This window comes from Lissotriton vulgaris, chromosome 7 (genome assembly GCF_964263255.1).
Source record: "Lissotriton vulgaris chromosome 7, aLisVul1.2, whole genome shotgun sequence".
Taxonomy (NCBI): domain Eukaryota; kingdom Metazoa; phylum Chordata; class Amphibia; order Caudata; family Salamandridae; genus Lissotriton; species Lissotriton vulgaris.
The window spans coordinates 938,019,746-938,134,350 of NC_141695.1; the positions used below are offsets into that span (position 1 = coordinate 938,019,746).

General features: G+C 45.6%; 1 protein-coding gene and 1 pseudogene across 1 annotated transcript; both read right to left on the bottom strand.

Moving 5' to 3' along the window:
* Nucleotides 1-9,585: 9,585 nt before the first annotated feature.
* Nucleotides 9,586-57,177, bottom strand: LOC147702761 (uncharacterized). The gene is given in 3 exon segments (XM_086929446.1): nt 9,586-12,066; nt 54,444-54,474; nt 54,617-57,177. Coding segments are annotated over 3 exon segments (5,073 nt in total).
* A 16,332-nt stretch (nt 57,178-73,509) lies between these two features.
* Nucleotides 73,510-75,963, bottom strand: LOC147702762 (protocadherin gamma-A6 pseudogene; annotated as a pseudogene).
* Between the last annotated feature and the right edge of the window lie 38,642 nt (nt 75,964-114,605).

Genomic DNA, 114,605 nt, shown 5'->3' on the forward strand with positions numbered 1-114,605 from the left:
ACGGCAAACTGTCCTCGGAGTTTTCTATCTCCAGAGGAACTAGGCAAGGATGCCCCCTTTCCCCACTACTATTTGCCATAGCCACCGAACCCCTAGCAGCCAAACTGCGCCAACATCACCGAGATAGTGCGTTGCGGTGCTTCCAAAGGCAGATACTAATCTCAATGTATGCCGACGATATCACACTCTATGTTCGTCACCCTTGTGAGAACTTGAATCCTATCCTTAGAGAGTTTGTGCGATTTGGGGTCCTCTCCGGTGTCCAGATTAACTGGAGCAAGTCATGCATATTTCCACTTACAGCTTCAACGAATAAGTTTGACCTGGACTACCCGCTTGCCTGGTGTGAGGGAGATTTCAAATACCTGGGGATACGAATTGAGAAAGACAGGGAGGCGCTGATTCGTGCCAATTATGGCACTGTCATGGATAAGATCAGTGATAATATCTCCAGATGGATTACCCTTCAGCTGTCCATGGCTGGCAGGGCGTCGCTTATTAAAATGGTGATACTCCCTCAATTACTATATCTCTTTTTAAACATACCATTCCACACAGGGAGCTATTTTTTTCGACTGCTACGTACTGAATTACTACGGATAGTGTGGGGCGGGAAATCACCGAGACTCAAATGGGAAGTTCTTACTCGGCCCTACCCACAGGGAGGTTTTGGAATCCCAGATTTTGAGCTTTATTATCGCGCAGCCCAGGCCCATTTTGCTTATTTTTGGATACGGCAGCCCAGATATATGCCCCAATTGGCGGCTGAACATTGGCTGGCACATCCTATTCCGATTGAGGGTGCACTTTACTCCGTAGTGGAAGGCAGAGATAAAACCCCCTGCACTGTGTTAAGCACTGTTACTGCATGGCATTATATCAGCTCGAAACTAGACCTGAAGTTGCTGTACGCCCCACTGTTACCGTTAGTTTATCACCCACAAATGCCGCTTTTACAAGAACCAGGCTTTCAGAAACTGCTAAAAAGAATACATGTTAGTAACTGGGGGGATCTGTACCATAACGGCACATTCCGCTCAAGGGAACAGCTCTACGATGGACTTCAGCCCACGCCATTAGATGTCTTTTATTATATCAGGCTCCGGCACGGTTTGCAGGCGGTTACACCTGACTTTCCACATGAACCACCTGTCCTTGCCCCGCTACAACACATTCTCCTAAATGACAATCCCAGCAAATTAGTGTCCACGCTCTACAAATCGGTCCGTGCCAATATAGGAAGAATTGATCGGACTCCGCAGGCACACGCCGGGAGCTTTTATCGCCGACTTTTTTAAAATTGTTGAATTTGTGTTCACTCTTGTGCAACTAAAAGCCTACCTAAGCCTACCTAAAACAGCCGTGAAACGCTCCGTAGCGCCGGCTGCAACGACCTGACAAACGCCATTCAGGCGAGACCTTGGGCCACGCCCACACTGCAGGCCACGCCCCCTCTGCCTAGGAAACAAATAAAAACGCGCCAAATAGAGCGCCGCCACAAGAATTGATCGGACTCCGCAGGCACACGCCGGGAGCTTTTATCGCCGACTTTTTTAAAATTGTTGAATTTGTGTTCACTCTTGTGCAACTAAAAGCCTACCTAAGCCTACCTAAAACAGCCGTGAAACGCTCCGTAGCGCCGGCTGCAACGACCTGACAAACGCCATTCAGGCGAGACCTTGGGCCACGCCTACACTGCAGGCCACGCCCCCTCTGCCTAGGAAACAAATAAAAACGCGCCAAATAGAGCGCCGCCACAAGAATTGATCGGACTCCGCAGGCACACGCCGGGAGCTTTTATCGCCGACTTTTTTTAAATTGTTGAATTGTGTTCACTCTTGTGCAACTAAAAGCCTACCTAAGCCTACCTAAAACAGCCGTGAAACGCTCCGTAGCGCCGGCTGCAACGACCTGACAAACGCCATTCAGGCGAGACCTTGGGCCACGCCCACACTGCAGGCCACGCCCCCTTCTTTAGCTACATCATGTGTTGCCACCGGAAGCGCAGCGGACGAGCGCAGCGGGAGCGCCGTTTGCGCGCCGAAGGAGCGCCTAAGGCAAGCCCGTCTGCGCCCGTCCGCGACCAGACGGGACCAGGGGCCACCCCCCCTGTCTCTCCCGCTCTTCCGGTCAGGACCTACAGCCCCATTGCCCTACGGTCCATTGGAAGCAGAATTACTGCCACATGTACCCGTACCTCTGCAGCCATATCCCTTCCTTCTTGCTGCCCTGACTGCAAACACCCCTTCCGAAAAGCCTTAGCAGGCCCCTCGACTCCGAAATACTGCATGCTGGTACTAAACTGTCGATCATTGCCTAAGCATAGCACCCAAATGTCCATACTGCTGGAGGAGCGCAAGCCAGATGTTGTCTTTTTAACAGAGACCTGGCTTTCCACCCATTCTGACCCAGACATAGTCGCAGCCCTATCAAGTGGATACCACATCATTAGATCGGACAGACCAGCAGGGAGAGGCGGCGGTCTGGCGATTATAGTCAAAAACCAGTACCGTTGCCGCACAACAACAGAAAATATTCCTGAATGCGAAAGCATGGAATTCTGTATAGAGTTCAATGCTAATACCTCTTTCTCGGGCACCTTGATCTACCGTCCTCCTGACCCATCAAAATTGTTTCATAGGTCGCTCCCGGAGATCATTGCTAAAAGAGCTCTGTCCGTGGCTAACTACACAGTTTTGGGAGATTGGAATCTCCATTTCAATTCCCCCTCAGATAATATCGCCAAAGAGCTATTAGACGACCTAGGAGCCCTGCAGTTGTCCCAGCTGGTCACAGCTCCAACTCACGAGAAGGGCAACCTGCTTGATCCAATTTTCAGCAGCTGCAGCGAGCTGACTGTCGACCCTCCTATCCCCCTTCCATGGTCGGATCATTTTCTGATTCCGTTTTCCTGGGCAATCCACAAGGTCCCTCAGTTACCCCCCCGGACTACACTTAGGAGAAACTGGTCAAAACTCCAGTTGGAACCCTGGCTGCTTAGCCTGGACGCCGCCCATCCGCCTCCCTGCTCAGACCCTAGTGTAGCAAACGAAAACTATGTTAACTGGATCACCAACTCACTAGACACGATCCTCCCTCTCCAGAGATCCTCATCTAAAAGAATGCAGAGATCAGCGCCCTGGTTCTCTGACACTTTAAGAGAACTAAAACGTCGTTGCAGGCAACAAGAGAGAGCCTGGCGTATGGATTTTCTCCCGGAAAAAAAGGACGCATATAAAGAGGCAATAAAAACTTACAGAGATGGAATCAAGACGGCGAAAGCAACTTTCTACTCTGGCAAAATTCTAGAGGCCAAATCAAAACCCAGGGAAATTTTCCAGATAATAAAACACTGCTCGAATGTCACCACCGCCCCCCCTCCGTCTAAAACCCAAGATCAATGTGACGAGCTTGTGGACTTCTTTTACAATAAAGTCCTGAAAATTTACTCCACCTTTCAAACCGGAGCCACAGTCTCAGAGATAGGTGACCCACCCTCCCCTAGAATACTCCCTCCCCTTGTCCAGTCAACCCTCGAGCACTTCCCTCCCTTGGACCTCGACACCCTCGGTAAAATGGCACGGCAAGTCAAATCGGGTTCTCCACGCGACCCAGCCCCACCAGAAGTTCTGATGCAAGCACACGAAGCCACCCTGCCTGTTATCCTGGAACTCCTTAACACATCCATAGCCTCATGTGTTGTTCCCACAACATGGAAACAAGCTATGGTGCGGGCGCTGCTAAAAAAAACAAACTTGAACCCCGACGATTATTCCAACTATCGTCCCATCTCTCTTCTCCCTTGGGCTGGCAAGGTGTTGGAGAAATATATAAACGTCCAACTGGTCCAGTTTATTGAAAATCACTCCCTACTGGATACATCCCAGACAGGGTTTAGGCCGAAACATGGCACCGAAACCGCCTTATTAGCGGTCGCCGAGGAATCTCGAAGGGTTCTGGATCAGGGAGGATCAGTGGCAGTGATCCTCCTTGATCTAAGCGCCGCCTTCGATACGGTCAGCCATGCCACCTTGCTGAACCGTCTCCAGGACTTCGGAGTCTCTGGCAACGCTCTAAGGTGGTTCGGCTCCTTCTTGTCCGATAGATCCTTTCAGATATTCGATGGTGACATAATATCAACCAGCAAGCCCCTCAGCTGCGGAGTACCACAGGGCTCCTCTTTGAGCCCTGTGTTATTCAATGTCTACATGAAACCACTGGCTGGAATCGTCGAACCGTACGGCATCAAAATTGTGTCGTACGCCGACGACACGCAGCTAGTGGTATCATTGGCTCAAAAGAACATCAGTCACCCCCAAGGAGGCCTGCGGAGTTGCCTAGAGGATATCAAGGAGTGGATGACCAGCTCCTCCCTCAAATTAAATGGAGATAAAACAGAGCTCCTGCTTCTAGGCCCAGCCTCGCCAACATCTTTTATCTCCTTGTGGCCCCAAGCCCTGGGCACTCCTCCCACCCCCAAGGAAAGTGTCAAGAGCCTAGGAGTGTGGCTGGACAGCAAGCTGTCCTTCTCCACCCAGGCTACCAAGCTGTCCGCCACCTGCTTCGGCATCCTCAAAACTCTAAGGAAGGTCCTTCCACTTCTGCCTCCAGAAGCCAAGAAAGTAGCAGTCCAAGGCCTCATCCAGTCCCGCCTTGACTCAAACAATGCTCTATACGTGGGGGCTCCCGAGATGACTCTTCGGAAACTCCAGATAGTGCAAAACTGCGCAGCACGCACCCTATTAAAGATCCCACGAGCCCAGTCAGCCAGACCTGCACTGAAAAGTCTTCACTGGCTGCCAATTAAACACAGAGTGTCATTCAAGGCGTTGTGCATCGCACACCGGGCATTCTGGAAAACAGGACCCGCTATTAACAGCAAGCTTATCATTCCCTACCACCCAAACAGGAATCTCCGCTCCTCTGAGGCTCTCCTGGCAGTGGTCCCTCGAGTAAAGAGAGCTAGATCCGGGGGTAGGCTGTTCTCATTGAACACCGCTAAACTATGGAACACCCTCCCCCTCTCACTCCGTTCCAACCCGGACCTGCTGTCATTCCGCAAAAAGCTGAAGACGTTACTATTCACCCAAGCCTCCGAGCTCTAAGGCGTCACGTCACCTGTCCCCTCGATTCTTACCCCTAGCGCTTGGACGCCCCCGGGCAGCAATCGCGCTCAATAAATCTATTTCCATTCCATTTCCATATAGAATATGCAGACTTACCTGCTAGGGAGAAGTGGGATCAGGAGTTGGCCACGACCCTCACAGATAGACAGTGGAATTTCTGTCTGCAGCAGACGGAACGCATATCATCTAGTAGTAGATACAGGATCATTCACTACAAATTTATACACAGACTTTATCACACACCTGCACGGCTGCACAGATTCCAATTGAGAGCTACTGCTAATTGTGACAGATGTGGGGCTCCGGAGGCGGATTTCTTACACCTTGCATGGGGATGTGACCAAGTTCAACGCTATTGGGTACGGGTTTTTACAGCCATTTCCAAAATGATACATACACTGGTGGAACCGTCTCCGGTAATGGCACTGCTGGGCTATGTGGAACCGCTTCAGGCAGCCCATCGCAAATATGTAGCACTAGCTATGTTGTTGGCTAAGCGAAGAGTGGCATGCAGATGGGGGAGAGGGAGAGCCCCTAAATTCAAGGATTGGGTGCATGATTTGGTTTACTGTCAGGAGCAATTGCATACCTACTCGGAGCTGTTACCTGTTGCCTCCAGACCTACTGATATCTGGGCTCCATTACAATGTTATCTGCTAGAGATGTCCGCAGCCGAACCCTGTGATTGACGATATGCACTTTACATTGCTGTTGTACTAATGCAAGTTCTTGTGGTCATGGGTCCAAGGAGGGAGGAAACTAGATGTGGCCTCAGTTACTGTATTGATGTCCCCCTTTTGTCCTAATGTGGGCCACATTGGCCATCAACGTGAGACTCTGTTTTTTCGAAGGGCACTATATGGCTGTTTATAGGAGGCCGGGCATACGCTGGGCCAGACTGTTACCATTTCAGGACACCATGGCTTGTTCCAACTCAGCTAAGCAACTCTGCAATGTATTAAGTGTAGTGCACCAAGCTTGATATAGGTTCAACACTGCCATATGGACAAACACCCCATATACTGTTCAGATACCGCACGGGTTAAAAGTTAACATCCAAAAAAATTACGAAAAGTGAGACGCATAGATTTGTTTACTGAATGAGCGTACTGTCATGATGTTACATTTGCAACTGTGACTTTGCATGTATATAGCTATGTTTGATGCCTTGTGAATACCTGACATTATGTGCGAATAGCGGCCGGCCTCCGGGTTGTTGGCGTAACGCTGTGTACACCTGACAGTACTTAATAAACGTCTTACACCAAAAAAAAAAAAAGAGTTCTGCAAGGATTTAAGGAAAAACAGAGCTACACGGCAACATTTAAAATTGTGAGTCTTACAAATTGGTACAATAAATTTAAATCGTTCTCGACAATAAAAAACACACAAAAACAAGACATGGAGATTATTTTGTGGGGACTAGGACATACTGAGAGATCAGAATGTTTGTATTGCTTCCCTGTGAAAACCTATCATCAATGGGATAATATTTAAGCAAAATCTCAGTAATATATTTTAGTGGTGTGAGAATGTGACATCCGCCAGATACAAAAAACTTCCCACCTTCAGCACAGGTGTTAATTCATACAGACGAGCTGTCTGGGTGTGGGAGTTTTTTTTCTTTCTTGGATATTGAGCCCTCAAAATAAATATCTCAGCCAGTTTTTGCTTAGACATGGACTTACAAGTAGAGGGGTCTTTAAAAAGGCGGCTTAAACCAATAGCAGATAATTCCAACTCCACATACTGTAGCCACTTAACCCTAGTATAATTGTCTGACTTTAAAATAAGTGGTATCAAATTTTGTGTGAGGGGGACTGTCACCCTGCACCAGATAGAGTGCCACAGTAGGAGTGGTGACATTTTAATTGTGTCGATGATGTATGGTAATGCCAGTTCCATGTGTATAACATATTTTGAGTATGACTGTGGAACAGAAGTAATGGACTTTAAAAAATTGTTCTCTATGGCCTGCAGAGTATCACAGGGAGCCATCCCCCAAATCGCTGCACCATATACTGCTGCCGCCTTAGTTTTGGCATGATACATTTTTTTCATTGGGATCAGAGGTTTGACTCCCAGCCGTTTAGTAAATGTTTTCAGTGCCATAAGGTTTCTCTGCATGCCCAATGCTCTTCCCTCAAATAATTTAGACCATGATTGATTTCTATCAAAAAGGACTTCTAAATAGGGTAATGAGTCCACCACCTCAATCTTACCATAAAAAAAGAAGGACGTTTGTCATATCCCCCCCCCCGCAATGATAATAAAAGACTTGCTCTGGTTGACCTTTAGATCTAATGATGCCATAAAAGTTGCATATTCAGATATAAGATACTGGAGCCCCCTCCCTGTTCTCGCCGTCAAAACGGCGTTGTCTGCATATGCTAACAGCTGATGGTTGGCGAGCTAGGGGACGTCCAAGGCTGCGCCCTCAAGATGTTTTCCCACACCATTAGTGTAGATGGAAAATAAAAATGGTGCCAGGATGCAGCCTTATCTTACCCCTCTCAAGATCTTAAATGAGCGGGTGTACTCCCTGTTCCTCCCATAGCGGACTGAGGAGGAGGCGTCAGAATACAACTGCCTGATGAAGTCCACCAGTGCCTGATCTATTCCCATGTCCTCCATTATCTGCCAGAGTCTAGGGTGGGACACACAGTCGAAAGCTGCGGATAAGTCCATTAAGGCATGATAGTTCTTCCCACCCTTAGCTCTGACATATCTATCCATGATCAATGACAGATTCAGGCATTGGTCTATTGTTCTTTTTCCCTCTTGGAATCCATATTGGGACTCCATTTAGATGTTTTTACTCCTCACCCATGCCTCTAGTCTCGTTAAGAGTAGGCGGCCCATAAGTTTCGTCGTCGTATCGATCAGTGAGATTGGGCGATCATTTTTTGGGTTATTTTTGTCTCCCTTTTTATGAATGGGGACAATAATACTTGTTTTCCAGGACTTAGGGGGGCCCACTATGGCAATTTTGTTAACAACATTAGTTAAAAAGGGAACCCATATATCCATGTTCTCAAAGAAAAAATCCATTGGGACACCATCGGGCCCAGGGGCTTTCCCACTGCTGCATGCCTCAATCCCGTTCCTGACTTCATTATGGTTGAATGAAAGGTACATAAAGGTTACTGGTGGTGATACGTAATCAATTGGGGAAAAAATGTCTTTAAAATTAGCCACCCAATCCTCCTCCCCCACATTAACATCAAGATCTGGGTTATTTGGAGTCTAAGTGGTTTTCACTAATTATGGAAATGTATGTAAATGATTGCTCCTAAGACTCTCTTCATGTCAACTAAGAAAAGTCCATATGACCCCTGGTGGAGTTTGTCTATTGATTACACCAGACATTTGAAAATCCCAACTCCTTCAGAAGCAAGAGGCCATGTAATTCGTAAAAGGAGCGGTATACAAGTACACAGTAACACAGCTCAACATCACACTGTCTTGAAAGTGAAATAAGTGTCTTCTACCTCCACATATCACCTGCATGTTTCTGAAACCTGACTCTTGGTATTTTCTCTCAAAAACATCATTGTTTGGAACCAACAGCCTTCTGCGTGGTTTCTAATTATCTGTCTATTTCTATTTCTTCTGCAAGCTAAGGGCCTTTCTAGAAACTGCTGTCCAGCAGCAACGAATGAAAGGCAATAACAGAGGGATTTTCCTCTTAAAAATGACACAAAATCCAGTAATAGCACAGGCTTCTCATAGTCGAAAGAATGTTCTATGAAAGTCAGCATTGAAACAAAATTCCAACACAATTTCTGGTTCAAGAATAGAAGTGTGTCAACAAGACTGGAATGGTGGGAAAAAAGCAAGGATGTCTGCCAGTAGAATGTCAAACCTTAAATATCCCTTCTTGTCTAGTATCTCTTGTGTATGTCTTATTGTGCAATTGCATTGGTGGAAGTTCCTCTGCAGAGCCAGGACAAACAACAAGCTGAGCAACATGGCGAACGGTAGACCATCTTAAGAACAACAGATTAATTGTACCTTTAACTAGACATGGTCATGGAAAATGCAATACACATTTGATCCTGAGAACATTTACATTAGCAAAACATGCAAAAAGATAGACTGCAGGGAATACTTTTCACAATTGCTAAATAACGAATGAGAGAAAGATAAATGTACTAATACTGAAGGTCACATGTGGCATAGCTACATCGAAGGATTCTGTTCTAGATTGTTCTAAATAAAGTATGCATTGTGTCTTTGTATACATTGTATATCATTGAATGGCAATCATATATTTAACTTTATGAAAAGGAAGAGAAGTATGACAGCACAAGGAATTTTAAACTGATAAGGCTGCTTACAATTCGTATTAAAATGACTATCTGAGTAAAACTAACTAGACTCTAAAACATGAAACCTGTAGCTTTCATTAAACTGATGATATAAAGGAATAAACACAAATGGAAATATTCTGAATTATTCAGTTTACCTGAGTTAAGTTTTGGTCATCTTTTCCTACATTTAGAAGATCTTCAACCATGACAGCTCCTTGTTTTTCAGAGGCCTCGTTGTTCATTGGGGTGTGGACGTAATGAGATACACATGGAAATTTATTCTGGCTGTTTAATGAATCAGTTGTTAAACAAACATCATGGGAATAGGTCTGAAGAAATGCTCTAACACCGTCTATTCCCACAAGTCGTGAGGATGGAAGGGCATTAAAATTAACTCCAGATGATGTCAATAGCTGAGATTGTCTCCACTGACGAAGTCTGAATAAGAGCAACAGAATGACAAAGAAAAGGAACAAGAAGGAAACAACAGAAACAGCAATCACCAGATACAGTGTGAGGTTTGATTCCATATCTATAGGAGACGATGAGGTGCCCAGATCAGCAACAACTTCCGGGATGCTGTCAGCCAACAATATTGTGACAGTGACCGAAGAAGAGAGCGAAGGTTGTCCATTGTCCTTCACCAAAATCACCAACAGTTGCTTCATGGCATCTTTTTCCATAATGGGACGGGCTGTTCGGATTTCTCCAGTGTGAGCACTTACAGTAAACAGTCCCTGGTCTGTGGACCTCAGCAGCTGGTAGGAGAGCCAAGCATTCTGACCGGAATCCTCATCAACAGCGACCACCTTAGTGAACAGATAGCCTGGTTCAGAAGAGCGAGGAGCCAACTCCACCCCAGAGGAGCCATCTGTTGGAGGTGATGGGTATAATATCTCAGGGGTGTTGTCATTCTGATCCAGTATAAAAAATGCAAGAGTGGCGTTGTTAACAAGAGTGGGAGAGCCTCTGTCTTGAGCTTTAATTTGGACGTCAAACTCTCGGAATTCTTCAAAGTCGAAAACTCGAAGTGCATAGATGATACCAGTTTCTGAGTTAATAGAAATGAAGGATGTCACAGGATGGTCTCCAAGAAGACCCCCGATAATTGAATAAGAGACTTTGCCATTCATATCAGCATCTTTATCGGTTGCCCTGACTCTAAATATGGAAGATCCTGGTTGCATGTTTTCCATTACGTAAACTCTATACAGCAACTGATCAAACTGTGGTGGGTTGTCATTTTCATCAGTAACCTGCAGGTGAATGTTCTTTGTCTTACTTATTGGAGGGCTGCCTTTATCCATGGCAGTAATTGTAATGTTATATTCTGAGACTTCCTCTCTGTCCAGTGAGCCATCAGTCATCAAACTGTAGTAACTCCCAAATGACTTCTCCAACTGAAAAGGGAGATGTGGGGGGATGTGACATGTAATCTCACCGTATTCTTCAGAATCTCGATCATATACTTCTAAAAGAGCTATGACTGTGCCTATCGGGCTATTCTCAACAACCTGGTTAAGCACAGATGACACAATGATTTCTGGGCCGTTGTCATTCACATTGATCACTTCCACCAGCACTTTGCAACGAGCTGCTCTTTCACCATCAGTTGCCTGCACTTCAAATTCATACTGCTCAGTTTCTTCAAAGTCCAGTAGTTTAGCCGTGGATATTTCTCCAGTTTTGGAATCTAAGTTAAACGTATGTAAAACTTTTTCTGCAATATTGTTAAATGAGTAGGTTAATTCTGAATTTGCTCCTTGGTCGCTGTCAGTAGCTGTTACCGTTGCCACAACAGTGCCCTTGGCCACGTTTTCCAGAGTTTTTGTTTTGTAAACGGACTGATTGAAGACTGGGGAGTTATCGTTAGCATCAAGAACAATAACGCGGACCTGGACAGTGCTTGATCTCACTGTGTCCCCCCCATCTGTGGCTGTGAGAATAAGATTGTGAATATCTTGCTTTTCTCGGTCTAGGTGGTTCTTTAGCACTAGTTCAGCGTATTTTACACCATTGGTATTGATGCTAAAATTTAGTGCAAAGTGGTTGTTAGGACTGAGCTCATAACTCTGGAGAGAGTTTTTCCCCACGTCTGGGTCATGGGCATCGGGCAGAACAAAGCGCGCTCCCGGTGATTTATTTTCATTGATTTGTAATACGATCTCATCAGTTAAGAAATTGGGTGAATGATCATTGATGTCCAGAATCTCAATTTCCACAGCATATACCTTCATTGCTCGTTGGACAATAATTTCTAAATATAATAGGCACTGGGCTAGCTGTTCACAAACCTCTTCTCTGTCAATCCTTTCATTAATGTATAAATGTCCGTTGTTTACATTAAGAATAAAATACTGCTTCCTACCTCTGGACACAATGCGGGCTCCGCCTTCTGATAACTCCTTTGTATCCATCCCCAGATCCAGAGCCACATTCCCAACAAAAGCGCCTTTCCTCATCTCCTCGGGAATGGAATAACGCAGCTGCCCGGAAGCGGCTCCACAGACTGTCAGCAGAGCAACAAGAAGCAGCAGAGGAGCCCCGGAGGAACAGCGCCTCGAAGCCTGAGACCCGGAGTCACAGCGCCTCGACGACTGAGCCCCGGAGGAACAGCGCCTCGATGCCTGAGCCCCGGAGTAACAGAGCCTAGATGCCTGAGCTTCGGAGTAACAGCGCCTCGATGCCTGAGCCCCGGAGTAACAGCGCCTCGATGCCTGAGCCCCGGAGTAACAGCGCCTGGATGACTGAGCCCCGGAGTAAGAGCCTCTCGGTGTCTGAGCCCCAGAGTAACAGCGTCGCGGTGTCTGACCTCCGGAATTATATTTCGGTGCCCGAGCCATGAATAAAAAAGTATGTTGAATTATCGGAAATAAAATGTTTCCACGAGTATTTGAGTAAGAGCGATGCCTTAAATAACGCCAACGAACCTCCAAAATAAGTACACTCAGAGTCCTTCTCGTTGGCCACCGCTATACAGGAATATGATTATTCACGGCTGTAAATGCACCACGTGATTAGCAAGGTAGCCTGGTACAGTTCTCTCTCAGCTTGGTGAATAGCGCCGCTCGGTGACCAAACTCATAACTGCAGCAGCGGGATTGAATAAAGGATTACGTCTTTTAAGAATCATTTCATAAACCACATTTTCAACTTAAAGAAAGAGCATTATATGCATTTGGTCCCTTAATATCTAGCTACCGTGAGTCAGAAGTAAATTCACCTTCGGGCCTCTACAAGAACTTCACAACAATTGCAAACGTGTAATCGCTATTTTAATGCTTACAGGAGCAATAAAGCGGAATAACGTCCTATATATAGAGGCTTTCCTTAATTAATCTTTCACCCCGGGATAAATCACATAACAACAGCCATTGACTTTACTGCAGCACTACTTAACTCGACTTACCTGTAGGACTGCTGCCTCTGAAAAACCGGGAATAAACTATCCCATTATATCAAAGCAGTTGTCATTTACATATACATCAACAGTTCATTGCCAATGTGTAAATTAAGTATGCTTATTGGAGCTTCTAAACTAGTTCAGGCGATGTTTAAACAAAACAAACAAAAAATAACTGGGTTGATTAAAAAACTGAATACGTTACTCAAGTAATACCAACTGTGGGAGCCTGATTGGGCTGGCCGCAGTGATTTGACATCTGATTCCTAAAGCGGAATAACTTTGTTGTGACACAAAGTAAATGCATAGGAAAGCGGAAATGTATTGTCTTTTTTGAACGCCAATGCAAACATCTAAAGAATTATACATCAGTTAATATTACACATCAGTTAATAAAAACTCAGAAAATAAGCTAAATGTTTAAGTTAAACTTAGTTCTCTATGGTTGGCCTACAGACTTGAATGGCAATAGATGCTCGAAACTGGTTTGAAGAGCACAATTGCCAACGATGAAGGGTCATGTCATTCTGCTTGCTGCCCCTTGGACGAAAGATGAAAGTTTGTTCAAGTTTGTCTAACACAGGACAGAGAAAACCAAAAGGATAGTCTAGTAGACTAAATGTAAACTCTGTAAGCAAGGAGTCTCTGGGGAGGAAAGTCTAGTGCTCCCGTCGTGTCTGTATCATCTTGTATGATTTTTCTAGTTTCCCTCGAGGTTTGCTTGTTCTTGCAGACGTGGACTTTGCCCGTTAGAAAAGCATGCAGTTATTCCTCATTTAAACATAATAAAGGGTAACCTGCCTGGCAAGGAACATTTTCCAATTGGTAAGTGGCAGGGATTGGAAACGAACTGGTAGAGGTATACACGTTTCCTGTAATGTAAGCGGAAATACTTACTGGGCCCGGTATAAACCCAAAGCCAGCAAACAATGTGCTCACATTTACCCATACCATCTTTGCGAGTCCTGGCACGTGTATGACTTCTGCTGCTTGGAAGAAGAGGCATGCCCTACAGGAGCCTCTCAACTCCTGCCTGTTTCCTACAGCTTCGGCCTGATTGCCACATTTTCACTTGGGTTTTATAAGTAGCGCTTTATTTCCTGGTCGCCTCCAATAAATCCCCAACACCCTTCTCTTATTTTTCCGCTATGCTGATTTGAGCTGTAGGCCTATGTGCACTTCGACCAAAGATATACAATCAGACCCAGTAAAAACACCTTTTTATCTCAGGAAGAAACCCATAATATCACATACCACACTATGCAAGTGCTTTACCTACCTACTTATCTACTCACATAACAGCAACGATGTAACCGTCTTGATAAAAGATTGACAAATCAGCTCGAATATGACTCAGACTTGTATAATCTATGGAGGTTTGATACAGCTTGAACCATATGAACTGCTTGGAACAGACTAACTCGAGAAGCTTACAGAGATACAAGCTCGCTTCCGATCCATCGGAATCAAACCTAGGTTTGAATAATAGAGTTCTAATCGATGGAGTATTGACTTTCCTGACAGATTGTTCCAGGAAAAGACGTCATTTAACAAGCTTAACATGCATGTCCTTTTCTATGCATCAACCAAATTTAGAGGAGGAAATTATGTTGCAGCTGCTGTCAATAGTGTTTTAGTAAGCATCATTTCAAATACTTGCATTTATTTATATTTGTATTGCCCACTATAGAGTACCTATTCGAATCATACGGAAGACCAGGGCCACACTAAAACATTTAAACGTAGGCAGTGGAAGCTGTGCGACATGGCCAGCCCTGGCTACAGCCCCTGACACTAAACTCCAAAGTAGCAGGACTGAGGCGTGTGTGCTGCAGCCTGAACTGGCTGGTGATGGAGAGGAGCAGGAGTGTGAGGGGCGCTAGTGAGGGCGCTGAGGAGACACGAAGGGCAGCCAGATATTGTGTACAGCCCTCATTTGGCTGTCACTACAACGACGGCAGCTTGTCTTAAATGATTCATCTCCCTTACATTGTCACCACATTTCCTTACTGTAACTCGACATTTGATTTTCCCTAATCCGTTTTCACGCCTTTAGAGCTAAAGTAATTGCATTTTTATTTGACTTTAATTACGTGCATCTGTGTTTGGCATGCAGAGACTGACATGTCACTTTCACCATGGGCCCCTGGTGCCTGCGGTTGTCACTGCTGCTACAGTAAGCTCACCAGATGGGCTATAGCCTGAAATGTTCAGACTGGCTATAATACTAATATATTGAGGGAGAAACGATGAAGAAGGGACTAGGTTGCCTAAGAATGGTTGTCTAAGAGACACACCAATGAAATTGGATTGGTGAATAATGTATTGAATATAGAACATGATACACAACCATGGCCTACTTTAGAAGAGTACCACCACACCACTACCAACATCAAAATTCAGAGCTGCACAGAAGTTTGTGCGAATATGTGAACGTGAAGCACTATGGAAACATACCAGGCTCTGGGGTAGTGGCGCTGAGAGAATGGTCATTTAAAAACACAAGGTCATGTTTGCTACGGTCAGTGACTGAAACCCAGAATAAAACAAACATTTACAATGCAATGGTCTCGTCTTTGTTAAAGTTAGAGCTATTGGCATTGCAAATGGCATTCTTTTCATTTTTTGTTTTTTATTGTAAACATAAATAAATGGTATTGTCATTTACAATGGCAATAGGTGAGCATTAGAGAGTAGTCGAGTGTATTAGCAGACACAGAGCCCACACACACACAGAGCCCACACACACACAGAGCCCACACACACAAAGCCCCCCCCCACACACACACACACAGCCACACACAGAGCCACACACACACACAGCGCCACACACACACACACACAGAGCCACACACACACACAGACACACACACACACACACACAGAGCCACACACACACACAGAGCCACACACACACACAGAGCCAGACACACACACACAGAGCCACACACACACACACACAGAGCCACACACACAGAGCCACACACACACACACACACAGAGCCACAGACACACACACAGAGACACAGGACAGCCGGTGCGCTGGCGTCCGTGCCCTTGGCACCCACTGCCCCTCACCACACGGCCACCTCTGCCCAGTAACGCCCCAGGGAACCGAGGCAAGAAAAGCGATCACAACCAGGGAACAAAGGCAAGAAAAGCGAGCACAGCCAGTGAACAGAGGCAAGAAAAGCGATCACAACCAGGGGGCCGAGGCAAGAAAAATGATCACAACCAGGGAAGAGAGGCAAGAAAAAAGTATCACAACCAGGGAAGAGAGGCAAGAAAAAACGATCGCAACCAGGGTAGAGAGGCAAGAAAAAACGATCACAACCAGGGAACAGAGGCAAGAAAAACAATCACAACCAGGGAACATAGGCAAGAAAATACGTAGCCCATGTATACAGCAAATGTCAAATATATACTAGCCAGGAAGAACGTGCAGCACAAGGTAGATATACACTAGCCAGGCAGAATGTGCAGCGGGAAGTAAAAATACACTAGCCAGGCAGAATGTGCAGCAGGAAGTAAAAATACACTAGCGAGACAGACTGTGCAGCAAGAGGTATAATTACACTAGCCAAGCAGAATGTGCAGCAAATTATAGATATACACTAGATAGACAGGATGTGCAGCAGGAGGTAAACATACACTAACCAGGCTGAATGTTCAGAAAATGGAAGCTATGCACTAACCAGGCAGGATGTCCAGCAAGGGGTACAATTACACTAGCCAGGCGGAATAGGCAGCAAATGGCAATATACACTAACCAGGAAGAATGCACTGCAAATTATACATATACATTAGCCAGGCAGAATGTGCAGCAGGAGATAAAAACACACTAGCCAAGAAGCCTGTGTAGCAAGGTTAATAATACAATAGGTGTGTAGACAGTGCAGCATAGAGAAAAAATACAGTAGCCAAGCATAATAAGCAGGTAGTGGTAAAAATACACTCGCCGGGCACTTTGGGCAACAAGAGGTAAAATACACTAATCAGGCAGAACGTAGTGCAAATGATAAATACACACTGGCCAGGCAGACTGCAACAAGAGTTAAACTAGGCGCACAGACTGTGCAACAAAGAGAAATACGTTTCAGGTTGCAGCTTAATAAAACACATCTAGCCATCCTCTGCAATTCTCGAAGATGGGGGCTACAACAAGGGTGGGGGTACATATAAAAAGGAGCGAGAACTTCAGCACTGGTGTTGAATAGCCTCGGGTTATCTAACTTCGAAAGACAGACAAATAGGGCAGACTCAACGAATCTCCTTACCTTGGCGCCACCGCTCCGAATGAGAAGCCCCCTCCACCTGTGGAGGTGCCTCCTGTGGTCGCCCCCAGAGTGGCGGTGGCGGTACCGGCCCCAAACGAGAAGTCGGTAGCCATTCTCCTGACTCAGCCAACGTACCACGCGGGGCAATCCAGGCTCATGCGGGCCACGAAAAGACAGGGGCAGCTGATGACTAGTCGCAATGCCGCCAGGGCGCATTTACATCCCAGCCTCGCAAACTAGAGAGGTGAGGACTCTAAGAACAGTGCACAGCTTTGCAGCGAATAGGCGAGAGAGCAACGCTAGTCAAAGAAAGTGAAAGTAAAAACACGAGTTATCATAGGAGTGGTGTCCTCGCTGTCACTGGCCCGACTTGAGCCCGGCATGCATTGCGCGAAGCTGTGCACTGTTCTTAAACAAGGAGAGCAATCCTGCTAATTATTCAGTACCGGCAGCTCAAGTGTCCCCACTTCCAGGAACAAATGATGTCTTCGTTGTAGAGGAGGGAGCCGTAGTTTCGATCCGCCTGGAGGTGGTGGATTCGCCGAACATCAGAGTCGGAGGGCTCGGTGCTGCTGAAGAGCAGGGAGGCAGAGTGGGAGGGCTTTAGCCTGCTGAAGAACGGAGAGGCAGTCGAGGTAATGGACGTCGGAACTCAGGAGTTTAAATCCGGCCGGTAAGACACTAGGAAATAGACTTTAGTGGTTTGGGGGTGGATGTTGGGGTAAATAGGGGGATATCCCCAAACCCGGGAGCTCCTCACTCGGCAGCAGCCAGTGCGACTACTTAGTTGTAGGGGGGGGGGAGGGGGTGTGCATGCATGCGTGTGTGTGTGTGCGCGTGTGTGTCTGTGTGTGTGCATGCATGAGTGTGGCTGTATGAGTGCGTGCGCGAGTGCGAGAAGCTGACTTGTGAATGTGTTTAGGAGATGTGCACGGCGCCGGGCTGGACGTGCGCGTCCACAGACCCCAATCGCCGTGCGTGCCCCGGCCTGTATCCCTTGAGAGGCATTTCAACGACAATAGGTCTCGAGGATGACACCTACAAATTAGCAAAGTAACCAAAAGCTGTTGTTGCTCCTGCTTATTAAATATTTTAAACAGTAAACCTGAGAAGAAAGAAATGTACATGTGTTCAAGAGCTCCCTTAACGCTCCCAGATAAAGTAAACAAAGACAGAGAAGTTATGTTGAAAAAGAGAACAGGCTATTTTATGTAAAGCATTTTGAAGTATCTAGGCCTTTGTAGAATCAAAACATGTGACCCTGGTATTTTACTTTGGCACCCATACCCACATCAAAGCCCTATGGCCCTTCAAGCTCCATCCAGACTTCAGCTCTCTGCACATGTTGCCATGATCCCACTATCACGCTGTGCTTTGTTTTTACTGTAAATCAGATTTTAAGAAAATATGCAAACACCAATAAAAAGAATTGCAAAGTGTTCCCGACCGAAAACAATCGTTTACCCACCTTGCTTTCCGAGTTTCAAATGTTTTTCTGACGGGTACTGTATAATACACTGAGAATGAGCGAACTACAATACAAGCCCAACTATCAAGACATTAGCCCAAAAAAACACAACAATAGTGCATCACATAAAGACCCACAAAAGGGGACCCCACCAGGCACTGGAGGGGGTAATTCAGCAGCTTTGGAGTTAGACCCTCCTTCTCATTAACTCTCCTGGTTGTAGTGGTCAGAATTGCGGTAATACAATACGGTTTAAACTGGAAAGTAAGCATGTGGTGAGAAGCAGGGTCCCTCGTTACAGTAGTAGCTCGGAGTGAGCTGTGTAAATAAAGACTGAGATAAGGAATTGACTGGAATGCAGTAAAGTTAAATAGATACGTCAGTTGGAATTGCAAGGGATTGACCCCATGATGATGGACACACAACTAACATTACAACGCTGTTACTGTTTCTTTGCACGTTACTCCACATTAGTGTGCTTAACATCCAGTTATGAAAACTGATACGTAGTTTGTCCACTTATCTCTTGCCGTCCACGACACTAGAGAGCCCTGTCACCTCTTTAGGGTCTTATTAACGCAAGAAACCAGTAACTGCAAACTGTCCGAGCCACCAAAGGGGATCACTCCTGTGCACTTCTTCAGAGGGCAGATGGAATTGGGGCGGGGGGGGGGGGGGTGGGGGAGGGGAGTGAGGGGTATGGGGGGGGGAAGGTTTGACAGGAGGAGGGGATGGACTGGTCTATAAGGCAATATGGCAGTGGCAAAGAGGCTGGTCTGATAGGTCAATCTATGGGCCGTTTTTTGGGATGTTTGTGGCCCTGTTTTACAGTCTGGTGGTTTGTTTGTACTTCTGATTCCACTGAAATGTCCACAAACATTTGATGTAAAACCCTAAGTGGCAACGGGCATTCCCAGACATGGGTTGCACGCGCACTATAACACTAGAACGCCAGGGAGTGTCTGGTGATGTGTTAAAGATGCAAGAAGGGTGCTCAAACCTACCGCGGCCTGGTACTTGGCACCACGACTTTCTGAAGTGCTGGCAACTGCAGTTTCAGAGCAAATTTGTAGCCCCAGCACTTATTTTTTTTACAAATTATGCACTGGAGCCCACTATTACACCACAGCAGTGCTTTAAATGGGCAGGAACTTTTAGGTACTCAGCACCTGCTCTACTCAGCGGAGGTGTAATGCTTTTAACCAGGGCTTAATTTGTGCCGGTGCTTTGCACCGGCACTTGTATGACAGGGCCGGGTCTACACTCTACACACATCTGCTGCACTGCGCGCACCAGGCGCACGTCACATTTTTCAATTTAACTTACACTACTGTGTGTGTCCCTCCCGTGCATGCATCGTAGCGCTCTAGTGCAGGGTGCGCATACGTCCTTGTGTAATCTAACTGTCTAGTGCAAAGCGCCCCAGTACCTCCGGTTCTAATTCGAGCCGTATAAAAAGTGGTACGGCATCCGATCCCAGGCCAATCGAAATCAGGGCCTTTGTTGTTAACTGCTGATCAGCAAAGCCGGGTCTTAGAGGAGAGGCAGATGGGGGCACAGGATGTTCAGATCCAACCGTATAAAAAGTGGTATGGCATCCGATCCCAGGCCAATCGAAATCAGGGCCTTTGTTGTTAACTGGTGATCAGCAAAGCCGGGTCTTAGAGGAGAGGCAGGTGGGGGGCACAGGATTTCAGAACAGAGGGAGTGTCCCAGACCAGCCCCTGTGCAAGTATTTACTGTTCACTCGGCAGAGGACAAGCTATCTGCACATCCTTCTTGCTGACAGCGAGCCGCTTTCTACCCTTCACATCCCCACCCCCCCTTTGAAGGTCAAAGCGCCTTGAAGGTCAAAGTTGCAGCAGTATAGGATGCATGCGCGTTGTGGCTCTGATTGAGCGCCTCTTTATAATTACCAGCCCCGGATCGCGGTACGACAGATTTTATTTGTTTGAATGTCTTGAAATAAGGAACTTTAAATTTATCAGGGATAAAGACCGCCGATCAGCCCACAGCAATTGTGCCATTTTCTAGTGCTACATGTAGCAGGTGCTTCTGCTACTCAACCAATGGTGATCCATTTATCGATCTGGAAAAGCTGAAGATGGGGGTCTCGATTTTTCGCGATCCTGTTTGCTCTGATGAAACCATACCTAGAAAATGTATTGATGTGAACAGAATCTAGAAAAAACGTGATATTAAAAACACAAAACTCTAGCATCGGTTTGAGTTACATGTGTACATCTAACATGCAATCTTTCTACATACCTGTTATTTGTACGATCACAGCGCTGAATGAAACACTGCACACGTTTACATATAGTTCAGGGGTTAAGGACGCGCTGCTGAGATCATACAGAGATCTCAAGGTCACGGATTCAAGTCAAGTTCATAGTAAACTCAGCCTTTCATCCTCTCGAGTTCGACAAAATGAGTACAGCTTTAGAAAGAATAATAATATTTTTTTACCACTATTGTACTATGCAAAGACGTTTGGATAAAAACACTATATGAATAAAAAGTGTGTAGGAATAAAGAATAAACCATTCCCTTCACCCTGTTATTAAAGTGTGGTTTGTTTACAAGTAGTGACCAGAGGTGTCTCCCTGGCACATCACACAAAGCCAGAGAACTCTGCTGCAGGGAGACTGCAGAGTCAGTGTCACCTCTTTAGGGTCTTATTAACGCAAGAAACCGGTAACTGGAAACTGTCCGAGCCACCACGACTTTCTGAAGTGCTGGCGACGGCAGTTTCAGAGCAAATTTTTAGCCCCGGCACTTATTTTACAAATTAAGCACTGCTTTTAACGGATTAGCACCGGCACTTCTCAACAACAGGTACTCTTGGAGCACTCCAATTTTCAAACATTACACCACTCAATAAGTGATAAACGAGGAGCACATACCGATGTTCTTGTGGCCCTGCAAGTCCTCTAGCGTCGACGTCTCTTTGCGATACCCGTACTACCTGTTCTCCTGGTCTGACTGAAATTCTTTCACGGCGGTAGCCGGCCCACCGGGGCTTGTGCTGACCCGGAAAACCGTGGCTGAAGATCCTGCGCCCAACCGCGCCTCAACCCCCCAGACTCTACCAAAGGCTTCGAAGGCGGCAGGAAGAGAGGGGGAGGCCCCGAGGTGAGCAGCTGGAAGGCCTCCATGGGCGTCATTTATTTATGCGATTTTAAGAGGCAATGGTGGCACTTGTGCAAGTGTCTAAAGCAAACAAAATGTAAGAGGTAGCGAACAGTGGCCCCTGACGAGGGCCGCAACCCTTATGTTTATTTATTATTATTTTTTGTTGACAAATTAAGCACTGAACTGAATGCATTAGCATATTTTTTTGGTATGCGCATACTGCCACTCGGCCGAGCCTCTTTAATTAGTACATCAGTGCGCGCGCGCTTATGCTTTTCACATGAGGGCGCTTGGTGTGAGGGGAGACTGGCAAGAAGAGACGGGCAAAACCAAGCCTGATGAGAAGAGAAACGTCAGAGCTCAGCATTCCTCGCATTTTGCAGAATCAAACAGAAACGTCGGGTTTCGTTTTTACACAACACTGTCACTAGGTGTTTGTTAATATGTGTATGTGTAGTACGCACTCTATTTATAGCAGTTAGAAGCCTGAGATCTTGGTAGTAAGCGTTTTATGACTATCTAGCGCTGGCTTGTGGCATGAAGCCACTTTGTAGCGCTAGTTTACATTTCCAGGTCTTCTCTCGCTTTGCCAGTCACCTGTAAGGCCTCTCTCGATGGACCACCATTTGCAGGGCTGCGGAGACGTTCTTGTAATGTGTGTCCTCTTTCGGAGACAGGAAATCACGGGAGCTTCTAAAAAAGATTTGTTTTGTTGGGTTTTTTTCATCTGCGGATACCACCTGTCCGTTACTTACACGGGACATCCCTGAATTCAGCCTCATGTCAGTGGCCTTTTACTGCTTTTTTTCACCAATGTCATTTGACCATAATTTTGTTTAGCACTTCCGGGTCATATAACACTCAATCCCAGGAATGGAGAGATTCTGGGAGGCGCCTGGAAGTGGGCGGTACTGCTAAAGCTTAAAGTGATCTAGGATTGGAGGCACCCAAACCAATGCTAGCGAGCAATAACGAATTTCGAAGTGCTGATTCGCTGTCGACTCCGCAAATGTCTTTATCCGAGACTTTCTCTTTACAGTCGGTGGGAGCCGTAGTTTCGATCCGCCTGGAGGTGGTGGATTGGCCGAACATCAGAGTCAGAGGGTTCGGTGCTGCTGAAGAGCAGGGAGGCAGAGTGGGAGGGCTCTAGCCTGCTGAAGAACGGAGAGGCAGTCGAGGTAATGGACGTCGGAAGTCAGGAGTTTAAATCCGGCCGGTAAGACACTAGGAAATAGACTTAAGTGGTTTGGGGGTGGATGTTGGGGAAAAAGTGTGACTACTTAGTTGTAGGGGGGGGGGGTGTGTGCATGCGTGTGTGTGCACGTCTGTGTGTGTGCATGCATGAGTGTGGCTGTATGAGTGCATGCGCGATTGCGAGAAGCTGATTTGTTGCGAATGTGTTTAGGAGATGTGCACGGCGCCGGGCTGGACGTGCGCGATCACGATAGGAAATCGGCGCTCGTCCCCCGCTCTATCTCCCTTGAGAGCGAACTTCGCAGCAATAGGTCTCGACGAGACCTAAAAACACAGAAGTGATAAGTACAGCGGAGGAGTGCCAGAACCTACAGAGGCCTAGAAAGCATTCTGTGCGAGATTATCAAACTTTATAACAAAACCTATGGAATGTTATGGTGCAATACAATTACTGGGCCATTATAGAGGAAAACTAATAATGCAAACATTAAATAGGCGAATAAGATCTGTAATAGCACCTTAGCTCTCCAAGGTCTACAAGGTCTCAACCTTACAGCCAGTCTGTAGTAGCCCTTGCCTTCCCCTTTATCATTGACTTGTTTTAAACAGAGAGGGACAGAGCTTAAACTCAAGTCGCCCTAGTGAGTCAGCTGCACTTTGATCACACGCCCATCTCTGTCTACCATTACCTTGCCAAAAATTTTGTCTTAATCCTATTGCCAACAGCTATTTTTTAAAACACAAAGAATATTCCAGCCACCATTCTAGAAGTGAAACTGAGGCTGTAGGAGTTGATTCATTTTAAGAGCTCTACACACACATCAGTTATTTAGAAAAGAACCAATCATTTCAAATGAGCAACATTTTCACACAAAAAGAGACGCTTGAAGTTGTGCTGAGGACAGGTATTCAGTCAAATGACCAGACCCTCCAATTTTATTCTTAAGCTATTCAGGAGAACCTATATCTTTTCACAATGAGAAACGTTTAAAAATATACAGGACTGTGCTGCTATTGTGGTAGTTTAACAGAGGCTGCAGGAATTCTGAGGCCGCATTACAGAATGTGCCCTGGGGCAGCAACTGGCAAGTGTGCCTGCTTTGGGCGCCCCGGGCATGTTGATATTACAAAAGGGGCCACAAAAACTTGTGCAGCCTCTTCTGTAATACTGAAAGCGCTGGTGCACATGTACCACTAGCACTTTCTCAAGAGGGCATTTCCTCATTTGAATGGGGGTGTGGCTTCGTGGAAATGAGTGAATCCCTTTGCCTCTGTGCCCGCGTCGTATCATAGATGCGGGCACAGAGGCAAAGAAGCTGTCAGGAGGTGCGCTCACAGTGCACCACCTAAAAGGTGCGCCCCTGATAGCAGCCCTGTTAAAGGTCACTCACTGCACCGGTCTGCAAGGGGATCTCTAATCCCCTTAAAAGTGAAATTGGGTTGCCGCCTGCACAGTGAAACACATAGCGGAAGCTTTAAAGCCGCTCCGCATTTCACTTGAATGCGCTGCCCTCAGGGCTGCATGAGTTTGCGGCTTCCCTGGCAGCAGCACATTCACTATAATACAAAGCACTCTCCTTGTTAGCACCAAGCGCACTTTTTGAGAGGTGCGCCTGGTGCTAACAAGGAAAATCTGCCACATTGCATAATATAGCCCAGATGCCAATCAGGAGATGCCCTAATCTTTCCGCCTTCAGTATTCTTTTATATTCATTTTATTAAATTTTACACAGAGAACATATATGTGGATGCAACAAACAGTTTTCACGAAATGTGGAGTGCAGAGTTTCATTTTAATCTTGCAAAAAACACTTCAAAATATTAATAAAGAAAGACCCAGCAATTTCTGCGTGTGCCAACTGACCACAACAGGGTAGAACTCGCACAGCTAACCCTACTTAGGTGTAATCAAAGCATTGGGTATCAGGAGGGGTTGGAACAGAGTCTATGAACTAGGATAGGAATCTCCGTATAACTACATGTTAATAGTTGACAAAACAAGCGTCATATAAGTTGGCTGCAAAAAGACTAAGGTGAAAAAAAGTTAGGAAGAAAATAATTATCCCTTGAAATGATAGGATCAGGGTTCCTGAGTGAGTTGAATCTAGACTTTGAGGTAGGGTTCCCCAATGTCATCAAAGATCGAGAATTAGATTATTCAGTTTGTAAATCAAGCACTCGTATAGCGTAGTTTGAAGGATGGCATCATACCATTCACCATTCATTCCTTTAGGGTAGAGACCTTGGTGTATTTCCAGTGTCTGAGGATGCAGACTTTCGCCATGACTAGCGCAGTGTCTAGTTGTCATTTTTCATGGTTTGTGAGCCCAGAAATGTCACCGGTATCATGCAAGATGTTCAGTTCCAGGGTGGGGACAAAGCGCAGATTGTTTGTTGAGTGAAGGTGAGACCAAACTAAGTTCCAGTACAGGTGCAGTGGAGGGCAGGACTATAATATGCGTGGCATGTCTCAAGCACAGGGTTAGTTTAGAGAGGTTTGCGCTATATAACTGCTCTGGGGACCAATGACAGTCATGTAAGATTTCAAAATAGCTGAATTTCATGCTGAATTCTTTTAAGCTCTCCTTTCGTAATCTCAAAAGAGGTCTGATCATTCTTTATCGGAGTACTGTCTTGTAAGTCTCTAGTTCCCTTTGTAGAGTAGGGATTTGGCAGTGGGTTTGTAGTAAAGGCAGTTTATTAGTAGCTTATATAAGCCAGAGACTGATTTCTTGTAGCTTCTCCATTAAAGAAGGACTTAATTCAGGGTAGATGCTTGAAGGCTGTCTATGTGGGAACTTAGGGCTTTGACCAAGCATGAGCCCTATTGTAAATAAGGTCATTGTTAATACTGGTCCAGATGGAACTCAGCCTCCAAAGCCCGGAATGACTTTAGAAAACACGGGTCCTGCACTTGTTCTATTGTGTGTATCCCCTGTGTTTTCTGGGGCTGTTGATAGGAAGTTGATAGGGAGGTCGTAGGTCTTTAGGTTGACATTGAGCCACGGAGTGGGTTGTACGTTCCATTTCCTGTGTTAAAGAAGATATCTCTGGTGCTGCTACTACCAAAGGTTTGGGTTGAGCACCTGTCGTAAATAGGCTGATGTAGAGAATTTGACAGCCTATTATGCTCGATTGAAGGTTTCTTTCAATAGTAACCCAGCCAGGTGTTTCCAGGTCAAGGAAAAAGTGATAGGTGTTGAGAAATGCTGTAAATCTCTATTTTTGGTAGAGGCAATCCGCCTGATGTGATGGCGGCCTGTAGACACGATGGAGTGAGTCTTGCATGTTGCTTTTACCAAACAAATATTTTATTCTGTGATCAATGGATCTCAGTGTACATAGGGGGAGAGGGAGTAAGAGTATACTCAGGAGATAATTATAACTCGTGGTAGCCACCATTTTGACGATTTGGGCTCTGTCCCAGAGGGAGATTTAGAATCTTTCCCATTTTGGAAGTCTCACAGCATTTGAACCATCAAGGGCTCGAGATTATCTTTTTTTAAAGATGGGATACTACCACTTACCAGGATTCCCAGGTACTTCAATTTGTAGGACTTCCACTGTAAGGAGTGATTTCAGAGTGATGCAGAAGTGGTGTATTTGGACATTGGGTGTGCCCCACTTTTATCCCAGTTCGTTTTCTAACCTGAGAATACTGAAAATCTAGATCTAGTGACCACAGTCATGACAGCTGGTATGAATATTCTGGGTGATACCAAAGTCATGAGTATGTCATCTGCATAAATATTCATTTTGAGTTGACCTGCGCAGGCATTGGGGCCCTTAATGTCAGGCAGCCACGGCCCGTGGAGGGAGTTTCGGTGGGGCGGAGGGGCGGGGGAGGGGCAGGGTGGGGGGTGCTTAAAACTGGAGTATGGATAATTGAAGGTAAGTAACCAATTTAATTAATAAAACGAATTTCGTAGCACGCCCTGCATCGCAAAATGCGATGCAGGGTGTGCTACGAAATTCATTTTATTTATTAAATTGGTTACTTACCTTCAAGGTAAGTAACCAATTTAATTAATAAAACGAATTTCGTAGCACGCCCTGCATCGCAAAATGCGATGCAGGGTGTGCTACGAAATTCGTTTTATTTATTAAATTGGTTACTTACCTTCAATTATCCATACTCCAGTTTTTAGCACCCCCCACCCCTGCCCCTCCCCGCCCCGCCTCTGCGCCCCACCGAAACTCCCTTCACGGGCCGTGGCTGATGTCAGGTGATATTCTTATGGCAATGGCAAGGGGTTCCAGTGTAATTAGGAATAGTAGTGGGAAGAGAGGGCAACCCTGAGGAGTGCCCCACCGAATATTTATTGTGTCTGATAGCAAACCCTGCATGAAATCCATGCTGTGCATAGTAATGCAAAAAACACAGTTGATGGACAGAATGTAGAACAATGTCATACATTCACCCCAGTACAAGGATCTGGGCCTAAATCCATAGTTTTTTTGTACTCCACACCACCCTGGGTTAGACACTGGCTATATGCAAATCAGCTCTGACCCTGTGCCCCATGGGAACAGTCCAGTCCGAACTACCAAGCAATGTCTTTCCCAGACCGGAATCAAGCATCCAAGGACCGGTTTCTGGCTATCAGCCTTCATTCAGCCTGGATAGCTTGACTCCAGTGGTGTGGAGAGCCTGGGACTCACGTCTGAGTGTACCCAGCACACTCGGGGTGAAAATTGCAAAAAACACAGTTTATGGACAGAATGTAGAACAATGTCATACATTCACCCCAGTACAAGGATCTGGGCCTAAATCCATCGTTTTTTTGCACTCCACACCACCCTGGGTTAGACACTGGCTATATGCAAATCAGCTCTGACCCTGTGCCCCTTGGGAACAGTCCAGTCTGAACTACCAAGCCATGTCTTTCCCAGACCGGAATCAAGCATCCAAGGACCGGTTTCTGGTTATCAGCCTTCATTCAGCCTGGATAGCTTGACTCCAGTGGTGTGGAGAGCCTGGGACTCACGTCTGAGTTTACCCAGCACACTCGGGGTGAAAATTGCAAAAAACACAGTTGATGGACAGAATGTAGAACAATGTCATACATTCACCCCAGTACAAGGATCTGGGCCATAGTAATGCGGCATCTTTATGAACTTGAGGCCCATGCCCATTCGGGGGTTGTACCGGAATAAGTACTCACACTTGAACCAAACAAAGATCTTTTTGTGTTTAGTTTGTTCTGGTTTTGCCATACAAGGTGTGGGAGGCTGGGAGCTTGTAGAGGGTTCCTGGAGGGGTAGCCATGAATAAAGCCTACATCATTTCTGTGAATCAGAGCAGTGATGACTTTATTTAGGCAGGATGATAGAATTTTTGCATTGCTGTTGGTCTCTGATATGGGTGTGTAACTCTTGCATCCCAAGGGGTATTTCCTTGGTTTGGGTATCAAAGTGATCAATGCTTTATGGCATTTTGTTGGTAAACTTCCTGATTCTGTTGCACCACTGAAGGCTTGTCTGAGAAGGGGGTTAGAGACTGGGGCCATTATCTTATGAAAGTCTAGGGGGAATCCATCTTCTCCTGGGGTCTTATCAGTGGCCATTGACTTGATACCTTTTATAATTTCTCTGTCTGAAATGGGTTTGTCAAGTTTGTCTCATACAGAATCCAGCAGATAGGCGATATGAATGTACGACAGAAAGACATTCTCACTGGTATTGTCAGGTGGTGCTGCCAAGGTGCATAAGAAGGCTTATAATGAGGCACATTCTTGTGTGATGTTGGGGGTGAGCTGTTTTTGTGGTGTTTATATATAGCAGTGAGCCTCGCTGTGTATGGCGTTTTAGGATCCTAGCGAAATTTCCCAATGTATGCCCTTATGTAGGTACAATTCACATTGCCCTAATATAGGCATAGAAATCATACCCATATTTAGACATAGCCCATGCAGTCCAAATACAGGCATGGCTACTTCCACCCGTACCAAGACGTCACAACGATTTCTTGGAAAATCGGCTTAAGCAGTCAGGGACCTCCCCTTGCTTGAATATTGATTTGTCCAAGAACCCATGGACTTTACAAAGAACTACTATTCGCCTGGGGTTCTTTACTGACGTTATTATGCCCAACTTTACGTCAAACTAGGCACCTTCAAGGTATAAATATGCCTTCACTTGCTCTAGCATGACACAGAGGTTCGGAGCAGTTTGACTATCTAGTTGCCGACGCAGCTCGCTACAGAAGGTGCCGAAGGAAGCCGACCCACCAGCTGACGCACTGATTGAGAAGCTGTCCTTTCTCTCGCTGAGAATCCAGCTCCAGTGTTTCCAAGCTCCCCTCGAAGGGTGTTGGGAAGTTGAGTCCAGAGTCAGAGATACCAGATCTCCTTCATTCTAAACTAAGGTATTGAGCTGATTAGACCCTAAGAGAAATCTTGGATAGATTCTTGGCAAAGAAAACCAAACCTATGCTAAACAATACTTACTCCCTCCTGCGTACTAGACTTAGGTTAGGTACATTGGGGTAGGCATATTTTAGAAGCACCAGTTGAGTACTTTTAGCCTTTGTTATTTGGGTATGTATTTATCTATGGCTTAGAAACCATAAAATGCTTTTACAGTATTATTTTATACTACTCTTCATGTTGTACGCATTATACTTTGCAACCAGTATTACGATTGTAGCAGTTCACTTTACTTGCATGAGAAAGAAGACTGTTCAATAAATCCTTTTATTGATAACGCCCGTCTCTCTATTTCTCAGCACCTCTGATGAAACGAAGCATGCACGATTGACTGAGTAATATATCTATCTATTGTTTCCACGACTCTGAAGATACGTTTATTCTTGGGGAAACAAAGTTGTCATGTTTATGCTGTTGTCAGAAACTAGTCCTGTCTTGTGAATTCGAGAACGTTTCTAGTGACCTCTGAGCTAGCTGGCACTCACTATTAAGTTTAATATATTCGATAGAGATCTAGTCGACCTCAGTCCTACGTCAAATCGATAGGATATGTCATTCCAATGCGCAGAGCCTATTGGGAATATAGAAACTACACTACAATATGCCTTGGACAGTGCCCATAATGTGTGAGAGGATGCAACTGAGTTTCCATTTAAGGAGATTAAGTAGTTGAAGTTGGAGAGCAATTGTTTTTCGCCTATGGCAGATTATAATATAGCATGTTCATCCTCCAAGTCTTTGTTTTTGAAGTGTACAGTTGGAGATCCATTTAGCGCATAACATAAGTCAAACTCTACTACCAATCTATTTAGTTTTGAAAGGAGGAGGTTTCAGCCTCTATAGGAGAGTAAACTTTTCCAACAATGAGATGATGGCCTTGTAACAATATCTTAGTGAACGCATATCTATCAAGGGGTGTGACCACATTGTGTGTATCTTCACTAGTAGTTGTTTGTGAAAGAGAATTGTGACTTTGCATTTGCTGCATGGGTTAGAGTTTGATGAACTTGTATCTGTGGCTTGATGGGGGCGGGAGGCTAATAGTACTTGTCTGATCCAATCTCTTTTGAATTTGCCAGAATCCCCAAAGAATAGGTTGGCCTCCTAAGTTTGGGCCTGCTTTTGTTTTTTTAATGCAAAGTACTTTAGGACTTTTTTCCTGCGGATGTAGTTTGTCATTCCATTCCATGACCATATGGATAAAGGGTGGAACAAGGATCACATGGGGGTCAATGTTGGTGTGGATGTGGTCCAAGATCAGGATGAAATAATGTGATGATTTGGGGGCGGGGGAGTACCAGGAGTCATAGAGAAAGTGTTAAAAACTATTGAGAGAAAATGCAGGTAAGTCAGTACTCAGTTGTTGAAGGCAAACTTTGTGTGAGTAAGTTGTTTTCATCAGATTTATGAGCAATAGACTTAAGAGTTTGGAGAACAGAAGAAGCCTGGATGCTTTAAAATGTGGCATTAGATCAATAAAAGCACAGTTGAAAGTAAGGAGAGTCTGGCTCAAAAAATGTTGCTCTGTGCTTAAGAATACAGAAGCAGTAGTTTGAGTGAGATGTTATGTGCCCCGGCCACTTTGTTATATAGAGGGTTGGGACATTTTCCAAGGCAGTAGGGCACACAGCAATCTGCTCCATTCAAAGATGGTAGTGGCCAAGATTTTCCTGTGTTTGACAGACTTCAAGCAATAGTTAAAATTAGATTTTTACTGCCCCATCCATTTTGTTGTGTAGAGGATTTGGTCATTTTCTGTGGGTGGTGGGGTTCACCGTTATGTGCTCTTCAAAGAAATGGGAGTGGCCCAAGATGTAAGTATATCAGAACAAGGCAATTGCAACCCAGTTCAAGATGAAGGGCATCCATCTCCTCACAATCCCCATGCGATTGGTGCTGTGGCCATTTGTCCGGAGTACTTTTTATCCCTATTGTGGAGGAATTGGGAATTTTTAAGGAACTGTCAGGGCATGCTGAGGTAGACTGGGTGTAGCCCATTGGTCAAGGTACAGAAGGTAGATGCTTATTGAGCAGACTAGTAGGACAAGCACCTCTCGAAATGACAGTTCTTTTAGGTCCAGGGAGCTGCAGTAGAGATGTGTAGTGGCGATGGCAGTAAAATGCTTGGGTGGCCTGGGTATGTTAGGCCAAAACCTGGAGTCGGACAGCAGGGCTCTTGTTCCTTAGCTAGTGATGCCTCTACCCTGGAATAGATGTGTTCCCTGTCTTCGTAAGTAGTGGGTGATTAATTGCTTGGTGTATGTGAGGACCCTTTGTAGTGAAAACATACCTAAACAGTGGCCACCGCAGTTGCAGCCAAGCCTTGTCTCTCATCAGTAATTTTTTCTGCAGCTCTTCTTTTGTGTCTGTTGTATTGAAAGTTAGAAGCAGATAAAGATACGGTAGGCAGCCTGGTAGAAAGCCTGTTTAGTGTAATTTAGACTGATAAGGGCCAAGGGCCAGAATCCTTGATCATTACATGACGAAAGCGCGGCTATCAACATGCAATCACTATTTCACTTACCCAACATAAGTCTTCTCTTTACCCATAATCACAAACATCATTCCTGCACACATCTATTATATCATAGCAATCCCATGCCATTCCTCACATATTATTGGACATAATGTGATATATTCAGAAGGTGAATATGGGCTCTTTCAGCTCCCCCTCGGCCAGCATCACCAGAGGAGTCCCGCAGGGCTCTTGTCTTAGCCCTACGTTGTTTAACGTATATGTCTTACCGTTGGCTAATATTATGAGGTCCTTCGGGTTTATGCCCATCTCTTACGCTGACGACACGCAGCTGCTGTTCACTTTCAAAAAATTTACTCCGGAGATAAGACAATCTTTCTCCAACGGCATGACTGCGACCGCCAGCTGGATGGCCACGAACTTTCTCCAGTGCAATGTGGGAAAGTCTGAGGTCATGTTATTCGGAGAGGCAAGAATCCTGTGGACCCCTGACTGGTGGCCCTCCAGTCTGGGGCAGGCCCCCTCCCCTAAACAGGTGGTGAAAAACCTGGGGGTTCGTCTAGATCACGACCTCACCCTTGCCCATCATGCCAGCACCACGGCGGGATCTTGCTTCCACATTATAAGCCTCCTGCGGAAGGTGTTCCCCCTTCTTCCAGACTACACAAGAAAGACCTTGGTCCAGGCCCTCGTTCTGAGCCGCCTGGACTACTGTAATGGCCTTTTCTTGGGAGCTAACGAAGGAGTGCTTAATAGACTTCAGGTGGTTCAGAACACCGCGGCCCGCCTGGTGACCAATGCCCCCCCTAGAACTCCATCTCTGCCCCTTCTCAAGGCCCTCCACTGGCTTCCCATCCGGAAACGGGTGGAATTCAAGATTTGTTGTGTGGTACACAAGAGTCTCTACAACCTCGGTCCACACTATTTGGCCGAGAAATTTGTATACCACCGCCCCTGCCGCAATCTCAGGTCCAGCAACCAACTATTACTCCAGGTTCCTAGACACTACAAGACCAGACAGGGAGGTCGTGCCCTTTCCATTATGGGCCCGCGCCTATGGGACAATCTCCCTCTTTCCCTTAGAGAGTGCCCGAGCCATCTAGCCTTTAGGAAACTCCTAAAGACAACTCTATTCTAGTTGGAGCGCTGTCTGTCCTGTTCTTCACAGCACCGCGCGGAGATACACCTTCGGGTGTGATGCCGGCGCGTTACAAGCCCATAAATAAATAAATAAATAAATGTGCAACTCATGCTAATAAGTGTTCAATCGGTGGTACAAACTATTGTACGCACTATCTCAAAACACCCAATTGGTGTCCAATGAATCAAAGAAAGATACCTCACAACTACCCCCTTGCAACATCCTCATGCCCACAGTTTATACAGACCAGCACATTTATAAAAAACAGAAGCACAGAGAAAGGCTGATAGTCATTAATAATTCACTCAGGTCATGTACAATTCAAGAATGCAAAAGACTCATCTGATTGGAACCCCTTACTGTCCACTTTCCACTACTACATATAGCCCTTTCCACTTAATCTACAAACCGCCAGTGTGAGCAAAATTTTCATTAGGAAAATTACAGATCTCATTAAGATCATAACCATATAGTATATTCACAACATATTTTCAAGTGATTTCACTCTTACAGGAAAATTCACAACAAAAGTCTCCAAGGAAGTTCTATTTGACCCTCTAAGCACAGCACCATTCTTCTGTAATAGACACATGCATTACTTTTCTCCAATGGAAATGGACATTCTCACTGCATTGCCATACATATTTACTTCTGAGCTCAGCCACCATCAGCTCACAGCTCAGTTCACTGAATTGTGCATTATGAAACAAAATCAATCAACACTTCCAGCTTGTCCATACATTGAGAAAAACAATCTTTTTTTTTTTTTTTTTAAATTTGTTTTTATTGCAGAATTAGAAACCACAAATTACAATTGCTCAACCAGTCCACTCATGGTGTCCCCCCGCTTCAATCGTTAGAACGTGTTCCATACACAGCCATTCAGCCCGCATCCCGGAGGCCGGGCGGCGTAGTTCCCCAAACAGCAGGAAGGCATCACGGTGAGTGTCCCTACGGGACAATGGTCGAAAGATCGTTTTACGTATCTGCATTTTACACCCCCACCCACAACAAATAACAACATCAGCCATCTCACATATGCAGATCAGTGCTACAAGCCGCTTCCAAACCTTCTCCGTACTCTATGGGGCCCACCATACCTGACCCGCACCCCTCTGCTACCTCCCGCTCACCACCTACTCCCTATGCCCCACAGACCCTTCTCAGTTCAGAATCGCCACCGCGGTCAATCAACCCCTTGGCTCCCGACCCACCCCGAACTCCCATTGAACAACCCCCCAGTGTCCCTTCCCCGGCAACCGCTAATGGTGTGTGTCCTGTCCCTTCTTGTAATATAGGTCCCGCTACAGTGTCAATGAAAACTCTGAGCTAGTATGCCACGCAGTGTCCACAGGTCCCAACCACTCAGTCCTCATCCTCCACTAACGAATCACGCAAGGCTTGCACCACCAATTCCCACGCACGCGCCGCATCCAAGGCTTTCTCATTACCAAGCTTGACAGCCTGCTTCATTCGGAGCACACTCTCACATTCAGACCATTGCAGCAGTTCATTCTTCCACCTCCTTACTGACGGCCCGCCCCTGGACTTCCAGTGCCACGAGATCTCTCTCTGTGCCAGTATCAAACCCAGGTCCATGAATTTGCTCGTCACCTTGTTGTGTTTGGTGTGCGGGAACCAGAGCAACAGACACGCCGCCATGTCGAAGTCCACCTCCCTGTCAGTCACTTCGTTTAGAAGGTCCCCCACCTCTGCCCAGTAGGCCTCCAAGTGCGAGCAACCCCAGAACAAGTGATCCATGTCCGCCTCCGGCGACGAACACCTCGGGCACCGCGCGTCCTGCACCTGGAAGTACCGCCGAATTTTGTCCGGAGTCAGATAGGCCCTATGTAGCACAAAGAAATGCACTTGCTGGAAACGTGCATTCCTCGTGCCTTTCCATGTGCGCTGTAAGATATGGCCCCATACCGTGTCTGGAATGGGCCTACCCACACTCTCCTCCCATTTCGTTTTGAGCCCCTGGAGCGGTTCCAATCCCTCGTGCAACATCCTGTTATGGAGGCAGGTTACCGCCTTAAATGTGCCCGCCGCCATTACCACATACTGGCACGCCATGGATGTGTCCGGTTCCATGAGCCCCCCCTTCCAATGCTTCTGTATAGCCGCTACTACCGCTGCATGCAAGAGAAAACCCCCGTCAGATAGCCCGAACTGTTCCTGAAGGACTTCGAAGGGCACCAAGGTCCCATCGACATACAGGTCTCCCACCACCTGTAGTCCAGCCTCCTCCCATTCCAGTAAAGGGGACCAATCGCCCCCGTGCGGTAGGGCTGTCAGCATGCCAATCGGAATTTCCGGTGCATAAGGCCGAGTCGCCCTCGCCCTCCTGAGACTCCTCTGCCAGCATAGCCTGAGCGTCCGTTCCTCCATAGTGAGGCCCCGCAGCTCCAGCTTCTGCTGCATAATGATATAAGATAGCACATGGCGCTGTATCCCCAACTCTCGATCACATTCCGGGCCCCTAAGCACCCGGGCCACATGCTGCGTGAGTACCTGGAGTTGGGCCGCTAGATAATACAGTTCAAAGTCGGGAACGGCCATCCCCCCCTCAATCTTGGGGCGCAGCAACGTGCTCAGAGCTACTCTACGGCGGCCATGTCCCCACAGGAAACCAATCATCATCGACCTCAGGTCCCTAAAGACCCTCTGGGGAATCCAAATGGGTAGCGTCCGGAAGTAGTACAGGAGTCGGGGGAGCGCCACCATTTTCAAGAGAGCAATCCTACCCAGTACCGTCAGCGGGAGGGTCGACCAAAAGGACATACTGCCCCTCAGCGCCCGTATGCACCTTCCAATATTGCCTTCTAATAGGTCCGTTGTCACGTGGTAGATACGGACTCCCAGATAAGTGAAGCAAGATGGCTCCCAGACCACCCCTATATCACGGGCAGGGCAGGGCGACTCCGCTCTCAGCGGAAACACACAGGTCTTCGCCCAATTGACTTTAAGGCCCGACAATTGGCCAAACTCCGACAACAAGTCCATCGCTCCCTCCAAGGCCTGCTCCGTATCGTGTAAATACAGCAACAGATCATCCGCGTACAGCGAGATGTGATGCAGCCGCCCGCCGCTGTCTATCCCTGCATATCTGTCTCCCGATCTAGCATGGACCGCCAACGGCTCCATGGCCAGGGCAAACAGGAGGGGGGAAAGGGAGCACCCCTGTCTCGTGCCCCTACCCACCGGGTAAGCCGCAGACACCAAGCCACCCAAACGCACTCGCGCCGTCGCCGACGAGTACAGAACCTTCGTCCACCGGCGGAACCCTTCACCTATGCCAAACCTCTCCAACACTCCATCCAGAAAGACCCACTCCAAGCTATCGAATGCCTTCTCAATGTCCACTGATAGGACCGCCTGGGTTCCGTCCTCATCCATGACAGCGTCCATTATCCCAACCAGTCGACGGATATTCAACGCCGTGTTCCTCGTGGGGATAAACCCCGCCTGATCCCTGTGCACCAGGCCAGTCATGTGTGGAGCCAGCCTGGTGGCCAGAATCCGGCTCAGGATTTTATAGTCCACCGTTAACATGGACAACGGGCGATAGGACCTCACGTCCGTCGCATCCCTGCCGGGCTTTAGGAGCGGCACAATCAAAGCTTCCCTCATGGATCCAGGCAAACCCCCTAACTCATAAGCCTCCGTGTACACCACCAGGAGTCTGGTTGCCAGGCTATCCGTAAACTGCTGGTAGAACTCTATGGGCAACCCGTCCACCACGGGTGTTTTATTCTGAGCCATATGTTTAATGGCCGCCCTTATTTCAGTAAGCGTGATCGGACCGCCCAACTCTTTCGCGTCCTCCTCGTCAAGGACCGGAAGTTGCCTCGCCTCCAGGTACTCCGCAATATCCAGGGCCTCCACTCCCAACTGACTCTGGTACAATTCCTCATAGTACACACGAAAGCACTCCAGCACCGCTGCTTGAGTATAGACCGTCTCCCCCAGTGCGTTGTTAATACTAAGGACCGGGCAGCCCCTAATTTCAGGGTTAGCAAGTCTGGCCAGGAGCGTGCCCACCTTATCCCGTTCAGCATGCGCTCTGATGACGTATTGCCTATAGTCGTAACACCTCAACCGTTCCGTTTCAGTGGCGACCACCTCCTTCGCTTCCAGCAACCGGACCTGCAAGTCCGGTCTGGCCGGCCTGCGCCGCTCCAAATCTCTCAGAGTCTCTTCCGCTTTTACAAGTGCATTCAACACAGTCGTACGAGCATTTGAAAACCGACCCAGGCATACCCCTCTCACCACCACTTTCATCGCATCCCATTCAGTGGACCTATTCGTGGCAGTACTCTCGTTCTCAGTGAAATAATTATCGATGCCCTGTTGGACCGCCTCACTAAACACTGAGTCCTCTAACGTGTCCGGCCGGAGCCGCCATGTTGGAATCGCCGAGCGCTCCCGTTGCCACTGGATATGTACCAGTAGGGGATTGTGATCCGATATGGTTCTGGCCAAGTATTCCGTGTGTGAGATCAATGGGGCCAGGGACCCGCCACAGAGCACTGAATCAATCCTCACGTGTAGTGCATGGAGAGCTGAGTAAAAGGAATAGTCCCTGGTGTCCCTGTGCTGTTCCCGCCACACATCCAGCAACCCCCACCTGTCCTGCCAATCCTTCCTGTGCATGGCTAACTTGCGCACCGGGGAATCAACAATGGGAGGATGAGACCTGTCTAAGGCCACATCCGTAATCGAGTTAAAACCCCCCCCCAGTAACACCGGGCCCGCTAGGAAAGAGGCCAAGGACCCCGAAAGGTTATCGAAGAATCTAGCCTGCTCAGTATTTGGCGCATACACACAACAGAGAATCACATCCCTACCATGCAACCGCCCCTCCACCGCCACGAACCTGCCCTCTGGATCCACTACTTGATTCAGCACCTGAAACGGTATTCCCGCTCTCACCCATATCAATACCCCCCTGGCATAAGCTGAGTATGTGGTGCCAAACACCTGGCCCGCCATCTTTTTTGCAACGCTGTACATTCCTTTTTGGTCAGATGGGTCTCCTGCAGCATAGCGATCTGGACCCCCCTTCGCACCAGATATGCGTGCACCTTGTGGCGCTTGACCATGGTTCGTAACCCCCGGACATTCCACGTTAGGCATTTTAAGCTAGGTAACGTCCCCATACCAGCAGAGAACAGTCCAGGTCAAACAGTGCCAAGTCACATCCCCACCAAAGCAGTTGCCCCCCCCAAAACCAACTCTGAAAAGAAAAACACCCCAAACCCCACTCCCCAGGACAGAGCCCACAAACCCGGTGTCAGCCCCGATCCAAACCTCAAACCAACCACCCATTCTCCTAACCTGTGGTCGCCACCACAGAAGGCCTTAAGGGCCCTGGGGGGGTGAGTTATCGCCGACCCCAGCTAGCGGAGCCCACGCCCCGTGCTCCCCATCCCGTCCTGCCAACGCGGCACCCTACCCGGCAACCCACCCATCTCCAACAGGATACCGCCCTACCATCAGATCTCGTCCATGTCCCAATACAGCCTCAACCGTGAAAAATCCCATCAGAAGTCTGAGGAGTCACCACCGGCCCCTTCGAGCTCTCCGCTTCCGAAAGGTCCTCTCCCGTCCTGCTGCCTTCGCCGCCAGAGTCCGACTCCACCAGGTCACTTTCCTGCTGCGATCTCGTGATGGCCGCTGTCGCTGCGAGTGCTTCTCTCTTGTCCGCCGCCATTTGGGCCTCCCGTTTCTCCCGCTGGCGCCTGTTGCGGGACCGGATGCGCTGTGATTGTCTGATCCCAGGCGGTTTAGGCCGATCTCGCCTACTTTTGTGGGACCTATCCGTCCCCGCTCTGTACGACTCCAGCCACTGCCATGCTTCGTCCGGAGTCTGAAAGAAGTGCGTAGTCTCATCCAGAATGACCCGCAGCTTGGCCGGGAAGAGCAAGGAGTACTGAATGCCCTCCTCTCGCAGCTCCTTCTTCACCGCCAGGAACGACGCTCTATTTCGCTGGACCGCCTGGGTGTAGTCCGGGAAGATTGTAACCCTGCTGTTCTCCACCTAAAACGGGCCCGATGCCCTAGCCCTCTGGATGAGGAGGTCCCGGTCCTTGTAATGGAGGAGCCGCACTTCCATCGGTCGGGGGGGGCGGCCAAGCCCTGGCGGGCGAGCTGGCACCCTGTGGGCTCGTTCCAGGGTAAAGAAAGGAGTAAGCCCCTCCGGTGCCACCACATTTCGCAACCAGTCCTCCATGTAGGCCACCGCGTCATCCCCCTCAATTCGTTCCGGCAGGCCTACGACCCGCACGTTGTTCCTCCTATTGCGGCCTTCGGCATCCTCCGCACGTCGTTCCAACGATTCCAACCGGGCCAGGATGTCCGTGATCTTATGCTCCACGGTCACCACCGACGGTTTGAATTTGAATTTGAGTTTTAAAATATTTATAGAGCGCTCTTATACCAGAATCGGTTTCATTGCGCTAAATAGCAGAAGACCAGTGGATGCGGGGAAGAGGGCTATACAGCTACAGATCTGGAAAACAAGAAGGTCTTAAGATGCTTGCGAAATTCCAGGTAGGAAGATGACGACCTAAGAGTAAATGGGAGTGAGTTCCAGAAGGAAGGAGCCAGCACTGCAAATCTGGCCCCACCGGACTTCTGTTTTCTAAAACGAGGAACTGACAGAAGGGCCAAATGAGTGGAACGGAGTTCTCGGGAAGGTAGGTAGGGGGAAATGGCTTCGCACAAGAAAACGGGGGCGGTCCCTGATCTGGCCTGGTAGGTGATGCATCCAAGCTTGAAAAGGGCCCTCTCCCTCACTGGGAGCCAATGGAGAGACTGCAACAGGGGGGTCGTATGATTGAACCTGGGGAGTCCGTAAATCAGGCGAGCCGCCTGATTTTGAATCTGTTGGAGCCGACGGAGCAGGTAGGCCGGCGCACCGTTGTAAATGACGTTGCCATAGTCAAGGCGCGAAAGCACCATGGCCATGAGAATGAGCTTGAGTGCAGCAGTTGAGAAGAAGCGGGCGACCCTTCGGATGATCCGAAGGGAGAAAAAACAGGCAGACACAACTGCATTGGTCTGCGTATGAAGGGTAAGCATGGGATTGATGAAAATACCCAAGGTTTTAACCTTGGAAACAGGAAGAGGGGGAGGGCCAAGGGCAGAGGGCCAGAAGGAAGGGGACCAGGGACTGCAACCACCCCCCGTCAGGACCAATTCGGTCTTGTCCGGGTTCAATTTGAGGTGGTTGCAGTTCATCCACCCTTGGATAAAAAGCATAACCTTCTGGAAGTTAGAAGCTGAGGAAGGAGCAGAGGAAAGGTTGAAAACAAGTTGGAGGTCGTCGGCGTAATTAAACACCGAGACCTCCATCTGCTGTAAAGTAAAAATGAGGGGTGAGATGTATAAATTGAAAAGCAAAGGGGACAGGGAAGAGCCTTGGGGGACTCCGCAAGTCACCCTCCTAAGGGGAGCAGTGAAGTTGGCAAGATGGACAGCCTGTTCCCTGTCCGTCAAAAAAGAACGGAGCCAAGCATAGGCCGTGCCCCCAATGCCTGCCGCTTCGACACGGGTCAACAAGATGTCATGGTCCACCGTGTCGAACGCGGCGGACAGATCTAACAGGACCAGAGCCTGTGGCCGGCCAATATCAATACCCTCTCTTAGTTGATCCATCACCGACACGACTACCTTCTCGGTAGAGTGCAGCGGGCGGAAGCCCGCCTGGCGGGTGGCAAGGCAGCCTGTGGATTCCACAAAGGAGCTCAGGGACCTGGTGATATGAGCCTCTGAGACCTTTGCGAGGTATGGAAGGAGGGAGATAGGGCGGTAATTGGCGGGCTCGGAAGGGTCAATGCCAGGCTTTTTCAAGATAGGGATGATGACTGCTGACTTATGGGCGAGGGGGACAATGCCAGAGTTAAGGGAGTGATTGATGAAGGTAAGTGGTGGAGAATAGCAGTTAGAAAAGAGCTCTTTTAGAACAAAAGCAGGACCGATATCCCGAGGGGAGCCTGATTTGATCCGAGCTAGAAGAGGAAGCAAAGAGTCTCGGGTGAGGGGAGGAAACTGAGTGAAGGAGGGGGCAGGGGGGGTGAGGGAACAGCAGGAGGTACCGTGGGTGGGGGAGGAATGTTGGCCCTAATGAGGGCAATCTTCTCAAAGAAAAAAGAGTTAAGGGAATTACAAAGTGTTTGGGACGGGGGGATTTTAGAGATCGCCCTGTCGGAGGCAGCCAACTCATGAATAGTGTTGAATATCTCCTTGGGTTGGTTTTCTGCTGCCAAGATTCTGCCAGAGAAATACTCCGTTTTGGCTTTTAATATGTCACGTTTGTAATCTTTTAGAGACAAGCAGTAACTAGCCTTGAGGAGAGGGCAGTAGGTACGCCGCCAGGCGCGTTCGGCTCTGCGGGTCGCAAGTTTTTTTTCCCTGAGAGCAGGAGTAAACCATCGGTTGGCCGCGTGGGCGCGTTTAATAGTCACTCTCTTAAGGGGAACGATGGAATTACACGCCTTTAGCAGCCAGTTGTTAATGGCTGAAAGCTGGGAGGAAGGGGGTAAATCATTAAGCTCCGGGCTAGTTGCCTCCAGGGAGGAGCAGACCGCCGGGAGGACCGCCTTATCCCACTTTCTGGCCCAGATGTTTTTGGGCAGAGGGGGTTTAGGTGGCCGCCGAGGTTAGCTGTGAAGGAAATGAAGGAATGGTCTGACCAAGAACAAGGGGAAATGATTGGAGGACCCATAGGGATGTTAAGGGACCAAATTTGGTCAAGTTGATGACCTTTGGTGTGGGTGGCCGAACTCAGCTGAGGGAGGAAGTTTAGGCTGGTGAGCAAAGCCGTAAACTCCTTAGATCTCGTATCTTCAGCTGGGTCATTCGGCCAATAGTTTAAGTCTCCCAGTAGAAGAATGGCGGAGTTGTTTACCACAAGGGTGGCCAGAAGGTCCTCTAGAGCGGGTAGAAAACCGGGGGTAGACTGGGGCGGACGATATATAAGAACACAGGTTATTGGGATCCCAAAGGAAGTGGAGCGGACTACTAAGCAGTCTACAGCAGGGATCACGGGAGACGGTAGGGTTTGAAAGAGGAAGTCCGCGCGGGTGATCAGGGCCACACCCTCCCCAATCTTCCCTCCTTGGGTTTCAGGTCCAATAGCAACTGATCATGGTCCTTAACCTTATCCGCCAGCTTCGCATGGTCCGCTCGCAACAGCCCCAGCCCCGTGGCTACTTGCGCAATGTCCTGCTGCAATGCCTCCTTGGTCGAGGTAATTGCGTTCAGTATGGCATCCAAGCGCCGGTTCAGTCGCTGCTCCTGGTCCAACACCGGCGGAGGGGTCTCGCCCACCTGGGACTGCAATGCCAGGTCCCCTTGTCCGCGCTCCGTGGCCGCCGGCCCTCCTGTAGCCGCCATCTTAGGGTGCTGCGTCACAGGCCGAGAGACCCGTCCAGTCCCGGCACTCGTGGGACGGCGCAAACTGTCCAATATTGAGCAGGATCAAGTGCCACCGCCGAAGCCCGCGGCTCCAGGGGCCAAGTGGGTTAGCACCGTCCGACCTGCCCCCTCAGGGGTATGGAGGAGAAGGGGAGGGAGAGGGGATAACGGCCAGCAATAGTCCCCGGGTTCCGATCAGCGCCTGGCCTGCTGTCCCCCGATCTTCAGGACTGTCGCCGCAGTCCCCACAGCATCGATCACACGGCTGCTTAGCTCCCCACCAGTCGGCGCCAAGGCTGCTCAATGTCGAGGTCCGGACCCGCCGGTCCGCCCCGCCGCCATTTTCTTCTCACTCTCGGCGACACCTCAGCCTCCGTGCATCAGGGTCTCCTCGAGGCCAGCAGCCCCCCAGTAACTTCCTATCAACGCCCAGTGGTCTCCCCACACTTCTTAGGGCTAGAGTGTCGACCACGGGTCGCCCAGGGTGCAGAAATCAGGAGAAGTAGCGGGATTCCGCACGGAGCTGCGAGCTCACGCCGCCATCCCGATCGGCGCCCAAGCCACGCCCCGAGAAAAACAATCTTGACACCCAAATCAATTGTTCTGCAGTTTTCACAGCAATTTGCAGACAAACAACTTGCTAAGCAGACATGTTCAATTACGGTGAAAAGCTCTCCTCGAAGAATATGTTCCAAACTAAAAGCCTTATTCTCTACTCAAACCACACCTTGTCAGCCAAAATCATCGACTATTGAGCCTTGCTTTAGATTCTAAAGCACTGAACCTGTTCATCTCAAGACACACCAATCCTCACCTTAAGCAAACACAATGTTATCAACAAATTACTGATCAGCAAAATTAACTATAGCGAAAGAGTGAGGGCGATAGATATAGATAGATAGATAGATAGATAGATAGATAGATAGATAGATAGATAGATAGATAGATAGATAGATAGATAGATAGATAGATAGATAGATAGATAGATAGATAGATAGATAGATAGATAGATAGATAGAGTGATGGCGATAGAGTCAGTGTGCTAGACAGATAGAGTGAGGGCGATAGATAGATAGATAGATAGATAGATAGATAGATAGATAGATAGATAGATAGATAGATAGATAGATAGATAGATAGATAGATAGATAGATAGATAGATAGATAGATAGATATAGATAGATAGAGTGAGGGCGATAGATAGAGTGAGGGCAATAAATAGATAGAGTGAGGGCGATAGATAGAGTGAGGGCGATAGATAGATAGATAGATGGAGTGAGGGCGATAGATAGAGTGAGGTCGATAGACAGATAGATAGATAGACTGAGGGCGATAGATAGGTAGAGTGAGGGCAATAGATAGATAGATATATAGAGTGAGGGCGATAGATAGAGTGCGGGAGATAGATAGATAGATAGATAGATAGATAGATAGATAGATAGATAGATAGATAGATAGATAGATAGATAGATAGATAGATAGATAGATAGATAGATAGATAGATAGATAGATAGATAGATAGAGTGAGGGCGATAGATAGAGTGAGGGCGACAGATAGATAGAGTGAGGGCGATAGATAGATAGCTCAAGCTCAACCCCAGCAAGACTGAGTTGGTGTTGACGGGCGGGCCAGCTAATTCTTGGACCTCCAGCTTCTGGCCAACATCTCTGGGGCCTCCGCCCTGTCCCGTCAAATCTGTGAAGAGTCTAGGGGTCATCATATCAAGTGACCTGTCCATGAGGCCCCAAATTAACGCAGTAACATCTTCCTGTTTTTTCCATCTTCGCAGGATCTGCAAAATTCGTAGATTTCTCGAAACCGAGGCACTCACTCTTGTCATTATGGCTCTGGTCACTTCGTGTATTGATTACGCTAACATCCTCTATGTTGGAATTCCTGCCTACCATCTCCATCGGTTGCAGCTGGTGCAAAACCAGGCGGCTAGACTAATCTTTCATCAGCCCAAATTCCAACATGTCTCGCCCCTGATGAAAAGATTACACTGGCTCCCCGCAACCCACCGCTGCCTGTTCAAACTTGGCTGCACGTTTTTTAAGGCACTATCAGATCTAGCCCCGGCCTTTACTACATCTAGCCTTCAGCGCTATACCCCCTCTAGAGACCTTTGATCGGCTTCTCACAACCTGCTGTCGACTCCTAGGTTCAGACGCAAAAAGCATGGTGGTTCATGTTTTTCTTTTTTGGCCCCCACGATGTGGAATTCTCTTCCTATTTCCCTCAGGATCTGCCCTCGCTATGCTTGCTTCCGTAAATTACTCAAGACTCACCTGTTTCAGTTAGCCTATTGAGTTACTGTGTTGTCCTGTTTCCCTGCAATTGTTTTCAGCGCCATGAAACCGATTGGTGACCGAGCGCGGTATAAGTATTTTTAACATAACATAACATAACATAGATAGATAGATAGATAGATAGATAGATAGATAGATAGATAGATAGATAGATAGATAGATAGATAGATAGATAGATAGATAGATAGATAGATAGATAGATAGATAGAGTGAGGGCGATAGATAGAGTGAGGGCAATAGATAGATAGAGTGAGGGCGATAGATAGAGTGAGGGCGATAGATAGAGTGAGGGCGATAGATAGATAGAGTGAGGGCAATAGACAGATAGAGTGAGGGCGATAGACAGATAGAGTGAGGGCGATAGACAGATAGAGTGAGGGCGATAGATAGAGTGAGGGCGATAGATAGTTAGAGGGCGATAGATAGATTGAGTATGGGCAATATATAGATAGAAAGATAGAGTGAGGGAGATAGATAGAGTGAGGGCGATAGACAGATAGAGTGAGGGCGATAGACAGATAGAGTGAGGGCGATAGATAGAGTAAAGGCGATAGAGTGATGGCGAAAGATAGAGTGAGGGCGATAGATAGAGAGAGTGAGGGCGATAGATAGAGTGAGGGCGATAGATAGAGTGAGGGCGATAGATAGATTGAGTATGGGCAATATATAGATAGAAAGATACAGTGAGGGAGATAGATAGATAGTTGATAGAGTGAGGGAGATAGATAGATCGAGTGAGGGCGATAGACAGATAGAGTGTGGGTGATAGATAGATAGAGTGAGGGCGATAGATAGAGTAAGGGCGATAGAGTGAGGGCGAAAGATAGAGTGAGGGCGATAGATAGAGTGAGGGCGATAGATAGAGTGAGGGCGATAGATAGATAGAGTGAGGGCGATAGATAGATAGAGTGAGGGCGATAGATAGATAGATAGATAGATAGATAGATAGATAGATAGATAGATAGATAGATAGATAGATAGATAGATAGATAGATAGATAGATAGATAGATAGATAGATGGCGATAGTAAACATCCCATATTCGAGGAATTTACTGTGTGCAATTTTAATTTTGATTCAACGTTTCAATGCGTCCCCTCGAGCACCTGTGTTAGGCTACTAATATAAATGAATTTGCAGATGTTAATCACTGTAACCAAACAAAAGGAGGCGGACATGTGTCCTCTGGCTTCAAAGGCACACAACCTGAATTCAGATCTTAGTTCCTGCACATAGGCAAAGCGTCTTATCTGACAGTTTTGTGCTTTCGGAGCAGGCGGGCACAGTGAGTGCTGAGAAGCCGGACTACGAGTGAGCTCATTGTTTTGACTGCCTCCTTACAGTTTTTTTTCTGTCCAGCCATAAAGTGAAGGCACCTCAGCAATGTTAACTACCCCACATATTTCTGCGTGCAACAAGAAGTATCTGGGGTCTGATTCCAGTCGGGGCGAAATAGACGTTTATCCTTTTTTGACCAACAAAGTCAGTTTGAAATGGACAGTAAAATAAATAAAACACACTGCACACCTTCTGCTGTGGGCTCTGAGACGAGAACGGTCAGGGAAGGAAGGCCCGGCATAAGAGCTGTTATGTCTGATGCTTGTGGATGGCTGACGCTTTTGGATGTCTGATGCCTGATGTTTGTGGATGCCTGGCACTTGCTGATGTCTGACGCTTGTGGATGCCTGACGCTTGTGGATGGCTGATGCTTCTGGATGTTTGTGGATGTCTGATGCTTGTGGATGTCTGATGACTGATGCTTATGGATGTCTGATGCTTGTGGATGTCTGATGCTTGTGAATGTGTGGATGTCTGTTGCTTGTGGATGTCTGTTGCTTGTGGATGTCTGTTGCTTGTGGATGTCTGTTGCTTGTGAATGTGTGACACTTGTGAATGCTTGACGCTTGTGCATGCCTGATGCTTGTGGATGCCTGACGCTTGAGGATGCCTGATGCCTTTGGCAGTCTGATGCTTGTGGATGCCTGATGTTTGTGGATGTCTGATGCCTGATGTTTGTGGATGTCTGACGCTTGTGGATGTCTGACGCTTGTGGATGTCTGCCGCTGGTGGATGCCTGACGCTTGTGGATGTCTGATGCCTGATGCTTGTGGATGTCTGATGTTTGTGGATGTCTGATGCTTGTGGATGTCTGATGCTTGTGGATGTCTGATGCTTGTGGATGTCTGTTGCTTGTGGATGTCTGTTGCTTGTGGATGTCTGTTGCTTGTTGATGCCTGATGCTTGTGGATGCTGATGTCTGACACTTGTGGATGTCTGACGCTTGTGGATGTCTGATGTTTGTGAATGCTTGAAGCTTGTGCATGCCTGACGCTTGTGCATGCCGTACGCTTGTGCATACCTGACGCTTGTGGATGTCTGATGCTTGTGGATGTCTGATGCTTGTGGATGTCTGATGCTTGTGGATGTCTGTTGCTTGTGGATGCCTGATGCTTTTGGATGCTTGACGCTTGTGGGTGTCTGATGCTTGTGGATGTCTGTTGCTTGAGGATGTCTGATGCTTGTGGGTGTCTGATACTTGTGGATGCCTGATGCTTGTGGACGCCTGATGCTTGTGGATGTCTGATGCTCCTGGTTGTCTGATGCTCCTGGTTGTCTGATGTCTGATGCTTGTGGATGCCTGAAGCTTGTGTATGTCTGATGCTTGTGGATGTCTGTTGCTTGTGGATGTCTGTTGCTTGTGGATGTGTGACACTTGTGGATATCAGACGCTTGTGGATGCCTGACGCTTGAGGATGCCTGATGCCTTTGGATGTCTGATGCTTGTGGATGCCTGACGTTTGTGGATGTCTGATGCCTGATGTTTGTAGATGTCTGACGCTTGCGGATGTCTGACGCTTGCGGATGTCTGACGCTTGTGGATGCCTGACGCTTGTGGATGCCTGACGCTTGTGGATGTCTGATGCCTGATGCTTGTGGATGTCTGATGTTTATGGATGTCTGATGCTTGTGGATGTCTGATGCTTGTGGATGTCTGATGCTTGTGGATGTCTGATGCTTGTGGATGTCTGTTGCTTGTGGATGTCTGTTGCTTGTGGATGTCTGTTGCTTGTGGATGTCTGTTGCTTGTTGATGCCTGATGCTTGTGGATGCTTGTGGATGTCTGACACTTGTGGATGTCTGACGCTTGCGGATGTCTGATGTTTGTGAATGCTTGAAGCTTGTGCATGCCTGACGCTTGTACATGCCTTACGCTTTTGCATACCTGACGCTTGTGGATGCCTGACGCTTGTGGATGTCTGATGCTTGGGGATGTCTGATGCTTGGGGATGTCTGTTGCTTGTGGATGCTTGATGCTTTTGGATGCCTGACGCGTGTGGGTGTCTGATGCTTGTGGATGTCTGTTGCTTGTGGATGTCTGATGCTTGTGGATGTCTGATACTTGTGGATGCCTGATGCTTGTGGACGCCTGATGCTTGTGGATGTCTGATACTACTGGTTGTCTGATGCTCCTGGTTGTCTGATGTCTGATGCTTATGGATGCCTGAAGCTTGTGTATGTCAGATGCTTGTGGATGTCTGTTGCTTGTGGATGTCTGTTGCTTGTGGATGTGTGACACTTGTGGATATCAGACGCTTGTGGATGTCTGACGCTTGTGGATGTCTGACGTTTGTGAATGTTTGACGCTTGTGGATGCCTGAGGCTTGTGGATGCCTGACGCTTGTGGATGCCTGATGCCTTTGGATGTCTGATGCTTGTGGATGCCTGACGTGTGTGGATGTCTGATGCCTGATGTTTGTGGATGTCTGACGCTTGTGGATGTCTGACGCTTGTGGATGTGTGACACTTGTGGATATCTGACGCTTGTGGATGTCTGACGCTTGTGGATGCCTGATACCTGTGGATGTCTGATGTTTGTGGATGTCTGATGTTTTTGGATGTCTGATGCTTGTGGAGGTCTGATGCTTGTGGATGTCTGATGCTTGTGGATGTCTGATGCTTGTGGATGGCTCTTGCTTGTGGATGCCTGTTGCTTGTTGATGTCTGTCGCTTGTTGATGCCTGATGCTTGTGGATGTCTGACGCTTGTGGATGTCTGACGCTTGTGGATGTCTGATGTTTGTGAATGCTTGAAGCTTGTGCATGCCTGACGCTTGTTCATGCCTTACGCTTGTGCACGTTTGATGCACAAGATTTTAGTTAACAGGTTTAAAGCTATGCCCCAAATTACATAGCAGCAGCCTGTGGTGTGAGAGACAAATGTTGGGGTGAGGAGGAGGGAGGGGGGAGAGAGTGCACTGCAGAGGGAGAGGCTGAAGGTGAGAGGGCGGAGGAGATAGCGAAAGGGTGAGAGAAGAGGCATTGCACAGAGGGGGGTGGGAGAGAGCATTCCTTTGAAGTGTGAAGCTCTCTGCATTGCTGTGGCAGCAAACGGCAAGCGCGTGCACTGGCACATGCACTCGGCGTAATCCGCCTGCTTCATCTTTCCTGTTTCACCTCTATATGTCTCGACATCTGCAATGCCAGAGGCATTGGCAGAGGTCGAGACCTAAAAAATGATAGGTCTGTAAATCAGGTAATGTGTGAAGGGACTTCGGCAAAGATACATATGTAGTGATTGCTGTGGCCAGGTACCTGCGGATTCTTGGAATTTTTTCTGGCAGAGCGCAGGGTGGCGTGCAGATGGGGCAGAAGAAGCGGCTCCGGGATCTCACACTCTGGCAAGAACAGTCACTCACATATGCAGAACTGCTACCAGTCACGTCTGGACCTAAAGATATCTGGGATTCATTAAGAGCCCATCTCTTGTCTAACGCAGGGTGATACATGCTAAAGACGGAGGACTGGGAGTGAAGTCATGAGCAAAGCTTTACCTACAACTCACTATGAACATGGATAGTGATACTGAATGATGGGAGTTGTTAAAAGCTGATTTACTGGACTGGAAGGTTGTCATTTTTAGCATGATTCATAATGTAGCATTAAAACTGACATCAGGCCGCCCAGGCCTAATATAAGCCGATATGGACCACGGAATTGATGTGAGATGCAAATATGTCACTATGTAAGTCCTGATTGCAATGCATGTGTGCACCTGATATTCCTGTTTTTGAAATTAAATATAAATATTTTTTTAAATGTGCTAAGCTACTTAATATTGTGTACAGATTATTCTCTTTTTCAATACTTTTGTGACCCACGCACTGTTTATTACGTTCTCGATTCCAAAATGGAGAGAAAAATGACACGAGTGTTCTAGATCTTTCCCTGTCGTAGGGGGCCTTCTTCCGCTCATGTCGCGCAGGTTGTTTCATTCTGAGGCGCATCATTTGAGCTTGTGCAGGTGAAACCCCCGGCCACGGCACGACAGCGTCTCAGACACTATGCACTGCTCAAGCACGCGCTCCTTGAGAAGGTTTAAGTGAAGAAATAGTTCTGTTGTTGAAGCACAGCACATACCTCTGCAGGGAATCCCTGCGGTGGTGAGGCTGAAAGGCTGTGTATGCCCTGGCGGCAGCTGCCGCGCCTGGAGAAGGCTCTTTGTTATTCTGAGGGTACAGGACAGGAGGGCTTCTGCTTCTTGTAACCACACTGTGCATTGCAAAGACGCTGCTCTTTTATGGGACGGCTGTTATTCAGGTTGCTTGGGACCTCACGAGAAGCGATGATTTAATCATATATTCATTAATGAATATGTATATTATCTCGAGGAAAATACAAAAATGGATTCTGGCAATATTTTCTTGTTCCAACATTAGATTTACATGTGACTTCATTGGCGGGAGTGTAGATTTTTAAGATTAGGTAAAAGGGCAAAAGCCCGCCGTGTTCTCCAAGGAACCCAATTATGTCCTGCTGCAAAAATCAGACTGACATGCATCGACTGTGAAGTTGAAACCGATCAGTAAATGAGACTAGCTCCCCTCGTGATTGATAAATAGGCCAGCTGCATGGTTTCAGTATTTTAGCTTGGAGACTCGGGCTGGGCTATGACAATTGCAGCAAGTCAAAGAAGGCTGATTTGCATAAGGCTGGTTGCTACCTGAACCAAAAAAGAACCAACAAGCTCTTGGCATTGCTGTGGGGAGGGGGGAGGAGAAATGCGGCCTGGCGGCCGTGAAAAGTGTGAAGCAGGGGGCGGGGGAGGAGAAATAGGAGACACGGCCTGGTGGCCGTGAAGTGTGAAGCAGTGGGCGGGGGAGCCCTTTGAAGTGAAGCTCTCGGAGGCAGGTGGCTCGGGAGCGAGGGAAAAGCCTGTGCTTGTGTTCACGTGAACTGTTTGAAATCCGCCCGATGGTTTGAGAACTTATTTTGCCCACTATAATTCTCCCCTATCCATTCCTTGTGGAATGGGATAGGCGAGACCTAAAAATGAATAATATTTCCTTCCTTCATGGCCACATATCAAGATTAAACAAAATTCAACAAAACTCACTAACAGAAAATACATGTAGAAGTACATGTGAATACAGATGCAGCAGACTTGGGACATTAAGAAATCTATGATACACATGCAGTTGCCTCATCCCACAAGCAAAATCAGCCTGTTACAATACGATAATCATGGAATGCTATAAAATAAGCAATCTTTCTAGCAACAAAGCACTCAGTGAAACTCTCACTTATCTCACGTCTCCACGGACAAATTTACTGCAATCAACAATAAATCGCAAACCCCATAGACAAAATACAGTAGTAAGTAAATGAAACAACAAAGTTGTATATTAGCACACGATTCCCCACCTACATCACAATCGAATGGACTAAATTCACCACTCTCTCTGATGTGGACCTGGCCACAACCTCCAAGGACTGAAGGGCAAGTCATACACAGGCTATGTCATCATTTTTGAAGAAGCTCTCTGGTGAAGCTTTGCAACCTCTCAGGAGAATCATTAATGTTTGGCTAAGCAAAGATATCTTCCCAGATTCCCATAATAGTTAGAACCTCTCTCTCTTGAAGAAGTCCCACTGGAACTCAGATGACATTGCAAAGAACTGGCAATCTACCGTTTTAGCTGAACATCTTGGTTATGGCCTTAGTCACTTCTTTGCATGAAAAAATACCTATCAATGCTTTAGACAAATGGAATCATATGAAATGCAGCACAGATAAAGCCACTGTTTAGGTGAATGCTAAAGCACTTCTTAACTCCAGTAAGAGTGACCCATATCTACTCATCCTTTTCAAAATCTCTGCAGTTTTCAATACCAAGCTCTACTCAACACATTTTCAACCTCTTAACACAAGAGCCGAGGCCAGCTGCTCCAGATGTGCTCCTCTGGATCATCCCCATCCCCTGGAGCGTCCAACACGAAATCTTCAACCTTTCATGGAAGATTTGATTCCAAAAACATTGAATTCACAAGGTCCATTGGCTTCCACATTATTTCCAACCTGAGCTCCAAGATCCACATGAAACACTAAACAAAGAAAAGGGGACTACTTCTGACCCTATTCTATAAAGGTAAGCATTTCCTTCCGAAGGTTGAATTCAGAACAGCCGTACAGGTGCTGGTTCTATCTATCATGATGTAGATAATGTTTCACTGGTGGGCGTACCATTGAACCACCTGATTCTGTTAAACATGTTCCACATGCAGTTTACCATCTCAATAAAGGCTTTTGCAAATAAGACTTGTTCAAACCCTTAGCTCCATTGGCTTCCACTGCCCGCAGCCATCACAGTAAAGACCTATCAATATCAGCACAGCAAAGACCTATCAATATCAACACCCAACAGCAGTTTGCAATCAAGTTTAGAGGCTTGAATGGAGCATTCACAACAAGCTGCAGCAGCATAGCCGGACTGGAAATTAGAAAACTCAAGAAGGAAATGCCATAATGCTAAATCGTCTCCTTTTCTGTACCTTGCGTGTAGAATTACATCCCATTTCTAATCCAGCAGGACACAACACCAACACATTATCTATCCTTTCACTAATGCACATTAGAAAACCAGTTATTCTATTACATTGATAGCAAAGTGAACAGAGTGCAACTCTCACAACGGTCCTCCTGATTACCTAGCTCTAATTAACTTCGATAATGTGTTGAATAAATTATAACTAGGCAAGATATTTTTTTTCTATAGTCACTATAAGGTAACCAGTGAACGATCTGTTCATTTTACATTACATGATATACTGACATGTGTGGTCCTTTCCTTTCCTGAAAAAAATACAAAAATACGTTCTACACTGGCACACTACCTTCAAAAACATGTGTAATAATGAACTTAAACTCAAACTCCCCATCACCTGAAAGTGTGGCTCTCTCTTTGAAACATTTTGGAGGTTTAAATGAACTGGGGTGATTCTGTGTCTAACCAAACCGATGTAGCCATGCCTACTATTGAAAATGTATGCCATAAGAAAGAACTGTCACAACATTCTGTTGTGAAAACAGTTTGGATGTGTTGTAAAGCAAAAGCCTAAAATGAATACTTAGGCCTTGATTATGGGTGCTCTGGAATAATTTTGGCTATTTCCCTACCCCAGAATTACTATTATCGGTTTCTCAGTGATAGGGGAGTATTGTGCAGAAATTGGTATTTTGTTGCTTATTATCTTATGTTTCCCCTATACTTCTAAAACACATTTTGGCTTCTTTCTGAAGCTGGAATACCACCTGAACTTCAAGTTATTAACTCTTATAACCGCACCATTGGAATGAATGGAACACTCTCAATCAAGTTGGCAATTATGAAAATGTGTTGAAAAAGAGGTCTTAGTTCATTTGACACAAGCAAGTTGGATTTTAAGTTAGATTAGGTGCTTAAGTCACTTACTGCACAGAGATATGAACATTCAGTGAGGTTCGATATATAACAACATTTGCTGGAGAAATCTGTGTAATCTGTTCGCAGGATTGAATATATATCCAATAGCTCATGTATTCAAATGTCTGTTACACAGAATAATTATGTAACATCTAGGAAGAGCCACTCTGGCAGACGGAAATATGCAGAACTAACCAAGAAACCATGTAATTGACAAAATCCTTAAAGAAGTACTCAGCAACGCAACTCGAAATAACACTGTCTTGAAATTGAAGTCAATGTCTTTTATCTCCAAATATCACCCTCATACTACTGTAACAAGACCCTTGGTGTTTTCTCTATGAACAAAAAACATATTGTTTTTAGCCAACAGTGCCCTTTATTGTTTCTACTGATCAATTGTTTCTGTTTCTTCAGCAAGCAATGTGTCTTTCTAGAAACCGATGTCCAGAGGCAACGAAGCAATGAAAGAGCACATAGGGGTTCCTCTCAATGCAGACACCCATCCAACAATAGTAGCATCTACTTAATGTCCAAAGTGTGTTTTAAGAAACTCAGTATTGAAAATAAATTAAATCACAATATCTGGATGAAAAATAGAAGTGCATCAAACCCATTCTAGAGCTTAAACACTCCTTTTCTAGTTTCTGCTGTGTCTGTCTATCTGTGCAATTGCTTTGGTGGAGGTTTCAGTGACAACACAGTGAGCAACTGGGCCACCACACCATTAGACCATCATAAAACCTACAGATGCAATGGACGTGGGTGAAGTCAAACCTTTAGTGTGACACTGGTATAAGAAAATGATGATGCACATTTTATTCTATAAACAATTACATTAGAAAAGCATGGAAAGATATAGACGACTGGGGATGCTTTTAACAATTGCCTAAATAACAAATTAGAGAAAAGGAATGCACTAGCATTGATGACCATATGTGGCACGGCTAAATTGAGGTAATACTGGCTCTAGGTGCTCTAGTATGCATTGTGTCTCTTTTGTAAATTACATTTTCATTGAATGGCAAATCAGATATTTCACTGTTGGGAAAAAAGAACATGAGTATGACAGGACATACGTTTTACACTGTTTGTATGATTCTAATTCTTATTGAAATCCTATTTGAATAAAATGAACCAACTCTAAAATAAAAAATATATATATACCTTTCATTAAACTCACCATAATAAAGAGAAAATGTACAGGGAAATATAAGAAATGAATCAGCTTACCTGAATGAAGTTTTGGTCATCTTTTCCTACATTTAGAAGATCTTCAACCGTGACCGCTCCTTGATTTTCAGAGGTCCCATTATCCTCAGGGGGGTGGGTGTAATGACAACCATTGGGAAATTTAATCTGGCTACTTATTGAATCAGATGTTAAACAAACATCATGGGAATAGGCCTGAAGAAATGCTCTAACGCCATCTATTCCCACAAATTGTGAGGGCGTAAAGGCATTAAAATTAACACCAGATGTTGTCAAAAGGTGGGACTGTCTCCATTCACGAAGTCTGAAGAACAGCAGCAGAATGACAAAAAAAAGGAACAAGAAGGAAACGACGGAAACAGCAATAACCAGATAAAGTGTGAGGTTTGATTCAATATCTGCAGGAGTCAATAAAGTGCCCAGATCAGCAACAACTTCTGGGATGCTGTCAGCCAGCATTATTGTGACAGTGACCGAGGAAGAGAGAGAAGGTTGTCCATTGTCCTTCACCAAAATTACCAACAGTTGCTTCATGGCATCTTTTTCCATAATGGGACGGGCTGTTCTGATTTCTCCAGTGTGGGCACTTACAGTAAACAGTCCTTGGTTTGTGGACCTCAGTAGCTGGTAGGACAGCCAAGCATTCTGACCAGAGTCCGCATCGATAGCCACTACCTTGGTGATCAGATAACCTGGTTCAGAGGAGCGAGGTGCCATCTCTACCCCAGAAGAGCCATCTGTGTGAGGTGATGGATACAATATCTCAGGGCTGTTGTCATTTTGATCCAGGATGAAAAACGCAAGAGAAACATTGTTAGCCATTGTGGGTGAACCTCTATCTTGAGCCTCAATTTGGACCTGAAACTCTCGGAATTCCTCAAAGTCAAACACTTGAAGTGCATAGATAATACCAGATTCGGAGTTAATGGAGATGAAGGAGGTCACAGGATGGTCTCCAAGAAGCCCAGCAACAACTGAATAAGAAACTTTGCAATTCATATCAACATCTCGATCAGTTGCTCTGACTCTAAATATGGAAGTTCCTGGTGCCACGTTTTCCATTACATAAGCTCCATATGATATCTGATCAAACAGTGGTGGATTGTCATTTTCATCGGTAACCTGCAAGTGAATGGTTTTGGTCTTACTTATTGGAGGGTTGCCTTTATCTGTGGCATTAATTGTAATATTATAATGTGATACCTCCTCCCTGTCCAGTGAGCCATCAGTCATCAAACTGTAATAACTCCCAAATGACTTTTCCAACTGAAAAGGCAGATGTGGGGGGATGTGACAGACAACCTCTCCATATTCTCCAGAATCTCGATCATATACTTCTAAAAGAGCAATGACTGTGCCTATCGGGCTATTCTCAACAATCTGGTTAAGCATAGAGGACACAATGATTTCTGGGCCATTGTCATTCACATTGATCACTTCCACCAGCACTTTGCAACGAGCTGCACTTTCACCATCAGTTGCCTGCACTTCCAATTCATACTGTTCAGTTTCTTCAAAGTCCAGTGGTTTAACCGTAGATATTTCTCCAGTTTTGGAATCTAAGTGAAACGTTTGTAAAACCTTTTCTGCCATTTTGTTGAATGAGTAGGTTAATTCTGAATTTGCCCCTTGGTCTCGGTCAGTAGCATTTACAGTAGCCACAACAGTGCCTGTGGCCACGTTTTCATTAGTTTTAATGTTGTAAACAGACTGAGTGAAGACTGGGGGGTTATCATTAACATCAAGAACAATAACGCAGACCTGCACCGTGCTTGATCTCACCGGGTCACCCCCATCTGTGGCTGTGAGACTAAGATGGTAGATATCCTGCTTTTCTCGGTCTAGGTAGTTCTTTAACACCAGTTCAGCGTATTTTACACCATCAGCACCAATGTTTATATCCAGTGTGAAATGGCTGTTGGGACTCAGTTCATAGCTCTGGAGAGCATTTTTCCCCACGTCTGGGTCATGGGCATCGGGCAGAGCAAAGCGCGCTCCAGGTGATTTATTTTCAATGACTTGTAATATGACCTTATCAGTTAAGAAATTGGGGGAATTATCATTGATGTCCAGAATCTCAATTTCCACAGCATATACTTTCATTGCTCGCTGGACAATAATCTCTAAATCTAATAAACACTGGGCTTGCTGTGCACACACCTCTTCCCTATCTACGCTTTCATTAATGTATAGATGTCCGTTGTTTACATTGAGAATAAAATGCTGCTTCCTACCTCTGGACACAATTCGGGTTCCTCCTTTTGATAACTCCTTTGTATCCAGCCCCAGATCCAGAGCCACATTCCCAACAAAAGCGCCTTTCCTCATCTCCTCGTGAATGGAATAACGCAGCTGCCCGGAAGCGGCTCCACAGACTGTCAGCAGAGCAACAAGAAGCAGCAGAGGAGTCCCGGAGTAACAGCGCCTTGGTGTCTGAGCCCCGGAGTAACAGCGCATCGGTGTCTCGGCCCCAGAGTAACAGCGCCTCGATGCCTGAGCCCCGGAGTAACAGCCTTTCATTTCTTGAGCCATAAACGAAAACGTCTGCTGGATTAACGGAAGAAATATTTTTCCCGTTAGCGTTTGAGTTAGAGCGAGGTCTGTAACAAAAGCCAGTGCCGTTCGGAAATCAGTAAGAGCGCACCTCCTGGTCTTTACACTGAACCCGATTCTTATCACTGATGTTTTAACCACGTGATGTGTAATGTCGCGCGCTGTAGTTCTCTCTAAATTTAGTAAACAGCACCACTCAGTGACCAAACCTACAATTGCAGCAGCGCGAGTTAAAAAAAAGAACTTATAAGAAAATCTAATAAACCAGTGTAATCAACTGACAGGCGCCGCAGTTTATGAATTTGGGGGTGGCTACCCTTAAAGTATCATTGTCGTGATTGAGAAGTGAATAGTCACAACATTTAGAATCGATTTTTAAAATTCTTATATGGGGAATTAAAAAAAGAAAATGATCATGCCTTGTTTCTCTCTTACTATCCACTGTGTGCCTCTTAACATTTGTTTGCCTTTTTCGCCTATCACGCTCTTTTTGCCTATTTCTTTTTACACAAACACACAGGAAAACTGCAAAGTTTATACACTTGTCTTTGGCATATGATTGAAATAGACAATGTACTTTTGTTTGATGGGGAAAGGAGAAGGGTGTATGCTGCTTGGACTGCTCTATATCCCCCCAAATCTACACCAAGAAGGATGAGCCATCATGGGACAATTTTATAGCACCATTTATTTTTTACATAAATGGACTAGAACATAGTGGTTTTGCAGGTGCAGTAATGAATAACTGCATAATTGTTGTGGCTTGCCAGGCAACACTGTCGGGCTTTTTGGGATTTACCCTGTCTAGACATCTGTGAAAACACAGTTTTAAAACTGTGAATTTAACTGCACACATTTCCCTAACAAATAGCAAGGCAACTAAATGTATAAAAGGCTGTTTAAATAAATAAATCTGACGAGGAAATTTCACAACACTTATTATCCACGAAAATATAAATAAGCTCTCTCTTCAATTCATTTTCAATCCTGAGAAACTGCTTGGAACGGGCACATAGTAAAAAAAAATGCATTCTAATCTCACAAGAACATAATAGCAGTAATTGACTCCATCGCAGCCCTACTTGCCTTGACATCCCTGTAGGACTGCTGCCCGTTGATAAGTGAGCACTATTAAAGGAGTTGTCATATACGTAAGCTACATCACAAGGTAAGACTTCGCCTTCACATCATGTACATTGAGTATCCTTGCTGGAGCTTGCCAATGAGTTTCCATCCTCTAAATCAGTGCAGGAGATGTGCTTTGTAACAACAGGGTTGGTCAAATGAACTGATTAAGGAATGCTCTATTACTTACCGGTAATCTTCATTACTCCTGGTCCCCTTGTCCTCGGCCAATTCATTACTTATGGAGATAACCATCTCCCGAAAGAAATTAAAACAAGAGGAATGCTGGGATATCCCTACTGCCCCTCCCCCCGGGAGTACAAAGGTAGGATCTACCCAGCAGCCCTCCTGTACAAACAAGCCAGGAAGGCCGGCTGCCCGGGAGGGAGGGAGGGGCGTATGAATGGGCCGAGGACAACGGGACCAGGAGTAATGAAGATTACCGGTAAGTAATAGAGCATTACCCCCTGGTCCCTTATGTCCTTGGCCCATTCATTACTTATGGAGAAATACCAAAGCAGAAAAAGCCGGCCTTCCCAACCCAAACAGAAGCCAACCCAGGAAACCACACCAAGGCAGCAACCGCAGAAGGAAAAAGGAAGAACCGGGGAAACCCCAGGCAGGGCCCCCAACAAGAGGGACCCCCACCAGACCAGCAGACACCCAACAAGAGCAAGGGCGCACAGCCAGACGACCAGACCGGCCACTACAGAGGCCAACCAGCCCACCGCAGGAACACCCCACAGCCAACCAGCGACAGGGAGAGCACAGACACCCAAGCCACCACAGGCAAGAGGACAACAGCAGAAGAGACGCCAAACAAAGAGAAAGGCCAAGAGCCACCAGGCCAACAAGCCAGAAACGGACAGAAGAAGACAACCCAGGCAAGAACAGGCAGGAGACAAGCGGACCAGAGGAACCAAAGGCCCAACAACACCAACCCCGGGAAGAACAGCGGAAGCCCACCAGCACCCAACCCGGAATGCAAGACTGAGCCCACGGACAGGGAAAGAGAGAAAACCCAGGCACCAGGGAACGAAGAGCAAACCCCAGGAAGCCAAGCCACCAGGTCCCGCAAGACGAGGACACAAGGCAAAAGGAACCAGCACCTCCAGGAAACCCGAGCAGGAAGAACCAACAAGGGCAACCAATCAGGACAAAGAGACCCAGAAAAAGAGGAAAAGGGAACCGAAGGAACCCCAGGAACCCCAAAACAGAACTCCAGCCAAAGCGGAGGAAACGGGAGCAGGAAGCAACAGCCCGAAGAAGGCAAACCTGAACACCAAAGCAGGAGTGCAACCGGATGGGCCAAGGACCCGGAGGACCCAAGACAACAGCAAGGGAACCACGAAGGACACAACAACCACAGCCAAGCGAAACCAGAGACAGGCCAGGCACAAAGACCCCAAACAGCCCAAGCAAAGGACCGGGGCAGAAACCCAGAGGCCAGAGAGGAACGAGGCAAAACCACCCCAGAGGACCTCACAGAAGCAACCGCAGCCAGGGAGGAAAGCACAAGCAAACCACACCCCAAAGCCCGGCAAGACCCAAGGCAGGGCACGCACAGGGGACGAACCCCGCACGGCGAAAAGCCGCAACCGAGGATACAGACAGGAAGCCAAAGCCGAAGCCAAAAGCAACCCGCAGAACCAACCCAAAACAAGGGAAGGACAAAGAAGGAAAGACCCCAACAGAGCACAGGCCCGAGAGCCAACAGCCCCGTCGATGCCCCAACGAACCCAAGAAGAGGCAAGAAGGGAAAACAAGAAGGCAACAGCGTGACGGCCAGAAACAAGAAGCAGACCGGAACACACCACGCCCACAAGTAACCGGAACCCTACGACACAGGGGCCAGCCACCCCACAGGCAGACAAGGCACCCGCAAAGAAGTGCCAAGCCACCCAAGAAACTCCCTGAAGAGACTCAACCAGGCAGCCCAGGGCCGCAGAAAGAGCACAACCAGGCAACCCAGAGCAGGACGCACAAACAGAAAAGCAGGAGACTCCAGCTGATCCAAAATCAAGCTGCTCGCTTGATTTACCATCAACCCAGGGATCAGCACGTTCAACCTCTCCTTAAGAGTCTCCATTGGCTCCCGGTCTCTGCCCGCTGTAAATTTAAGCTTGGTTGCATCATCTTCAAATCCCTCACTGGTCATGGCCCCTCCTTCATTTCTTCTTTGCTCCATCCCTATGTCCCTTCTCGTACCCTTCGGTCATCCCAACTGGCTTTACTTTCCGTCCCCAGATTCAAACGGAAAAAACACGGTGGCCTTAGGTTTTCTTTTTTAGCCCCTTCTTTTTGGAACTCCCTTCCTCTCCCTCTTAGGTTATCCTCCCCCTACCCCACGTTCAGATCTGCCCTCAAAACGTACCTGTTTACTGTAGCTTATCACTAGTTGTTCTTTCTCAGTCTGGTTTTCTTTCTGTCTCTCCTCCCTGCTCCCTCTGTATAGCGCCAAGAAACCTAATGGTGTTAGCGCGCTCAATAAATAGATTTAACATAACATAACATAACATAACAGACCAGCCCAGAACAGGAGCCATCAGGGAGGAAGCCCAAGGCAACAGGCCACCACAGAAAGCCAGTGCTGAAGGACAAGCAGAAGCAAACGCAGGCCAAAGCAACTAGCGCAGCGCGCCTCCCACACGGCCAAGCTACGGGGAGACGCGCACAGTGACCCGGAAGAAACGGGGAGGCGGCGCACCCGCCACAAAGTGCTGAGAAACCGGAACACCGGCCAGGAGGAAGCCATGCCGCCCAGCAAGCCCGGCAGGCCGGGAGGCAGACCCAACAGACACCCGGGGAGAGAAAACCCACAGGCCCAGGAGAGGCAACAACAACGGCCACCCCGCACCACCACCAAAACCAGAAGAGGCAGGGATGAAAACCGAAGGAAAAAGCCAATCGCACCCCGCAGCTCCAGGCGGCCAGGCAGAAACCAACCAGGCCAGACCAAGCACAACCACCGAGCAGACAGTGGAGCGTGGGAACAACACACCAACCCCGAGAACAGGAGGCATGACAGGACCCGGCAGCCGCCAGGAGGCCACAGTCAGGCAACACAGCAGACACAGGAGGGGAAGCCAGGAAACAGCAGAGCCTAGCAAAGGGAAGGCCACAGCACCAGAAGGACTCAAGCAAGCCCCCACCACGCACCACGCCCGACAACAGGCGCAGGCCGGGAGGAACAGAACAGCCGGACCCAAGGCAGCACAAGCCACCCAAGCAGAGGCAGAGGGGAGAGAGCACCCCAAAGAACCATCGGCACCTACGAGAGGAACCAGGCGCAGCCAAGGAAAAGGAGGAACAGGAACAGGAACCAGGCGCCCCAAAAGACGGCCAAATACACAGAGGCCAGGAAGGGAAGAACCAGGACCCCCAAGCAGGGCAGAGGCCACAACAGCCAGCCCGCAGCGGAGGCAAGACCACCGAGGAAGAACAGCATGGCAGGCCAACCTGAACGAGGGGAGCCCACAGGACCCCCCCCCCCCACCGCGCAGTGGCCCAAGAAGCAGGAACAACGACCCACCACCAGACGGGGCAGAGAGCCGGAAGCAGAAGGCAACCTAAACAGGCCGCCGCAGCAGAAAAAGAAGCGACACCGACACCAGAGCACCAGAGGGCAAGGCACAAGCAAGCAGGCAGGGAAACCCCAACCACACAGGGAACCCACGAGCAAGCAAAGGCAGGAGCAGCGAAAAGAACCAGCCACCACAGAGGCGACCGGAACCCAAGCCAGCCCGAGGCAGGCCAGAAACAGAAAGGGCAAACACCCCCAGAGGCGCCAAGAGCAGGGGAACCCCCGAAGAAGAGAACCAAGGGAACAGACCCACGGAACGTCCACCACCGGAGAACCGGGGCCAGCCAAAGGCAGCGTGGACCCCTGAAACAGCAGCAGCAGGAAACCCCAAAAGGGAAGGCAGCACAGTGCCCGCAAGCAAGCCCCGACACCAAACAGAGGCACAAAACCACCAGAGCGGAGGCCAACCAAACGCCGCACAGGGGACCGGAGGACCGACAGAGGGCAAAGCGCCAACCAACACAGCAAAAGGAAGTGCCAGCCAAGGGAACCCAGGAGGTGGACGAGCAGCAGCACGGCAGCGAGGAGCACACAACAAGGAGAAAGGCACCCACACCCAGCCGCAGCGAAACAGGCAGGCAACGAGAACAAGGAAAGCACCCCGCACAGCTTCTCACACAGACCCCTGCACAACAAGCGCACAGCAAGGCCAAAGGAAAGCGCACACCCAGAAGGGAAGAGGTCCACAGAGCCACCAGACCCAGAACAATACAGAGGCCAAAGAACTGCCAAACGAGCCACCACGGCAGGCAGCAGCGCACACACCCATCCAGACCCGGGCCCATGAAAGCACTCCAGAAACTGAGACCCAATTCCTTGCGCCGCACTCGGAAGCGTGGCGAGTTGATAGGAGGCACGAACCAAGGGTGGCAGCACCAAAGATGGCAGAGGGAGCCGACAGAACACAACCACTCCCTGACACCGAGGAACTCTGCCATGTCGGAAGGAACCGCGAGAAAAATGAGATCGGCCGAGAATCACAGGAGGAAGAGCGCCCCCGCCGAGACTAAAACCTGGACCACCCACTGCTAGGTCGCCCGTCCAAGTCGAAAGGGCATGACTGGCAGAGTGTTAGGGACAGAGCAGCCCCACCACAGCGGCAGGTAGCACACCCCCCCAGACCCGGGCCCACGAGAGCAAGGGACAGAGCAGCGGCCCAGCTGATACGCAACTATCAAACAGCAGAGGCCAAAAACAAACCTCCGTCGCACACCCCCATCCAAGACCTACCAAGATGAGGCGAGCAGCATGCAGCGTAGCACCCACACGCAAGGCAGCTCCGGACACAAGCAGAACCTCCGGGACCAGGGCCTGCAGCCAAGAGGGCAGAACCAGAAAGTCACTGCAAAGACACATTGAACACTCCGGAACAAGATATGCCGCATCTGAGCACCCTCCGGGGGATAGCTAGTGAAATGCAGCCGGAGACCGAGCACCACGCTCCGAAGCAGGCCTCAGCAGCAGCGGCAGCCTCGAGACATCCGAGGCAGGAGAGCCAAGTAGCAAGAACATGCAAAGTGACAGCCGAAACAAACAGCACAACACTCACAGACAGGGGGAGCAAAAACTCTGCAAAAGCGGGACTCACCCGGAGCGGGGGCCTGAGCAGCATCGGCAAGGCCCCCACACAACAGCCGGATCCGGGATCGAACATCCAGCGCAGCGCGTCTCCCACCCGGCCAGGCTCGGAGAGACGCGCACAGCGACCCGAAGCAACCGGGAGGCGGCGCACCAGCCGTAAAGGGCCGGAAAACCGGAACCCCGGCCGTGAAGAAGCAATACCCCCCCAGCAAGCCCGGCAGGCCGGGGGGCATACATATCAGGAAATCCCACCCCTGCCCGCGAAGCCAGGCAGCCGGGCAGGAGGAGCTAGAAGAGCCTGCACGCCACCCAAGCCCAGCAGGAGCTGGTGCAGCCCATCATCACGAACAGCATCTATCAACCTTTCTGTCGAAGACAGAAAAAAAGAACAGGAGGGCTGCTGGGTAGATCCTACCTTTGTACTCCCGGGGGGAGGGGCAGTAGGGATATCCCAGCATTCCTCTTGTTTTAATTTCTGTCGGGAGATGGTTATCTCCATAAGTAATGAATGGGCCGAGGACATAAGGGACCTGGGGGTAATGCCAGTTGTGGAAGCCTGATTGGACATGCAGCAGTGAGCTGACATCAGCTGCCTGAAGCAGAACAACGCTATCATGACACAAACTAAATTGATCAGAAGGCTGAATTGGATTCTCGTCACTGAAATCTAATAAAGCATCTCTTCAATTACACTTCATTTAAAAAAACTGGGAAAATAAGCTAAATATTTAACTTAAATTCACTTCTCTGTGGTTGTCCTACAGACAAGAAAGACATTAGAAGATCTAGAGTGATGTGAAGAGCGCGTTTGTCTTTCTACTGCCAGTGCTGCAGGATCATTGCGCTCTGCTTTCTGCCAGTGAACCAAAGATGCCAGTTTGTTCAGCTCCGTCTAACAGAGGACAGAGGAGGCGGACAAGATACTCCCCTCCACTAAATGTAAACAATTTATATAAGGAGACTACGGGGAGGGAAGCCTAGTGCTCCTGTCATAGCTGCATCTTCTTGGTCTTTTTCGCTTCTAGTTTGCTTGTTCGTGTAGATGTAGACTCTGCTCATCAGAAACGCACAGTTATTCCTCATTTAAACACAGTAGGAAGCAACCTGCCTGGTGAGTAAATGAGTCCAATTGTTAAGTGGAAACGATCTTAAATGGGTGAGGTATAAACGGTTCCAGTAATGCAAGGGCGGGGGGAAGGTGTAGTTACTGACCTCTGTATAAATCCAAAGCCAGTATCAATGTGCTCACATTTTCTCATACCATCTTTGTGAGTCCTGACACATGTATGACTTCTGATGCTTGGAAGAAGGATCATGCCCTCCCAGGAGCCTCTCAGCCCTTACCTGGGTCCTGATGTTGTGTTGGGATTGCTATATTTTCACTTGGGTTTTAAAAGGTAAAATGAGCCTTTTATTTACTGGTCACCTCCAACAACCCACAGCACCATTTTTCTCTTTCTTTTCATTGTGGTTTCAGTTGTGTGCCTATGAGATCCCCGACCAAACATATCCACTCAAGACCCAATTAAAATACCTTTCAATCTCAGGAAGAAAACCAGAAATTCTAGATTTTTTCGGATTTCTTTTCAACTTTTTCAGTTTTGAAAGAATCTGACTGCTGATTGCAATATACTCTTCTGCCAAACTTCTGTACGCAACCTCAATCTAACTTGTAAACTGCATGTGTTGCACCTTGAGATAAAAGACAACATACTTGACCCATTTCCTACCAAACAATTACAAGGTGATGAGAAGCTGTGCCCAACGGACTACCTGCTATTTCCTGAAAATACATGTTCCCCGTGGAAGGATTTTTTTCTCCAGCATAGGCTGCTAGCAAGGTTGTCTTGTACAGCCTCTCTAGCTGCCCTAGAGACTGAATGTTGTAATGATGGAAGGTCACAGTGGAGAAATGGATCCAGCGCCTCAAAAACACATGATGAAAGAAATTATGAGAAAGTTTATGTGAGCCAGTGGGCGCAGTGATCCCACTTTGTGGACTTAATCTTTTCTGACAAGAGGTCTCAAACTGTCCGCCCCACAACATTTACTTTCACGGACCACCACTACAGACAAGTCCAGCTGACAGAAGGCCTGGTTTCCATCCATGTTTGATCGGCTGTGAAGGCACCTGAGCACAAATCAATGCACATTCGGTCTATAGACTACAGTGCATTTTGGACACTGACTGGTTGTTCTAAGTGTCTGCATTCCTAACGCTCTGGCTACCCTTACAAAGGGAATGCCACATGAAAAATCACAAATTCAGCTACCTTTTTTTCAATTTATCAGCTGGGAGAGCCTAATCAGAATTCCTCTCAAGGACGATGGCAGGAGCCAGAGAACACCGAGCTGTCCTCAAACTATGCATACAAAATACTATTGTGCAAGACTGGGCAAGCCCTTTCTGCGGTATCTCTTCGGTTTTGGGGCCTTGGAAGGAAATAGAGGATAAATAGGATAAGTGTTAAGCTCTTTTGGCAGAAATCGGTTGTCTAAAATAATAAGAAATGCTGTTTGACTGCTTTATACAGGTACATTTACAGCCATAACTTCCACAGGCCAGGCAATCCTGGTTTTCAAGTTTGCGGTCAATGTAGCCTACTCCTTTTATGCAAACGTGAATAAAAAACATTGTGTCCAATCAGGGTGGCACCAAAAATGAATGGATGCCCTTGCCACTTCATCTAGAGTGTGGGGTTGAATGTACTTGACTGGAAAAAGCACAAATGTACCCCACACACCGGGAACAAACTCGGAGTAAACCACGGCCAGAACCTTTAATTTTATTTGCTTTCTATGTTTGAAGTTGGTTATTCATGTCCACCTTGCTGCCCTGTCATGGTGAACGGGACAGTTCTGTTGTCACGGAGGCAGATCCCACTATGTTGCTAACAGTTTTTGTGAAATGAAAGCACCTCATGTGGCCCGGTAGCTTCCTTTAAATATGCGGGCCTTGCTGGAGCTGTGCTCGAGGAGGTTGTGCCTCTGACTCACCAGCAGTTTTGTGGCCCGCACAGATAATCCTAAATCAGCCCCATATTGAAAAAGCATTCCTCTTACTGGACAGTAACATTTATCATTTGAGACATCAAATGCAATATAATGCATGAGAGCACAAATCTCTAACCAGCTTCGAGGCCAAATCTTAGCCACTCAACCAACCAATCATCTAGGAGAGTAGGTGAGACTTGATCGGGGATCGTAAATAACAGCAGTCATGCCTTCTGCATAAAGAATAACTGGTGGGCAAATGGTGGGATCTAGGACTCAGAATTTATGATTACCATAATATGGAAGTCCAATTCTAGAGCTTTGAATACTAGCTGCTATGGACATCATTGTGGAAAATCGTAAGGCTGTCCTCAACGGAAGGCCCCATGATAATGAAGCAGAACAGTCGGTAACTAGGCTACTTAGGCACCATCGGAGAAAACTGAGGACCCTCTTCTGACAATATTTACATCAACTGCCTAATACTGTCACCCTCCATTCATTCTAGGCTGCTTCCAATGAATCTTGGACCCTTCGGTTCAGCAGCTGAAATTTGAATCACAGGTAGAGCAGCAGAGAGAAACAGTATCAGAAAGGGAATGAGTGGTCATCGCATAACACAGGACTTCTCTGTGTCTTAGAACAAACAGATGGCACAGATCCTTATCTTGGAATGCTCCACTCCATCTCAGGTTTTCTGATGGTTATTGTTACAGATAGGATAGAACAACTGAAGTGCCAAAAAACTAGGGAATGTCAGGGTTGACGCAGAATCAAACACCACACAACACTTTAAAATACACAAACTGGTGGTTTTATGGAGCGATTTAATAGCTTGTAGAGGGACTGGATTCAGTGGGTGCAAAGAGTGAGAACAAATATGCTAAAATTGTATGATGTATGTTGTGGCCTTACAAAAGTATACCAAACAGGTCAAATGGGAATATATTATTTGCTTTGTTGAGGGGGTATTGGCATGTATTGAATTCTGTACAGCACGAATGTGGAAATGGGCAAAGAAACTGTAGAGCGTTAATGAGTCATGTTAAAGTAAATGTTAAAAGCAGCTTTGGTTGACTGAAAATGATCACGATTGCACGAGATGTGGAAAGAAAGACCACAACCACATCTATAACTGTGAGAAACTGGGTACAAACCCAGGATCTCGGTCATATAAGGGACGTTTCTCCCAGTTTGGTAAACCGGTTTAGGTCGAGGAACCAGGTGTCAAAGTTAGGTGGTTCTACCAATACACATATTTTTATCAACCATATACAAGGCCGATGATGTGAATATACCATAGTAAAACACAAATCAATATAAAAAAATGAACAAAAAATCCATATTTTTACTTCTCTGTAAAAGGAGTGTTGTGGAAAGGAAACCAACTCTTTGGCCATTTTGGAGAGACCAGGCTTGGCCTTGGGATCACTATGTGATTGCCTTCCTGACACACTCCTGATAAGTATGGGAGGTGGTGTTCAATGGTCGGCATGGACCACTGTACACTGCATCAGATAGGCCAGATGTTCCAATAAAAACGATGGCATTTGAGATCCAGTGTGCCAGGAGCCGAGCAAATGATGCTTCCACTTCTGATCAGCAATGAAAGAACTAAAACTACTGCAGGAACTAGAGACTAAGATAACTGCAAGGTCAGAATATATGCCTCATTGAACACAGAGCTGGCACTAATCCGCTTCGGTGCTCAGTGAATGATAATACTTATTGTGGCAATTGGTCCGAAGCATTGTGAGTTGGCTGCTGAAAAAATTTGCTCTGTCACCCACTTGGAATATACGTCATATGTGACAGATTACTTTTGTTGTGTGACCTGCAGAATTCAAGAGGAAGAAGCTCGAACAAAGGGAGAAGGAGTAGGAGGAAAGTTAAAGGACTAATGGCGAACCCTAAGAGAACCTAGAAAAGGAGAGGCTGTCAGGCCTGAAGAGAGTAACAGACAAAAGGAGAAGGAGGTGGGAAAATAAAAGAAAGTGCATTTGGGGGATGAGAAACTATCCAAGAAAGAGAGAAACATACAGCCAAGATGGAAGACGAAGAAAAATAGAAGTCCTACTGGCTCACAAAGTATAAGTGAATTAAAAAAAATTACATTTACAGGCCGGCAAGCAAGTTGCAACTCCTTTGATCTTCAGACCCCCAGCTTACTGTGCCCAAAGACAGAGTTGGGATTACAGCGTCAGGGTAGATGTGTTGAAATGGTTTGAGTACATTTGTACCAAGCATACAGTGTTGGATAAAAGAAATAACTTGACCCTCTGTGTGAATGAAGTGAAAAATAAATCTTGAGTACAATAAATGGCTGAATAGAGTGGGTCAATGGAAAGAAGTGAACAACTTCAAACGATGTGCACAGTTGGTCTACTTTTTAAAGCAAACTGTAACATTTGTGGCTGGATCATGTTAAACAGAGAAGAGACAGTGCAGTGTGCCTATGTATTAGTGGCTTTCGAGAAGGGTGATTCATAAGAGGAAACTGGACAAAAAGGCAGGAAGGCCAGATTAAATGGTTGTCCGTAAAATGTATTCAAAACAGTTATGATTAGCAGACATAATACAGTGAAAGGTATGGCATTGAAACGGATCCAGGTATTTGTCTCAAAATGTCGAAGTCCTCATGAATACACAAAGCTCCTGTACTGAGAGATGTTAGAATAGTGGGACAAGAGTCACACGTGGGGATGGCCTATCTACCCAGGATGTCAACAGAACGTTCAGAAGGAAATCTACATCAGGGTTCTCAGTTGAGGCGCATTTCTCTACCCATCCACAGAACAACTAGGTCAACAGAAGGGATGCCCCTGTGCCAGCAATACACAGGGAATGTCCTGCCCTCGAAGCCCTGTTAATGTTTATGGAAAAAGGTCCATATTGAAAAGCAGTCCTCCCAGAGGCATCTGAAGGCTCCTTTCTTGAGTTCCTTCACAGTTAGTTAAGAATTGGGTAGCAAGGGGCATATAATATAAAGATGAACACACACAGTAAAGTGTGATAAAAGGTTTATTGACACCCAACAGGGAGGCAAGTTGTTCAATCCAAGACCAAGTAACAACTGATCCCAACTCCCCACATCACATTCCAATCCAATGACATAGGTACATACTTGGCAAGGAATGTACATTATTAAAGGAGAAGATACAACAGAATATTCCTGAGCTACATTTGAAAACTTGGAGACCAGCAGCCTATTCTTGACACTTGGGGGCATATTTACATGGGCTTATTACCATGTACTCAAATCATGCCAACACATCCACCTTGACACTGTAATCCCAACTCTGTCTTTGGGCACATTGAGCTGGGGGTTTGAAGATGAAAGGAGTTGCAACTTGCTTGTCGGCCTGTAGATGTAATTTTTTTAATTCGCAAGTAGGGCTTCTGTTTTTCTTTGTCTTCCATCTTGGCTGTCTGTTTCTCTCTTTCTTGGATCCTTTCTCATCATCTAAATGCACTTTATTTTATTTTCCCAACATCCTTCTCCCTTTGTCTGTTACTCTCATCAGGCCTGACAGCCTCTCCTTTTCTAGTTTCTCTTAGGGTTCGCCATTAGTCCTTTAACTCTCCTCTGACTCCTTCTCCCTTCTTCCAGAACGTCACTTTTTAAGGAGTTCTGGTGGCGATAAGCCCTTCACCTTATTTATGAGGCGGCGTTACGCCACTTAACATGCCTTAATGCCGCCTTGTAAATAAGGCCGCTTTTCAAGCTGCTCTTAGCGTGAAAAGGAAGGGCCATGGGTGTTTCCGTGGGAATTTCGCAGAAACGCTAATTGTTTTGACGCTGCCCCCCTTTCACATCGGTGGTGTAAATATGGGGCAGTGCCAAAAATATGACCAGGAAAACACTGGGCGTAACCTGGCGAAATGAGGAGAAATTATTTTCTCCTTGTTTTTGCTGTTTTTATGTGTGCTTCATTCGGCAGCACACATAGAAACAGCAAAATTGACACCAGTGAGTCTTCATGAGCAGGAAGGGTTCCATTCCAGCACATAAACAATCATTAAATAATGATGAGTTGGAACTTCTATGTGTGCTGCACAAAGCAGCACACAAAGAAGGTACAAATTATCATTATGGATTGTTTCTGTGCAGGAAGGGATACCTTCCTGCACATGGACAATTGTTCCCTGCAACACAGTTTAGTGCAAGGGTGCCTACCTTGGTGCTAGGTTAAACGCAGGGGTGCGCCACATTTTTGTGAATACTGCACATCCCTGCATTTTTAAACTGATGGAGTGCGGAGTTAGCAATTTTGGAACTACACTGCGCTCCGCCAGTTTATTGTAAATCTACCCCTTGGAGTCTTGTTGGGCCTCTGAATAAGCCACACATAATAATCTAGGGATGAGGAAGACCATCTGATGTGATAAATGTTGAGAGTATTAAAACCTGAGCTCATAAGGAACGTTCTGCTGCCTAGCAGGGTTAAAAGGCTGACACATTACTTGATAACCAGACAAAACAGGTACATCAGATAATATCATTGTGGCAGCACACATGCTTCTGCTTTTATTAGGTTTATTGCAATATGACTGAACTGCAATATTATGTTCGTTCCTCCCACCACTGCTTTGTTAACTGTAGTCTTTTGGTTCTGGCGCATAGCTACTGCAACCCGTTCCAGTGTCAGATTGAAAATAACTGCTGACAGTTGAAACTGTATGCTCACATTAAACTGGAGACACAGAAATGTGCCCCCATTTATTTATTCAGTAGCGTAAACGGTAACAAACGATTTTATAAGGAAATCAAAAACCAATTGTTGTCTATTCTACAGTGTGAATAACTATGTTCATGGGACATGTTTGAACCACCTACCTGTGTGTTTGTTATGCTTGATTTCCCAAATAAAGCATAGCAAAGCACACATTTCCTTAGGCGAGGCACCCTGTAACATATCCCAATTGCAACCCTTGGACCATATCATAACATGTATAAATGCCTTAAGTTCTTCTGTTTGGTTAGTAATAGAATTGTCTTATTGAAGTCTTGTCACTGCCCATTTTGTTAGCCTTCTTGAATACTGCACGCAGTAAGCACACAACCTAAGAACAGCAGTTGTTTTAAATTCAGGTGGAACATTATCTTCATAAGGAAATATCCCTGTGTTCCTCGCCATATATGTATTTCTAATCTCCACCACGGATATCACTTCGTAAATTTGCTCTAACACTTGTGTCCGGCTAAGACAGTCTACTGTTGAACCTCTGTTAATTATCTCTGTTTTCCTTTCCTTTATTCTGATCATTCAGCTCCACTTTCTTGCTCTTTTGCTCTCTCTCTCTCTCTTTCTCCTTTCTACTCATTCTTCTTGTTTTCACTATCACTACTTACTCATATTTCCCCATCTCATTTTATTGCAGCTTCTCTCACCTTCTTTATTCCACTGTATCCTTTTACTCAAATTACTCACTCCTTTTACACTGTTCTCTTTTTCTCATCCCTACATTATATTTTCCTCATGTTCTTTCTTTTGCCTACTCTTCCAATTGTTCTTTTTTTTCTGGCTACCTTCTTCAGTTCATGTTCTACACAGCGGTGGCCGGCACAGGTAAGCGCGTTGGTGTGGAGCAGAGATGGGGAGTCAATAGATGATGGAATAGGTGAAATTAAATAAATAAAACGTATTCTGTTGTCTATCGACTTCCCCCCCACCCACCCGCTCCACTGTGCTTACCTGCACTGCCCGCGAGTAAGTACTATTTTCCTTACTACTGCCTCTATTTCTTAACACTGCTGCCTACCACGGCTACGCCCGTCCCTCCCTCATTTTAATCTCCACTGTTTACAAACATATTGCAGGAGATCCCAAAGAAAGACTAGACCCTGTTGACTCAGGCACTGGACAACAGTGTACATTTATGGATCAACATGAACTGAATGTGGCAGCCACAATGTAAAACGCTCGCTAATCAAATACATGCACCCAACCATATGTCCAACTAATCCTTCAAAAATAATACATACATTTCAAATATAGATGACATAACAGGAAATATAGAAGTCAATCAAATTTGTTGTGTACGTGGACGTATGAAACAAGCTCTGCACATTTAAATATTCCGTGATAATCTCCATGTGTACCAGAGGAGGCTAGACATAACTAGTGATAGTGACAGTGTCAATTCAACCTTGATTATCCCACAAATTTGAAGAGTCTTTTAGTGCCCAGATTACGCACCCAGCTATACAATACAGCTCAATGGATACAGTAGGAGAAAGTGGAGGCACGGATCATGTTGTGATATAGTGATTTGTTTATATTTTGCATTTTAGAGGCAAGTAAACACTGGCACTGAAGAATGCTTTAGATTCTGTTCCTCCTTACTGGGAGTTAGGAGCACCCCTCTAAAAATACTGTAATCAAAAGTGTGTATTACCCAATTGATTGGTCAGCGGCACAGTCTACTCTCTCCTCTCATCAAATCTGCTCTGAGAAAATAATATTGTTTGCAATGCAGAGAAATGTGTAAATGACGCAAGATGCACTACCCAAAGAACACATCGCAAATTTCACCTCATGAATGACTTCTCTCCTTCCAATGGGTTTGTGTATCGATTAACATTTTTAAATGACAATAACAACAAAGAGACACAGGCATAAAAAAGAGTATGTGCAGTTCAATGTATGGCAAGCAGGGCGTGCCTTGTCACAGTGTTCACTGTGTAATGCAGACACTGAACTGATCTTATAGCTGCAGAGCTAGCATTTCCTAAATTAAACACAATATAACATGCGGTAGAGGCATAGGCAAGTTAAATAAATTAAAGCCTGAAGGAGCCTGTAATTACATTGAGTTTTTTATGTACAGTAAAATGAGAGTTTCTTGCTCAACTGGGGAAAAAGCTGAACATTCACATTCGGGACACGTCTTCAACTATATGCTTACTGCTATGCACCTTTTTAAAAACATTGCACAGCACCCTGAAACATAACACATTTAATTAATATAATCTTCACAGCAGATTACACAGTAAAAGGTTTGTTTTAACTGAAAAACACAGCATTCTAATTGAAGAATCTTACCTGAATGAGTAGTTGGTCATCACTGGCGACATTTAAAAGATCTTCCACCGTGACAGCTCTTTCTTTTTGAGTAACCCCATTATCCAGCGGTGTATGTGAGTAATGAGAATCACTTGGGTAATTTATTTGGTTGTTTCTTGAATCAGTGGTAAAACATGCATCATGAGAATAGTTCTGAAGAAAGGCTCTCACCCCCTCTAGACCCACAAAATGGGAGGTTGAAAGTGCATTGACATTAGCCAGAGAGGATGTTGAGAACTCGGATTGCCTCCATTCATGAAGCCTGAAGACAAGCAATAGAATGACAAAGAACAGGAACAGGAAGGAAATAACAGAAACAGCAATTACAAGGTACAGCGTGAGGTTCGACTCAATGTCTGCAGGAGACGATAAGATGCCCAGATCAACAACAACTTCCGGGAGGCTGTCAGCCAAAACTATGGTGACTGTAACTGAAGACGACAAGCAAGGCTCTCCATTGTCCTTCACCAAAACAACCAGCACATGTGTCATGGTATCTTTCTCTATAATGAGTCGAGCAGTCCTGAGTTCTCCATTTTGAAGGCCTACTGTAAACAGTCCTTGGTCTGTGGACCTTATCAGCTGGTAAGAGAGCCAAGCATTCTGGCCAGAATCAGCATCGACAGCAATTACCTTTGTTATCAGATAACCTGGTTCAGAGGAGCGCGGCGCCAACTCTACCCCGGAGGAGCCATCAGTGGGGGTTGATGGGTACAATATTTCAGGAGTGTTGTCATTCTGATCCAGTATAAAGAATGACACAGTGGCATTGCTCATCAGAGCTGGAGATCCACCATCTTGAGCCTTCACCTGGATCGTAAACTCTCGAAATTCTTCAAAATCAAAAGATCGAAGCGCATAGATGACTCCAGATTCAGAGTTAATGGAGATGGATGAGGTCAGAGGCACATCTCCAACATGCCCTTCCACAATAGAATACATAATTTTACCATTCATATCCCAATCTTGATCTATTGCCTTGACTGTAAAAATTGATGTCCCAGGGGGTGTATTTTCCGAGACATGTACAGCATATGATATTCGCTCAAACAATGGTGGGTTATCATTTACATCTGTTATCTTCAGACTGATTGTTTTGGTTTTAGTAAGTGGCGGAGTACCTTTATCCATGGCAGTGATTGTGATATTATACTCTGAAACACACTCTCTATCCAGAAGCCCATCCGTTATCAAGCTGTAGTAATTTCCAAGGGACTTGTCCAACTGAAAAGGGAGATTGGGAGGGATGGAACAGACCACATCACCATATTCTCCAGAATCTCTGTCATACACCTCTAACAGAGCAACTGTTGTCCCTGTGGGGCTATTTTCAACGACCTGGTTAAGTAAAGATGAGATTAAGATTTCAGGACGATTATCATTCACATTAATAACATTCACAAATACACTGCAACGTGACACACTTTCGCCATCTGTAACTTGAACTTCGAATTCATAACGCTCTGTTTCTTCAAAGTCCAAAGGGGAAATCAGGGATATTTCACCAGTTTTAGAATCCAACTGAAATTTCAGTATAACATTCTCTCTGATTTTAATAAATGAATATGTTAATATGGAGTTCACACCGTGATCTTTGTCTGTAGCTTCTATTGTTGTTACGACAGTGCCTGTTGGCATATTTTCCAAAATGTTAATTTTATAGACAGACTGATTGAAAACCGGGGCATTATCGTTGGCATCAATAACAGTGACCAGTATCTGCGCTGTTCCTGACCTGCCCGGGTCCCCTCCATCCCTAGCTGTGAGGACTAGCTGGTGAAAAACATTTTCTTCGTGGTCTAGCGATTGCTCAAGTACCAGCTCAGCGTGTTTCACACCATCCTCCCCTTCTTTGACCTCCAGAGTGAAGTGTTTGTTGAAACTGATATCATAACCCTGAACCGAGTTTTTGCCCAAATCGGGATCATGTGCTTCTGGCATCAGAAAGCGAGAGCCAAGAGCTTTGCTCTCAATGACTTGCAACACAGACTGTTCCGTTAAGAATGTGGGTGAATTGTCATTAATGTCCTGAATTTCAATTTCCACGGAATATATCTTCATTGTGCGATGAACAATAATCTCCAAATCTATGTGACAAACAGCAAGCTGCGCACACACCGCTTCTCTGTCGATCCTTTCATTAATGTATATATATCCGTTGTTTACATTGAGAATAAAATACTGCTTCCTACCTCTGGACACAATCCGGGCTCCGCCTTCTGATAACTCCTTTGTATCCATCCCCAGATCCAGAGCCACATTCCCAACAAAAGATCCTTTCCTCATCTCCTCGGGAATGGAATAACGCAGCTGCCCGGAAGCGGCTCCACAGACTGTCAGCAGAGCACCAAGAAGCAGCAGAGGAGCCCCGGAGTAACAGCGCCTCGAAGTCTGAGCCCCAGAGTAACAGCGCATCGGTGTCCGAACCTCGGAGTAACAACGCCTCCATGCTTCAGGCATAGCAGATAAATTCACGTTTTTTTATTTTGCATGAAATATACGACGTTCTTATTATTTGGGCAGACGATCAGAAATGAGGTGACGCCAACTAAGCTGGAGGTGTTCTGAGCATTCAGGAAAGAATATTTCCACCGTTAGACTAAAACGTTACTGAGCTGCATGTGTACCATGTGACCTGCTGGAACTTGGCTTAATATCTCTCCGTTAGATTGGTGAACAGCGACACTCGGTGTCATAACTAATAACTGCAATGGCAAATATAAACCACCGAATAAAAAAAAAAAAAGTTTACTAACCAAACTTTAACTTCATCTCCTCTACGAAATCAACGATCTTAAGCCTGAACATACCACATCAGTACTGCCCGTGACATATTGCCAGGTCTCTCAGTACGCATTCTGAGACATCTCAATTCAGGTTTGAACTTAAAACCTCTACGTGAACAGTAAGCAATAATACATGACTGAATTCGAAAAACCACAGTAACGCAGGCAGGGCCGGCTCTAGGCTCATGGTGGCCCTGGGCAGGGAGTGTAGGTAGGGGGCCCGGATGAGGGGGTCCGGGCGGGGCGGAGCGCGCAGGCCAGTAAAGATGGGAGGGGGTCAGGGAGTTTAGAAGTGGAACAGAGCCAGAGGCCGCCAAATCCCTGCCAGGGGCCACCACGCAAATATGTATTCATCCTCAGAGGATTAATATATTAAGGATATATATTGGCGTGGTGGCCCCTGGAGTTTGGTGGCCCTGTGCAGGTGCACAGCTTGCACATGCCTAGAGCCGGCCCTGACGCAGGTGTTTGTTTCCTCTGCAATATACTATTACAATGCTTAGGTTGTTTGTGTATACGGATAGAAGTTAATCGTCTGTTTTAGTTGATAATGCACGTTAGAAAGATATCTGAGACAAAGTTAGAAACAAAAGAAGGAGATAGCTATCTTTTCGTACTACTCACTGACATTTTGTCTTCACGATTCATAAGACTCAATTGCTGTGCTCCTCCAAAAACCTGAAAACACTGCCATGGTCGCGGCCACTTATTAGATCCGATTTTATCCAACTGGGAATCGATAGTTATCGATCCCCCAGTACCTGGGGTCTGGTCGGATCACTTTCAGATTTTTTTTAAGATAGAGGCACAGAGGGTGAGGGTAGGCAAGTCGGATGATAATAACAGACGTAGGAGATGGGCAGATTTCTCCAAGGACAAATTTATCAATCTCTTAGGTCAGGGTGGACCCCCAGAGGGTTTAGAGATTGAGACAGCGTGTGAAGCTCTTGATAGTCGCATCACACAAGCACTGGACAACATAGCCCCCTGGACCAATAAAAAACCCTGGAGGCAAACTAAATCTGCACCGTGGTTTGGGCCCGAGCTCATCATAGAAAAGGCGGCGTGCAAAGGTCTTGAAAGACGCTGGAGGAATGTTTTGTCCGTGGTAGACAGAAGGGACTATAAAATTAAGCTCAAAAGCTATCATGCGCTGATAAGGAAACACTGTACCTCCTATTATAGGGACAGAATAGAGGGAGCTGATAATTCAGCTAAAGAGTTGTTTTTGGTGTTTAAGGAAGTATCCTCCCTGTCCAGCTCTGCCGCACCTGTGAAAGGATCAGTGGAATCCTGTGATCGTGTGGCACAGTTCTTTTTGGAAAAAGTGGGGAAAATCTATTCCTCATTCCCGGCGGAGGCCAGAGTGGGCGGTGGGATAGAAGAAGTCACCATAAGGTACACTGAAACTGAGGCACTTACATCCTTTAGCACTCCCCCTCAGGATATCCTAATGAATATAGCGTCTAAAATCAAATCGGGTTCCCCTAATGACCCAGCGCCGGCGAAAATACTAAGGGAAAGTATAAAAACTGTGGAACCACACATACGCCATCTGTTAGAGCTCTCCTTCGGGTTGGGCACTGTCCCGATAGCTTGGAAAGAGGCTGTGGTGCTTCCACTCCAAATGTTAGCGCAGAGCAATTGGACAATCTGCGCCCAATTTCCCTTCTCCCCTACTTCGCTAAAATCGCGGAGAAAGTTGCTAATACGCAACTGACAGAGCACATTGAAACTGGTAAACTACTCAACCCCACTCAATCTGGCTTTCGGGCGTCCTATTCCACTGAATCCGCTTTGCTCCTATCAACTGAAATCCTACGGAAGTTGGTGGATGAAGGTCAGACAGCAGCACTTATCCTTCTGGATTTAAGCGCTGCCTTTGACACTGTAGCACATCACACCTTGCTGCAGTGTTTAGAAAAAGGGGGAGTGGTAGGTAGAGCTTTGGAGTGGTTGGAGTCGTTCCTACAGAATCGCAGCTTCCAAGTAGCTCAAGGACCTTACCGGTCGAAAAACACTAGGCTGAAACAGGGGGTGCCATAGGGGTCCAGCTTGAGCCCCACCCTTTTCAATCTCTACGTAACTCCAGTGGCAGAGATTACGGAAAGGTTTGGGGTGCAAGTGGTATCCTATGCAGACAACACCCAACTTGTTGTGTCTCTCACTCAATCTAATGAGACAGCAGCCAGTAATTTTTCAACGTGCCTACAGGAAGTAGCGGCCTGAAAGGCTAACAACTGTTTGAAATTAAACGGAAGTAAGACGGAGGTGCTGGTTGTGGGGAAAGCACCGTCTGTGTGGACTTCAGCATGGTGGCTGCAGGTGCTGGGGCCTCAACCTTCTCCCAGTGAACAAGTTAGAAATCTGGGTATCTGGCTAGACAACAAAATCTCCTTTGAGTATCACACAAGGCGCGTGGCAGGACAGTGCATTGGTATTCTGAGAAGTATGCGAAAGACACTTGATTTACTGCCGATGTCGGCCAGAAAAACCCTTGTCCATGCCCTCATCACATCTAGGCTGGACTATGGGAATGCCCTATACCTGGGAGCTAATGTTAGGTGTATCACTCGGCTTCAGCGCATACAAAATGCGGCTGCCCGTATGGTCTTGATGTTGCCCAAAAGAGCGCCATCTAAGAAAGCCCTTGAGTCTCTACATTGGCTTCCCATCAAAGAACGGGTGATCTTTAAAAGCCTGCTGATCAGTCACTGTATTATGCAGGGGAAAGGGCCCGCCTATCTTCTTGACCTGCTGACCCCTTATACCCCTGCACGCCAACTGAGATCCACGGGGACGGGGCTGGTTAAGGTCCCCAAGATCCGAAGAGCCCGGATGGCTGGACGCTCTTTCCGGGTCCAGGCAGCTCAGCATTGGAACAGACTCCCACCAAGAATGCGACTGGAGACCTCTGAACATATGTTTCGGAAACAATTGAAAACCCATCTCTTCCCCTCAGGTTAGACGGGGAGGAGGACTGTTTCTGAGGATTTGGAGAGAGGGACATGTCCGCCTAACTGTTGCTAGCCGCACCATAGCGTGGGGACACACTGGCTCTAGTGTAACCAGGCGCTCTATAAACGTTATTATTATTATTATTATTTTATTATTATTCACTTAGTTCAAACGACTTAAATATCCTTATGACTTTCTTTTGTCCAATTAAGGTACAATTATGTCACGTTTGTGTTAACGTTTCAGCAAAAAATCCGTTACAGTCTTTTTCTTAGTAAAAAGCTATTTCTCTGACAAATAATTTGACTTTTTTTCTTATATTGTTTTTTAAAGACTTTGTAAACATCAAGGAAGTTGCAGAACGATCCCCAGAAAGTTTATTTTTTGACAGAAACAAACTTCTACTATTACATTCTTACTGATGTACGCTGTTTTGTGCCTTGAAATACCTTCCCGCGTCTCATAACTCACCTCGAAATACTACGTAATTAGTCCCTACTTAAATCGCCGGTAAGTAGCATCATGATACAATGATTTGAGTAAATGTTGCCTCTCAGCAATGGGCTACCTCGGAGCGCAGATTCCGTTCTTCTATGGAATGTTCTCACATCGAGCACCTGAAAACTTTAGGAACCACAGAAAAACAAGGCCAAATAATCTTAGTTTAGAGAAATCATATCAATAAAAATTCCATAAATATGAAAGTTATCAATGTTTTTCTAAAATAACGGAAATATGGACCTGCTTGCACCCCACACCGCACCAAAAAGGGAATTCAACAACCTGGCTCACAGACACAAAATGAGGACGGTAAACAGAGTCATGCAGAGCACGGGGGTCTTGAGGGATCACTGACATAAGGCAGTTTGATATTTATATTGGGTTGTTCCAAAAAATGTTGTAGTTATTTGCTATTCATGATGCTATGGTTCATTGTTGAACCTCAATCTTCATCCTTGTCCAATCAACAAGGCGCGGGGGCTTAATATTAAATCAGCAGACATCCAATCTCGAGCGACGGTAAGAAATGCTTTGACCACCCGGTTACGCCAAACAGCAGACGGATCATCAGATACTCAGGGAATCCTGAAAACACGGAATATTCAAAGCAAGACATGGCAAGAACTGTCTTTTGAATCACGGCCGATTTCTCCTGAATTAAAAAAAAAGTGAGATGGTCCAGTGAGATTGAGAAGAAAATAAATTACCCGCTTTCACCATTTTTGTTATTTTTAGTTTCCGGGACAAGCCTTGAATCTTTGAGGAACCAGCTCAAGGTCTTCAAATCCAGACATAAAGCAGGCCCTGGACCCAAAGCACCAGCTTCATAAATGTATCAGGGCCCTCGCCTAAGAATCAACCAACACTGTCACCATGTTTAGCGTTGTCCTTGGCAGACATACTCTGTTGCAGCCATACTTAGACTTTCAGTGGGCAATCTCAAGAGGTAAAGTTCTCTCGCCGCGGTCTCTTCTTGCACTATTCGCATGGTTACATCTGTATAAATCAGGAATTCTACCCTGCACTTCCAGTCTAACCAGCCAAGACGCTGCTTAACGATGTTGATTGGAGATTGAGCGAGGTCCTAGCTCTATAAGACTGCACAGATTATACCAACAGGTGGACAACGGTGATGAAACAGGCAGAGTATTTGATTTCCTCCTGACAAACACTACAGAGCATTTGATTTCCTCCTGACATAAGAACTGCATCCACATGTTTGGTAAGGTGTATAAATAACTAGCTAGCTAATAGATTACTGTTGCACTGACTTAAGCTAAGTAAGATCTTAATTTTAGCTGCAGGACAAGAGTCGATCGAAGGTCGAGTATGATTCTTTCAAATTTACCGAATGCAGGAAAATTCCAGCTCACCAGTAAACTTCTATCATTTAACTAACTTTGCGGGATACACTTTCAGGACTGGTATACTTTGCTACTGTCATATTTTGCTGAACAGAAAAGCATTCCCGAACTTCCCATTTCCCAGTTTATCGTTCAAACCTTCAAAAGATGCCTGCCTGCTGGGGGAGCATATCGTGGGCCGACCCTAGGCCTCTAATCTGTGACCAGAATGGCCACAGGAGAACACGGAATAAAGGAGAAAACTCGCAGAACAACTAAATCAGTTTTAAGTTCTTAGAGAAACCACTAAGGAATTGCAATCAGTCGAAGTGTAAGAATGAGTTAATTTAAATGGATAACGGCCCAGCAGGAAAAGGCATGTCCTCCAAGGCGAATGTGCTCGGCGCATGGAACCTCCTTACACCGCTACTAAGCCTCAGTAAGATATGCTGCTCCTTGGACCATGCATAGTGCTTTAAAGGGGGTCTTCCTTTGATACAGTGCAACCTGTTCAGGTAAGATCAAGTGTGTCGTGACTCCAGCAAGGCACAGGGCAGGGCACAGCTCTTTTCTGAAACACCTGAAGATGGTGCAGAAGTTATTTGGATGGTCCAAATAGTGAGCATTTTTGCAATGCGGATGAGAAGCAGTAACCACCGGGACCACACTTCCAGTTTGAAGGCAAGAGAAGGCAAGATTTTCCTGAGAGTTTTCATCAGAAGAAAGCACATGGCGTTGGCAGTAAGTTTATTCAGTTAGAGCACCCAGGCTACAGACTTCTTTGCGGCAAGCGATAGTGGACACAGCTCATTGCGCTACCAAATTGAAGACCATATCCAGGAAGGACCATTACAAACCCGAACCTTCGGATTGTCCGCTGTGAGATTAAGCATGTTTATTTACATACACGTTGTCACTGCTATCACACATGATCGAAAATTAGTGGGCTTGTGTGCCAAACGGATGTATGACGGTACCACGCGTACTTTTACAACGCGTACCGTTACCACGCTACTTTTACCATGCAAGTCGTTACAACGACTTGCGTGGAGGGGCGCTTATTTAATTTACTATTCCAACTCCAGTCCCCGTGGACTCTAGGGAAAGGAGTTGGATAGTAAATTAAAGTATTTACTATCCTGGAGCGCCCCCCAGCGCATTTCGTTGTAGTGACCTGCGTGGTAAAAGTAGCGTGCTAACGGTACCGCGTTGTAAAAAATGCGTGGTAACCATTGCATACCGTGCCAAACATTCGACAAGCTGAAGGAGAATTCAAATATTGTCAGCATAGCTACAAAAAAAGAAGCCAAAAGACCTGCTGAGTCCGGAAAGAGGGGTCACATGGGCGCTGGATAAAGTTGGCCTCAAGGGCGAGCCTTGCAGGGCCCCACATGAAAGTAGTCGGAAGGGGAGCACTGGTTGCAAAGGGTAGAAAACTGCCTACCCTCTACCAGGCAGAAAAGTCAATCCATTCCAAGCCCTTGCTCATTCAATCTATGCTTAGCAGCCTCTCGGCTAGCAGTGTCAAAAGTGAATGAAAGGTCTATAGCATGAGATGTGACACTGCTACCAGCCAGACCAGTCTTATATCACCATAAGCAGTCAGCAGAAAAGCTTCTGTGACATGTGCTGTCATGAGCCTGGTTGAGATGGATCTGTGGCTTTAGTGGTTTCCCGACAGTGTGAAAGGTGAATGTTAACAGGCCGTAAAAACAATTTAGAGGCTAGTGGTAATAGAGAGATAGGCCTGCTGTTTTTCAGCTCTAATAGATCAGCACTGAGGGGCATATTATCAAGAACGAAATTCAAATTATTGCTGCTTTAGCGGCAGGAAACTGCTGCTATAGCAGCGATAATGGCCTTGATAATATGCCGTAGAGAATTCCAATAAAAGCCCATGTTCACACAAGAACATGGGCTTCTATGGGAATTCACAATGGCATATTATCAAGCCCATTATCGCCGCTTTAGCGGCAGTTTCCTGCAGCTAAAGCGGCGATAATCTTAACTCCAATTCTTGATAATATGACCCATGGTTTCCTCAAGACCGCTAGTGAAATGGCTTACTTGAGAGACTGTGTGCATTCAGCCTCAGTCAAAGATCTATTAATGTATGAAGTAGATATTATTCCTTGGGATCGATTCTAAAGGTGACGATTAAGACAAGGATTAAGAACTGACGCCGATTTGATGGTCAAAAACTGTCTGCCATCCCTTAAAGTGTGGAAGGATGACACTCTGAATGCCATCTCTTCTTCACAAATTGAAAGGACATAGGGGTTTTGAGAAGCAGACAGAGCCACACGCTCTCCCGATAGCTGCAATCTTAAAGGAGAAAAACACTGACAGATTATTGAAAACTTCCCGAGTACAGATTTCTGTCGAAAAGGCAGTTAGGAGTACTCAGTTTTCTTACTTTCTCACAGGTGGTTTTGGTTGTATTGTCCTATTTGAGATTTATTTTTCCTTTTCAGAGTATTATCATAGCTGTTCCACCAAGGGCTTCGGATTATTTTACAAGGAACTTTGAGGACCTCTAAGTCAGCATTAAACCATGAGACAAATCGATGCAATATTTTAAATTTGAACTTTGAAAGGTAAAACGGACTTTACAGCATCTTCAATTCAAACACGGATTTTACCCCTTGAAACATCATCACCAGTGGGGATCAGACCTTTGTAAGTTTGCAGAGAAGTTCATTATCATGGACCACGGGTGATCAGGAGTAAAATTGAGGCTGGCATGACACAAAAGCAAAGACAATACGCAAATCTGAAAATTATAATAAGTGATCAGTCCAAGGAAGAGGGCATGCTCAACTATGTGTACCAAGGATGATGTGCAAGAGAAGAGGAGGACAACTGTATGCCCTGCCATGTTCCATGGGCCAGGAGGCGAGATACAATACGGTTAAATTGTCCAGCAAGAAAGAGCCTTCATGGTGGACAGTCATTTCAGCCCAAATACTGAAGTCCTCAAATAAAAACATATTTGATGTATGTATTATAATATAAGCAAGAGCAGTAGTTGTTCATAAATGGCTGACAAGTAAGTGGGGGAATGAGGAGCGAGTGTGATGGAAAATTGCACTTTCTGAAGAAACACCAAGATTTTTGCCTTTGACTGAATTCGATTGTGTTGGCAATAGAACTCTACCACTGGATAGCAGGAGTAAAGTGTGCAAAGTGCGCGGGCCCTTCCTTTTAAACATGATAAAATGGCAAACACCAATTAGACCATTTAATTTATTTATAAGTTCCCTAGCCCAGGGTACTACTTGTGTCTAGGGCATGTAAATTAAATGCTACAAGTGGGCTGCAGCACTGGTTGTGCCATCCTCTAAAGTAGCCCTGTAAAACATGTCCACAGGTCAAGAGAGGGTCAAAACGTTGTTGGCTAGTAGAAAGTGAGAGCCTAAGAAAATCAAAATACCTATAACAATTGAATGTATTATAATTCCCAAGAGCTCCTCTTTGTGTATATACCAATAACCACTACCTCGTCCTTTTAGCACTATATTTATATCACGGTCTGGTTATGGTCACCTCACTGGGGTTCACAAAATCACGTGGAAATGTGAAAATGTGTATAGTGTAAATACAAAACTGAATATTTCTGCTATGAATTTGTACTATATATAAGAATGCAAAATAAATGATACTCCTTTCAGCTGAAGTGAGTACAGTCTTGTACCCTGTATTCGCAGGTTTAAGCTGCCAGTTCAGTCTGATAAAATAGACCTTTTGACAGGCCTAATCCGTTTTTTTAGCACCTATAATTCACCTCCTAAGGTAAGGTTTGAATGCCCATAGATCAAGGTGCATGGTATTTATAAAGAAAGATGTGTAATTAAGCTTTACATGTCCTGGCAGTAAAAAACCTCCAAAGGTGTTTTTCTCTGCTGCAAGGTTGGTTTTTCCTTAGAAAAGTACTGTGATACATTATAACTCATATAATGCCCAACTTCCATTTGCAATAACTAGAAAACTGATTCAATGGCACATTGTAACTGGAATTTAAAATCCACCCTACTGTTAAATATAGATTTTAAATATTATTTTGAAAATGTCATTTTAGAAAGTTGGCATTTTCCTGCCCAAGCCAAATGGGCCTTGCTACCAGTTTTCATGATCACCTGACTGTTAATGACTCTACTGTGGTAGGATGTTTATCCTTGTGGAAAATGGACCTGGGCGTGGGGTGGTGTGAGTCTTTCTGACAGAATGGCTGGATTGGAGATGTGTGCCTGCCACGACAGCACTTCAAAGAAGCCTGCCCTGGCACACACAGAAGAACCTGACACATGGTCTGCTTTTGTTTCACTGGCCAGGCTGCAGCCCCACCCAGAGGAAAGGGAGAACGTGACCAGAACCCATTTCAGTGGTAGACAAAGTGGTGTCCCCCATCCACAGCCTGACACTAGGCATAAAAGTGGCATCCTCAGAACCCACAATCAGAATGCAGGATGCAAAAGTGATTCAAAGGGTCTGTTTTGGCTGACCTCCTGTGTGAACAACAGGGATCTAACAAGATCTAGAGGCCTTCCTAGCTTCCCAACTGACAAGACCAGACTTGGTTCCCTCTCCTAGCCTCTGTGGGGTGATTTCAGACCCCCAAATGTTGTCTCCAGTGTCTTGGACACTTGTGTAGAATCATAGTGCACTTCTCCCTCCCTAAATGAAGGTTTCACCGGATCAAGCGCAGAGCCTTGAAGAACCACCCATCTCTTCCCAAATGGAAGCCACACTGGATCCAACACAGAGTGATGCAGATCCAAGCTACTCAGCTCCTGACAGAAAGCCTCTCCGGATCTGATACAGGATCCACAAAGCCACGAAGATCTTTGTCCAGGCATTCACCAGATCCAATGCAGAGCCACGTAGCCCCTCAGAGCCACGCCGCACCGCCTTACATCCACGTCAAAAGGTAAAACTTCCACCAGGACAACCTGTTCCTATATTCGGCCTGCCTCCATCGCAGTCGGCCTGAACTTGTGACTTTGTCCAGGTCTGGCCCACAACTAGGTATCCGCAGTTTGTGCTTCACACCTTTTGGTGCTATTTTGAAGCCTAAACTTAAAAAAAAATCATATTCTGGTTCAACTGACTAGATTTTTGTCATCATGGTGTCAAGTCAAGTCAATAATCTTTATTCGGATATGCATTATCCATAAAAGTACAAACATGCACATAATCACATACATAATCCATCATTATTAATAATAAAATTAGCATTAAAAAATATTCAAATACAATATTACTAGGTTATCCATATAATTGATGGCGGCGACGGTATTAAGGTGACAGTGTGCAAAGTGCAATGTTTCCCATTAGAGCAGCTAGGAATGAACGGGTCACTAAATCTCAGATAGGTTACAATTAGCAGCATCAAATAAAGTGCAAATGTGCATAGTGCAAGATGTGAATGCTAGCAATACAAAAACCAGTAAATACATGTGGTACAGCCTAATCCGACAATCATCAATTCATAGAAGAATGTGAGCGAATGGCCATTTTCAGAAAGGTACACACTCGATATATTATGTCATCATCTTTAAGCTGGAGAATAGTTTTGTATGCTACCCTAAAATCCTTTATGCCCTTAGCTCTAAAAAAACGGTATCAGTAACTGCATGCTGTAATTTTGATAAAAAGAGCAAAAGAACAGAAAATGTAACATGGACTGTTTCCCTGGGTTGCCACATTGGCAGGCCAAATTCTCAATATTAGGTTGATAGCCTATAGGGAAACACAACAAATACTTTATTGATCCTGATCTGAGACGAAAAAGAAGGCTACGCTCCCAGCGTGTGATATCTTTTAAAAGGTAAATAGGTAAGCACGAAGGAGGTCCGCCATCACCTGTCATTGAAATATACTGTTTCACGGATACTTTGGCTGATTCCTGGGCGTATCTTACAATCCCATAGTGTTTATATAAAATTTTGCGAATTATCTTTCTGTCAATTCCATCTAATTGATCAGGATTATTGAAGATATGCTCAAGATTAACCTCAATCAAATTCGCCCGTACTTGGGCCAGCCATGGGATATTGCGGCCCTTATCATATTTTAGGCAATCAGCCAAAATTTCCCTAGTCAGAGTTGCTGCTGGGTTTATCCAAACCTTTAGCCAAAACAGGACAGGGTGTGACCTAATATAGTCCTCCAGGTAAGACATTTTTAGCTCATTATGGCATACAAAGGTGGGCGATGAAATTGGTAGGTCCAAGAGTGTCCTACAGAATCTATTTTCTTCGACCTGAACACTTTTCAAGTTTATGTGGCCCAGATTTCAGCCCCACTGGTCATAACGGGTACACATTGTGTCCTATAGATTTTAAGTAAGGACAGTACCACCCCAATTCTTTTTGGTTTGGGAAGATTTAATACTGAATTTATAGCTTTTAGGAATTTAGTCCGTCCATAGGCCAAATGTGGAGTCCAGGACCCATTGTCCTAGAATTGTATGCCCAAGTAAGGAAAAGTGCGGATGCATATCAAAGAATCTTGGCCCAAAGTAATACTGTTAATTAAACGTTTCTTGGGGCCACAGCACATTAAAAAAGATTTTTTTAATTTGTGCAAAGATCCAAACTATTCATAAAATCTGAAAATCCCCTAACTAAAATACTCAAAGCATTTGGTGTACGACCCATTAAAACAGCATCATCTGCATATAATAAGGCAGGCAGTTTATTACCATTGATTATGGGGACGTCGGGGGTTTGGTTAGACAAAACATTATGAAGTTCATTAATATATAAAATAAATAAAAGTGGGGCGAGAACGCACCCTTGTCTAACACCTCTACCGACCGCTATGTCTCCTGACACTGCTCCCTCCATACTTATCCTTACCCGGGCCTTTAAATCTCTATGCAGATATGCTAAAAAGTACACCAGGTCTTTGTCAAGACCATAATCCAAAAGACATTGCCAAAGCCTTGATCTGTTAACAAAATCAAAGGCGGACGAGAGGTCCATAAATGCCAGGTAGAGCGGACTGTGTCGAGCGATGGTATACTTTCCTATTATTAATTTAAGGTTCAAACACTGTTCCACAGTACCTAGATGGCTACGAAACCCCAGCTGACATTTATTTTAAAAATTTCATCCTCTGCCCAGGTCCTGATCTTATTAAATAGAACTCTACCCAATATTTTAAGAGTGTTATCTATTAGGGAGATGGGCCTATAGCAGCTTGGATCAGATCTATTTCCTTTTTTAAAAATGGGGATAATTACAGAGGTTGACCATGTGCTTGGAATTTTTGTTGTGATTAAGTTGTTAAAAACATTTAATAAGAAAGGAACCCAGAACTCTGGCTTGGATTTTATAAGGTCGATGGGCAACCCATCCAGGCCTGGGGCTTTATTTCCTGCACTCTGGAGTATTGCCTCCTCGACCTCACTCAGAGACATTTGGATTTGGGTGGGCATAACATTTTCGAAAGTGTCTTCATATTGGGGCGGGGAAGCATTTATTTTTGAGAAATGAGCGACCCACACTTCGCTAGTAATATTACAGCTTAGGGGGGTGGATGGACTCCCAAAATCTCTCAAAGACTTAGAGGCAGACCAAAAAATGTTTGTATTATTAAGTTTAGCAGCGCAGGCCAGATTATTCCAATATTACTTCAAGACCGTGTCGCGCCTTAATTTTATTTCACTTTTATAATTACACCTTAGAGTTCAAATAAGGGTAGGATCTCTAGGGGAAACAGATAAAGCTGCACTCAGGTCCCTATTAGCTCTGGAGCAGATGTTGTCAAACCACCTAGGATCAGATATGTGTGCAGCTGCCGGTCTGGAAATCAATTCTTTAATGCCTGCGCATAGTAAAACAAAAGCAAAAACTGCCTCTGGGTTGGGGTCTACCAGGGTAAGACAAGTCTCACAGAGAGAAAGATACGTTTTTACCATCTTCAAGAAGGTCTCCCTGTGATCCATATCCTTTCATTTAACTCTTAAGCTGTCAGTTGAGAGTTCTAAATTTCCCGCTCCCAATTCTCTTCTAATGTTAGGACGCGGATCTACCCTTAATTAGACCGCGATGGGGTTATGGTCTCCAAAGGTAGATGACCTAACCTCAGCCCCAAGTAAATGATCTTGTAATGAAGGGGATTTGAAGACATAGTCTATGGTTGAGGCTCGTCCTAAGCCTCAATAGGTGGGAAGTGGGTTATCAATTGTATTTATGGGCGCAATATCCATCACATTTAAAAAGCTGCAACTTGATAGGTGATCTAGTAGCTCATAACCTCTGTTACATGGATTGTATGGAGTAAACTGGGGAACTGCCAGTAATTCCTTTTCCTATCTTTGCGTTGAAGTCGCCCCCCAAGCATATCCCTGCCAGTTTGTACTTTCCTAGTGAGGTATTAGGGTCCTGAATGAAGTTAAAAAGGTGAACAAAATTAACATTAGGTGCAGTTAAAAAATCATTATTATAAAAATTAATTAAACAAATGGAGGCACCCCGAGTATAAATCAAAACTTGGAAGTTAATATTCCCGGTGGGGATTGATTTCTACCACCTGCGGCAATACTAACCCATATTGATAAACCCCAATGGTCTACCATGGTATACAACGGTTACCACGCATTTGTTACAATGCGGTACCGTTACCACAATACTTTTACCACGCAGGTCGTTACAACGAAATGCGCTGGGGGGCGCTCCAGGATAGTAAATACTTTAATTTACTATCCAACTCCTTTCCCTAGAGTCCACTGGGACTGGAGTTGGAATAGTAAATTAAATAATTTACTATCCAGCGCCCCTCCACGCAAGTCGTTGTAACGACTTGCGTGGTAAAAGTAGCGTGGTAACGGTACTCGTTGTAAAAGTACGCGTGGTACCGTCATACATCCGTCTACCATATTTGGGATTAGGGGGAATAATGTTAAAGCACTCATACCCTTCAAAGTATAGCTCTTTGGATGCCCAGGTTTCTTGGCACATGAGGATGTCAAATGTATTTATCGTGTTTGCCCAATCTTCTATGTTTAATTTTTTTTTGTTCAATAAGTTTATTAAATTTTAAGAAAGAAAATAAATAATTAAATATAACATAAAGTGATACAAACAAAATCCATTGGTGCATTAGACATATTTGAATGAAGAACAAATAATTCCTGCAAGCAATATAATTGTGAAAAATAGAAGAAAACCATGTGGGGAATGTCAGTGAAGCACAATATTCGTTTTTAATTTTGAGGCCAAGCCTGCCACATTCCAGCTCAGTACCTTCAATGTTGAGTCATGACAATCAATTAGATAGGACTGTATCACCCCGGGGCTATTAATAGAAATCTCCTCAACTACCGTGTGGGCCAATCTGGTAGGGTGAATTTTGAGTGAGGGTCAATCAAGGGTATCTAGATCAGAGATAGTCGAGAAAAGATTTACCCACTGATAGGAAGGGCTAGAGAGTGAACGCTGTGTAGGTGGAGGTTTATAAAAGAACCCTAAGGGTAAGGCACAGATGTTTGTTGAAAAAAGGCTGTTGGTTTCTTTGACTGCAAGTATGGATCCAAAAGTCCCAGGCGGCGAAAAATTAATAACAATGCAGTCCCCCCTAATAGTTTTCACACCGGGTCCCACCCAACCTACCCTACCTATCATTAAAATTTTCCCGCATGTCAGACCTCCTATACCCTTTGTGTTTAGCCATCCAGTCCACACATTTATTTCGCAGTTTTTCTGGAGTATTTTTCTCTAGTGGGGGTACCCCTGCGAGAGTTAACACGTATGGGCAGGATGCAGGTGGTAAGTTTAAGACATCCTTATTTGGTTCTGCTTGCCCCTTAGAACTGATATCAACAATACTCGTGCTAACTGTTGGACCACCTTATACATCATCAAGGTTTACATTATGGGTGGTACCGAGTCGAATTGTTTTATTAGAATCGATTGAGGTTGGCAACAACTTTACAGTTTGGGGCACTTGGCGAGCTATTTGCAAGTTAAGAGGGGGATTTACCGGGATGCTAACCTGTCGATTTACCTCATTATGTTCCCTACAAGGTGGTGTAGCCTTGGTAGTTAAGGATTCCAGGCGATCTAGATGTTTCCATAACTTATCAAAACTGTTGTCCACAAGCCCTTTAACACAATCATACAATGTGTCAACAATGATGTCTATAGCAGTGTCCCCAAGTGTAAAGTTCGAAAAAACAGTTTGCGTAGATTTCGCTTGGGTGGAATTACTTTGAGTGACCATATCAACTAAAACAATAGGATCGCTACTTTTGGTTGGGTCTACAGAGTTCGTGGCAACCCTAATCCATGTGTTTACCGTTGTATGTTGGGATTTCAAACGTGGGGGCTGTCTTCGTTTCGGTTTGGGGCTGGGGGCTGTCTTCGTTTCGGTTTGGGGCAGTCTGGTTTCAACACCTTCCTCTTCTTTCTCGTCCCACATACTTCTGGGTTAGGGGATGAGACGAGGTTGGCTGTAATCAAAAAATCATTTGGGCTACGTCCATTTTCGAGATTGTCAATTGATCCTATAGAGCAATAACCTTCCTTATCCAGCATATTCTCTCCTATTAGATTTTGTGGTGAATGTTCAGTCGCTCTATGTCTTGCTATCTGTGCCTCACTTATTTCTGTGATGTCAGTATGATCTGCACATTGAGGTTTTAAGGGGCCAAACGACAGTCTTCTCTCAGTTAGCTCGATTTCACTGCTAACCAAGTTCATAGCCTGTTCCAGCATGGTGTCTATGGATGGTATTTTGTGCACTGGGTTGGTGGCGCTGCGTTTAACCATCATGTCACAGCCTAATTTCGGAAAATTGCCAAATAGTAATGCACGCCACTCGCCGCTTACAGTCCAATTGAAGGTTAAGCTCGAATTATTAGGAGGCTGGCCCAGCCCAGCCTCGACCGACCCCGGATGGCCACAGACGGCCCGCCCTTTGCCCGGGCTTAGCCCAGCGCCCGCCAGCACGCTTCCCGCGAAGCGGGAACGTTCCCTGTGAAATAGGCTGCACGGCGTCAGGGGGTGGAGCACGGTGTGAGTGTCTGCGGGGCTCCTGGGAGATGGAGTCCTGTTCTGCTCCGCTCCCTTCCCTCCTCAGCTGTTCAGGGCAACTTCCAGGCAATACTGACCGCTGCCAGCGGCGCCCGCGAAGCGGGGGCCGCGAGCAGTCTTCAGGCGGCAACAGGGGGTGGAGCGCGGTGACGGTGTCTACGCTCCCTTCCCTCCTCAGCTGTTCAGGGCAACTTCCAGGCAATAATGACCGCTGCGCCATTTTATTTATTTATTTAAATGTATTAAATTGTTTCTAATTTGGTTTGGGATTTTTATTGTGCTGTGTTTTCAGTTTATTACTGCTTGCATGCAGCATAAATATTCTGTACGTTGCCTTTAAGTTAAGCTTGACTGTGTTGGTGCCAAGCTACCAGAAGGGAGTAGAAGCTTATTTATTGAAATTTGTGATTTTCCCTGACAAGGATTTTGATTATTATTGAAGATGGATTCTTGTCCCCCTCAACTAATACTTCATATTTTACAGGGTTCTATAAAAGGATACATAGAATTGTGCAGTTGGAAGAAGGTAGCGTATTTTTTTTTGTCTATATCTGCCTACACTAATGAAGGAGACAAGAGGTGGGCGATCTTGCGAGTATTCTGAAAGGTAATAGAGATGTGTCAACAGGACAGTCAATATGCAGGATACTGGTGTCACTTAGGAATGCCCTTTAAATGTCAGAGACCAAACTTGGTTGTAGCCAGGTTTCTGTTATAGTATTCCGATCTTTTCTGACAATAAGATCTTGCAGTTCCTCTACATTGCAACAGATTCCCTGAGGAGCAAGGCAACTGGTGTTGTGTTGCATTTGCTCTTTGTGTCAATGTGAGGCGGGAGACGATACGGGATACAATAAAACGGCAACAGTGTGGACCCCCCACAGCGCGACCACGGTGACCCGGAAGACAATCATTCCGGGAGATCCTACACGTCACACCCGAACCAATCAGAAGGCAGTCTGTCAGGTCACCGGGCCCAGAAAAAGCAGGAAGTAGAAGACCACAGCACGCCAGCTCGAGAGAAGACGGAGGAAGACGCCGACTGAGTGGAGGACGCCTTGACGTGTGGAGACCAGCCCGAAGAGACCACATGTGAGTGTCCAGAAGAGCCCGACGTCTGGAGCGAAGATTGGTGGAGTCCGGGGGACACGCAGGAGCCGCCACAACTCAGGAGAGTTGTGGCTCACACGGGTACGTGAACCAGTACCGCAGGAGTAGTGTGGGGAGGAGGGGGGAAAGAGTGACAGGGGAACGGCAGGGAAACGACCTGGGAACGACAAGCTGTAAACGGGGAGTAGCACTGGCATTGTTGTTTTGATAATCACTCCTCGACAAAACAAGCTGCATGTACACCGTTTTAGGAATTCCTTAAGCACTTCCCCACCTCACCCTATCTATTACCTAATACATCATAATCTTCCGGGCAATAAGAGTGAAAGAAATCCTTTTTTTCCCTCCTACACACAAACCCCAAGTGCACATGGTGTGGTGACGGTAGACTCAAAAAAAGAGAGAGTTTCCCAGAGACCAGAAAGGACTGGGTATAGAGTAGTTTTCAAAGGAATTTCCTTTCTGAGTTATTAGGCTTTTGTGTTTGTGACCAACAGGCCTACATATCTATCCAATAGTTTTTGTTTCAAGACCGTGACACAAGATGTTATTGTGACTCCACACTGGATTTGAATTTAAAATCTCTCAAGATTTATTTTATTAAAACAAATTCATTAGTCATTAAAACATTTTTGCAATATATATATGCACAGTGCTCTGGTACAGTATTAACACTTTACTCTAACAATTCCGAATTACGGTATTCTAACTCAGAGTCACCGATAATTTAGGCAAGAAATTCACAATTTACTTAACATATTTAATTTACACATACATTAAAAATGAGTCCTTTGTCGACGCGTTTCGGTGCTTAAGGTATAAACACACCTTCTTCAGGACAGACGATTAAAAACCAATATATTCTTCTTTTTAAAAGCCGGGGAGACAGTTTGTCAATGGTCTATTCTTCCCATCCTCATGCGTCTTTCAATCTGCGCATAGATTCACGAATACACCGATGTCAGTGAACTTATATCATAATTCTTTGGTCACGCTGAAACCTTTTTGCATCAATTTCATCTGTTTTTGTGCCTTGTGATTGTGTGCTTTTCACTGGCAGCGTGACCTTTTTCAAATGCTGTCCAATATTAAGCGATTGACAGGAGGCTTGATGTCCTCTTTCTGTACCCTTTTCTTTATGGGTTCTGCGTGTTGACCTTACAAATCGGCGGTTGTAGTCGTGGGATACCGGGGAGCGCCACGACTACAACCGCCGATTTGTAAGGTCAACACGCAGAACCCATAAAGAAAAGGGTACAGAAAGAGGACATCAAGCCTCCTGTCAATCGCTTAATATTGGACAGCATTTGAAAAAAGTCACGCTGCCAGTGAAAAGCACACAATCACAAGGCACAAAAACAGATGAAATTGATGCAAAAAGGTTTCAGCGTGACCAAAGAATTATGATATAAGTTCACTGACATCGGTGTATTCGTGAATCTATGCGCAGATTGAAAGACGCATGAGGATGGGAAGAATAGACCATTGACAAACTGTCTCCCCGGCTTTTAAAAAGAAGAATATATTGGTTTTTAATCGTCTGTCCTGAAGAAGGTGTGTTTATACCTTAAGCACCGAAACGCGTCGACAAAGGACTCATTTTTAATGTATGTGTAAATTAAATATGTTAAGTAAATTGTGAATTTCTTGCCTAAATTATCGGTGACTCTGAGTTAGAATACCGTAATTCGGAATTGTTAGAGTAAAGTGTTAATACTGTACCAGAGCACTGTGCATATATATATTGCAAAAATGTTTTAATGACTAATGAATTTGTTTTAATAAAATAAATCTTGAGAGATTTTAAATTCAAATCCAGTGTGGAGTCACAATAACATCTTGTGTCACGGTCTTGAAACAAAAACTATTGGATAGTGGTGACGGTAGACAACATAAAGACAAGCAGGACATGGGCAGTGACCCCTGTGTTTTTTTCTCCATTTTTTCGAGCTGAACCCCGGGGGAAGCCATAACTCCAAGGGAAGACAAAGTCACCTACAGAACATCTGGTGGACCCTGTGAGAAGTTGGCCCGATATGCAACGTTCGCTATTCTAGCGACCGCTATGTATCGTTCCAACGACCCTTATGGTGTTTGGTTGTAAGTCAACCTATAGACCAGCTATCCTAGTAGCGTGGATACGAGCAGTCTAAGGCTAAAGACTCGAGAGGGCGCGTTAAGCCAGCTGTTTACCACACATGTACCCCTTGAACACCCAGTGAAAGGACACCACACAAGTGTTATGAAAATAAACAGTATATTTATTAAGAATCACAACAGCCCTGTACTCTTTATGAGGACAGGGTACTTAGCACAAACCAAATCTCTTTAGCAAATACTTTAAGTGCACAGTTAAAACAAGTGTCCGAGGACACGGAAAGGTTAAGGCAAGTCGGAAGCGAGGGACTCGGGACCCTAGAGTAAGGAGGCTATGCAGGCACTGAAATGCCGAGTTACCTAGCCACGAGGGCTGCGGCTGCACAAGTCTTACAGGCGTCGGGGTCTTCGCTGACGAGCCAGGAGCCGGAAGAAAAGGAGTTGCTGGCCGGCGACCAGTGATGAATAGTTCGTAGAGATCCAAGCCTGGATCGGAGATTGATGAAACCTGAAAGCAGAGGGGACCAAGTTCGTACTACTAGCCAGTAGTCAGAGGGTACCAGGAAGGCACCAGTTGGCCGTCACCTCGACCAGGCGAGTGGGCGACGCTAGGCTCTGCAGTCTCACGGACCAGGAGGCGTTGTCGGCGACCACGGTGGAGGTGCGAGCTGTCCCACGAAGGATGACGCTGTCGGCGTCTTGAGTGGACCAGGAGGGTCCGGGGTGCTTCTCGAAAAGATGGAAGCAAGGGCCAGTCTGGAGCAACCAGACCGGCAGTGATGATTCTCGGATGTCGTCACAGAAGGACACAAGCCAGCGGCTAGTGACCAGACAACGTGCTGAGCAGCGAGCAGAAGGGCCCCACGCAGATCGTGGAGATGCTGGGGGACTGCACTTCGGAGCTGGAGCGGCTCAGGGTCGGGGCTTCTCGGACCCCAGAGCACTCACCAGAGAGTTACCTCGATGGTCGTGCTGGTTTTTAAGAGCGTGCAGGTTCTGATGATGGCCGGTCCCTCGAGGTCTCGTCGCACCCACAGATCACAGCTGAGCTGATGACGGGGGTAGAGGTCAGAGGTGCCAGGGAAGCCGGTTCTCGTCGAGCTGGGCCGTCGGATTCCTTGAGGAAGGACTTACAGCAAACCGCAGAGTTCTTAGATGGTGCCCGCTGATGCAGGGTGACTACTCCTTAGCCACAAGGGAGAAATCTTGAGAAGAGTCTTGAAGTCCTTTCGTAGAAAGTATTCTTGATTCAAAGATGATCTAATTTGGAAGGGTCCCCGCTCCGGCCTTTATCCTAAAGAAAGGGGTGGGTACATGTCTAGGTCCTGCCCTAAGGGTGGGACCAGGAAGGGGGGTAGTTACACCCCTCTCCCCTGCCGGACTTTCCCCAGGCCAGGGCTGTCGCCCCTGGAACTGGTTCTAACCGGCAGATGCGTAGTGAGCACCGGGGTGCCACTCCGCAGTCACCTTCTCGCAAAAGCCCTACCTACCCAGAATACACGAACCCTGTCTGGGACGGTGCGAACACCGCCCCGACAGGAAACCCTTTGTCCAAGCGCTCCTCGCTGGAAGGACTCCCAGCAGCAGGAGGTCAGACTCGTGTCTGTGGTGGCAGCATCCATTTTGTGGAGCTGAGGCCTTCGTTAACTTTAACCGGGGTTCACAGTTACGTACATGTCGTGTCCCTCTAGAAGGGCGGAATGCTAACCTTGTCGCCAGAGTTGGTGAGAGGGCAGCATCCCGATTCGTATGACACCTTACTCGACATGTCTTGATAACGCGACACCGAAGTTACCGATGTGGCACGCGTTATCATGGAACAGCCATTGGGTCTTTTCTCCGCAAGCTGCAACCGGCTCGGCTCGGGCCAGAACACAGTTCACGCGAGCCCATGCACTCTGCCTTCAGGATTGTCAAGGCCTGCCATAGGAGTGACTGATAGGGACTCGGGTGTCCATGGTATGGTTAGATATGGAGCTACTATATCTAAAGCAAAGGGTGATTACACGACTTCGCCCCAGCTGTCATGCAGCCAGTTGTGTCAAATTTAGGAGGCCAGCCAGGGGTGGCATAATACATGCTGCAGCCCCTGGCGGCCCTGGGTACACCTATGCCCTGAGTTACAGGGTCTGATAAGGTGGCCCAGTACCAATTGGTAAATGCACCTAGGGTACATATCGTAATTTAGAAAGAGAACAGCCAGGCTGTGGGTCTGATTGGCAGGCCCACAGCCAGAGAAAGTCGTAAACCAGTGAAACAAAAGCAAAAAATCTGGGTGATCATAGGATTGCAGACCCTACTCTCCTACAGACCCCTTTTGAGGACACCAGCCAACAACCTCATCATTTCCTTATGTTCTAAGATACTTGACTACAATTTCCATGACTCTATCAATATTTGTTCAGTTTAATATCCTGCTACAGGGTTAACCTACTTCATTAAAACCCTACAATATTCAACCCATATTGCTTCCTCGCTTCTGTTTCCGACTGCCCCTCCGACAGTCAACATGCTCCTTGAATGGATTTTGCAACTCTCCAGTGTATGCTAAACCACTTCAACCTGCAAACTGTTCTTAAACCAATGATTATCACCATGGTGTGTCACTTTCCTCTTGTGGCAGATTATAGAGCTGCTTGAGGGTGCATGCCCTGATACACATTTCAGCATGTGTCCGACCAGAGAAGGAACCTAGTGATGTCTGAGAGAGCTAAAGAGCATTATTCTAGCTCTGCTGCTTGCTGGCAGAGGTAAGATCTCGGGTCCAACGACCATCTTGAAGTGGTGCTGATCAAAGATCTTTGTTTTGCCTTCTTTGCTGCCCGTGTCATGGTGGACACCTTAGTGTTACATAGATGTGTCCATTTTGCTCGTGTCACCAGAAACAGTGCCTGTAACCTTTGAGGGATCTTGCTGCGTGTGTTACTCTCTCGATGCTTTACTACCTCGGGCGAATTAGTAGTCTGTTGGTAAATTATTGTGGAGTTGTACCTACCGTCTTTGTTCCTACCAAAGCAATGTTATCTATTGCTTGCATCACAAAGAGTACCACCTGCTGTGGGCATGGGTGCCAGGTTATAAGGACTCAGAGAGCCCGGACCACACCTATAACGTAGAGCTGGAGCCAATTGTCAGGACCAGACACACATATTGCTTATCATGACTGAGAGCAGAAGTGAGCATGTCTTACTATGACTGGGAGCAGAATAAACAATATAGGAGAGTTCCACTTCTATTTCTAGCTCTATTACCAGGTAAGTGCTTTCTGACTGATCATATGTCAGAGTGATTCACATATGTTAAGTCTGCAGGAGTTGGCAGAGACATACACACAAGGCTTCCTTAGAAAGCCATTGTCAGAGTGTTAGCACAAGTAGCACAGAACGTTTGTTTTTCTCCTTGTAACAATACCATTTTTTATGTACCAACAATCAGGCCAGCAATTTATCTTTAGTTGATGGACTTGCTCATTTGGCTGTGGCAAGGCAATTTGGTGAACATAGCGTTGATGGCTGTAGTGCCAGCTAGGTATCTTCACAGAGGTTCACAATAGCAAACTATTGCCTGGCTGAAAGTTTGCTCCATTCTTGTGCTGATCTACTTACCTGGATACACCCATGAGAACCAAGATGTTTGGCACTATTTCTTATTTTGGCAACTGCACACATTTATTTAGTCTGACCATGCTTTGAGAAAAGGCTGTGAATGTCTGAAAAATGCCCCACTGTCACTTGTCCATTCCTAAAGTGAGAGGGCATTACAGTGGTAGTTACATCCACATTGATGGTACTGAGTAAGGGTGGGCATGAAACTCAGCACCACCGGCGGAGTTGGCAGATTTATTTCTACTCCGCTTCCCGCTTGGAGTGCAAAGTTTAAATGTTTTGTGAAACTCTGCCATTCGCTCACGGAGCAGAGATTCCCACCGTAAATTATTTAGCAGCAAGGCATGGGAACAAAAATCTTTGACTGCTCAGGAAAGATGAGATAGAGAACAAAGCCCCGCCCCTACTCCCACCGCTTGCAAGATACAGATTTAGGAAGCAGCAGCGCTTCTGCTCATCTCGGGCACGCGCCGCAGAGGTAAACAAGCATTTGCAATGCAATAGGTCTCGCATTAGGAAAATTTGAGCTATTGGTATTGTAAATGACACATTTTTTATTTATGTGTTGGTTTTGAAAATAGCGAAAATAATAGCTTTGTCATTTACAATGCCAATAGTTTTAACTTTTGCAAATGTGACACCTATAGCATTTGTAATGCAATATGTGTTGTATTTACGTGACTTAGATGTATTGATATTACAAATAACAATGGTTTTTAATTTTTTTTAATAATTAATACTTTTAAAAAAGGTATTGGAATTTATAATGGCAATAGCTTAAACTTTTGTAAATAACTTTTGTGAAAATTATGTTCAGTGTATTTTATTGTGACGAAAATCCAACAACAGAAGTGAAATATTAACATCTTTTTGTGACATTTGTAATAAAGCTTGAAACATTGAGAAAACATATTTGAACCAGTTGTTGTTGAATGGTTGCACAGGTTGATGCTGTGGTGGCGCTGAGTGATGTTGTGGTGGCGTTCAGTGATGCTGTAGTAGCGCATATTGATGTTGTGGTGCCCCTGAGTGATGCTGTGGTGGTGCTGAGTGATGCTGTGGTGAAGCGATATACAGATAGAGTGAGTACGATAGATCGATAGAGTGAGGGCGTTAGATAGATAGAGGGATGGCGATAGATAGATAGAGGGAGGATGATAGAGGGAGGGTGATAAATAGATAGAGTGAGGGTGATAGATAGATAGATAGAGTGAGGGTGATAGATAGATAGATAGATAGATAGATAGATAGATAGATAGATAGATAGATAGATAGATAGATAGATAGATAGATAGATAGATAGATAGATAGATCGATAGATAGAGTGAGGGCGATAGATAGATAGAGTGAGGGTGATAGATAGAGTAAAGGTGATAGATAGAGTGAGGGCGATAGATAGATAGAGTGAGGGCGATAGATAGAGTGAAGGCGATAGATAGATAGATAGAGTGAGGGCGATAGATAGATAGAGTGAGGGCGATAGATAGATAGATAGATAGATAGATAGATAGATAGATAGATAGATAGATAGATAGATAGATAGATAGATAGAATGAGGGCAATAGATAGAGTGAGGGTGATAGATAGATAGAGTGAGTGCGAGAGATAGGCAGATAGAGTGAGGGCGATAGATAGATAGACAGATAGGTAGAATGAGGGCAATAGATAGATAGAGTGAGGAAGATAGATAGATAGATAGATAGATAGATAGATAGATAGATAGATAGATAGATAGAGTGAGAGCGATAGATAAATAGATAGATAGATAGATAGATAGATAGATAGATAGATAGATAGATAGATAGATAGATAGATAGATAGATAGATAGATCGATAGATAGATAGAGTGAGGGCGATAGATAGATAGAGTGAGGGCGATAGATAGAGTGAAGGCGATAGATAGATAGATAGATAGAGTGAGGGCGATAGATAGATAGACTGAGGGCGATAGATAGATAGATAGATAGATAGATAGATAGATAGATAGATAGATAGATAGATAGATAGATAGATAGATAGATAGAGTGAGGGCGATATATAGATAAATAGAGTGAGAGCGATAGATAGATAGACAGATAGAGTGAGAGCAATAGATAGATAGAGTGAGGGAGATAGATAGATAGATAGATAGAAAGATAGATAGATAGATAGATAGATAGATAGATAGATAGATAGATAGATAGATAGATAGATAGATAGATAGATAGTTGGGTAGTTGGAGTGAGGGTGATAGATGGATAGATAGATAGAGTGAGGGTGATAGATGGATAGATAGATAGAGTGAGGGCGATAGATAGATAGCGAGATAGATAGAGTGAGGGTGATAGATAGATAGATAGATAGATAGATAGATAGATAGATAGATAGATAGATAGATAGATAGATAGATAGATAGATAGATAGATAGATAGATAGATAGATAGATAGAGGGCGATACATAGAGTGAGGGCAATAGATAGATCGAGTGAGGGCGATAGATAGAGTGAGGGCAATAGATAGATAGAGTGAGTGAGGGCGATCGATAGAGTGAGGGCGATAGATAGATGTGTGTGTGGTTGTGTGTGTGTGTGTGTGTGTGTGGTTGTGTGTGGGTGTGGTTGTGTGTGGGTGTGGTTTTGTGTGGTTTTGGTTGTCTGTGGTTGTGGTTGTGCGTTTTGTTGCGGTTGTGGGTATGTGGATGTGTGGTTGGGTGTGTTTGGGTGTGGTTATGTGTGTGGATGTGTGTGTGGTTGTGGTTGTATGTGTGTGGTTGTGTGTGTGGTGGTGTGTGTGTTGTGTATGTGGTTGTATGTGCGGCTTTGTGTGTGCTTGTGGTTGTGTGTGCAGTTGTGTGTGTGTGGTTGTGCGTGTGTGGTTGTGTGTTTGGTTGTGTGTGTGGTTGTGTGTGTGTGAGATTGTGTGTGTGGTTGTGTGTGTAGTTGTATGTGTGGTGTTGTGTGTGCTTGTGTTTCAGTTCTTCAGTGTAAAAACAAAATAACCACAGCAGCCAGCAAAACGGAATTAAAATATACAAAATGAGCCACCACTAACCCCCCAAAGAACCTACCTGGTTGTCCGAGCAGGATTCAGAGTGAAAGACTCCAAGGGGTCACAAACAGGCAGAAGAAACAACAGACGGCCCGATGCGAAGGTGCTCATACGTCATGAATTATTCAAAGACATTCACTGATGATTTATTAAGAGGCCGCATCTAACCCTGCACTGCAGAAATCTATGCTCCGTGCTCTGCACAGCAGTGGTGTTGTGTGGAGCTGTGTGTGCGTACACGCCGCAAAAGTTGTCACAATCAGATTAACGTGATAAAGCCACATGGCAGCTGTGCATGAAACAGCAAGCTTGTGGCTGTAAAAAGCATGTAGAAAGCACTTTGTATTGTAAAGTACTAGTGAATTCCTAAGAAACTATGTAGTGCGGTGGGGTGTATTTTACAGCGCATAAATAAGCAAGCGATTACTCTACATGCTATGCGTGTATTTCGTTGAAAAAAGTAGATGTTACTAGTTGCTATTCCTACTAAATAACAAAAAAGCAAACGTAATTGTGTAAGCAATACCCAAGCGTTTAGTTTTATAAAAATTCCATATAGTAAAAGTAAGTAAAGAAACCCGTTTAAGGATGTTCCACTTGTGCGGGAACGAACACAGCAAGAGGCAAATCGATGCCTACTATAATTGTCCCCTATCCATTCCTTGCGGAATGAGATAGGCGAGACCTAAAAATAAAATACCACACAACACCTTTGGCAATGGTTTTGGCAATGAAGTTTTCTCCTCTATTTATGAGGTGGCTGTTATCTTAACCTGTTGACATATTTTCATCCCAGCTTGTCCCTTCCTTTGCTCATTTTTCACCTCCCTTATTAGACCCAAGGTGTTGTGTGGTATTTGACTGTTATATAGGGGAAACACACCTTGCAGGTCTTTAAAATTTTCCCTGAGACCGTCCTTAATGTCTTGTGTTTCGTAATTGAGCGGCTACGGCCGCGGGTCTTTTTTAAGCATCTTGACACTTACAGGATAAATTAACCGCTCCTTCTTGTTGACAATCTGGCACATAGTTTTGCACTTCTCGTACTGCCTGTTCCTCATACCCCTGCTTTGGATTACATCATTAATACTGACCATCCCAATGGGAGACTGACGTTTTCATTTTCATGATGGCTGATAGACTAGGTTTAGCTTTTGATGAAGCGATTGCATTAGACATATTAGCAACACCTAGCATCGTTGATAGTCTTCGCAACCCTATTACGGCCAACAATACAGATGATTGGAATAAGGTTTTACTTTTGAAACGCTCCCACTCACGCACTCAGGTACATGGAGCAATAATGACCGAATATTTCTGGGCCAATTGCGCACCAACTGGTCTTATTGTGACAAATGCCCCCAGGTTATTCCTGGAAGACAAGCAGTTCCTAAAACATTGGTCCCTAGTAGCATGGCAATGCACTAGGGATTGGCTTATCCTCATAATAACGACTGCCAAAAGGATAGCTGACAACATCCTGATCGAAATACAAACTCTAGAAGCACAAATTAAATCAGTATTTGCCACTACGATTTACAACAAACAAGCTAAAGAATCAGACAAGACCAACAAAGAGTTTAAGGATAACATCTTGGCCAACAAGATTGCCAAATTCAAAAAAGATGTGGCCAAATTTGCTATGGAGAAAGTGTATCCATATACGAGCGACTCCTATGTCCCACCTGCCTATAACCAACTGGGCAGAGCACCGGGGTCAAACTATTCCACCTCAGGCAGTGACGATAACTCCTCAGATTCTGATTCTTCAATCAACAATCAAATGAGAGGTGGTAATCGTAGATTTCGAGGTCCAAGGAGAGGAAGGCAGTTCCAGACTCCTACTCCACCACAATGGTGGCCACCTGGTCCTTTTAATTTCGCTCAACCTCCTTTTCCTGGGCAGCTGTACCCATACAACCTTTTAATAGCTTTGGACAGCAAAAAATTTTAGGACAGGGCCCAAGACGGTCCAGAGGAAAAAGACGGTCCGCACAGACCAATGTACATTGGAGTCCTCCGCCATCATCACGGACCAGGAGCAACCAACAGGATCAACTGCAACCAGATCCGAGCAATGCCCGAATCTATTTGTGAACCTTAGTCGTCGCACTTTGAATCCTGATGAGATACTAGTCCTGGAAAAAGGACTAGGTTTTGTACCGACTTACAAAGGTGATCCATTTGAGACCAGACAGGAACTTGCTGTTTTTTTCAGGAAATTAAGACTACGGGCTCATTTCAAAGATAAAGTGGTTGATGACATGGAGGATGCATTAGACAAAAATACTGGACTGCGTTCTAAGTCCACGTTCAGCCCGCCCTCCAGTCTTACTCCGCCTGAAGTGCTGACCTTTGAGAGAGCTGAGTTAATTTTCCAGGCTAACTTTCAACAGTATCATAACCTTACCCTGGCCAATGATGATTCAATCACTGTGAAACCCGCCGAAAAGGGTGGCGCAATGGTGATTATGGACTCAGATACTTATACTGCTGAATGCAGACGTCAACTGGATAATAAGAGATTCTATCAATGCCTGAAAATGGATCCTACACAAAGACTGTCTGCAGCTATAAAAAAAACTAGTGGATACAGCTATTGAAGAGGGTTGGATCACTGACCAAGAAGCATCTTTCTTGATCACTACACATCTTGTGGTCCCATATTTGTATGTATTGCCAAAAATACATAAAGGGATCTCCCCCCCACCTGGAAGACCCATCATTTCAGGTCTGGGTTCCCTTTTGGAACCACTCTCTACCTTTGTAGATTTCTTTCTGAAACCTCTTGTCAAACTAATGCCTACGTACATACAGGACACTAAAGATCTAATATGAGTTTTGCTTCATATGCCGGTCGACGGAGACCAAGACTTCCTCGTCTCGTTTGACGTCGAGTCATTATATACATGCATACCGCAAAATGAAACCTTATCAGTAATGAAAACTCTTTTAAGCGAAATTGACTTAGGTCACATGACTCCCCTCCACTTCATCATGTCATGTGCAACCTTGGCTATGAAAGAGAATTTTTTCAGATTTGAGAATGATTTGTTTCTTCAAGTGTCCGGGACTTCCATGGGCAGTGTTTTTGCTCCCTCATTAGCCAATCTTTATGGCCACCATTTTGAGCAAACTGAAGTGCTACTCCAGACAAATCCATATGTCAGTCACATCGTGACTTGGAAACGCTATATAGATGACATCTTCGTGGTTTGGAGGGGATCATCCACGACCATTGATGAATTTCATTTGTGGCTCAATCAACGCAATGCTTTCCTGAAGTTCACGTATGAATATTCAAAGACTAGTTTGCCATTTCTGGATCTGAGTATATATCCACACCAAGGATATCTCAACACTGAACTTTACAAGAAACCCATGGCGAGAAATTCATTGCTACATTTCCAAAGTTACCATCCTCAAGCATTATGAGAGAATTTGCCCTTTGGGCAATTTCTAAGAATTCGTCGCAATTGCTCAGAAGTCTCAGGATTCAAGGAACATGCCAATCTTTTGTCAGCTCAACTTCAAGATCGACAATATCCAAGGAAGACAGTGAAAGCCTCTATGAGGAGGGCCTTTAACAATCATAGGGATGCCTTACTTGAACCCAGAGTGACGCCTACATCAGATCCCTCCACCCAAAGAATCACCTGTGTCAACACCTTCTGTAGCTACTCGAATGCCTTAAAGAAAAGCATTTTGAAGAACTGGAAAGTACTCAAGATTGACGACAAGGCATTACCTCCACCACTGTTTGCTTTCAAACGTAGTAATAACTTAAAGGACCAGTTGGTGCTCAGTCGCCCCAGAGATACCAGAGATAAGAAATCCACCACTGAACTGAGCCTCTGGGGTCTCCCACCAGTGAAGGGCCATTTCCCTTGTGGAAATTGCTCTGTCTGTCCCCTGACTAGTCACCAGACTGAGGTTGATATAGGTACTCCTATCCCCTGGGTACTTAATAAACATGCTTTAATCAATGAGAGAGAGAGAGGACTAGATAGGCTAGACCGTATCCCTGGGTTATATGTATGTATCAATAAGGACTAGCTAAGGTTAAGAGAAGTGGGAGACTCAGAGCAGTACGTCAAATAAAGAGAAACGTTGTTTTCCTTATAAAGCCCTCACCCACCGACCTAGTCGGTGGCATGCTTCATCATCCGGCCCACCGCAGTGGCACCGAATGTGCCCCGGGTGTGCTTCAACGGCAGGTGACTGCGTAGCTGGTATGTTGCTGAGTGTGCAGTGAGTTGGGTGAGAAGGGTGAAGTTTAAAAGCTATACAGCTGGTCCCAGAACCCAAGGGTAAAATATTTTAATGAACTGGGCCTCTGTTAGCGGATAAAAGGCAAGTAGGCGTTAATTGGAGTGCTAATTATGACCTCCGCAGTGGCACCGATGATGAAGCATGCCACCGACTAGGTCGGTGGGTGAGGGCTTTATAAGGAAAACAACGTTTCTCCTTATTTGACGTACTGCTCTGAGTCTCCCACTTCTCTTAACCTTAGCTAGTCCTTATTGATACATACATATACTTAATAAACATAACAATTGTAATTCTGATTGTGTTATCTATTTGATAACATGCCCATGTCAAAAGAGATACGTGGGCATGACTTCACGCAGAATTAAAGTTAGAATCTCTGAGCATAGGAGCACCATCCGGTGTAAAAAGAGCGCGACTAAGCTCACAAATCACTACATAGCAGCAGGACATTCTGACACTGATCTCCACTGGGTGGTTCTTGAGAAACCTTACATTCCAGCACATGTTACAGACATTCAGCGCTTTCTATTATATAGGGAGCAGAGATGGGTATATAGACTAAAAAGGGATCGCTTCGGGCTCAATGACGATATACCTTGGTTATCTCTTTAAATACCTGCCCACAACATTGTCTAAAAGATTATGTTCAGGGATATCCTAGCCGTCTTTGGGCTAGTTATGATTGACTTGATGTCTCCAGTGGCTTTTTATCACGATGTTTACACCAGCTATCTGCATCGTGTCAAGCCTGTGCTGGCTTGGTATTGTACTTCTCAGAACCTCTCTCTTCCATCAATGGTATTTCTATGGAAACTCTTACCAACACGAAAAGAGCTCCATATTACCTAACAATCAATGCGATTTGGCAATATGGCACCATGTTTGCTTTTTGCTGTGTCTGTGGTGCGAATGTCGATATTTGTATGGATGCTCTTAATATGACGTTTTTAGCTCCATACTTAGTTAACAAACAATGCGCTTAGGTATCATGGCACAATGTCTGTCTTTTGCATTTTCCTGTTTTTGTAGAGAACGTAGACATGAACTGACTGTTCCGGCACCTCGGTGTCACATTCCAATAGCGTTTTTACAAAAATCCGCATTCCAGCACCGCACTTGCGCGGGTGCATTGACTGGTACATTCTCCATCTACCATGCGCCTGTTCGGAACACTTCCGTTTCTGACATGCGCAGTTGCTTCATTTTGGCGTCTGTCTTGCAGGCGTTAGGTGAGAATCCATTCACAGGACCCCTACGTTTGAGATAAAGACACGCACGATGGCCGCCGTCGGTACCTCCGGTCACTACTCAAAGACCGCACCGGGGTAACGACGGACAGGTAAGGTCACTGCGTTTTCCTCTCGCGACCCCTATCAACAATTGTCGGTTGCTGTAGTAGAGACATTATTACGACTGAGGCTAATTTGCTTTTTTGCCGTCCACGATCGCTATGAACGCCTGCCTGTACTTTTTACTGCCATATTGGAAACATGTTCATTACTGAGGCATTCTATTAAAATACCCAGTCGTTGGGTTTCACGTCCTAGTTTGCCTCAGTTTCATATTCTTATTATATTTAACAGCATTTAACGCTTAGAATCTATTTACGTGTATAAGCATTACATCATTCGACAGTTTGAGGGACTCTCCCGTGCTTGCATGCACACGACATCATTAGAGGCAGAGGCGTTTCTGCTGACCTGTCTATCAAATGACAACATATGCCTTGTTGAAAAGTGACACTCAACAGTGACTTTATTCTTTGGCGCATTGTGCTTTCCTGTTTATGCGACTTTCATACAGTTATTTTTATCCAAGGAAGCGGGTTGTCTGTATCGAGAGTGCGTAGCTATGTTGCAGGAGGTTAACATCGAGAATTTTGTGACAGAAAGGTATGCCATGATTAATTGCATCATGGACATGTCATTTTTTTGTTACAGAGCGGGCCCCCTTCCCTGAGTAGTTACCAGGTAGAGGTGAGGGTGACACCCAACTGTTGTGGGTAAGTGTATATACCGTATGCACTATATGGATAACTTTGAAACCACATGGGGTTTCACTTTAGCCTTTCCTTTTGAGGGAGGCCTTTTGTGTGGTGAATTTTGAGTGATGGGACTAATATTACTTTAATATATGTATATTGTCTTTTCAGGTAACCGATAATCTGTTCCACTGCTGCCGAGTTGGATATTATCGGTGGAGTATATGAACTGTTTAATTTGACATTCATCACTGTTTTGTTTTCACTCTTTGACATTTAGCAGCAGCTTTATATATTAATTGCTCATTTGGTCCTGAGGAATGCCCCGATACTGTTAGATCCTTGGGAGGGCAGAAACATGTTGACCTAATCCACCGCTTAACACTTGACTTTTTCAATTGTTAACACACTGCTTTTTAACTATGACAAGGGCACTCTGAGAATAAAATTGGTATGGAGCTCCCCGAGTCATTTTTTCACACACTTTTTTCTTATTATTTAGCGCTGCACCTTTTCTTCTTTTTTAGAAACCCTCTTCACCTGGCAAGAATATATGCCTATGGGTTCTATGTTGTACTCTGCGGAGTCATCAGCCATCCTCTAGATTTGAAAGCAGCTTAGGGTATCTTAGTCAATTTCCTAGACTGAGTACCCAAGCGAGAGGAGGCCAGACCCAAAGGATGATACCTCACAAATTGTGAATGATGGGTTTTAGCAATGACGTTTTCGCCTCTATTTATGAGGTGGCTGTTGCCTTAAACTGTTGACATATTTTCATCCCAGCTTGTCCCTTCCTTTGCTCATTTTTCACCTCCCTTATTAGACCCAAGGTGTTGTGTGGTATTTGACTGTTATATAGGGGAAACACACCTTGCAGGTCTTTAAAATTTTCCCTGAGACCCTCCTTAATGTCTTGTGTTTCGAGACCTAAAAATAAGCCCGGGTTCATGTAAATTTAAATTACTGCTCATCTACACTGATGATGAGCATGTAATGTTGTATGGCATGATTCACGTGCCTCGTGAGGAGGCGTCCATATGTTCTAGCCATTCACTCTGTCTGACACAGAGACAACCACACGTAGGAAAGGCGGCTGAAGGCCCGGGCTGCAGAGTGGAGCCGAACTGAAGAAGACAGGGCTGGAACCTGTGCCTCGCTGGTCGCCGCTGAAGCGGGTGAGACGAGGTGCTTTGCCAGTGCCACCAGGGTTCAAGGGGGGGGTACTTTGTTACCGCTGCCGTGTGGGGGCATGGCACAGCTGGAATGGGTGGGGGTTGTGCACATTTGTCAGGGTTTACTTTCTTTCTGTACTAGGAGAAATCAGATAGTACTTACTGGTCTTTAGCTCCGAGTCCCTGACACTGAACGTAGCAGCTACCAAGTACCAACCTACTAGTGCTGTCTGAAGCTCGCCCTCTGTGCCAAGTCTGCAAGGTCACATACAATTGCAAGCCAGGTAGATCATATTTAATGTATCTGTATCCTAAGCAGTAAGGGTGATACATAATATATCTGGCTTGCAGTTGCAAAGCGATCTCAGCAATCTGAAAGGGGGGCTTGAATAACAAAAATACAATTACCTTCGGAGGTGGTTGAGCTGAACTTGAAACTAGGCGATCTATACTTAGTACAAATGGCCATGTTTCTCGTGTTGTTTTGTTAGTAGAATGCAGCACAACAGTGTTTTAGAGAGGCCGTTTTTGTGCATGTGTTTTCATGCATGTTAGTGATGAAATGTTACAGATGCCAAAGATTTTAAAGGTCAAGTGTGCGTGCATGAAGTAGAACAGCTGTTCAGTAAATCAGAATAACCCTGGATTCGTGCCAGCAAACGTGATCCATTAGCAATGGCTTTATATATATTTGAGCATGCATCTTCATCTAGTGGCATCAATGTGAACAGAACAGTTCAACTCTTTGAGAAATCAATCTGCATGGACCCTAGCAATATTCCGCTTGGTCACGGAATTCCACGTTCTTTGGCGGAATTTTTCTGTCGATCAAAGGAATTCAGCGGAGTGAAATTCTGCGAACTGCGCCCAGGAGTACTGAGGACCTACTTCTCAAGACAAAGTTCCAGAATGACCTCTGTATGTGTCAGAATGAATTAACTCAATGGCACACGTTCAACACTGCCACTCTGCATCCCTTCAATCAAATGTAAAAAATAGTTATCCTACATCTACGCTATTGGACAGAAGTAGAATCTAACATGAAATTGCCATACATGAATAGATGGGCTCCAACCCTGGGACACTACATAGCAGCCAGCCACGGCCCGTGGAGGGAGTTTCGGTGGGGCGGACAGGTGGGGTGGGGGAGGGGCAGGGTGGGGATTGCTAAAAACCGGAGTATGGATAATTGAAGGTAAGTAAACAATTTCATAAATAAAACAAATTTTGTAGCGCGCCCTGCATCACATTTTGCGATGCAGGGCGCGCTACGAAATTTGTTTTATTTATTAAGTTGTTTACTTACCTTCAATTAACCATACTCCGGTTTTTAGCACACCCCACCCTGCCCCTCCCCCACCCCGCCTCTCCGCCCCACCGAAACTCCCTCCACAGGCCGTGGCTGATAACAGCTAAACAATGGGATACATTAGGGATAGATATTCCTGTGTAATTCAAAAGTGTACACAATAGAGAGTTGATGTTAAATAATGATGCACTGGCACATAACACCTGTTCGTTTAGCCCCTTAAGTGCTGCCGTCGGCCAACGGTCGTCGCGAGCACTACCTTACCAGTGCTGCGCACGACCGTTGGCCGACGGGCCAGCATTCGTTCTTCGAACGTTCAGCACTGGCCGCTGAACGTTCGACGCTCCTATGAGGTTAATGCAAATGTAAAACTCTGCTGAGGATCTGTGTTGGAGAGGATGTGGTCAAGTGGGAGACACCATGCATATATGGTGGCTATGTCAAAAATGTATATCATTCTGAAAAGGGGTCCACAGCCATATAGATGGGGGTTTAGGCTACCCATTACGGATGAACCCAACAGTGATCATCCTGGGCATTTGACCTCCAGAACTGGAGTACATGATTAAAGGAAACTAGAAACTTATAATAAATATGCTTCTGCCTGTTAAACAACTAATCGCACTAACATTTTAATCTTCAAAACTACCAACGGCGCAGGAGTGGGCAGGAAAACTAGGACTCTACTGGCCATGGAAAAACTAACATGGTTACTTCTTGAAATTGACAACAAATTCGATATCCAATGGTAAACGTTACTGGAGTATTTATCAGACAAGATCATGTTTGGCTGTCCCAGATCCTTGCAATCTCTACAGAGGATAGCTTGAAGCATAAGATATACGAACTGGGACCCATTTTTTCAAATGTGCTCAAAACTTACTCGTGACCTAATTGTTAAGAATTGCGGTTTCGTTTATTTTGATTGTTCGTGGGCATGGGTGAGAGAAAGGCTATTTGCAAACTGTAGATGGGTGTCTGAGGTGAGCTGGTGAACTATTATTATTATTGTGGAAATGATGGAGCTCGGGTAAGAAAGCTCAAAATATAAAACCAATAAACTACTGTTGGAGAAAAAACGAAAAATAGTTACCCTTTGTGACTTCCATAAACTCAAAATAAAGAGGCAAAGCAGATTGTTTTTAGTCCAGGAATTTGGAGAAACCCAATGGTAGTTCGGGTTTTGAAAACATTTCTGCTAGCATAATGTAAAAATTGTCCTTTTATAAGGTAAAAAAAAAAGAATTTGCTATGTTCATGAGATGAAAATATCTGCTGCATGTTCAAAGGTAATTAACTGACAGTGTGACTTTTTGTTTTAATTTCCTTATGTATGAACAATACACATTTAAACACATGAAAAAATCAATGAAGTAGTGGTCTGTCTGTGAATCATTTACAATTGTTGTTCAGCATGTTTTAGAAAGAAGTTTAAGACATACACAGTGACTTAGAATGGAAGAAAACTATGTGATGCAGAACATAGGCTAAATTAAAATGTGAGATAAACCTAAACCTAAGCAAAAGGAAAATATATTCCATCACTCTGAACTCTATTTCAAGCGAACTGATACCAACCCAACCACGAGACAAGGATGTTGAAATTGAGTCAGAGAAAGTACCTTTCCAAAGGTTTTGCAAACAAGGCACGTGCACACAAAACAAACTAGGGGCACTATGATAAAACAAATAAATCAGTATATTGTGACAACATTCCTAGCAATTCTCCAAGCAAGAGCAAACTCAGCTTAAAGGTGAACTAATCTCACTTCATATTGACAAGACAGTGCATACCAGTAGTGTAAACCTTTGCAGAGTGCAAATTCACTTACACCAACAGACAGAAGCGGAGACAGGGATCCTCGTTCTGTAAGGCATCCTTAGGTCAGCCAAAGACCAATTCCATGCTTTTTTTTCTCATAGTGATCATTCCCTTGAATGACTTTACAAAAATACAAATCTTTGTGTGCACATGCCTGACCAATGTAGCCATTAAAAAAGAAAGACATTGTTTGAAAATCAATATCATGATCAGTTGCGAAATGGTGCCCACTTCTACTCCATCTGTACAAGGAACAGAAACAGCTTCTGTTAGACTCCTACTTGTGATATATTACTGCATTTTCTACACACATTGTCTTATGTTACTTCGTATGTCTCATTTTTGGCATTTTCTAAGCAAATGTGATCTTCCAAGAAAATATCATGAGAACCAACTAAACCATTCAAAACTGATTTAACTACGGAAACATGATGGTGTTGTTTAGCAACTCTACTGAAGAGTATCATTGCTTACATTTGTTTATTAATTTTTCATTTAATAACAGGTTTTACACATGACACGTGCATGCATCAATGATGAACACATTTGGATCACATAAGCATTTTTAGTTCAAATTAGGTTTCAACAGCGATACATGACATAGTCTCCTTTATTGTCCGGTTTCAGTATTGCCAAAGGAAGGGTAGGTGGGGTGGGAGAGGAACAGGGGAAGGGTAGGTGGTCTCAGGGTGTGAACAGTGTCAACTCTTGCCCAACTGAGCACTTGGTCACCCCCAACGCTCGTGCTCCACCCATAAATTAAACCAGTTACTACTGAAGAATATCATTGATCGCATCAGCAAGTATGCATGACACTTGATTATGAAACGCTGCCTCTCAACAGTGAAAAAATGAAAGTGTGTAGATGGATCTTATCATCTTTCGTCACATTTGTTCACTCAAAGAAATGCAGCCACAAACAGGTTTGGTAGATGCTATTGGAGAAAGAGATACCTAAGATCTGTACTTGGCATGGAAAGCATTTGCTGCCACTATATCAAGGCGGTTGCTATCTTAAGCATGCCGCAACAGACAGCATGAAGCAGAACTGGTCTTTCACATGGCCAGTGTAGCATTTGATTGGAAAAGGGATTTTCAGAATGTGAAGTTCGAAAAACACACAGCATACACTGACCCTGGCATATTCACTCAACTTACCACACTGTCATTATAATTTTTTCTTTTTTTTGTACGCGTTTGATTGGTTTTTATATGGTGCATACATGAAATAACAACAAATACACGATGAAGCCCAATCAAATACGTCAGAAAATCAACCTTACATGGAACAAAAAAAGAGTATACATAAACAAGGGCTCTGCCCTCAAGAAACAACAGTACACTACTGCGCTTCATCCCATTGGGGGCACCATCAGAGAACATGGAAATGGGTAAAGTAAGGCATAAAGCGGTAACAAAAAACGAGCAAAGCAGTAGCAGGCAGGTAGGGAGGGAGAGCGGAGGGTAAGCAAATGAGGGGGAAAAATGGAGGGGCAGAGAAGAGAGGAGGGCAGAGAAGAGGGGAGTTGCAGGGGAAGTCAAGGGGAAGGAGAAATGGGAAAGCGGTAGAGGTGGTTTCAAGAAACACGAAAACAGGAGATCAAGCAAATGGGAATGAGGGCAGGTTGGTCTATCCACTATGTGTCTAAAAAAACTGAACAACAAAAAAGAAGGTCGATCAGGCTCATCGATCAGACCCCGACCTAGGGTCTCCAGCTCAAACGCCAAAATCCAGAAGCAGGCTCATTGTCCGTGACAGGGGAGGTGGAGTCCCCTGTGAGATCCCAATAGGGGCAAGTTAAGGTAAGATCAAGGAGCTGTGAGAAACTCACCCCAAGTATCCACAAAACCTCTCCAAGTGATTGTTCAATCTAGCAATAATACGTTTGTAAGATGCCAGTTTCTACATATCTTGGAGCCAAGAATTTTAGGATGGGCAAGCACCAGTGCACCACACCGGGAGGATGCAGAGCTTTGCAGTAGCCAATGCTGCGGAGAGCCATCTTGTTTGCTGGTTGGTAATGTCAGGGCATTG